This window comes from Chenopodium quinoa, unplaced genomic scaffold (assembly GCF_001683475.1).
Source record: "Chenopodium quinoa cultivar QQ74 unplaced genomic scaffold, ASM168347v1, whole genome shotgun sequence".
In the NCBI taxonomy this organism is placed as follows: Eukaryota; Viridiplantae; Streptophyta; class Magnoliopsida; order Caryophyllales; family Amaranthaceae; genus Chenopodium; species Chenopodium quinoa.
Genome location: NW_018743204.1, coordinates 2087736 through 2231914, shown reverse-complemented (window position 1 = coordinate 2231914; position 144179 = coordinate 2087736). Strand labels below are relative to the sequence as shown.

The 144179-nt window shown below is 35.7% G+C and overlaps 4 protein-coding genes, 1 long non-coding RNA gene and 2 pseudogenes across 7 annotated transcripts; 3 read left to right on the top strand and 4 right to left on the bottom strand.

The window, feature by feature from the left end:
• Positions 1–18800: 18800 nt before the first annotated feature.
• Positions 18801–23838, bottom strand: LOC110733873 (annotated as a pseudogene).
• Positions 23839–46967: 23129 nt separating this feature from the next.
• LOC110733872 (AP-4 complex subunit epsilon-like) lies at positions 46968–65782 on the bottom strand. Its single transcript, XM_021913945.1, has 11 exons — positions 65001–65782; positions 61336–61521; positions 60254–60469; positions 60055–60165; positions 54942–55139; positions 54734–54865; positions 53202–53258; positions 52600–52716; positions 51636–51713; positions 49225–49368; positions 46968–48683 (listed from the first exon to the last, which is right to left on the bottom strand). The coding sequence occupies exons 1-11, from the start codon at positions 65565–65567 to the stop codon at positions 47619–47621; spliced, it is 2871 nt and encodes a 956-aa protein (XP_021769637.1). The 5' UTR covers positions 65568–65782; the 3' UTR covers positions 46968–47618.
• Positions 65783–68064: 2282 nt separating this feature from the next.
• LOC110733978 (serine/threonine-protein phosphatase 7 long form homolog) lies at positions 68065–70704 on the top strand. Its single transcript, XM_021914046.1, has 5 exons — positions 68065–68819; positions 68872–69405; positions 69479–69566; positions 69656–70087; positions 70169–70704. Exons 1-5 carry the CDS (start codon positions 68065–68067, stop codon positions 70610–70612), a joined length of 2253 nt encoding a protein of 750 aa, XP_021769738.1. The 3' UTR covers positions 70613–70704.
• A 10823-nt stretch (positions 70705–81527) lies between these two features.
• Positions 81528–91786, top strand: LOC110733871 (protein SIEL-like). Its single transcript, XM_021913943.1, is given in 10 exon segments — positions 81528–81998; positions 82000–82233; positions 82690–82773; positions 84489–84722; positions 85586–85777; positions 87486–87626; positions 87736–87825; positions 88654–88870; positions 88973–89156; positions 90836–91786. Coding segments are annotated over 10 exon segments (2718 nt in total). The 5' UTR covers positions 81528–81587; the 3' UTR covers positions 91767–91786.
• A 2055-nt stretch (positions 91787–93841) lies between these two features.
• Positions 93842–105405, bottom strand: LOC110733870 (kelch-like protein 5). 2 transcript variants are annotated; one of them, XM_021913942.1, is made up of 11 exons: positions 105256–105381; positions 103422–103543; positions 102919–103100; positions 102211–102774; positions 102077–102130; positions 101237–101549; positions 100959–101158; positions 100278–100354; positions 98132–98233; positions 94397–94583; positions 94071–94212 (listed from the first exon to the last, which is right to left on the bottom strand). In XM_021913942.1, exons 2-11 carry the CDS (start codon positions 103540–103542, stop codon positions 94111–94113), a joined length of 1902 nt encoding a protein of 633 aa, XP_021769634.1. In that variant the 5' UTR covers position 103543; positions 105256–105381; the 3' UTR covers positions 94071–94110. The 2 variants fall into 2 exon arrangements, with proteins under 2 accessions (XP_021769633.1, XP_021769634.1); XM_021913941.1 differs by lacking the exon at positions 103422–103543 and having other exon boundaries at positions 93842–94212; positions 105256–105405.
• Positions 105406–114018: 8613 nt separating this feature from the next.
• On the bottom strand, positions 114019–122358 carry LOC110733869 (annotated as a pseudogene).
• Positions 122359–132414: 10056 nt separating this feature from the next.
• Positions 132415–136180, top strand: LOC110733867. 2 transcript variants are annotated; one of them, XR_002513700.1, is made up of 5 exons: positions 132415–133099; positions 133477–133633; positions 135044–135161; positions 135250–135384; positions 135983–136180. It is a non-coding gene; the product is annotated as an uncharacterized LOC110733867 (long non-coding RNA). The 2 variants fall into 2 exon arrangements; XR_002513701.1 differs by lacking the exon at positions 135044–135161 and having other exon boundaries at positions 132417–133099.
• The last annotated feature ends 7999 nt before the right edge of the window (positions 136181–144179 follow it).

The window sequence follows — 144179 nt, the reverse complement described above, 5'->3', positions numbered from 1 at the left end:
ACTAGAGGAAGAAGAAGACTCAAACAAGAATTGGAAAAAGGCTAGGAAGGAGAAAACAGATTAGGGCATTGCCTTGCCTTTAATGTAATTAGACAATTTTTAATTTTCAAGTTAATTTTATTTTCATGCTTTTAAATCAACAATAATGTAATTTCACTTTTAATTCAATTATTAACGCAATTTTAGCATTCAATTAAATTAACTTGGTTAACTTTGTCAATTTTAATATTCCTTTTATTAGAAATATCGTTTTAAGCAATGAAAACAACTTGAGTAACTTCGAAAATAATCCGAGTACGGAAGTCGGAAAATCCTTAAGATAATCTGAAACTGTCGCAATCAATCGCAGTTTGTGTTCGAAGAAGAAACAATTTTTCCGCAGCGCGATGACTTTTGACGCGACGCGATGGATTATTTTTGTTGCGATTTTCTGATTTTTGCGATTCTAAGTTGATGTTTTGCGTAAAAAGGTGAGGTTTTCAAAAATTAAAGTGACCGCACCTTGTAAGAGGGTTGCCTACGTATCCTTGTTAAGGAATCAGGCCAAACGTAGATCTCTTGAGTATGGAACTCAATTAAATCATGGGTAGAACTTCTTGAGTTTGTCAAGATTTATCATGTTTGAGAATTCATTACCATCCATATTTGTTAGTTTAGCAGTGCCTCCGGATAGGATATCTTTAACAATGTATGGTCCAGACCAATTAGGCCTAAACTTACCTCTTGGATCTAGAACATTCCTTCTAAGTGCTTTCAACACCAAGTCTCCTTCCTTGTTGTTTCTTGTCTTAAACTTTTTGTTAAAGTGTCTAACCATGCGAGTTTGGAAACGTTAGGCATGATGCAAGGCTTCCAGTCGTTTTTCATCAAGTAGAATTAGCTCTTCATGTCGTGCCGTTGTCCATTCGACCTCGTCAAGCTTACTTTCCAATGCTATACGCAAGGAAGTTATTTCTAGCTCTATAGGTTGTACGGCGTCCATTCCATAAACTAGGGAGAACGACGTAGTTCCTGTGGAAGAACAGATTAATGTGTGATAACCCCAAAGAGCAAAGTAGAGTTTATCAGGCCAATATTTGTAATTTCATGTCATATTTTGGATGGCTGTCTTTAGATTCTTATTGGTTGCTTCCACTACACCATTTGCTTAAGGTCTATATGGAGAAGAGTGGTGATGTTGAATTCCATAATTTTTAAGTAGGTCTTCACACTCTGCTTGAAAGTGAGTACCATTATCACTTATCATTTCATGTGGGACTCCGTATCTACACATGATGTTCCTTTCAATAAAAAGTGCCACATGTTTTGCGGTGAGTTTTGCATAGGATGCTGCTTCAACCCATTTGGTGAATTAATCAATGGCAACGAGAATGTATTCGTGGCCTCCTGTTCCAGGGGGAGTGATTTTTCCAATGATGTCTATTCCTCAAGTTGAGAATGACCATGAAGATGTGTAGGTGTAAAGGAGAGATGGTGGAACATGTTGCAAATTGGCATATATCTAGCATTTTAGACATCTCTTTACATATTGATCACAATCTCTTTGCATGATAGTCCAGTAATAACCTTGGTGCATGATTTTCTAGGCTAGCATTTTACCATTCATGTGTGTCCCACGTGCTCCTTCGTGGATAATCTTCATTGCTCTTTGAGCTTCCTTTTTGCCTATGCATAGGAGAGCTCTACCTTTCGGTACTCTTTTATGGAGTCATCGTTTATGAGGACATATTGTGATGCTAAGAGTCTTAAGGCACGCTTTGCTCTTTTGTCAGCATTGGGTGGATATTCCCCTTTGTAACATAGTTGGTAATGTCTGTATACCAAGGTTCTTCTTCTTCTTCTTCGTGGCTCACTTCTTCATCCTCAATTGCTTGAATATAATCGGGTTTATGCCTTTTCTCTATGGTTAAAGAAATTTGCTAGATTTCCTCAGGAATTCTAACCATCGAGGGTAGTCTTGCCAAGGCATCAACAAATTGGTTTTCTTCTCTTGGTAGATATGTATATTCTACCTTTTCAAGTTGATCAGTGAGGGTTTCCAAATAGGTTTGGTATGGAGCTAGGCTTTCACTCCTCACTTTCCATCTTTTGGAAATCTGGTTGATGATAAGGGACGAATCTCCGAATATTCGAAGTTTCTTGACTCCCAATGCCAAGGCTGTTTCGAGGCCTACCTCACATGCTTCATACTTAGCCGCATTGATGGTGACGTCGAAGTCAAGCTTTATTGAGATTGGGACATGTTCTTCTTAAGGTGATACTAATAAGACTCCTACGCCACACCTTTTCTGGTTGGATGCGCCATCAAAGTATAATGTCTAAGTATCATCCTCAGTGAACATCAACTATTTGTCTGGAAATTCATTTTCTTGCACTGGTGTTGAATCCTCGATTGGAAAGTTTGCCAAGAAATTAGAAATTGCAAATCCCTTTATAGACTTTTAGGGCATGAACCTTAGGTCGAATTAAGCTAAGTTCACTACCCATCTCGATATTCTTCCATTTAATGTAGATTTCTCAAAGAGATACTTGAGAGAATCCATTCGAGATACCACATGGATTGTATGGAGGAGCATGTCATGCCTTAACTTAGTTGTAGCCCACACGAGTGCGAGGCACAACTTTTCAAGTGGTGTGTAGCGGAATTCATACTTAAGCATCTTCTTACTTAGGTAATAGATGGCATTTTCCTTTCCTTCTAATTCTTGTGCGAGCATAGTCCCCATTGTTTCTTTGGTCACTGTCAAGTATAAGCGAAGAGGAATGCTTGGTAGTGCTGGTGCTAGTATAGGAGGATTTGCAAGATAGGCTTTGATCTTATCAAAGGCTTCTTGACATTCATCATCCCATACTACTGGTACATTCTTCTTGAGTTTCTTAAATATTGGTTCACATATCATGGTGAGCTTTGATATGAACCTACTTATGTTTGCAACCGGCCAATAAATTCTCGAATTTGCTTCTTGGTCCTTGGCGGTGGCACGGACATGATTGCCCTGATCTTAGTGGGATCTATCTCGATTCCTCTAGAGCTAATGACATAGCTTAGAAGCTTTCTCGAGGTAACTACGAATGCACACTTGGCGGGATTTAGCCTCATGTTGTATTTTTGAAGCCTTTCGAAGAATTTTCTCAAGGCTACAGGGAGTCCAGGCGATCTTTGGATTTCACAATCATATCGTCCACGTACACTTCGACTTCTTTATGCATCATATCATGGAGTAAGGCAGTCCCTGCTCTCAAGTATGTGGCACCCGCGTTTTTTTAAACCCGAATGACATTATCGTGTAGCAGTAAGTGCCCCATGGCGTTATGAAGGTTGTTTTCTCCATGTCTTCTTCCGCCATGAGAATCTGGTTGTAACCCGCATACCCATCCATAAATGAGAGAAGTACATGATTGGTTGTATTATCTACTAGGATGTCGATGTGTGGTAGAGGAAAGTCGTCCTTTGGACTTGCCTTGTTGAGATCCTTGTAGTCGACACACATCCTTACTCTACCATCTTTCTTGGAAACTAGTACCACATTAGCGACCCATTCTAGATATTTGGATACCTTGATGAAACCTGTAGTTATTTGTTTTTGAACTTCTTCTTTTATTTTAAGTGCTACGTCGAGTATTATTCGACGCAACTTTTTTTTTCTAGGTTTCATTCCCGAAATTAGGGGTATAGTGTGTTGAGCAATTTCTCTATTTATACCTGGCATATCTTCATATGACCAAGCGAAAACATAGATGAATTCCTTAAGTAGACTTATTAATCCAATTCTTTCCTCTTGATTTAAGGTTAAGCCAATTTTAACTTCTCTTTTAATGGTGGGATCTTTTGAGATGTTAACTGTTTCAGTTTCCTTAATTATTGTCGTTTTATTCTCAAGTGCTTCCATTGCTTTGATTATTTCTTTGTCATTTTCATTATTAGCAAAGCAATGCTCGTCATCTTGGGTAAGGGAATAACAAGAGGAGTAAGAGGAAGAAGACATATTATTAAATTCTTGAATCATTACATAAATAAGAAAAAGGTTTGCTGGGACCGGTACCTGGCTACTAACTATTCTAGGGGTAGGTGCTAAACTAGGTGAGACAGATGGAGGTGCAATTGCTTAGGACTTAGAAGACTCAACAATAGAAGACTCAAATTCAGACTTAGACTCAGACTCAGACGACTTGGACTCATCAAACATAGGTCCTTCTCCCGTGGTTATGGATATTCTTCTTCCACTTGGTGTAGTCACCTTCACGGTCTTGCGCCATCCCTTGAGTAACCCTTCTGCTGGAGTGATGAGCTTGGAGAGGTCAAAGTTTTCACTTTGTAGCACAAGCGCGGAGTTTTCATCGACACGCTTAGGCTCATTCTTCTCGTACCCAAAGAGGAGACCCATGACATTAAAGTCAAAGGAGGGAGGTTTCGTTCTTTGTAAGTAGGAGCTGGAATCTTGTCTAGAAAGTTGTAATCTGAAAAGATTTCAAATCCAGGCTTGTGTATCCCTTCCTGACAAGTGGTTTCGGGAATTCGTAGCATGGGCAGTCTTCTCCCTCTTTTACGAATTGTCCATTTAAATTAAGAGGGTAGTGATCCATTGGCATTGCATCTTTCTTGGTGCGAGCTATTTATCATGCATTGCACTTTTCCCGGGCTCGCTTAAGATCTTCTAGAGTTGGTTCGAAACCAATTCCAAAAGTATCCAATTTAAGGAGGCCAGGTAGTCCCATTCGTTTAGCTATTCCCTTCTTCTTTTCCAAAGACATTCTAGGAAAGTGCCATTGTCTTTTAAGGATAGCATTGACCACGAGATTTGAGTGGGGGTTATAGTCAAGAGGGGTCTTTACATATTCATTGATAAAAGAGATCTCTTCCACGTTAAAGCCCCACAAATCTTCGTCATTCTCATCGTGCTTCACATTAATGATCGGTTTATCAATCGCTTTGATTCTCATGGGGGAACCATCGATTGTGACAGGAATTCCTCCCACTATAGCCTTCACTTGTTGATGGAGGGATGAAGGGACGACCTTAAGGTCATGAAGCCAAGGGCGTCCCAACAATAGGGTGAATGAAACCTTGATGTCTACTACTTGAAAAATAGTGCTATGTCCAATGATTCCCGCAATGATATTCATAGTAATAGTTCCAAGGGCTTGATGACGAGTATCGTCGTAGGCCCTTATGCCTTGTGTGGATGGAGATAAGTCTTTATCTTTTATTCCCAACATTCTTGCAGTACGGAGTGGGCACACGTTAATTTCCGAAACATTGTCTACAAGGTTCATGGGCACATTCATCCTTTAACACACCACCGTGAGGTTCAAGGCTTTATTGTGTTTATCACCTTCTGGGGGTAAATCCTTATCAGAAAAAGTGATTAAGTTGATAGGACTAGGGAGGTCACTTGTAAGGAAGTTGTCCAACCCTTTTGGAGTAATCTAGAATCTATCCCAACTTTCTCTAAAGCATCCATTACTACAACTCTTTGTTCATGAGATGAAGCTAGAAGTATCCAAACATTCATCTCAACCTTAGTCTTTTTGAGCTACTTGACAATGTCATTGTCTTCTATGATGGGTGCTGGAATTTTCTGAGTTGTAGGTATAGGTATAGTTGTGATTGGTGGTTGCACTCTTTCGGACCTTATAAGCATAGTGATTGGGGAGTCTTCATCCTCATCCCAAATGTCATCAACAGGATAAAGTGCAGCAATTGGTGGTTCTTCTATATCTTTGAGGTACACATCCTCATCATCACTGTCCCAAATCCCATTGATGTTTGTATCATCGTCCCAAATTTTGCTAGCATCTAATTTTGGGACGTTGATGAATAGTTTTCCATTATCTATGAGTCCTTGAACATGGTTCTTGAATCCGAAACAACTTTGAACTATGTGACCTCCAGATTAATGATATTTGCAGTAGAATTTGTCCATTATTTTAAGGGATTCGAATGGTTTTGGCTCGCGGGGCTTGACCGTACCCCTGTCAAGGAGCATGTCAAAGGCTCTTTCATAAGTAGTGTCTACGGGTGTATAAGCCCTGTTATTCCTTTTCATTGGTGGCTTAACAACATTGAAAGTAAATGGTTTTCTTCCAACGTTGTTTGAAAAGAAGGGTTACAATTTTTTTTGGGTACAGGTTTATTTTCTATCTTATTTACTCTCTTGTAAAGAACTTGAAGTTCAAGGCTTATTTCTTGAAGAATATCAATAAGGCTATTCATTTCTGCCTTAGTAGGATTTTGGGAAGGAGTAGCAATGTCTTCATTGGTAGTTTCTTCTTGAAAATCAATCATGGCATCGAAGAAAATCTCCTCCTCTTCTATAATGGCATGAACTTATTCCATAGGAGGATCTTCAATGCCTTAATAGGAGTGACAAATCTATTGGATCATGTTCATAAGAAATTGCCAAGGAATCTAAAAATGGAGAAGTATTGATGCTTGGTTTCTTGCTAGCAGGAGGCACTAGAAGTTTGTTGTTATCAATCAAGTAGTTTGTTGTTATCAATCAAGTGTTGGATAGCTTCCTTTAATTTCCAACAACTTTCAGTAGAGTGATCCCTACCTTGATGATACTTGCAGTGTGCATTTCGATTCCAACTAGGCGTTCTTTTTTCAGTTGTAGGATCTTGAATAGGTCTAATGGGAGTGATGACTCCATTGGCATGAAGACGATCGAAGGTCGTACCATAACTCATCCCAATAGGGGTAAACTCCCTTATAAATTGCTTTCTTTGCCCTTGATTATTCATGGCTAGAACGTCATTTAGATTAAAGGTACTAACATTTTTACTAGAGTGGGTGTTTTTGGAAGAAGTAGGATTATCGTTCTTCTTTCCTTTCCAGCCACTGTTGTTACTATTGTTAGCAGCTTTTTGTTTTGCGAGATCATCCTCAATTTCAATGCCTATGTCGTAAACAACATTGAAAGTATTTAAATTGCATTGATATTTCAAGTATTTTTGGTATTTTTCTTGGAGGTTCTTGATGAACATTCTTATAGATTCTTTTTCGCTTGGAACTTCAATCATTCTAGTGGAAGTTTCCTTCCACTTGTTGTAAAAGGTTGTAAAACCTTCATTCTCTTTTTGTTTAAGTATTTCAAGTTCTCTATGATCGGTTTCTACTTGAATATTACATTTGCATTTATCAATAAAAGCATGTGTAATAGAATCCCAAGTAGCAATCTTTTCAGTGGCTATGGAAAATAACCATTGTTGGCATACAGGTTCAAGAGAAAGAGGGAAAAGTGAGGGGAAGATCTTCTTGTTGACCCCCTTAATCTCCATAATTATCTCAAAGGCCCTCAAGTGGAAGTAAGGGTTCTCAGTAGCTTTGAACTTGGGAGTGTCATTGGTAGAGAACTTTTGCGGAAGAAGTTCCTTATCCACTGAGACTCCCTTGGAGCTTATTCTAAAATACTTGTAGTCATTAGAGATTTGACTCAAGCTATCCTCCATGCGCTTAATGGTTTTGACTGGTATTTGCTTGTTAGGGTCGTCGACTCGAGTGGTGAGTCCCTTGAGCATCTCAGCAAGTCCATTCACAGTTTCTTGAAGCTTCTCAAATTCTTCTTGATTGGCCATTATTACGAACTTTTTCCTCTGTTGAATCGGTTTATCAAAGAGTAGTACTTGAACAAAAGTGTTGTCCTTGATTAAACGCTCTTCTCTCTTTGATCAAGTGTTGTAAAATTAAACCATTGACTCTTTTAATGACTTGACTCAAATTGACTCTTATTTTTTATTGGGTTGAAAAAGAAAAAAATGGGTGCATATTTTGGGAATCAATTATGGGGATCAAAACAAGTTTTAAGCAACGTAGTTTATGTTGGGAGGATAATATCTGACTTACACCCCTAAAAAAATGACGGAAAAACGCACACAAGACTCTAGACATGCTCATGGTGAAAAGATATATACAAGGTGTGTGCATTGACTCATGTGTGAAAGTGACATGCTCAAGACTTATGTAATGACCATGGACTAATTATGTGATTGGACCAAACAAATACTAAGTTAAAACCTCAATTATACATTAAATTAGTTAATTATGAAAATTAGACTTGACGCGAAGACTCGGAAATAAAAGATCGAACCATCGCATGGAGATGGAACTGTTGCGGCGCGACAAGACTACCACGTCGTGATGAAACTGGCGTTTCGCGGCACAAATTAAATTTTCGCACCGAATAATGGAACGTTAATTTAATTTGTTTTCGGTATAAGCTTATAGTCTTACTAAATCAAGTGTGTTTAGACTTTATAACTTCAAATTAATTAACCAATTAATTAAGCAAAGTCCTATTTAGTCCTTAGTTAGTTTGTTAAGACTTTATTTACAAACACAAGTCAACACAAGATGTTAATTTATCACAAGTAAGATATGCAAAAGTAAGGAATGCACAAGTAGTCAAGTAATCACAACATGATGCAATGAGTTTGCAACCTAACCATGGCTCTAGTTCTCTAAAGTTTAAGAATTATGGTATTCAAAAGAGGGTCCATGGTTATGAGTCCAGATGCATCGCGTGGAAGCCTTACCTTTGGAAGGGTTGGCGCGAATGGATGGGACCCCGCAAGTTAGACTTGTTTCCTTGGTTTGGTGAATTCACAATCTCGGATGCACCCATCGTTACACGGAGCGTTCGTTAGGGTGGATGGAGCGTGAATTCCCAGGGGCTAAGACCATATGTAGAACACATATGGGTTCAGAAAAGAAGGAAAAACTCAATCAGGAAGTAGAATCGGCGAGATAGTACTAGAATCGGTCAAAACAAGAAGGCAGACTCCTGGCTCAATGTCGTGAGAACTCGGCGCGAAAAAAACAGGGTCTGTCGCATAGCGACAACTCTATCGTGTCGCGATAAAGCTGTCACATGGCGATGGACCCTGCCATCTTGCGGCAGTTTTCTGTGTTCTCCGATTTTTCCGATTTTCGCAGTATCTTTTCGATTCTAGTTGTGAAAGATATTTCCGGCTTTTCCTACATGTAAAAATCCTATGTTTTTGATGCATTACGGATGGTCTTTCCAATGCGGACCTTTTTATGCTTATGCAACATTGTTAATCAAAATTACGCACATGAATATCTAGAATCTTTCAAGTCTCATCCACTTATTCTAAAGTCAATTGTAAAAGTAACTTTTAGGAATCAAAATTAGAACTCCTCCCAAGTGGAGTCGCCAAAAACTGTAGGGAATTTTTCAAACATCAACGTTGAGCCACACTGTGATCATGCATTTAAGTATGGGGGCATCCAAAGGGAAAGAAGATAGAGATAAAAGAGTCTCCAACAAGTTTTAGGAATTTGTAAACCGTTCACGGGTTTGAATGTTACACCCCATTCACGATCACGGAGATCCCTAACTCCATAGTGGTCTGGAATCATGACTGGATATTCGGGGATGGTGGTACAAATCCAACCTAAAAGAGATCGAACCCGCCGTAAATCGGCCTCTACTTAATTCTTATGATATTCATGTGCGCTTTCCGATAAACATGCATACACCAAGTTACCCTTAAACCTGTTTAATCTACGTTGGTTGATTATAAATGCACAAATAAATCTATTATTGGCGATCACTTGAATTAAAATCATATTAGCCTAAATCAAATCATCAATTATCTTATTAGGAATGATCTCAAGTACAAATTCCCTTTGAACCTGCAAGAAGGGGCGTGATCAAGCAATAACAATAAATCATGAATAATCAAGCAACATATAATTATTGACACAACAATCATCATCATCATAATAAACATAATTATTAGCAAGATCTTAGGCATGATACTAAACGGATTAATAACAAATCCTAGCATGTCACTAATGAAAAATATCAAAGCATTAGCCTAAACATGATACTAGAAATCATTATATTGGAAATATTAATTAGCACCCTAAACATGATACTAGGAATCAAAATCAACATCCTAACATGATACTGGGAATTAACATAAACATCCTTAGCATGATACTATGAATTAAAATAAACATCCTAAGCATGATACTAGGAATTAACATAATATTTTAAGCATGATTTCTATATCAAAGGAATATCTAAGTAACCGAATTACTTACTTTGATGCCTTGCATCTCTATCTATCAAAACAATACACACATTAGTAATTTCAAGAAAGTTTAAACCAAATAAATCAAATAAGAATTGAAATATAGATTTGGGGCCAAACCCTCAGAACTATCAACCTTTCACGCCGAGGTCGAAGGCAACTTCGAGATTGGCTTGAAGTATTCAAGGCTCGTGAAAGGTATGGTATGTTATTGAAGAGAATATTAAGTAGGTGTTGGGATGTGTTTAGGCTAGACTAAGAAATCAAGAAGAGAAAGAGAGAAAGAAAGAATAAGCTTTAGCTTAGAGAGGGGGAAGAGATGATGATTGTTGGTGAATGAAACGGGGTGATACGACCTCTGTTTATAGGGAAAAACGAGGGTCGATGATTAGAAAAAGAGTCAGAATTTGATTCGGAGTAAAACAGAGTCCATCATGGCGCGACAGCTTTATCGCGGGGTGACAGGCTTATCGCGACACGATGGTACTGTTGCTCAGCGATTGTTTTAGAAAGATTGAATCCGTACAGAATCCGACTTCCAATCAAATTGGGTTAATCAAATTTCCGTAAGTATTCTCATTTTATCAGAATTATTGAAAAACAAGTGTTTTATCTGACGTAAAATTCTTAAGTCTTGATCTTTTCAAAAACATGATAAATTAGAACCTTCTAGAAGATTCTAGAAGCTAATAATAAATCCAAAGGGATTTAGGATTAAAAAAACCTTCTAGAAGATTCTAGAAGCTTGTAATAAATCCTAATTGGTTTAGGAATGAGGTTTAGGTTAATGGACCCTCCACATGGTCATTGGGTCGTAGGTAAGGCTCGGTTTGGGCTTAGTTTAGTATTTTTGTCGTAACTTCTTCGTTATAAGTCAAATTTGGGCTTATAATATATCATTGGAAAGCTCTTTTCAAGCCCCATCCAACTAAGCAATAATTAGACTAGGATTATGGACCAAAATAATATGGTTTGGATGTTTTTATAAAGAGGACACGAAATGCATGATTTTAAGGACATGAAATGAATGACTTTGGGTTTCAAACATTTAAGGAAAGGTTAGAAATGGTTGAGGCTAAAGGGAACTTCACGAGATTCTTGAAATCTTCACCTAACTTGATAATCAAAGACGTGAAAGGTACTCATCACTGGGTTTGGTTTTTGGGGAGACACAATCAAGTGTCTACACCTCTGCATTGTACTGTACTACAATCTTGACGGAGTCGTTAAGCTTTTCCCTAATTAGTGACTATTGTATGTTTAGAAGGGCAGTCATGATCTGAGATTGAAATTGGTTTGCGTAGCTACTTAGAAATGGATCATGCTACATATCTAAAAAAACAGATGTACGAGAGAAATTATCTTAGTATCATATGTTACAAGGTTGTTGCATGTAAAATAGCAAAGAGATTAGATTTGAAATTGGAACTTAAAGTCAATTCCACTATGTTGGTAATAAACAAGTACTAAAAGCATGTACTAACAAGGTCAATATGACAGTATATGTGTACGGATCTAAACCTCTTACTAGCATTATGTATATTATTATAAGATAGATGTTCTAACTAATATAATATTTACGTGTAATGTAAAGGCCTAGATGGAAGAATCATAAGAGGAAACCATAAGTTCATTTCTATTTAATATGTATACTTAGATTATTATTTAGAGATGTACATATAATGTCGGGAATAATAAGAGGAGTTAATTATGATTGACAGTCATACTAATATCTACAGGACTCTATTACAAATATAAGCACTAAGGTTGCGGTGAACCCAGGAAAAAGCCGCATGAGATGAGGTACTGAGACGAATGAGCATGTTGTTGGGGATGCCAACCATCGCCTCAATATCACTTCCCCGTAGAGCTTGGAGGATATCGTGCTCCACGTCAAACAACTTGACTTTTTGTATCCGATTGTTTTTCAATAATTCTACGGCCTTCTTAGGCGGAAGTCCACCCAATGTGTTGGTTCCCCACTTGATTCCAAAAAGTGTCTCCTCATTATATATTAATAATAATAGTGTAAATACTATTAGAAATAGTCTTTCTAACCACATATTCATGTAGAGTGAGAGAGGAGATAAATTAAAGGTAATGGAAAATTATGAGAAGATAGGTTGGAGGGTTTATTGGTATGGTTTTATTCAGCAGAAGCTCTATTATTTATAAGCAAGGAAGTTGAGGAAGTAATAAGAGTGAAAGTGGGTGAACGTAATGGAAGTTAGTGGCGGAGGGAGTTAAGGGCACAGTGGTGCACGTGCACGCACCAGCATACCCCAAAAATAAAATTAAGTTTAATTGAAAAAAAAAAGAAATAAACAAGGGTTAAATATAGAATATTTGTGTAAAATAGAATAATATGTTAGTATGAAGCCTAGTGGTGTTTTTTACTTCACATCTTGCCAATTAGGGTTATAGCGTTGTAGGTTGTTAGGAGTTCATAGCCCCAATTTTTTTTCTTCATATTTTCAGTTATTTCTCGTTGCTCTAATTGCTCCTCCTCGCCACTACCTAGTACCCACGTTACCTTGCTCCTACTCCTCGCTGCTCTACTTCAGTACTTCAAAGGATTTCTAGTGATCATATAAACAATTCAAAGGATTAAGAATTACTCTAACTCTTCGTTTCAAATTTAGTGTTTTATTTGCTTTTTACACAGTTTTCAATGCAACATTGTAATTTTTATTTAAAACATGTAACATTGTAAGTAAAATATCTCAAGTTACGTATTTCAAAAACTATATTAAAAAATTAAGTATTTAGAAACCAACAATTGAAACAAATCAAACTTGACTATGTTTATATATTTATCCTTAAAATATTAATTTCTATTTGCATGCAATGAAATCTTAAGACAACTCATCAGTAAAGAACGGATGGAGTACACAATTTTCATCTTAATCCTAACCAGAACCATCATACTAGCTAATAATTTCTTTTCCAAATTATCAATCAAAAAATATTGTGTAGAACGGAATCACGTGAGTCCGTTATATTATTCGGTCCACGCGCGGCTCGTTTACTTAAAGGTCAGCCTGCAAGGAGAAAGGTTGAGAAGAAATATGCAGATGATGTAGCTGCTTTAGTGAAAGAAAAAGAGAAGCAATTCATGCTGGAGCAAAAAAAAAAAAAAAAAAAAAAAAAAAGGAAAGAAATTGGAAAAAAAAAAAGAAAAGTTGGTGGATTAGCATTTAGGTAAAGTTGTAAAGTTAGATAAGGAAGTAGATGGTTCTGTATATAATAAGTTTAGGAAGTACATGTATTTACTTATTTTTACAATTTACATTAATCTTTTTATATGCATATATTTTCTTTTTGGTGTCAAATATTAAGTTTCTTTTGTTTGATAATACTTAAGTGTAGTCAGATATTAATTTTCTTTTCTTTGTTAATAATTAAGTAAAAACAGATAATCCCCTTTAAAAAAAGTATAAATAGATAATAGGTTAGTTTGGTTATGATTTAGGCTTTTTTAAAGTTTTATATTATTTTTGTCAGGTTTTACATAATTTTAGTCAAGTTTTACATTATTTTACTCATGTTTTATATTATTTAGTCATAAATTACAATGTATAAGTCAGGTTTTATATAATTTTAATCAGGTATTACAAATTATTCATCAGATATTACAAAGTTATTAATCAGGTATTATAAAATATTAGTCAGATATAAGCTTTGTTATCTTTGATAATAAGCTACTGTAGTCAGGTAAAAGTTTATTTATATTAAAATTAAAAATATTTTAAAAATTAAAATATAAAAACAAAGATATCAAAACATAATATTTTTTACAATTATTCTGAAAAAAAATTTATTTTTATAAATCACCCTATATTATATGAGTTGTGGATTTGGAGTTTTTGTGCCAAACTCATTTGGATCTCTTGTTGTTGTCCTTCCCCTTTCAAAATTTCCTCTAATTCCTTTGTTCTTTTTTGGCCATCCTTTAGTTTTTGGTCGTTTTGGATATTTTATTGTATTCCTTCTCTCTTCTTCTTCATCAAGTTCACGAATTTTTTCTTCATTTGTTTGGAACACTTTTCTTACAGATTTGTACAGTTGTTCCAAAGCATCATCACAAATTTTTGTTGCATCTTTGTTCCCTTGACATATTGTTACAAGGTTGTAGAAATTCTTTGTTATTGACTGCCTCCAAGGAGTATTTATTAATGAATGAGTAGTAGTTGGAGTTCCTAACAAAAAAAGAAAAAAATTACATATATATATATATATTTATATTTCTAAGGTCAAATACTATCTAGATATTAAATAAGTAAGGTCAGATATTAGCTACATAAGATAAGATATTATCTGAAAATGGTCATATATTAGCTAAATATCTGACTTTATTTATTTAGTTAACAAATAATAATTTTCATTTAAAGAAGTATGTACGTACTTGATTCATTTTCATCCCATATCATTGATTTTGCAAGCTTTGTCCAACGTTTCAGAATGTATCTCTCCAGTATAGCATGTATGTTGTACGTTTGCATTATTTTGAGGATGTGAAAGCACAACAATCCAATCTCTATGAAGCACATACAAGAACATACAAACTCATGGTTGTGACTGTGATATATTACTTGATAGCTGTGCTTATAATCTTCATCAAGAGACACATCAAAGAATTTGACATTTTGCATTGAAGTGACCTTTTCTCTTGCATATGCTCCTACACTTGTTTCAAATTCCAACTTAAATCCTTGTATAAGTTTAGAGTATAAACTTCAGCTCCATGTTTTAATATCTTTGTTGTTGTTTTTGGTTTCTCAGTAGTACATCTGAAGTTGTCACTCTTTTCAGTGTTTCTCCATCTTTTCACAATTGCTTCAAAATATGTGAAAGAACTCAAAAAGGCTAGTGGTTCTGTTAGCCTTAAATGAAATTGCTCTGTTGTTACCTCAACTCTTTGAGATGAAAGTATTCTAGCTGAGAATATGTCATTATTCAATGTTGTGCACCATTTTTCTCGTAGCCCATATAACCTATCAAACCATTCTTTTTTTTTCTAATCCATGTGTGTTCAACCATTTTATGCCTGCATTCTTCAAATTCTGATTCTGAATCATAACCACTTAAGCATTTGTGAAACATATTCTTGAATTTAGGATTGCTTTTTAGAGTTCCAAAGTGTGAGACAAATTTCTTTTGTAGATGACATAGACACAATCTATGTCTTGAATTTGGATAAACCTTCAATAATAATAAGAAGAATTAGATTATTTTAGTCAGAAATTAGATTATTCTAGTCAGGAATTATATTATTTTAGTCAGGAATTAGATTACAAATTATTAGTCAAGTATTACAAATTATTAGTCAGATAGTACATTATTTTAGTTAGGTAATATAAAGTTTTAGTCAGGTGTTAAATAATTTATTCGTCAGGTATTACAAAGTATTAATCAGGTAATACAAAGTATTAGTCAGGTATTACACTGTTTTTAGTTAGTCAGATATTAAGTTATTTTAAAGCTTATAAGTTTTTCAACTGAAAATAATATTAGTTTTAAAAAAAATACAAACAAACTAAAAATAATATTATTAAAAATTAAAAATATCTTTAATAATATATTAATATTTTACCTAACCTTAAACGAGATATAAGTTGTTGCCTCCCTATATATACTACACCATTCTATTTTTATGTTTGATTTCAAATCTATTTTTCTCTTCCCTAAATCTTAATTTTTCTGCAAAAATGGAAAACTGAAAATCCACTAGAAATATAAAAAAGGTCGTTTCCATTGATACTGAAACTGCTGATATAAAATCAACTGAGATCCATTTGAGTTATCTTAAGGGCCAATTGCAAGGAGTCGTTGATCGATGCAATGCTGAGGAAAAGCTTGTTATTGATTTAACAAAGGAGGTGAACAAGTTTGAAAACATCTTGAAAGAGAAGAAGCAGAAGGCATGGGAAGATGATTTCGCCGCCGCTATAGAGGCTAGTGAAGCAGTTTGGGAAGAAATGCAGAAGAAGAAGAAGAGAGTTGTTGGAAAATCCTCAAACTAGTTGTCTTTAATTGTAACTTTTACTTTTAGTATTTAGTTTTAGTTTTTAATTTAATTGAGTATGGTGGTTTAGGGTTTCAAATTGTAATAATATTTTGCTGATAATAAAATTGTTTGTTATTATCTACCTATATTTCATTTCATATTGAATTTTATAAAGTTTCATCTATCAAAATTGTCTATGTTGATGATTATTTAAACTCTAAAAATGAAAATACAAGTTTAAAATAAATAAGTTTAGTTTAATATTACATTTATTTTAGTCAAATTTTAAATTATTTAAGTCAGGAATTAGAAATTATTAGTCAGGTATTGTAAAGTATTAGTGAGGTATTAGATTATTTTAGTCAGGTATTACATTATTTAAGTCAGGAATTAATAAGTATTAGTCAGGTATTACAATATTTTAGTCAGTTATTATAAAGTATTAGTTAGGTTTAAATAATTTTAGTCAGATTTTACGTAAATATAGTGATGTTTTAGATTATTTCAGTCAGGTTTTACATTATTTTTAGTAAGGAATTACGAAATATAATACCTAACTAATGCTTTGTATTACCTGACTAATACTTTGTAATACCTGTGTAAAATTATAAAACCTGACTGCAATCTGTAATACCTAGGTATTACAAATTATTAGTCAGGTATTACAAATTATTAGTTAGGCATACAAAGTATAATATATATCTTTTTATTATATTAAATTACTTATACTAATCAGATATTAAATTATAAAACATATATATTATAAAGCTAAAACTGCTTACCTCTGGTATGGCGTTGCTCATTGCATCATCTTGATCAATGAAGATTGATTTTGGTTCAATTCCACACATTGATCTTTTGAAAATTGAAAGCAGCCAAACAAATGTTGCAGTCTATTCATCAGTTATGAAGGCACGTCCAAACATTGTTGTTCTCCAATGGTTGTTTATACTAACAAATGCTGCACATATCAACCCATATTTGTTTGTTTTGTATGTTGTATCAAAGATTAAAACATCACCATAAGCTTTGAAATCTTCAAGCATTTGAGAGTCGTCATGCCAAAAATAGCTCACCACATTATTTTCTTCTCCGAATTTCAGTCTATAAACCCATATTTGTTTGTTCTCTTTTTTTCATCAGTTTTACCTAATATTGGTATTTCAATTGAATTTTGTTCCCCTGCAATCTTCATTTTACTCTTCGTCTGTCCTTCCCTAGAGCATCTAAAATAAAACTCATATAGAATATCATTATTATCTCTTCTCTTTGTTGACTTTGTGACACTGAAACCAACATATCTTGAATGAGCTTTGTATGAATAATATCCTTCATTGTAGTCTGATACTGTATAGCCTACTAGACATCTACTTATGTTTTCATCCTTGTCATATTTGTAATAATCTGCAACAAAATAAAATATAAATCATACTGTTAAAAATTTATTATATTTTGTTTGATAATAGATTAACTTTTGTCAGGAATTACAATATTATAGTTTGATAATAAACTATGTTAGTCAGGAATTAGATTATTTCAGTCAGAAATTAGATTATTTCAGACATGATAGGTATTTTTTGTCAGGAATTACATTATTTTTGTTAGGAATTAGATTATTACATTAAGGAATTAAATTATTTCAGTTAGGAATTAATTATTTCAGTCAGGAATTAGATTATTTTAGTCGGGAATTAGATTATTTTAGACAAGAATTAATTATTTCAGTCAGGAATTAGATTATTTCAATCAGGAATTAGATTATTTCAGTCAGGAATTTGATTATTTCAGTCAGGAATTTGATTATTTCAATCAGGAATTAGATTATTTCTGTCAGGAATTTGATTATTACAGCCAAGAATTGAACTCGAAATTAATTGTCAACAATTACATCATTATAATTACAGAGCATTTAATTATCAGTGTATTATACTTCTAGTTATATATTTCAAACAAACGTATCTAGTATATAGCATCTTCATCTCTTTCTTCATCATCTCTTTGTTGATCGGTGTTCTCTCTATAATTATATCATCAGCTGCGTTCACATCTGATAATATAATCATTAATATTAGTATATTTGAATTTTACTGTTTAAAATTAATCAATAAATGCCATGCAAATTTAAATTAATGCTCTGCGAAATCTTATAAATACAATATGAAATTAACTTTGCATTTAATTTATCAGTTATTGGTATGCATAATCAAATGAATTCTTTGCAAATTATTATAAATACCATCCGAAATTAAAGGTTTCGCATATGATAAAATAATCATTAATATTAGTATATTTGAATTTTAGAGCTTAAAATTAATCAATAAATGCCATGCAAATTTAAATTAATGCTCTGCGAAATCTTATAAATACGATCTGGAATTAAATTTGCATTTAATTTATCAGAATTCATAATTTCTGTATTTTATTTGTAGAAATCTTATTAATACGATCTGAAATTAAATGAAATTGTACCTTTTTCAGTAGTAATTGAACTCGAAATTGATTCTATAGGTGAATCAGATTCTTCATGAATTATCATCATGTTGTTTGATTTCTCCATTTTTGTGACTTTTTCGAGATTGTAGATTTGAATTCTCTGAAATTTGAAGATTTGAATGCTCTGAAATTTGAGGAAATGACGGCGCTCGAAATTTGAGAAAAATGACGGAAATTAGAAAATTCATCGATTTTATAAAATGGTGGCGCGTGGGCTTTGGTCGGGTTTCTCAGACCCGCGCCTTTTTGTTGGTGACTCCGGTCTCACACAAAACTTTTTGATTATCAATATAACCATTTGGCAAAAAAATTATTCCAATTGATACATCAATTTAAATTGGGTTTACACATGGGAAAATCAAATTCAATGAAAGTAATCTAATCAAGATTACAAGAAATTAAAGCTTAGATTGTGGGCGACCTGCAGTAGTATCAATAACATGGCAGAAAATTCTAGCAGGAGGAATAGTTAAATGATTCTGAAGAATGGCACCAAGACTTGTTATTACATTTTTCTTGACAACTTTATTAATACCACCCATTGATATTAATTGTGCAAATGCTGCTGGATCTTTTGTTCCTGTAAATGATATTGGTAAATGATATTGGTACTGATCCTTTCACTACCACCATCACCAACTGAAATAATAAATACAATCATATTATAAATAAATAAATACATAAATAAAGATATAATAAATAATAATAATTATTTGAACAATCATTTTCAGTTAGCTCAGCTTGCAACTACTCCTAAGGTAATTAAAAAAAAAAAAAAGGGACAAACAATAATTATGGAATAATGCTAATTATTTTCATTTTTGGGTCTAATAATTTAAATAAAGTTGACCAAAAATGTCTTAGTCCCTATTGAGTGGTTGTTTTTATAATATATATGCATATGATTGCAATTGGTACTTATTGATTAAAGGAAACATAGCATGTAGGAGACATTGAAAACAACTATTGAAAATATATAAAGGGGCTAAAGTAAATTGATCTTTCTTTATTAATAAAACATAACTAGATGAGTCCGATTCAGACTAAATCTATTAAATTCATACAACTCATTTCGAATTGGATTGGGATAATAATTAGATTCATATTCGAGTTTCATTATTTCTCTCGAATTTAAATCATGTGATGTGAACTTGAGAAGAATTCGGATAACAATATCAATCAATTACGATAACAATATTAAGAGTTTTATGAGGGATTATTTAACATCATGTTACAGTGTATTTTTTAGGATATGGTTCAATACAAGTTGAATTGCTCCTAACCTTGACTTTAACTTTAAGGCGAAAAATTTGCCACTAAATCAGAATATCGTGAAATCATAGTAATTCTCTCACTTTAACTCCCTATATTTCGTAATAATCGCAACACTTTCTTTTTATGTCCATTTTATAATAATTGTAACACTTTCTTATTTGGTAAGAATTTACTATTATTTTATTATGTATCTCTCCTATTAACCCCACTTTTACAAATATGTTATTATTTCTCTCTTTTACCAACCCCTACTTATACTACTGTTTTATTATTTCTCTATATTATTTTATTAAAGCCTACAAGTCTACTCTATATTTTTCTTAAACTATATGTAATTCCTATCATTGCGATTATTACGAAACGAAGGGAATTTTTTTTTTTTTATCACTTTTCCACATTTAGGGAGTATCACACATTGCACTAGCCCTATTCACAACAAAGTGACAAACTTGTTGTTCGTTCTTCTCTCTCTCAAAACTAGCCAAGTAAAGTGGTGTTAATTCTGCCAAATTAGGGCCCTCCATATGACTACAATCACGCTCCAATTTATGCATAGTCCATGATTTTTTATTTTAGTAATACAAGTCACTTGTGTATATTAGTGGAGACGGCACTTTGATTTTCCATTTGGGACATTTGTTGGAGTAACACAAGTTACACAACGCAAACATAGTGAACCACTAATTTTAGTAACTAGCTATGACGCATTGACCCACAAACACTTTATGTAGATGCGATTGGGTCTATTTAATTTGTTACCTTTGATACAGAGTAACATATATACCAATATGAAAAAATATCTATTAATCAATCAGTCAATCAATCAAATCCTAAATCCTATAAGTGGGGTCGACAACGTGACAAAATACTATAGCTAATAGCCACCTTTACAGCAATATTTTTTTTTTTTTTGAACACACCCATAATCATCGCTCAACTTAATTACACTATATGACTACATATAACAAATTACTTCCTCCCTTCAATTCATCATTTTGTCTTAATTATCTTTCCTATTTAAAAATTATATTATATATATTATATATATTTTATATATATATATATATATATATATATATATATATATATATATATATAGGGAGTAAACAATCCATTTTGAGCATTTACTTCCTATGCAGCCCAAATGGACGTGAGTACATGACAATTCAGAGATTTAAAGTTGAACAACTTGCCCAAACAATGAGCTTGCCAAGCCATAATATGTAGCTATAGCCTATATATGATTATAATGGTATAAGGACCTCCATAAATAAATCACTACACACAAGTACACAACCTCTATCAGTCTATCACCAATCAATGCTTTTAAAGTTGAACTTGCCCAACTATATAGGGACCAATTACTTATCCATCCAATTCCTTTAGTACACAACCTTTATCACTCTCTGACTCCCTCCATATCTCCAACTTACAAGATGCGCCACTACAATTCCAACTTATTTTAAATAATACGAGTAGTCGTATGGTTGAAATATATTTTCTCCGCCTTAAAATAGTGGCACAACTTTCAGTTTTGTAAATATTTACTTTGTCATAGTCCTAACTCCTAAAGGAACTAAAAGTAGAAAATTATAAATGAAATATAACATTCATTACATAGATTCCTGCACGATTTTGTAATGTATTTCTAATTTAATACCAAATTAAGAAAGATTTGAAATGTTTATTTGTATCTTTAAGGGTTTTATTTATCATTACCCTTGTTTTAACCATTTTTTTAAAAATATTTTTTAATAATATTTATTATTGATTAAAATGATACTTCATATTGATTTGTCAAAATGTATATTTTCAATATATATTAAAATGTTTATAATATATACTAATTGGTAATTATAAATTCTAATGTTCAAAGTTATGCTGCTGGCAAAATGGCATATGTAAAAAATCAAAATGGTACGACTATATTAAAACATTGAAAATACATTCTACTCCGTATTATGTAGTAATTAATTGTTTGGATAGTGACATTTCCTAAAAACTTCTAGCTCTTGTTTTCCTATTTTGAAGACTTAAAATGTTGTTCTTGTTTCTATTTTTGGATAGTATGTAAAGACTATTATACCCTCTCTTTTTTAACTTTATTCATTGAACTTTCTAATTTACCCTTAAATTATCCACTTGATTTGTACTTTTTTCCACTTTCTCTCTCTAACTTTTGTCTATGATTGTATTTTTCACTTTTTCCCCATTTAATTATCCACTTGCTTTGTAATTTTGTCTAACTTTTGTCTAGTTTTTTTTTTTCACCTTTAATGTATTTCATCCACGTTCTCCTCCCATTTCTTAAATACCGTGAAAAAAAATAAATAGAAACTATATATTGAGACAGAGGGACTACATAATATCTTAATCCCCATATGAGTAAAATTTCTGATGAAAAATAGAATTTTCTATATTGAACTAAATAATGTGTTGCCATTGCTGTTTTTCAATTTTTAATTTTAAAAATATGAAAGCTCACCAACTTTTTTGAAGATAAGGTAGTTAAAATTTAAGTAGCTTCCGTTTTAGGAAGCACGTCAATATTTGAATCAACGCTTACTTATTCAACTTCTAATTGAAAATGCCTTAAACAAAGACATTCATTTGAATTGAATCATTCTTTCTTTTCTTTTGGTTGATAATCTTGATAATTAGTACAATCTTTGTTTGTTCATATTAGGCGTATCATATTAAATTTGGATATTATTAAAATAATCAACTTTGACCTTGTTGATTATATTCTAATATAATATATTTTTAAAATATATTTATATTTTTTGTGCAATAATAGACGTATTAATGATCAAGATTTTGTGTTGATAAATGTATTCACACAAAATGAGACAATATAACAAAAATGAAGTACGAAGTATGTCCTAAGTAACTTTTACTCAAACAAACATGCGTAAGATTCGATTTTCATACTTCAATGAATTAAGTCTACCTTGTGCAAATGAAGAAAATGGAAGATTTTTGAATTCAAGCTAAGGAGTAAGGACATAATAATAATAATAATAATAATAATAATAATAATAATAATAATAATAATAATAATAATAATAATAATAATTTCTACTAGTTGGTACACATGCTGTCATGTAAATAGTAATTTCAGATTTTACTGATGCACTAACACAAATACTGATTTTACTCCGCAATACAGTACTACTCGTCATATAGATGTCTGAATTCTGGTGCAAATTTAAGCTAGTACCAAATCACAAAAAAAAAAAAAAAAAAAAAAAAAAAAAAAAAAAAAAAAAAAATCATTTTCCGATGATACACAATCAAGAAAGAACCAATGACATATTGACATACATACATACCAGTGATGTACTATATTGGTATAGTCAAGGAACTATGAATAAAAAAATCACAAATTCTAATCTAACTCCCTCGCCCATTTGTAATTTATAATGCCCTTGTGATTCATATACCGTATAAAAACAAACTCCGACCCAAAAGATAGATAGCTAGTTGTACAGAGAAGGGAGTAGGGTGTAGCGTTGTACTTACATGTTGAGGGCGGCCGATAATGGAAGCAATAGCAGCACTAGCTTCAGAGAAAATTGGTTCAACATCAACACCTTCAAAATTTACATTTGTTGTTATATATAATGCTGGCATTTTTTCTTGGATCTTGTTTTCTTGTTTATTTCAAGTTTTTTGGACTCTATTTCTCTCTCTTCGATATTGGGTGAGTCTAGATGGTAGAATGGAAGAAGTGTAAATAATGGTCCTTAAATACTAATTGAGTGCGCCGGATTTACGGTTAAAAAAAAAAAAAAAAAAAAGTAGAATATATGATTTTTGATTTAAAAGCAAAAGAGTCCGAAACGGCGGTAAGTCGGTAAGTTGAACTCATACTTGATGAATGGGTGGGTGCTTGAAAGAAAATGACGGGGTTTAGGTTTGAAAGGATTATTATATTTTATACTTAGATGAAATCTGTGCCATTCACAATTTGTTTGTATTTTTAATAATAAAAGATTTTTTTATATTTATGTGATAAAATTCCTAATATCAAAAGATAATATTTAATTAATTTAAATTTTTAAATATCATTCGCTAATTTTATTTATGTGGCATTTCAATTATTTAATTCTAAAATAAATTACAAAACTCTTATTTAATTGGTTATAACTAAAATTTATAATCCTACACGGTGCACTAAGAAAATGTAATCCTACGTAGTTCTTTAAAAACTCAAGGAAAAACTCCTTTTATATAAATACTAGTTTTGTGCCCCGGGCGATGTCGAGGTTGTTTATTGAATTTTATGATAAACCTTTTGGCTTGAATGTTAAATACGGTCATATAATCACTTTTGATAAATGCAGGATATTTAGACATGCGATATCATACTTAAATTATTTTTACTAAACTGAAAGTATTTTTTATCGATTAAAACTTATTTTTACTAATTCTCTATTATTTTAAATATATTATAAATGTATGTTATTTTAAAGAACTTTTTAATTTGCATTTTTTGACCGAAATAGAACCGAGTTATTAGATTTTTATTAAAAGTTATGATTAATTATGTATATATGACATATTAGTAATGTATTGATAATAAAACTCTATACAACATTTTTATCTTCAAAAATCTATCAAAAAATCGATTATTTAGCATCCTATTTTTCGCCTACATGGCACGACACTTAGCGAAAAACTGGAATGTCAAGTGTCACTGTCTTGTGACCTGGCTGCGAGACCGACTTTATTTATTAGTAACTAGTTTTGTGCTCGGGCGATGCTCGGATTGTTGATAATTTTTTTGGTTTGAATGTTAAATTTGGTCTTATAATCCCTTTTGAAAATGCTAGATATTTAGACATACAGTATCATATCGCTTATTTTTATAATAAATGTACTTTTTGTAGTTTTTTTTGTAAATAGATATCTATGTTATTAACTTATTATAGACTTGAAATTATTTTTATTTAACTTTAGTTATTTTTACTGAACTGAAAGTATTTAATTTTTACCAAACTAAAAATTATTTTAGTAATTAAAACTTATTTCTATTGATTCTCTATTATTTTTAAAAATAAATTAAATATATTATAAATGGATCTTATTTTAAAGAACTTTTTTAAACAAATTTTATGATGGAATGAGAACTGAGTTGTAGAATATTTATTAAAAGTTATGGTTAATTTTGTATATGTGAAGCATTAGAAGTATATCAATAATAAAACTCTATACAACATTTTTATCTTAAAAAATCTATCCAAAATTCTCTTCCTTACGTGGCTCAACACTTGCCGAAAAACTGGAATGCCAAGTGTCACTATCTCGTGGCCTGACTACGATACCGGCTATTTTTATTAGTGATATGATATGATATATTAGTATGTACCCCGTGCGATACCCCGGGTTCCCTTCCAAATATATATCCTTATGTTTTAAAAATCTTACATTAATTGGTTACTTATAAAATAATATAAAGTAATAATTATTTTCTCAAAGGCATTATCACTAATGTCTAAATCTATCCACGTTTGAAACCTTTGTTGCTTTAAATGTTCCTAATCGGATGAGTAATTTAATTTTACGGTTTCATTGCCATTTAACAGTATTCCTAGACTTTATTCAAAAATCAAAACCCTCATCAGTTCGAAAGTAAGTCTTCGGCTCCTAGACTTTCAGGAATTTTTTCTAAAAGACGATTTTCAATTTGGAATTTTAATTCTGGGGGGGATGCCCAGTTTATTTATTGAATTTTAATATAAAATTTTTATCTATATGCCAAATTTTAAACGTATCGATGATATACACATTGTTATGTAAGAGGTGTATATCCCTTTTGATTTATGATATTTTGACTTAGGATTGATTTTTGTAAGAGCGCAATATATGTTATTGAAATCTACACTATACATGAGAAAATATTTATGTAAACACATTAGAGAAAGAATCTCCAAAATTCAGTCTTTTTTTTCGTTCATGGTGTTGAGTTCGGTGGTTGTGTTTCACTTAATCTAGACTCATGGCTCGTAAAAAAAAGCAGCAACAACAATCTACTCCAGCTCCTCAAATTCAATCTCAGGAAATCCTTGAAACTTTGTTCTCTAGCTCAATTGGAATTTCTTCTCGGCCAGATGCGATTGCTGAAGAGGATGAACTTGTGACGCCAGCGCACCCGTCGGCCAGGAAGGTGACTAGGCGAGATGCTACAATGCTTGCTCTTAATTTTGGTTCTATGGGTTCGAAGGCTGGAGTTTCGGCAACTAGGGTTCCTTAAGCGAAGGCTCTATCGGTGTTGGGTAGTGGTGTGGCTTTGACCTCTTCCGTTGCTGCTGCTCCTCCGTCATTTGCTGCTGTTGTTCCCAAGCCAGCTTGCGATGGACCATCTGTTGATGCTGTGCCTTTAGCGTGTACTGTTGCTGGTTCCCAGCCAGTTCATGGTGTTAATGCTTCTCTTTCTACTAATGCTCCTCCAGTGGGTGCAAATGGAAATCAAGGTGGAGGGTATTCAAGCAATTTGAATGCTAAGGGTGTCGCTCTTAGTTTCATGTAACCACAGATAAAAGAAGGTATGCCTGTAGCTATTTTACCTATTGAGGAGATTGCTAAGGGACCCAGAAATGGTGTAATGCTGCTATTTTGTATGTTGTTGGTTTTTCTCCTTCAATTGTTGCTATGTATAGATTTATTGCTAAACGTTGGAGTAGTATTGCTAAGCCTAAGGTTTATTGGCATGATGATGGTTATGTTATTATCAATTTCTCTTCATCTGGTGATTTAAATTCTATTTTGTGTAATGGCCCGCATATGTATAATGGCAAACCGATTATTGTGAAACAGTGGTCAGAAAAGTTTGATTTTAGTGCTGAGGTATTGTGTACTATTCCTTTGTGGGTTAGACTGCCTAATTTGCCATTAAATTGTTGGGGTACGGAGACTTTGAGTAGGATTGGGAGTTTGCTTGGTGTTTCGATTTGTTCTAATGAATGTACTGCGAGGCAGTTGAGGGTTTCCTTTGCCCGGTTTCTTGTGGAAATTGATGTGACAAAGCTGTTGGCTAAGTCTGTTTGGGTTGAGAGCCCAGGTGGTGAGTTAGTGGAGTTGAATGTTGAATATGACTGGGTACCTCCTTTCTGTGGGAAATGCAATAAGGTTGGGCATGTTTGTGTTGAGCAACAGGATAAGCCTATGTCCTATGCTCAACAAGTGCTAAAGAAGCCTTAGCCTCAGGTTTAGCATCTAAAGAAGAAAACCTAGGTTCCAAAGGTTATAGTAGGTACTGGCCAGATTGCCAATAAGAAAACTAATGGTGGTGATTGGAATATAGTGAGAAAGAAAGGAAAGGAAGTAGCTGCTCCTTAATGTGATACCAGCCGTAGTAATCAGTTTGCTGCTTTAGCTGATCTTGTGGGTGATGGTCAGGGTATGCAGACAAATAAGGAACCAAGCGAGGGTGGGCCCCTTTTAAGAGAATGATTGTTACTCTATGGAATACAAGGGGTCTAAATGGCCTAGATAAGGTAGTTGATGTTCGGCAGCTACTTCCAGATGTAATTGTGATGTTTGTGTTTTATTCGAGACAAAATTGAAGTAGAAGAATAGTGTTAATATTCATAGGAAAGTTTGTAATAGTTTTACCAAGGTGTCGAATTATGATTGTTCTCATAGGGGTCGAATCTGGGTTGGGTGGAGGAATGATAGGCTTGTTGTTGATATTGTGAGTACTCATGAGCAGTTTGTGCACTGCGTTATTTCTACTAAAGACCTTCAGCTGCAAATTCTGTGTACCTTTGTCTATGGCCTTCATACTATTTCTGATAGGAAGCAGCTTTGGAGTGTTTCAGCAGCTTGGTTTAACTTCTATTCCATGGCTTTGTGCTGGGGATTTTAATTCAGTCCTGAATGATGAAGATAGAATATGTAGGAAACTAGTTTCTGATTATGAGACTAGGGATTTCCGAAGATTTATTGAGTGTATGGAGTTTGTTGAACTCAAGAGTAAGGGGCACTTTTTTACTTGGTCTAATAAATCTCATGATGGGCCAAGAATCTAGTCTAGAATTGATAGAGGTTTGGTTAATGATGCCTAGCTTCAGCAATTTCCTAATGTTGAAGCTGTTTTTTTGCCTTCTTCTCTCTCTGATCATTCCATGATGCTTATTAAATTTTTTCCTTCTCTTCCTGGGAAAGGAAGGCCCTTCAGGTTTCTGAATTGTCTCATCAGTCATGCTGACTTTTCTGGTATAGTGCAGGAGGCTTGGAGTGTGAGTGTTCATGGCTCCCCTGTGGTGAGGGTTTAGGTTAAGCTCAAAGACGTGAAAGATAAGCTCAAAGAGCTTAATGTTAGTCAGTTTCATAATATTGATGGGAAGATTGAGGATGCTCAGTGTGCCCTTTTTGATATTCAGAAGCAGCTCTCAAATGGTTTTTTTGATACTCCCTTATTGAGCAAGAGGAACAAGCTATTTATAAGCTTAAGTAATGGAGGGGAATTCAAGAAAGTATCTACAAGCAAAAGTCTAGGGTGGATAGGGTGCAGCTTGGTGATTCTAATACCATGTACATTTTTAATGTTATGAACACATGCAAGCAAGATCTAGGGTTGATTCTATTTTTGATGCTCAGCATGTGTTATTAAAAACTCCTGATGATGTTGAGAAGGAGGTGACAGGTTTCTTTAAAGCCTTAATGAGAACTTGTACTAGGTCTTTACCTGGTATTGATTTGGTTACCATGAGATTTGGGAGGAAGCTTTCAAGTGCTGCTCAGCAGGCTCTTATTATCCCTGTTAGTGTTGATGAAATCAATAGTGCTTTAAAGAATATTAATGATGATAAGGCTCCTAGGATTGATGGTTTTAACTCCAAATTTTTTAAGTACACTTTGGAGATTGTGAAGGATGACATTTGTGAGGCAGCCTTTGATTTTTTCAATAATGGCAAAATGGCTAAGCATTGGAATTGTACTACAATCACTCTTGTTCCTAAAATTCCTAACCCTTCCTATGTTGAGGATTTTAGGCCTATCTCTTACTTGACTGTTCTTTATAAGATCATTTCTAAGATCTTAACTGCTAGGATTGTTGGTGTTATTGGTGAAGTTGTTGATCCAGCTCGGGCTGGGTTTATTCCTGTAAAGCACATTAGGGATAATATTTTGCTTGCTACTGAGCTCATTAAGGGCTATACTCATAGATTTATCCCCCCGAGATGTATGCTTAAGGTTGATCTTAAAAAAGCGTATGATTCAATTGAGTGGCCTTTCTTGAAATCTGTGATGTATACGCTTGGGTTTCCTAGCATCTTTGTTGACTGGATTATGGGGTGCATCACAATTGTCTCTTATTCTGTGTTGATTAATGGGTTGCCTTCCCCTCCTTTTCCAGCTAGGAAAGGTTTAAGGAAAGGGGATCCTATGTCCCCATTCTTGTTTGCCATTGGTATGGAGTATCTCTCCAGGTGTTTACATGAACTTTCTGCTTTGCCTGATTTTAATTTTCACCCAAGATATGAGAAATTGAATCTCACTCATCTCATGTTTGCTAATGACCTTTTGATGTTTGCAAGAGCTTATGTAATATATGTTAATCTTCTTTTTTCTGCTTTTGAAAAGTTTTCTGCTGCCTCTGGTCTTGCAGCTAATCTTGATAAAAGTGAAGTGTATTGTGGAGGTATTACTATTGAGGAGAAGGAGCAAATCGAGCAGATTCTTTGAATGGATTCAGGGCTTATTCCTTTCAAGTACCTTGGGGTTCCTTTGTCTTCTAAAAAGCTTTATGTTCAACAATGTAAGCCTCTTGTTACTTGGGTTACCTCTAGAATTGATAGTTGGACTACCCGTCATCTCTCCTATGCTGGTAGGCTGCAACTCATCAAAAGTATGCTTTTTGGGATTCAAGCTTACTAGTCTCAGATTTTCATTCTTCCCAAAAAAATTATGGCTGAGATTGAGGCTAGATTCAGATCCTTTCTATGGACCGGTATTTCTAATCCTACAAAGAAAGCTCTTGTCTCTTGGAAGCAAGTTTTCCTGCCTAGAGTTAGTGGGGGGGTGGAATGTTATTTCTTTAGTCAAATGGAATGTTGCTATTATTTACAAAGTGCTTTGGGACCTCACTCATAAATCTGATTCGTTATGGGTGAAGTGGGTGCATATATACTATTTCAAGAATAAGAGTGTTTGGGATGCTCCTGCTCCTCAAAAGAGTTCTTGGGTTTTGTGGAAAATCCTTAAGTGCAGGGAAGTTGTTGATCGAATAGGTGGTTGGGATAAAGTTAAACAAGGAGGGAAAATGAGAATTAGGAAGGTTTATGACCTTCTTAGACACCAAACTCCCAAAGTGTGTTGGAAGAGATTACTTTGTAATAACAAAGCCTCCCCCAAAGAGTCATTTTATTCTTTGGCTTGCTATTTGGGGATGATTGTTGACTAAGGAGAGATTGATGAAGTGGAATATGAAGTGGAATTATGAACTAGAAACCATTCAACACCTGTTTTTTCATTGTAGTTACTCTCGGAAAATTTGGAAACATGTATTGGATTTGTTGAATTGTAGGAAGACAGTGGTGAATCTTGATTTGGAAGTTGAGTGGGCAATCTAACATTGCAGGAAATCTAAGCCTAGTAGCAGGCTGCATTTAATGTTTCTTGTTGAATTTGTTATTAGCATTTGGTTGCAGAGAAATGCTACAATGTTCCAAGGCAAATGTGATCCAGCTGATGCTGTTTTTAAAGAGATTGTTTTTAAGGTTGCTTGTCGTTGTTTTCTTGATGATAGAAAATTGCTGATAATTTCTAATTGAAGCTCTGGCTGCATTATTTGCTTGTTGTTGTTTTTTGTTCAGCCTGCTGTGTTTGTTGCTCTGGTGTTCGATTGCTGGTTGTTGTTTTGGTTATGCTGTTGGCTGCTCTGTCTGTTGTCTGTTTGTGCCCCTAGTATTAGCTGTTATTGTTCTTTTTCTGGTTGCTACAACCTGGGTTTGGTGCTTCTGGTTGCTTGCTGCTTTGTTTTATTTGTTGTCTTGTTGTTGTTAGCTGTTTGGGGTGCTATGCTAGTGGTAAAGGTTGTTGCTGCTGCTGTCCTCTTGCTCCACCATGGCTGTTTTACAATCAGCTTTGGGATTCTGAGGTTGTGGTGCTGCTGCTGCCCGGTGCTTCTTTGTTTGTTCCTTAGCTACTATCTTCCTGCTACCTGCTGAATGTTTGTGCTGTTACGGCTGGTGACTGTTGACTATCTGCTGGCTGCTTGTGCTGCTAGTGCTGGCTGTTAGTGCTGGTACAGTCTGTTGGCTGCTGCCTGCTGCTGTTCCCTGGCTGTTGCCTGCTGCTAGCGCTGTTGTAACCTTGTTGGTTTTGCTGGTGGTTGCTGCTGCTGGTTTCTGCTGCTGCTGTTCCCTAGCTGCTGCCTGCTGCTAGCGCTATTGTAACCTTGTTGGTTTTGCTGGTGGTTGCTGCTGCTGCTGCTGGTGGTTTCTGCTGCTGCTGTTCTGTTGGGTTTGTTGTTGCAGGTTCTGTTGGTTGTTCTTGGCTTTTCTGAAGAACAGTAATGGTTGATGATGTAACTTTGCTGGTTTTGTTTGTTGTTCTTGGTTATTCAAAGGATTGCTTTGGTGTTTATAGGCGTTACAAGCTTGTTGTTTTTTTATTTAGCGTTGTAATCTTTTTAGTTGCTTGCAGGTGTTATAGCAATGATAGGTCCTTTTTGTACTTGCTTCAGGTTCTTTTTGTCTGGTCCTAGCTTCTTAGAACCCTTCCTAGAAGGTGTCTAGTTGCTTGAGTCCAGTAGGTGTTCTTGGTTCAGTTTAGAACCCTTCCTAGAAGGTGGCTAAACTGGGGTTTGGAACTGTTTGGGGTGGTTTGGCCTGTTGTTTGGTCTTGTTGTGTCTTGTTGCTTGTTGCAGCTAAGCTTTTGTAAGTTGCAACTTCCTTTTCTATGGTATTAAAATCTCTATTTACCAAAAAAAAAATATTCATGTTATTCGAATCTTCTACTCATGGATTAATAATCACTTGACAATCATACTTGTAAAACAAAAAAATATTTTACTACTGCTCATAAAGTTGTGGGTTATAATTTTTAAAATATATCATAAATGGATTTATTTTGAAGTACTTTTTAACACGAATGTTATGATATAAAAATAATAAATTACTAAGATAAAAATTATTGAAAATTATTATTTAATTTTTTTAAATAGGGTTATAATTTAATTTGTAAATATAAAATATTAGTATTTGATCGAAAAATAAAACTCTAAACCAACAATTTTATCATAAAAATCTATCCAAATTTAATTGAAAATAAAACTCTAAACTAACTTTTTTATCTTACAAAATCTATCTAAATATATCCAACATTTTTATCTTACCTGTCATACTAATAATTAAATTTTGCCTACGTGGCGCGAAGTGTCGTTGTCTTGTGACTTGGCTAAAATTTATGGCTGGCAACTGGAGGGAGACAGCACGGGGCAAAGCAAAGGGCATAGCTTCGACAGCCCTAACAAGTCACTGGAAGCTCCTCTGGCGCGCCCTAGCCGAGCGGTTTAGCTTTATATATTAGTTATATGATATTAGATTTTATTAAATCTTTTTTATATCTTAGGAAAAATACACTTTAATAATTCCAACCTTGCACTATTTACTTTGAATAATTCCAACTTTCGATTATTCAGCAATAATCCTAACTTTTACCTTCATTTTCTTCTAACAATCCTAAAAAGGTTTTTTTTAAAAAAAATTCTTAAGATGCTACGTGTCACACTTTAATTAGTCCAAAAAAATTAAAAAAAACAAAAAAAAAATTATAAAAAAAACAGCCCGCCACCCCCATTCCTAGCTCCGACCACCATTCCCCGTTCCTTTTCCTAGCCCTATCAAAAACAACCCCACCCTCCTCCGCCTCCAAAACCGACCCCAACAGCCACCTCATCTAGCCCCAATCGCCACCCCACCCCTTACCGCACCTCCCAAAAGGCCCAAACCACCCCCTTCTCCAACCACCCAAATTGGAAACGACTCCCCCTCCCAGCCCCAGCCCCACCCCCGAAACTGGCCATAACCCTTAACCCTTACCCTTGAAACTGCCCCCCACTCCCCAAAACCGCCCATAACGGGTTTGGGGTTATAGGCGGTTTTGGGGGGGGGTGGTTTCAAGGGCAAGGGTTAGGGGTTATGGCCGGTTTCAGGGGTGAGGTTGGGAGGGGGAGTCGTTTTCGATTGGGTGGCTGGGGAAAGGGGTGGTTTGGGGTTGTGGCAGGAGGTGAAGGTGGCAGTTGGGGCTGGAGAAAGGTGGTGTAGGAAATTTTTCATCTCCACCCTACATGTGGGTCATGTTTTTAAGCATGTCGGCGCTCGAAGGAAAAGAAGCTAGAGAAAGAGAGTCGCCTATAAGTTTTAGAAACTTGTAAACCGTTCACGATTGTGAAGGTTACACCCCATTCACAATCACTGATATTGCTAACTCCATAGTGGTCCGGAAACATGATTGGATGTTCGAGGATGATGGCACGAATTCAACCTTAAAGAGGTCAAAATAGGCCTCAACTTGATTCATATTGTTATTCATGCACGCTTTTCGATCAACATACATACATCAAATTAATCCTAAACCTATTTAATCTACGTTGGTTGATTATTAATGTTAATTAAATCTAGGGAAAATTGGCCACAATGACACCACCTATTGACGAGGTGCGTAGAATAGCACCACCTATTCGTTAAGTAATTTATAGAACAACCTATTGTCTTGGGTGCATAAAATGACATTATTGACACCGGAGGTTGAAGATTCCACCGGAAAACTAAATATTTGTTTAATTTTTTTATTTCACATTTTTTTAAAAATTTAGTTCTTTTATAAAAAAAAGAATTTATACCCCACCTGACTTTTGGTATTCTTTCTTTGATTCACTATACTCCACTTGAACTTTTCCACCTTAAACTTCTTTCCACATTCAACCATGAAGCGCCATTGTTAATGAACACAAAAGCACAAATTTCACCAATATTTGCAATTTTACAGCTTTGTTGCAAAATTTTGTAAGTTTCTTCTATAAACTTTGGTAATTAGTCTTTTACGTAAAATTAGAGTACTATTTTGGTATAATTGTTGATGATCTTAATTGCTAAATTTAGGGTTTTTTATTTTTATTTTTTATTTTATACGTTGGATTACTGTAAAACACCCTACTTGCCATACTTTAATTATCTAATCCATTAGTTAACATTTTTTTTTCTTAAAGAATTTTCATTTTTTAGCTAGGTTCATAGGTGGGTATATTAAAATAAAAAAAGGAAGTCACGTGAGGTTGTAGAAAAATTAATAAAATAATTAACATAAAGAGAGAAATTAAGAAGAAAAAACAAACTTTTAGTTTTCCGGTAGTATCTCCAGCCTCCGGTGTAAATAATGTCATTTTATGCACCCAAGACAATAGGTTGTGCTATATAATATTTAACGAATAGGTGGTCCTATTCTACGCACCTCGTCAATAAGTGGTATCATTGTGGCCAATTTTTCCTCAAATCTAATATTGGTGATCACTTGAATTAAAATCATATTAATCATAAATCCAATTATTAATTATCTTATTAGGTATGATTTCAAATACAAATTCCCTTTAAACCTGCAAAAAGGGGCGTGATCAAGAAATAACAATTAATAATCAAGCAACATATAATTATAATCATAATCATCATCATAAACACATCACAATCATAAAAATAGCGGTAGTATCAAGATCCTAGGCATGATACTAAACAGATTAATAACAACCCTAGCATGTTACTAATAACAAAATCAATACATTATCCTTAACATGATTTCTATTCAAGAGAGTAATTAAATTATTTACTTTAATGCTTCAACCTTCTTGCTATAAAACAATACACACGTTAGTAAACTTCAAGAAAGTAAAATCAATAAAGTAAATAACAAACTAAAGTAATTAAGAATTGAAATATAAATTTGGGACAAACCCTCATCAATATTAACCTTTAACATCGAGTATGGTTTGGAGTATTTGAATCACGCAAAGGAAGTATGTCGTATGATTGGGATGTATCTAGGATATGTTTAGGCTAAGAACATGGAATTTAAGAATTTCGGGTTGTGTATTGATGATGATTGTAGCTAGTTGTTTATAATGATTGATAATAATTGTTAATTGTGGATGATTCTTAATCGGGGAAAATGACCTTTATTTATAAGGAAAAAAAGAGTCGATCGATCGGAAAAGATCAGAAGTTCTGTCTAAGATAGAAGTTCTCTGTCACGGCGCGATGGTCCTGTCGCTGTGCGGTGGTTCTAAAAGATATCGAAGTTCGTGAGGAGTTTGATTTCTGATGGATTTTTTATGCAAAATATATCCGCACGTCTTCTGAAAAATTAAAGATTATCATAAGAGTTTATTTATTATCAAACTTTTGATCCTTTTCTTTTCGGGAAGGATAAATTAAAACCTTCTAGAAGATTCTAGAAGATCGTAGCTGATTTAGGATTAGGAATATGATCATATGGGGCCTAAATAATATATTTCGACTCCATATAATCATTGGGTCGTACTAAAGGTTGACCTAGGCTCGGTTTAGAATTTTTGGGCATATCTAATTCGTTTTAAGTCAGATTTGGGCTTATAATATATCTTTGAAAAGCTCTTTTCAAGCCACATCCATCTAAACAATAATTGGGCAGGTAAAATGGACCAAAATAATAATATTGGACGTTTTTATAATTTAGGCACTGTAGGGAATTTTTCCACCGCCCTACATGTGGGTCATGTTTTTAAGCGTGGAGGCACTCCAAGGAAAAGAAACTGGAGAAAAAGAGTCGCTTACAAGTTTTAGGAACTTGTAAACCGTTCACGATTGTGAAGGTTACACCCCATTCACAATCACAAAGATTGCTAACTTCATAGTGGTTTGAAACCATGACTGGATGTTCGGGGATGATGGTACGAATTTGACCTAAGAGAAGCCAAACCCGCCCTAAATAGGCCTTTACTTGATTCTTATTGATATTCATGCGCGCTTTTCGATCAACATACATATATCAAGTTAATCCTAAACCTGTTTAATCTATGTTGGTTGATTATTAATGCACAATCAAATCTATTATTGGTGATCACTTGGATTAAAGTCGTATTAAGCCTAAATCAAAGTATTAATTATCTTATTAGGCATGATTTTAAGTAAAAATTCCCTTTAAACCTGCAAGAAAGGGTGTGTCAGGCAATAACAATAAATCATGAATAATCACGCAACATATGATCAATACAACAATCATCATCATAAGAACATCACAATCATCATAATAAAAATATCGTTAGTAGTAAGATCCTAGGCATGATACTACACGGATAAAAACAACCCTAGTATGTCACTAATAACAAAATCAAAGCGTTATCCTAATCATAATACTAAAAATCAAAATAACATCCTAAACATGGTACTAGGAATTAACATAACATTGTAAACATGATTTCTACTCCAAAATCAAAAGAATAATAAAAAGGGTTATTAAATTACTCACTTTGATGCCTCAACCGTATTGCTTTTAAAACAATACACACGTTAGTAAACTTCAATGGAAGAAAGTTAAATCAATAAAGTAAATAAATCAAATATGAATTGAAATATAGATTTGGGACCAAATTCTCAGAGCTATCAACCTTTCACGTCGAGGTCGAAGGCAACGTCGAGTATGTCTTGGAGTATTCGAATCTCGCGAAGGAGGTATTGTGACTGATTTTGGGTGTTTAGGCTAAGAGCATTGGTTTTAAGATGAAGGGATCGAATTTTCAAGGCTATTTATCGATGATTGTTGTTGATTTGGAAACGGGGAGAACGACCTCTATTTATAAGAAAAAAAAGAGAGTCTAGACGATTAGAAAAGATCAAAAGTTCAAAATAGAACAACTTTTGACACGACGCGATAGGATTGTCGCGTCGCGCTGGGTATTAGCTCGCCGCGTCAGGACTGTCGCCGTGCGATGGTCCTGGTGTTGCGCGTTGGTTCTAAAAGATATTAAAGTTGTACGGAGTTTGGTTTCTAATGGAATTATGTTTGCAAAATATATCCGAACATCTTCATATTCGAATAGAATAAGGATTATTTTATAAGAAGTTTTATCAAATTTCGAACTTCTTTGATCTTTATCTTTTTGGAAAGGATATATTAGAAACTTTTAGAGGATTCTAGAAGTTTTTAACTAATTTAGGATTGGGAATATGATCATATAGGGCCAAAATAAAATCTTTGGACTCCATATAATCACTGGGTCGTAGCGAAGGTGGACTTAGGCTCGGTTTGGGCTCGGTTTAGTATTTTGGTCATAACTCATCCGTTTTAAGTCAGATTTGGGCTTATAATATATCGTTGAAAAGATCTTTTCAAGCCCCATCTAACTAAACAATAATAAGACTGAGAACATGGATTAAAATAATCTGGTTTGGCTTAAGGGAAATTTGCGAGACTCTTTAACTCCTTACCGAACTCGTTATTCAAAACGTGAAAGGTACTCATCGCTAAGTTTGATTTTTAGGGAGACACAGTCAGATGTCCACATAAGCCCCCACTTTGACTGAGTTTGGAGAAACGTAAGTTTTGAAAACAAAAGTCAAAGTAAGTCGATAGGGACGGAAAATGATTCAGAACGTTCTGCGATCCTAAATCATCCTTTTTAACGTCGATACCTACTGAAGGTGTCAATTCTACAAATAAAGGAGTTAATAAACGCGTATCTGGGTTTGTCGAGCACACGTCTCTGGGTAACATCTTGTCAAATTAAAGTTGTTTTGTTTGACAACCTCTACATTCTCAGGAAGGGTGTCGAAGACTGCTACGCTTCGACCCATCTTCTCAAGTTGGGGACAACCGCCACACTCTCAGGGAGCGCTGACGAAGACCATTTTGCTTTGAGTCGTCTTCTCAAATTTTCTCGTCTTCACACTTTGGAAGTGATAGTTTCTCACGCTTTGGAAAACCTATCGTAAAACCTTACTCTTCAAGAATTTACCGAGCTTAAATTGATTTTCGTAGATATCTATCGAACTATTCTTGGAAATTGTGATCATAATCGGGCCGATCACTTTTCAAATGGGATCGTAATCGGCCAATCACTTCTAACATGTGATCGTAATTGGGTCGATCACTTCTCAAATGTGATCGTAATCAGGCCGATCACTTCTCAAATGTGATCGTAATCGGGCCGATCACTTCTCAAATGTGATCGTAATCGAGCCGATCACTTCTCAAATGTGATCGTAATCGGGTCGATCACTTCTCATATGTGATTGTAATCGGGCCGATCATAGCTAAAAATGGGATCGTAACGGGCTCCAAGGAAAAATTAATTGCTCATCACGAAGCTTAAGTCAGATAATCATCATCCAACAGATCGTTCTGTAGGACTTCAAACTTCCCGCACTATGTCAGCTTTCATCGCGCGGCGACAGTGTCTATTGCGCCGTGTTAGGATCGAGTTTAGAACTTCAAACTCCTTCCTCTACCCTTTGTCCATTTTCATTTTGTTGTCGCTAGTCATGCTCAATTCAACTCGTCTTAAATTTGTAAAACTTCACATTTTCGATCTTCTTCATTGATCGAATTTAAGCCTACAAATACCATCATCTTTTTAGATTTTTGGGGAGGCAATTTTGACATCCTAAAAGCTATTTTTTAATCTCATATCATCCAAAAGGCTTAGACGTAAAGGTTCGACATACAATTTCTATTGTTCTTAGCTTTATTTCTAATCCTATTCAAGTAATTCAAAGTCCAAAACAAGATCCAAAGGACCTACCTTTTTTACCGAGGCGTGAAGGTATAATCTCGAGGGTGAAATTAATTTCTCTAATTTTTTAATTTAATTCTTTTGATTTATTAATTTTTATTGAAATTACTAACAATTTATTCATGATGTAGCAATTTAAAGGAGCACGCGTTATGTGTGTAATTAATTAATTTAATTATTTATTTTATTTATATTTCTAGTATCATGTTTAGGTTTATTATTATACTTTGATGATCTGACTAACGATATTATGGTTAAATTGCTTCCAATATTATTTTTAGTTTATATATTACTTGCCACCATATTGCATGTTTAAAGGGAATATGTAATTGAAAATCATGATTATAAGATAATTAGGACAACCGGGTTTAGGTTCCTTTTTAAACTTCTTGTTAATCAAAGTGATCACTAATATTTAGAATTATGTGTGCATTAATATTCAACCAATTTAGCCAATTTAGTTTGGAACAAATTGAATATTTGTTTGTATGCCTTTGAGATCGCAGGAACTACTTTTCGCTACGAAAATCGAGTGAAGGCCAATTCGAGCGAATGTGAATCCGTGATTCACTTTGTATCATCATCCCCGATCCTCATTTTGTGGTTTCATACCATATGGAGTTAGTAATCTCATGGATTATGAATAGGGTGTAATGTTCATGGGTCAATCTTTGTTGTCTATCGCTGTCTCTTAATCATGGTTGCCTTAAATGATCCGTGAATGGTTTACAAGTTCCTTAAAAACTTATTGGCGGCTCCCTACTTTATTTGTCCCTAATCATTGTCCCTAATCGTATATGTCTATTCCCAATTCCTATGATTGCCAAACATATTCACAACATGCTTAGGTAGCCGCGCTTTGAATGACGCCTATAATTTGGTGACTTAACTGGGGAGGATTCTTGGTCATTTATCAATTTGAGTGATCAGTATTTAACGGAGATGAGTGGATGAGACTTGAAAGATTCTTGAATTGTATTCCAGCGATTTAATTGGCATTGTCACATATGCATATGCATTTTAGCTTACCTATTTTGCCACAATAGTACTTGTTCTATGTATATGTCTAGCCCGGGGAATTTATGCTCATCCAACCCAAAAACGCTCATGGAAATAAGGGCTCGCCCGAGTTTCTTAAATCCACCCAAACCATGGAGTCGAGTTTAATATCATCACAAACTCGAGGAGCCGCCTGTAAGCATACACCCTCAAAGGAGACTGCCTTGCTAATGCGTCCAAACGCTTAGCCACACTACAACAAAATTGTATTTTCGTAGAGATTATTTCGTAGCGATTTTACATTCGCTACAATATGCACATATGTTTGTGAAATAGTAGTGGAATATGTATCAGTTTACAATCGACATAGTAATCCTATATGAAATCGATACGAAACATAATAATATTTATTCACCATTTTTATGCACATTTATAAAATTATGGAAAAGCGTATCGTTTACAATCGCCACTAAAACCCAAAAATTGATACGAAAAGCCTTTTTTACACTAGATTTTAAAATTTTGTTTGACAAAGAGAGCAAAAATTATGTCATAGCTTCTTGGATAAACATTTAATATTAAAGCTTGAGGTTGCGTGTTCAAATCTTGTATATATCATATGTAAGGATTTTTTTTTTTTGGTAGAAAAAGAGTTCAACATTTGTAGTGATTATAATTTCTAAAATAATCACCATGATTGAATTTTGTTTTCCGTATCGATAAATAAGGACAACCCCAGCGAAAGTGAAAAACACAACTAAAGGCTATGGCAACGACGGATATTGTATCGAATAACCATTCATTGGGATTTTTTTTTCTAGCAATTTTAATCGGTACGAAATGTCAAAATAATCGATACTAAAATGTATGTTTCTTGTAGTGCCATGGTACCCTTTTGACACCCAAATAAGTCGATCATTAGCATGAACATAGAACCATGACTCTAGGTTACGAACTTCATTGCATCATGCGTGACAATGTGCTTATATGTGCATATTTTTCATTGACTTTTTTTTGAATTTTATCTTATCTAACCCTCCTTTTTATATTAGAGTCGAGTCATAGTTAATTTTTTTTTTCCAGTCAACCCGGATTTTTATTCGCGTATATTGTACAAGCATCACTTTGTTTCAGTCATAGCTAGAGTTCTAGAAAGAGTTACAAGTTGTATGACCTATGGATTTGTAGCCCCGGATTTAATATTTCATTTGGCGTTAGTTTCGTCGTAATCGGATTCACAGATCAAAAATAATAAACCAAAATACTACGACCTGTCCAGTTTAGGAGTTTTTTTTAGCATCCAACCTTCTTTTTTTAAATTTTTTTTTATTTTTTCGTGTCAAGCTAGTCTTAGACAATCTTCTACTTCTTCTAGTCTTCAAATCCGTGATAAACTCGTATAACATAGGATTTTAGATTTTTTATTTTTATTTATTTTTTTTATCTTTTCCCATGGGTCCTAACTCTTCTAGAATTCTAGTCCTTCTTTCTAGTCTTTTGTGAATATTGTGCTAACCTAACATGTGTTCTTTGTCTTTGGTTGTGGTTGATATTATTTTATGACTAACGTTTTCCTGATGGACCGTTTTCACCTAGTAAATAGCACAAATATTAAAATTAGACAAAATTAATCGAGTTAGTTTGTCTTTTAGTCTTCCATGATATTGGTCCTTCGGTCCTTCGTTTTTTTCTCACCGTCCTCATGTCTAGCCATAAAATCATATCATGTGTCTTAATAAACTCACCTAATCACACTTGTTGATTCATTGCACTCACTTTGTCTTCGAGTCACGCACCATATTTTTTTATGATCGCATACTAGGACCATGCATGCGTCGTTTTCCGTCATAATAGGAATGAGTGGAGTATTTCTCATCTGTTTTCAAAATTCTTTCACACACTCATTCATTCCAATCCGAGTATTGATACAATGCATTAAGTGAGCTCATTTTGCTCCACAGTGCTTGAGTCGAGGAATCACTAGGCAACAATTGGAAGAATAAGGGGAACGTCACTCCTTCCTTCTTTCCTTCCAATCAAAGCATCATCAACAACAAACTTCTTGTCCCTCTAGGAGGCAAGAAATAAATCATAAACAATCACGAAGACGAAGCACGATGCGAGCTTCTCTCCAAAATTTCATGCTTTGTTCTTCTTTTGTTCAAGCCTTTTCCCCCTACTAAGTCTAACATAGGTTCTCCTTATTCATGTGTCTATGTGTCAAGTTTCTGACCTTTTACATCAATGAGATTTTCTTTCCTTTGATCGTCATTCGCTATATATATATATATATATATATATATATATATATATATATATATATATTCGAACTAAACACAAGGTATACTAATGATTTGAGGCACCTTTGCAACCCATTATTCCCCTTTTATCATTCAATCGTATATTCCACTTTTTCAGTAACCACTTTGAGCCTCGTTTAACATTTGGCCTTCATTTATTCAACTCACATTTACCAATGCTTGGGATCGGAAATTGTGCAATTTTGTAATATTCAAAAGCAAGTGCAAAGAAAAAACCAAAAAATAATACTAAATCAATGTCTAAGATCAAGTGTTCCAATGTCTTTAATATGAGCACGTTTCGAATTGCGTCTCACATCGAGTGCTTGGTACCGTGGCCTGATTCCTAACGGATACGTAGGCAACCTCATACCGAGGTGCGGCCACATTTACATTTACATTCATATTCATATTCATGCATGATCGCGTCAAAGGATTTCTAATGCTCATCCATATCCATCTAGAGCTAGACTTGGGGGCTTGCACCCACATTATTTGGCCTACCCAGCATAAAGAGTCACCATTTTGACTCTTCTCACATCTTTTCCACGGCCATAGCCTTTGCAGCCTCACCTTAGTATCACTTCCACACACCTCATTCACACACATACATAGCCATATCACCATTCCCTTAGGAACCCCTTGTCATGAAATCTTGTTTTAACACCACGAATGCTTCATCATCCTTCACAGCAACATTCAGCAAACATCATCAAGGTTATATAGCATCATTTTATGCTTGCTTAGCTTCATGACCTAAGCAATATTTATTGTTTCATACATTGCATATTGTGCTTAGTTTCCTGACCTAAGCAACACCCATCACGATTCGCTTCCTCATATGTTGCATATTGTGCTTAGCCTCCTGGCCAAGTACATTTACTAACACAAACTTCATATTGCCTCAATACATGATGTAATTGTTCTTAGCCCCCTAGCCAAAGAACATTCATCGTTCTCAACTCAAGCACCACAATCTGACTTCTTCCCATTCTTTATCATATTTCTTTTAGGAAAGTTCAAAAACTTTTCTAATTTTTTTTTCTTACGGGGAATTTTAAAAACATTTTCAAAATAGTTTTTTATGGGGTAAGTTCGAAAACTTTTTCCAAACCTTCATTTTCACGTCTTTCTTTTTCGGGAGAAAGCCGGCTCCTTCTACTCATGACAAAAAATTAACGGAAAATTTTTGCATTTTTGAATTTTCAGTTGATCGTGTCGGCAACACACACTCAATACACATATACACACACAATCACAAGTCATACACAATAATATTATATTTTAAATTCTATCTTTTCTTAATATTATATTTTCACTCAATTTTAAGCCAACAAATACCATCATCTTTTCTGATTTTTGGGGAGGCGATTTCGACATCCCGAAAGCTATTTTTTAATCTCATATCATCCAAAAGGCTTAGACGTAAAGCTTCAACGAGTAATTTCTGTTATTCTTAGCTTTATTTCTAATTCTATTCAAGTAATATAAAATTCAAAACAAGATCCAAAGTTTCGAACTTTTTGACCTAAGAGTGAAGGTATAATCCTGAGGGTGAAATCAATTTCTCTAATTCTTTAATTTAATTCTTTTGATTTATTAATTTTTATTGAAGTGACTAACAATTTATTCATGATGTAGCAATTTAAAGGAGCGCGTGTTTTGTGTGTAATTAATTAATTTAATTATTTATTTTATTTATATTGCTAGTATCATGTTTAGGTTTATTATTATACTTTTGATGATTTGACTAACGATATTATGGTTAAATTTCTTCCAATATTATTGTTAGTTTATATATTGGTTGATCACCATATTACATGTTTAAAGGGAATATGTAATTGAAAATCACGACTAATACGATAATTTGGACAACCAGTTTAGGTTGCTTTTTAATCTTGTTGTTAATCAAAGTGATCACTAATATTTAGAATTATGTGTGCATTCATATTCAACCAATTTATCCTAATTTAGTTTGGAGCAAATTGAATATTTTTTTATATGCCTTTGAGATTGCAGGAAATACTTTTTGCTACAAAAATCGAGTAAAGGTCAATACGAGCGAATGTGACACCATGATTCACTTTGTACCATCATCCCTGATCCTCCTCTCGTGTTTTGAACCATATAGAGTTAGTAATCTCATGGATTATGAATGGGGTGTACCCTTCACGGGTCAATCGTTGTTGTCTATCGTTGTCCCTTTATCATGGTTGCCTTAAATGATCCGTGAACGATTTACAAGTCCCTTAAAAACTTGTTGGCGCCTCCTTACTCTATTTGTGCCTAATCATTGTCCCTAATCGTATATGTGAAATCCCACTTCCTATGTTTGCCAAACATATTCACAACATTCTTATGAAGGCGCGTTTCGAATGACGTCTACAATTTGCCGACTTAATTGGGGAGGATTCTTGGTTATTTATCGATTTGAGTGATCCGTATTTAATGGAGATGAGTGGATGGACTTGAAAGATTCTTGAATTGCATTCCTGCGATTTAATTGGCATTGTCACATATGCATATGCATTTTAGCTTACCTATTTTGCCACAATAGTGCGTGTTCTACGTATGTGTCTAGCCCAGGGGCTTTATGCTCTACCTACCAAAAAACGCCCATGGCAATAAGGGTTGGTCCGAGTTTTTTTAAATCCACCCAAACCATGGAGTTGAGTTCAATTTCATCACGAACTCAGGGAGTCGCCTATAAGCATACACCCTCAAGGGAGTCTCCCTTGTTAACGCGTCCAAATTATTAACCTTGGTACCCTTTTGACACCCAAATAAGCTGATCATTAGCATGAACATAGATCCAAGACTCTAGGTTGCGAATTTCATTGCATCATGCGTGACAATGTGCTTATATGTGCATATTTTTCATTGACTTTTTTTTTATTATTTTTTGTCTTATCTAACCATCCTTTTTTTATTAGAGTCGAGTCATAGTTCCTTTTTTTTCAGTGAACCCTGTTTTTATTCCCGTATATTGTACAAGCGTCACTTTGTTTCGATCATAGCCGGAGTTCTAGAAAAATTTACGAGTTGTGTAACCTAAGGATTTTTAGCTTCGGATTTTATCTTTCATTTGGCGATGGTTTCGTCCCAATCGGAGTCACAGATCAAAAATAATAAACCGAAATACTACAGCCTGTCCAGTTTAGGAGTTCTTTTTATCGTCCAACCTTCTTTTTTTAAATTATTTTTTATTTTTTCGTGTCAAGCTAGTCTTAGTCAATCTTCTACTTCTTCTAGCCTTCTAATCCATGCCAAACTCGTATAACATAGGATTGTAGATTTTTTATTTTTATTATTTTTTTTATCTTTTCCCATGAGTCCTAACTCTTCTAGAATTCTAGTCCTCCGTCCTAGTCTTTTGTGATTATTGTGCTAACCTAACATGTGTTCTTTATCTTTGGTTGTGGTTGATTTCATTATTTAACTAACGTTTGCCTAATGGAACGTTTTCTCCTAGTAAATAGCAAAAACATTAAAATTGGACAAAATTAATCGAGTTAGTTTGTCTTTTAGTCTTCCGTGCTATTTGGTCTTTAGGTCCTTCGTTTTTTCACAATGTCCTCATATCTAGCCATACGATCAAATCACGAGTCTCCATAAACTCACCTAATCACACTTTTTGAGTCATTGCACACGCTTTTTATTCGAGTCACGCACCATATTTTTTATGATCGTATACAAGGACCATGCATGCATCGTGTTCCATCATAATAGGAATGAGTGGAGTATTTCTCATCTGTTTTCAAAATTCTTTCACACACTCTTCCTTTCCTATCCAAGTATTGATTTAATGCATTAAGTGAGCTCATTTTGCTCCACATTGCTTGAGTCTAAGAATCACTAGGCAACAATTGGAAGAATAAGGGGAACGTAACTCTTTTCTTCAATCAAAGCATCAACAACAACAAACTTCTTGTTCCTCTAGGAGGCAAGAAGTAAATCATAACCAACGATGAAGACGAATCACGATGCGAGCTTCACACCAAGATTTCATGCTTTGTTCTTCTTTTGTTCAAACCTTTTCCCCTACTAAGTCTTGCATAGGTTCTCCTTATTCATGTGTCTATCTGTCAAGTTTCTTACCTTTTCCATCAATGAGCATTTCTTTCCTTCGATCATCATTCGCAAATGATGTCACACCAAATACAAGGTATACCAATGATTTCAGGCACCTTTGCAACCCATTATTCCCCTTTTATCATTCAAACATATATTCCACTTTTTCATTAACCACTTTGAGCCTCGTCTAACGTTTGGCTTTCATTTATTTAACTCACATTTACCTAACCTTGGGATGGGAAATTGTGCAATTTGTGTAATAATCAAAAGCAAGTGCAAAGAAAAAACCAAAAAATAATACTAAATCAATGTCTAATGTCAAGTGTTCCAATGTCTTTAATATGAGCACATCTCGAATTGCGTCTCTCATCGAGTGCTTGCAACCGTGCCTGAGAAACATGAATGCTATGTGAGTGATGGACCGCATGATCCAAGATTGCCCACATTGATTCAAAAGAATGAAAAAGAAAAAAAAAAATTTCAAAGGTAAAAAAAATGTGAAAAAATAAAACTTGTAAAGTTCAAATTTCAAATACACAATTACACATTTTAGGGGGCTTCTCTCGGGTCTTGAGTCTTTTCCTCTTTCTTCTTTAACCAACAGCTTGACCACATTACAACCATTGAAAGACCTCTTTGAGGTGTACATACATTTGTACAAAGTTCGACTAGAGCTACGTTCGGCCTGATTTCTAACGGATACGTAAGCAACCTCATACCGAGGTGCGGCCACATTTACATTTACATTCATATTCATGCATGATCGTGTCAAAAGATTTCCATTAGTTTTTAATAAATTATTATAACACTTTTTTTGTATATATATACTTTGTATAATTTAATTTCTCTAGACAAACACCACTTATACAATATTTTACTCCATTCAACTAACTTTCCTTAACCTACGTGCTGTTCTAACCATTGTACTTATTTTTTTATTTTATTTTTTTGATCAAACGTAATTTGGTGAAGCAAACTAATGGTTTTTCCAAATACAAATTAAAACTTGTTCATTAATAAACACTTGAAAAAGGTGTAATTAAAATAACTACAAGAAAATGTATGCATCTACAATGTTACACTCAAGAGCAAGCTTTGCAGTAGGTAGCTTCTGTAGCCGTTACATTGAAAAAAGAGGAACTATATATAAAAAAAATAAAAAAATAAAAAGAAAAAATAAAATAAAATATAATTACTGATACAATTTTATTGGTACCATTATTACAACAGAGGATTATCAATAAGAGCACCTACTTCACTTAGAAAAGAAACAAAGCATCGGTCAAAAGCACCAAAATTGTTGATCATCTCAGCATATGCAAGGGGAAAATAACCCCCATATGAATAACTGGAAAGCGAGATCCCAAACATCCCAAATATACACCACAAAACTTTTAAATGGCACTAGTTGTACAAAGACATCACCACCAAGGAACAAAACTGAACCGGAGGATCCGAATTTGAGACTGTACTCAAAGTTTTTACCCATTCACTTTACTGAAATCCTTTACACGACATCATATTACCTAGACTAGCAAACTGCTTCTAGCCAGCAGCTCCAAGCATTGTGCCCTTCCTGTAGCTTTGCCAGCCCAAGTGACTAGTGAGAGATTTAGAGAATTGCTGTCGAGTAACTTAGCCAAACAAGTCCTTGAACAAGTTGGGGTTTTGACTTGTTGGGGTTACACCCATCTGCCTCACCAAGGCATCCTTCTGCAGTGCATCCTTCAGGTTAGGGCCTTTGCTTTCTTGGGATTGTTGGACATGACCATTCTTATTGGTTGCATCTGATGACCCAAAATTAAGGTTATCATCTTTACTGAGAGTATCGACGAAATCAGATTGTGTGCTCATTGGCATATCTCCATAAAGCGACATAAGATCAGACTCTTTAGTAGAACTGACGGAGCTAGAATTAGCTGCAGATGATGCCCCCGGACCTGCCTCTAAAAGGCCTTCCAACTGGGTGAAAGGATCAATTATAGATGAACCTCCCATGTTATCAGGTTCACCAAAATCAAGCAAGTCAGGAGGGGGAGGTGGCGGTGGTGTCATCTCTGCCGCTGATCTTGTTTCTTGGGACTTCCCAACATGACTGGATGTTTTTGTAGATTTATAGCTGGTTGTAGACGGCCTTTTTTCTTCTTTTGAAAGACCACCAAACAGTGAAGCAGCAAGCCTCTGTTTCTCGGGATCAATTTCCACTGTCTGCTTCTTGTAACCGTAAGAAGTATCCCTAGGTTTTGAGCTTACAGCACCTACTTCATTATTCTGTGAACCTCCATTACTAACATTCTGAGAGGAAGAATTTGAAGTTGACGGTGGAGAGGAATAATTTGGCCTTCCCCATTTCTTTTGGACCCCATCAAGCCGTAGCTTGATTTCATTTGACCCAGCATCAGCCAACGGTCTCACTGATGCAGCCTGGTGGAACTCTCGAGTATATGATGGCTCAGATACAGAGACAAGATCTGTCGAAGGAACATGTGAAGCCAAAGTAGGCTTTGGCTGCTCAATAGGCTTTGGAAGTTCATAGGCCTCAAACCTAAGTCCATGAGCGGATGACTCATGGTGAGTTTGGCTTCTAAAGTTGCTGATAATTGGCATTGCAGAATGTTGATTCTCAGAGACATAGGGTTGAGCCCCATTTTCTAGTGATTTTTGCACGTAACCATTGAGGAATGAGAGGCTTTTGTCAACCTGCAAGTATTTAAGTACAAGAATGGATGACACAAATAAGAATTATTGATGATACAAATAGAAATTGATGACATTAAGTGTTAGAATCAAAAGGAAAAGCAAATGTCAGAACCCCAACGTTACTATACTTCATGTAATTAAATATTTATGATGACAACACAAAGTTAGGAAATACTCCGTAAACATAACATTGCACATTCAACAAGAAAACCCAAGCAATCAGCATACCCACGAACATGTTCTTTGTTTAGAATATTAAAAAGCAATTTATTTCTGCAGATTTGTCAAGTAACTAGTCCAACCCACCACGTATATATCTAGTATCTTGTCTTCTTTCTTGACCCTCAAACAAATAAAGTGAACCTGATCCTAGAATCTAGATGCATTCATAACATTTCATATGAGACATAATGTTGAGACTCTTGACAAATGCAGACTGTTTAGCTGTCAAGCCTGATGTACCATGCACAGAAAAAACAATATAGTAAGGAAACCCTTGCAAGTAATTAAAGCCTCAGCACATAAAGCTAAAGTATATGACCTCAATATCTTCACAGCTTGCATCAAATGGCAGTATAGTTTCAATAGCTTGAGAATCCAAACCAATTACAGCTTGCAGTTCATATGCACGCTGCTGCAAATCTGTTGAATGGGACGCTGACAGCTCTTCAATCAACGACTGACACTGAGAGGAGACCAAAAGGATCAGAATGTATAGCAGTAAATAATTTGCAATGTTCATCTTTAGATGTTAAATAGAATTTACCAAAAGAAATGCAACCCAACACTAGCAAATTTTTCAGTTTTTGCAAGATAACCAAAAAATTGGCTCCAGAAGCATTAAACAAAAATAAAAAAAATTTAATAACATAACCAAAACTCATAATTAAAAGGATTAAATTAATGAGAGAAAAACTATCATATTCACATCCAGTTGTTAAGTATTAGTGGTTTCTCTCTCCTCTCCCTAAAACACTAGCCTCCATTGTTGAATTTTGGAGGGGCTTCCATTGGTTTTTACCAATGGAAAGCCCCAATCTTTGTTTCTTGTGCATATTTTCACTTTATTTTTGTTTGTTTTTAAGTTTATAATAGCTCTTGCTCATTTAGGAGGAACGCTTCTACCTCGGAAGACAAGAGTTTTTCTTCTTCTTTAGGAGGATTTTTCTCCTTCGAAATACCGGGTTTTTGTTCTCTCTTTTGAAAGAAGATTTGCTTTTACTTGATGGATTGCTATAAAGTTGTTTCATGGATAAAGATTTGTGCGGGATCGAAAAAGTTAATCTTTCAATTATAATCAGATGAATCAAACAAAAATTTTCTTCACAACTACAACAGATAGATAGACCCCCTTGACGATGAAAGCTGTAAATCACAACGATACGAAAGAGGGTATGAAGAATGAACAATTTGCAACAAAGATCGTAGTATTGATGATGATTCAATTGTCATGTATCTATTAGACATAAATCTTTTCATAGATGTCATACAACTTTGTATTTATGAATCAAATCGTTTTTCAAAAAAAAATTAATGAGAAAAAATTTTGTCCACAAAGACCAGTTATGCACATGCAGAAAAGATTTTTGATTCTATACTGAATCCCAAATGACCTGGATGCCAAGTTGAGGGTTATTGCATTACTACACTAACTACCTAAAAGCATGTAACACATAACTGGACCAAGAATCAACAAGTAGTCAACAAGAAAAATCCCCACAATAGCAGGAGACCATGATTCAAAAGTTCACATCAACAAAATGACCTGCCTTTGGTTGACATTTAAACTTTCGAGAAAATTATCCCTCCATACACCAAAAGATAATGTTCATTCTTAACAACAGAAAACAAGAACATTGAAGCCTTAATCCTAATGGTGGGGTCAACTACATGAACCAAGATTCAACTCCAGTGATCGTCAACCATGATCCTCTCTCCCTCAATTCCCTTCTCTCTAAGTGATATACACACCCAAATTTCTTCATATCCTTCTTAACTCCTCCCATCTTAGTTAAAAAGCACAACTAAGCGCCAGGCAAGTCAAAGCGCATATCGAATTGCCTTGACCTAATAAGACACAACACATTCCAAAAGGTGACAAAAAGTGTGCGCCTCGAGCCACCTCAAACAGGGTACAAGGTAGAGGGCCTAGGCCACCTCATGTTAAAATGCGAGAGGTTGAGTAGATCAAAGGTCAAAATAGACACAATGCATTCCAAAAGGTGACAAAAGTGGCGCCTCGGGCCACCTCAAACAAGGCACAAGGGGCCGCCTCATGTTCAAATACGAGAGAAAGAGTAGGTCAAAGTTAAATTTATAAAAAAAAAAAAAAAAAATTAAGGTTTCTTTGTATCTCTCTCACCTAACTCATTCAACCCATGCAATGTGAGCCCTACCACTAACAACTTCACTCTCTTTCTTCTATTTTAGGTGATGTGCGGTCCAGCATTTAGTTTTTCTCCATCAATCTATTAATTAATTCGTAATTTTGCACTATATACCAAGGAGCATACACCATCCTACCATCTTCTCTGAATATGCATGCCCAAGCCTAAGAAAATAATTTGAAGATGGAGGGAGTAGTATTAAAACTGCACATCCAAGATACAACAGTAAAAGTATATTAGGAGGACAAGGTATCCAGGGAAAGAGACAGAAGATCAGAACAGCAAATTAGACCAATAAACTATTACACAATGATTATGCTTAGAACTCATGACAAAGTTTCCAACAAAACTCAGTTTAGGACAGCAAGTGTAGATACTTTATAGAAGATCGGATAGAAAGGGCATCCTTTTCAAGGAAAAGGGAAAATTCATTCCTTGGGTTTCCGAAATAGTGTAAAAAGAAGTGCTTCGAATCATTGCTATTTGACTCAGACCTTAAGGACAACATATATCCGCATACCAATAATTTTAACGAATAAAATTGATTTGGAAGAGATGACACTACCTCAGGAAGCATGTCCACTTTTCGTCCCGCAGCTTTTTCAAATGCATAGATCTTCATAAGAGCTGTAAGTGCATATGCCTTTAAAAAAAGACAATAACATAAGCCATCAGAAGAGACAAAACACTAAAACCAGTGCGTATATTAAATCACATTATCATCGTACAGCAATAATTCAGTCAATCTACTTGGTTGCTTGGGAGAGGGGCATGACCCCATTAGCATAGCTCCCCCAAGCAGCCAAAGCCCACATTAAGGAGGGATACATGAAGTAGCCTTTAGCCAGTATAAGCATTTTGTCAGAGTTCTTGCAACAGTCACATAGAAAATAAGGTAGTCTTAAGTAGCTGCATATTGTATTACATGTTTGACGGGCTCTTTAGTAAATATTTTCGCATTCTTACCAGATCTCAAACTTTCTCCTGGATTTTATAATCCCTCCATTATGAATTATCATCAATTGGTAATCATCGGGAGCAAGAGAGCTGAATCCAATTGGCAGCCGAAAGGCTAAAGCCCTAATCTATTGTTAGTTTCGAAAATCAATCAATGCTGTCAATCTAAGATTTCTGATTGCAAATTTGAGATTTAAAAGAGCTTGTGACTATTATCACATCAATTTGAATATTATTGCCTGTGAAGTTTGAGCTGTGTCAAAGAGGTACCAAGAGGTTAAGTTATGAATTGTGGCTTATATGTGAATTCAGTTTCATACATGCACATAACACGAGCAACGTTTCAATATGTCCTATTTGAGCTCAAAATTGTAGATAAGTAAACAAAAGGTTTCTGAGATGTTGTATCCTTCTTAAAATATTTGCACCCTGTAGAACGTTAACGTACAGATGTATCTGTCCTTAGTGGAAATGCATACTAAAAATGCAGTGGAAAAATAATCATCCACGAAAATTGAAGGCCCTACCAATGAAAAGAGATGACTTCAAGACCAAAAGATTCAACTTTTTACCTTCACTGTGTCATCGGTTGAATAGGCTTCTGCCACATCACAGAGCTTTCCAGTAATGTATGAAGCAGAATATTTTCCATAAGCAATTCCATACTCCCCTAACACCCAACAAATAACCTGAAAAGGAATCAACAATAGAATAAATTTATCTTTTCAACAAAAAAGAATATGTTATTTGTGGCCTTGTGGGGTATTTGAAAGCTGACTAGAGTTGTAACGCAGATCAAGGAAGTGGACGTTTATTGAGAAAAATACTCAATTGATTAGTGGTAGAAATAGAAGAGAGAGGAGGGCTTATTTTAACTTCAGAGTGGGTCTGCTGGCATAGGATTACATTTTGCAGACACAAAATGCAGTTGTGTGCGTTGTAGATGATAGCTTGTCTTCATTTAATATGATAGCTAGTCTGCAATTAATGTAAGAAGCAGCATCTCCGTCTAAATTTAGTGTATTTCCTTATCACAACAGTTTTAGGTGGAGTTATGGAGTGTAGTTATCAATTTTTAGTTTAATAAAAAGGAACATGAAAATGTTTATGTTTATGCGGTACTTAAAGGAGCAAAAATGCTAGAGCAGAAGCATTGATAACACAGAAAGCTTACTTGAAGGAATGCAGATGGAAGCTTTGGTTCACCAATGATTCTTAAATAAGACTCAACCTGCAAATCCAAATCAAATGCACAGAACTTAATTAGTTGTGAATTACAGTCCTACATAACTCAGAATGATAGGAAATGCAAATCAATATATTCAATAATCATTAAAATAGAAGCACATTTTTCACATTGATCTAATCATCTTGATTCCCCTTAACCTTCAAAACCCCAACACAATTGTGTAAAGGATAATAACCAAGCCTGTTCTAAAAAGAACACAGAAAACGAAAAATATGTCCATCAATAGAGCAAAATTTCTTTGGAAAACCATGTCTGAAGACAAAAGCAGACTTTTCACAAGATAACACCCCTAAAAACTTAATAGCCTTTCCAAATGAACTGATAAAGGAATATAGTTACAAATTTAACAGTCTCTCTTGAAGATGAATAAAAGAGCAGTAATAAAATGTATTCGGCATCCCAAAAAAGACTTCCTAGAAGATCCTATATTTAAAAGATTTTAAAAGTATGGCACATCATTTAAGATCCCACTTTCAAGTATTCCATCTTGATTATATTTTTTCACCCAAGTAAGTCGTATAAAAAATTCGGGTCCCAAAATTTATTCTACCTACTCATAACATATGATTTAGAAAAGTAATGCAGTTATCTGGACAGGCTAGCACCATGCTGAAAATGTTTAACACAGCCCGCATAAATCCAGTACCCACTAAATATTTTAGGGTTTGGCTATGTGGAATTTAGCCAACTCATGTAGCATCTCCCATCCACAGAGTAGACCTAACAAACAGGTAACCTTACTTTGACCCTACATGAATCAAATCAACCCATGATTAATTTATATAATTATCTTGTTGAATACTCATAAAAAGCTAACTAACCCAATTTGAAACAAGAAGAACAAAATATGAACCAAACATATTCCTAAGTATAACAACTTCAAAATCAAGTCATTTGCAAACAAGGGCATACAGCTCGAGACTGTATGCCCATCTCTAAAATTGGCAATTACAAACTATATTTTTATTACCTCTCTCTTCCCAATAACTTCGGGCATCACACTCTCTTTCATTCAAAAAAAAAATTAAAAAAAAACCTTTCCACAATCTCCACTAACATCTACCTTTTTATTAAGATAACATGTTATAACAAAATACCAACATACCTCTAAAACTATGTACCATGATAAGTGAGCACACTAAATTGGGACAGAGGGAGTAATCATAAAACAAATTTCTTGAAGCTGTTTAAAGCCAGGTTAGTGTTTTCCAGTTTTGATCCTATATATATATATATATATATATATATATATATATTATATATATATATATATATATATATATATATATATATATAAAATAAAAAAAATAAAAAAAATAAAAACATTACCCAGAAATCATCGCAACATAGAATATTGAAGGAAGTGTTTGGTAAATGCTTTATATAGATAAAGCAGGCCAAAAATAAGATTTAAACACAAGAATATTAACACAGTAGAATCAATTGTAGAAACGCACAGCAGATAATCTTAGCTGCCCATCTGCAGTATCATCCTCCTCTCCAAATCCCTCAGCAATCAAACGCATTAGATTGTGCACCACCTTAATATTTACCAAATCGCCAGCATGCTCGAAAACTTTGTTCATAGTCTGGGGAAAGCCAAAAACATAGTGAGATTGGTAGATGTTAAATAAGCAGAAGCACAAACTATAGATCTGAGCATACCTGAATAAACCACTGATTACTTGGGGCAAATTGCTCAGCAAGTTCAACACACCGTGATGCGATTTCAGTTTTATAATGACTATCATTAATACTTATCATATACTCAATCATTCGGTCAACAATCACTTCCACATTAGAGGACTTGGTCATCTTATACAGTAGTTCAAAAGTCTTTCGCTTGAGGGAATCATCCGGATCCTGTATATAAAGGTCAGCAAACATTTTGTTAGGTAGCGAATTAACTGAATTATATGGAAAATGGCCCTTTTTGAGAACAAAAACATCATTAATAACACTTTTTTCTATTCTGTTTTTGAAGCATAAGCATCGTAACATGGCACCTACAATAACCAGTAGTTAGTTTATCCAGTGGCCAGCACATTATCCTGAAGCTGCTATATGATGACTATCATCTACTTTTTTTATGCATATATCTAACCACCAGCTAAGACGACTACTGTTGACCGAGAAATTCGTCAATTGCATAACTAATATTCCCTCTGTGTTTAAATAAATGAAATGTTTCCCTTGTGCACATATGCCAATGCAATATTTTGACTGATTAGTAAAAATTATAACAATTGAATATTAATAAACTATTCATTGGAACGATTCCAACAAGTACCCACAAGACTATATTTTTTGTTATGTATAAATCACAAACATTAGTCAAAGTGAATTAGATGAATAGTGCAAAAAGTCAAAATGTTTCATTTATTTAAACATAGAGGGAGTAACACTACAGTTTAAATGTACAACACAGAGATAGTCAACGGGTTCAAGCCCAACCCACCAAGAACCAGCTTGTTAAAGGGCTGTCCATGTTTAGAGCAGTGGTGACCCTAGCCCCAATGGCCCAAGCCACCCACCTAAACTATTTCTGAAACAGGTGGGCCACTGGTTGAAGTTTAGCCAGATCAGCCAAAGTCCAACTAAATAAACAACTTTTTTAATGATCAAAATTTTGAAAAGTAAATTTTAAATGCAGCCCTTAGGGCTATGCTGTTATGATTAAGATAGAATCTAAAACATCCAATAATGATTTAAAAAAAAAAAAAAAAAAAAAAAAAAAAAAAAAAAAAAAAAGAGCAAAATGCTTGGATGCTTTTACAATTAACTCTGACCTAAATAAGAAATAACCCTTATTCAATTAAATACTAAACCCCTTGCATTTTCCAGAAGACATCCCTTTTTCCTCATTTCTCCCAAAACTCTTATCTTTCTCAAAGGTTGGATAGGTAGAGGCAGAGATTCAGAACCCCCAACCCCCCCCCCCCCCAAAAAAAAAAAAAAAAAAAAAAAAAAAAAAAAAAAAAAGCGATGGTCACTCATTTAATTTCATCCCCCTCTTACATCTACATGATACCTTCCACACCTTCCCAAGTTCACCCTACTTTTCCTCCTTGTTTGTGACAATAATTAGACCATAAGCAAGCCTGTAGAAATTCTAAGCGATGATCACTCATTTAATTTCTTTTTTCTTCATTTCTCACAAAACTCTTTATCTTTCTAAAAGGTTGGATCTGTAGAGGCAGAGATTGAAACACCCCCCCCCCTCCCAAAGCGATGATCACTTATTTAATTTCATCCATCCTCCTACATCTACAAAAAAATCTACACACCTTCTTAAGTCCCCCCTACTTTTCCTCCTTATCTGTGACAATAATTAGACCATAAGCCTGCCTGTAATGAAGCTTGTGAAGAAATCCATATAGTGCGACTTGGACTATCTTCTTTTGTTAAGACAAGGAAGCATCAGACTCGGTGCCCTTTTTAATGATAAGATTAGGGCATAATGTTGGTGGAGGAGAGAGGAAGTTAAGGAGGCTCTAGACAACACTTGACAGGGCTATTGGCTTCAGTATAAGGATGGGTACATTTTTCAGGAGGTAAGATTGTTGAATCTTCTCTATTGTCGGCAAAGCAAGACAGGGTACAACCACTTTGCCAACAATACAGGATAAGTTGTTTATAGCATTAGACTAGCTGACTGCAACTGACACACAGCTAGAAGTTCAATTTCACTCTTTCTGATGATCAAATGACTGACCACTTTTACATTGGCAATATTTTATCTCTCACTCTTCGACTTAAATATAAAATTGGAAGCAATCTAATGCCTAAGTTCCGCAATCTACCTTTAGCCATCTATGAGTACTAGTCAACCAATTATCTGCTAGGAATTAGCATGGTTTACAGCACTAAAAATGGCAGAAAATAAGAAGAAAAATGGTGATTATATTGCTTAGATGATAATTACACTAATTTGGATGATAATTCCACTTTCGAGAGGTGGATTCTCTCCCAAGTATGAGCGTTTGAGAGGCTCACTCTCTCCCAATAACAAACCTCACAATATTCAACATATCCTTATTCCTCCTAATGACGCCTATTTATAGAAAAACTCTCCTAACACGCCTTTAGCTTATTCCCCGAGTCACTACTAATAGACTATGACTAACATGCCCTCCCTTAATATTGATTCCTTGCATTACCCGCCGCCCAAACTTTCACCTTGTCCTCAAGGTGGATAGTAGTCTGCACTTGATTCCCGACAGTGGCAATGATAAGCTGTGTCCAACTTCTCGTGACAATCGTAACCAAGCTCCTGCTTCAGTGACGTTCTGAACTCAGAGGAGAATTGATCCTGTTCTAAAGCCCTGGAGCAGTCATCAGGTAGTACATTCTGAAATATATGCATAGGGACTAAGTAATGGGGATCAGGCGATTGATTTGTGGATATAAGCCTTGTGTTTTTAAAGCTAGATATTAGTCCATCACATGTCTTACGTGGCTTTGGAGGGACATGAGGAAAGGCTTTCTTTTAAGAGCTGGGTGGGTTGAAAAACTAAATGTGAGGAGTGGGATTGGTAAGCTGGGCATAAGAGATTGGGTTGTGAGCTAGAAGTTTCACTAATGGGCCTTGTCCCATTTAAGAAAATTGGGCCCATTTCCTCCCTTTTCCCCTTTTCAGAAACCCATTTAACGTTTTGGTATGAAAAGAAGGACCCACAAAGTCTTTCCTCAGCCATTATATCATAATTTTGGTAATTGACAAAATTACCCTTACTAGCATATTTCATTTCTGACTTCCTCTCCAAGCCAACAAGAGACCCCAAGCTTCTCTCATAACCCATTGTTACTGGAATATTCTGCAGCAAGTACCATGGTGCCTTGCCACCCAAAAAATCACCACCACTAGCACGCTCACCAGGACCACCACTGGATCCGCTCCCTCCGGCACCACCACGCTCGAACATTCCTTCCAGTGGCTTCCCTGCGAGACTATTACATACATCACTCGATTTATCGCCGGGACACCTCCTTGACCACTGCTTTCCTGGCCACCAGATGTTCCAGTGGTAAACCAGTAAACTAGATGTTACCACCGCCACCAGATCTGCCGTCGCCGGAATTATCAGATCTACAACCACTCACCATCATTCTTGGCCCCTGATTTGAGCTCTTCTTCGACCGGAAGCCAAATATCCCACCACCACTACAATTTCCGACACAACCTCCTGGACCACCACCCGAACCACAGCATGTGGCGCCACCTCTCTCAAATATCCCCTGTCTTATTTCTCGACCCACTACTCTCAAAATTACCGATAACACCACTTGCGAAAGGCAAACCACCAGTTTCGCCAGTGCGATCACCTCGACCTCCATTGGTAAATCCACCTGCAAAATCACAACGTCTTCCACTCACCCATGGCAGTGGGAAGTCGTTCCTGCCACCTGTAGCTTTGTATTCTCTGCCAACAAAGCCACACCAACCATTAGGACCACCGTATGAGCCTCCTCTGAAATTACTGAGGGTGTAACTACCTATTGTATTTTTCAGATCTTTCAGCTTCACCTCCTTCGATGTCTCTGGCCTGATTGAGGTTGCCACCATGTGAGGGTTGAATATGCCTCCCTAATCCATGGAAATGGTGGCTGGCTGCATCTCCTCGCCGGCGTGGTTGTACTCTGGCACTTCCTGGTTCTCTTCTTTCTCAAGCTCCTCTTTAATATCCTTCAACTCCAATTGTATGGAAGAGAAGACCGGAGAGAAAGCATTATCAATGATTTCCACCAGATCTCTTTGAAGATTATCAAAAATTCTCTTCGTGGTCTCCTCCATCCTTTCGGAGAATTTCTTTGATATCTCCTTCACGTCCTGCTCAAGTGATTGTGACAGAATTGGAGCTCCAGCGACTTCCATTTTTTTTTTTTTTTGAGAAAACAGAATTTCAGTGGCTTAATCTACTAGGACAGAAGTGCTCTAATACCATATGCTAGGAATTAGCATGGTTTACAACACTAAAAATGGCAGAAAATAAGAAGAAAAATGGTTATTATATTAATTAGATGAGAATTACACTAATTTGGATGATAATTTCACTTTCGAGAGGTGGGTTCTCTCCCAAGTATAAGCGTTCGAGAGGCTCACTCTCTCCCAATAACAAACCTCACAATATTCAACATATCCTTATTCCTCCTTATGAGGCCTATTTATAGAAAAACTCTCCTAACAAACCTCTAGCTTATTCCCCAAGTCACTACTAATAGACTATGACTAACGTGCCCTCCCCTCAATATTGATTCCTTGCATTATCTCTAGAAGCCTTGTAGATTTTCCATGAAAAAAAAAAAAGTTGTTAGCTGATTGACATTGTTGATGATATTAACTAGTTTGACTAGCTAGTTATTAGCTTATTGGACTAGCTGGTTGTATATAGCTTATTGTATAAAAGTGTTTGGTAAATACCTGTTTAATTTAAGTTGTTTTAGTGTATTTAATACCCAAAAAGCTAATTGTTGAATAAGCTAATTTCAAAAAAAAAAAAAAAAACTCTTATTATGAGCTTTTAGAGCCCAAAAAGCTCTTTTAATAAGCTATTTACCAAACACCCAAATTAGCTTTTTACTATGGTCAAACCTCTAATAGTGCTATAAAAGCTTTCCAAAAAACTCTATACCAAACAAGACCTAAATAGCTTTTCTAAACATAATTAAAAATAGGACCGGATTCTAAGTAGTTACATTCAACTGATTACAAAAAAATAAAAATAAATAAAATAAAGTCCTCAAGAAAAACCAATGTTTCGAGGCAAAATGTTCTCACCTCCAGGCAATCAATCACTGCTAGTTGATGCTGTTCCGCGACTCCCGGACTTAGCTTTATCAATCTTCCAAGGGCATCAATGCCCATGTATTTTAAATTATGACTATCACTCTGCTCATTAGGTAAAGAAAGTTGTATAAGATCAGATAAAGACTATCAGTAATTAAACTCCAATTAACAGCTTATCAAGAGAATATACCTTCAGAAACTTCGATATTGCATCAGCTGCTGCTTCCAATAATTTTGTATTGGGGTGGATAGCAGATGCACAGCACACACTTTCATAGAGCACCGCATTTCCTATGTTGCTAGATGAATCAGACTTCCTAATTAAGTCACCCAGAACAGTATACATCTGTTCACTTGCATGCTTGTCACCACTGCCCAACAATGCCAGAATTTTGAGCAACTTAATCTGTATTATCAAGGTATGATACAAAGTCATCAGGTAGAGGAGATCACATGGCTTGATAGGGGGAAAATAGCAGGATTCCATTTATAACTAAGACCATCAAACATAGTAAGAGAACAAGATGTCCTCACATAGAAAAACAATAGTACTAAACTAGCCCCTGGTGTAAATTTATGGAAAGCCTGTGCTTGCTAAAAGGCTTTATCTAAAAATAAGTCAATGCTAGTACTCTAGTAGTCTTGTCAATCTTGCAATTCAACTATCTAACCCTTCAAGAAGACACTGTAGATAGTATTTGGGTTTAACTTACCAATTCTCTAGTAAGGACCCAATTGTTCCAAAGGCTTTCAAGTTCTTGCTTGATCAGTTAGTGCAACTAACTAAGTTTGTTATTAAAAATATAAAGCAAACAGTGAAAAATCCCAACTTTTTAACACAACTTGTTAAAACAGATGACTGGGAACCACCATAAATAATCAATTTGCAAGTTTTCTCAATTACTTTGTATCTTCCCGGTTGAATAAATTGGGATAGTGCCAGCAACTCTAGCCCATAAAGTAACAGTGAAAAGTTACAAAAGTAAAGTTGGTTTTAATCTAATCTTTAATTCTCAGCATGTTTGACTCTTTTCCTTTTTCTTTTTTTCCCATTTACTCTCTATCTGAAAATGATTCTACGAATATGTGCTGATTCCTTCAAAGAGAGCCTTAGCTCCTACCATATTAAAGGCACAATGCTTTTTAAAACTAAGTGGATAACAGATTTAAAATCATGTTCAAGAACAGATAAAGAGTACAACACAGCCTGCTTTATTATCCAAAATTTAAGGTCTCCATACAACAGAATGAATTAGAATAGAAATAACATGCCTGAATGAATGGAGCAGGCATCTGATGATAATCATAGCTTTTGGGCAATCTTCTTTCTGCTACTTGTTTTAAAATACTCACAAAGCTTCCAACTAGATCTTTATAGGAATTAGCATCTATCGTGATCAGATCAAAAAGAGGACATAATGCAGCACCCATCACCGAAGGGTCATTATCAGAAAGCTTCTGCAGAAAACAAAAAAATCATGTAATTAACATAGCACAACAAAAGAAGCAAATAAATAAATGACAGTAGCAGAGTGCAGAAGCTACATTATTCGGACTCTTTATTTCACCTCAAGTACCCATGCCAAATCCTCAACACTCTGACATGGGTAGAACACTTGGATACTTCAACAAAAATCATATAAACTTTTCACAAAATAGTTGAGCTGGCCACTTGGACACGTACCTATGCCGGACACAAGTACCCAAGCCCTAGTAAGCAATTAATATAGGTGCAGATCATCCAAACAGCATAAGCATCATGCCATCACTAGACACTAAGACAGGCACCTCGCTGTTTGTAAATTTTTCATCGATTCATCTACTATGTCTAGACTATAAGTATGCCAGCCAAAAAGCAATAACAAATTCTATAACTGAATTAAACAGATAAATTACGATAGCCAGGAACCATATACCCTGTATACATATTCTCATCCATAAATATGGACCATAAAGAGTTTCAAGGTTTTAAGACATTGAAACTTGATAGGTAAAATCCAGGAAAATAGGAACCAGGAGGTTGCAATATATTAAAATGAAAGACAAATACTATTGTTTTCCAGATTTGATTACAGCCAACCTGTACTCAATCTTGGTGAAGTTTGTTAAGCAGTAAGATCTCTACCAATAGTAAATTCCTAGGAAAGCTAATAATTCAAAGTTTATCTTTATTCTCTGTCAGTTATATCATAAACTTTGGTCTTCATACTAACATTTCTCAAATATCACCATTATTCAGGGATGCCCTATGAGAATCACCACATCCCTGTAACAGAAGACCTTCTCTTTAATTCAAATCAATTCAGGTTCATATTTAAGTAGGTATAATGTAGCTAGCAAATGTTCACCTGACCCAAAAACCCAATTAATGCTCACTCTTGAGCACATCTTTCATCTCAAAATTAAAAAATAACACAAAATCAATTACAGGATAGCTAAAAAAGATTGACCCAAAATCAACCAACAACTCAACATGTACAGAACCAAAACTTATTCAACCCAGAACTAGCCTGGAAAACAGGTCTAGATGTCTCTGGACTATTGTGTCACAGACTTAGCAAGAAGAATGATAAAAGGCTGATTGTAGATTATAGAAGTAAGAACCTTTGAAATGTTTGACTCCTATAATTAATCCACAAAATCCATTAACCCTCTCCAGTTGTACAGCAAGTGTTAATAGGTCATAACAAATCCCTCCTTCCTAAAGTGTCATCCCTTATGAAAAGTTCAGCATTTAAAGAGAAATAATAATAACTGAGCACACATAGTACTATATTGTTGTGTGACTTGAAAGAGTACAAAGTTACCTCTAACAAGTAAGAAAGTTAACAATAAGTAGAAGTGACAAGAAATCTTTTAATGGAATTTGAATCTTTCATTGTTACGAAACATTTTTAAGGATTTACATTTTGCTTGGAAGTTGACTAAATTTATAACACCAGAATATATAGAGGGTCAGATTATTGGTACTGAGAATAGTAGTAGGGGGGGGGGGGGGGGGAAAGAAAAAAAAAAAAAAAAAGAGTTTCACAATAGAAATTTAACACCAACAACAAAAGAATAGTTTCTTTCCATTCACATAACCCACCAAACCACAAAGGTAGGCACTCTATTAATCCCTTATTGTCTGCTTCAATAAGGTAATACCATCTTCATAAAACAAGACTACCTAACCAATTGCTACAATGAAGCACTGAAGATTAAATACTTAATTAATCGCAGGTAATGACAAGAAGATAGTTTAACTTTATATGACAAGCAGCACCACAATCTATCATCACTAAACCCCCTGTTTTCCTTGCATATTTTCATCCAACGAGATCTTCATGCTTAAGGGCCAAATTCAGTAATTTGTGCATATATGTGTAAATTCCTAGCAAAGATGTTTAACCCAGGATCTTGTTAAGGCTCATCAACAATCCAACATAATCTTCTTAAGGCACATATCTGCAACTTTATTAAGTTATCAGACTAAGTTACACAAAATATCACAATCCACATAGGCCCAACAATTCCTTGTCTCAACAAACAGCCTCAAAACCAAACAATATTGAAAAATAGTCAGATTTCAATCTGTTAAGAGAATTGTACTGCTAAAAACTGTCCCCAAAAAGCTTTACCCAAAATAAATACATAAAACTCTTGATAGGCAAATATTAGCAGTGAACTATGGCAAGAACAGCTACAGAGTGATGGTTTATCATTGCCTTGTGGCCTAGTCCCTTTGCTTCAAGAAGTATAAAAGCTTACCAATTTAACTTAAGTTTTAGAAATCCCCTTCACTGGTTAAAACAGGGAATGAAAAGATATACTTTAGATCATGAACCCTTTTTCCCATCTCTAGGAAAAGTCGAATATTCAGTTTTGCTCACAATCCACAAGTCCCAACTTCCATCAGTCACATTCCTATCAATATTGAATATTATAGGAGCACTTATATTGAATCTAGATTACTTGTGGATTGAGACAAAGATCAGGAAAAAAAATATATTCTAAGGGCCATATCTCACTACTTTAGAGTTATCTCTACCTCTAACTAACTTCATGTATCCAATGTTACAGTGGCATTAAATATGAACATATCCAAGGGGCCAAACTAACTTAACTGGGGTGTTGAAATTAAGAGTCATACTACAATTTTTTCTAATATAAGAGCAACTCCAATTGGGAAAAGGGACTAGCTTGCAAATATAAAAAATATTAAGCTATTAGCTACACCATTGTTGCACATCTTGTTGATTAGCTTTGTCAAACAAATTAGCTTTGTAGAGCTAATTAGCTTGGTGAATATTTATTAGATAAAAATTATTATTATATTAAAAATAAATTAATTTACAACTAGTTTAACCATTGGAGTAACAAATAGTTAGAATTGTTATAGCTTAAGAAGATGATGTGGCATGACAAGCTATTAAAAGAATTAGCCAACCATAGTAGTTGCTCTAATGCTACTTTTCAATTCCTAAAACCGGAAAGAAGTTCGCTTTCACTTCAGTTAATTACCATCACAAATCATCAAGCAAAACTCTGCCAGGAAATATAAGGCATATCTACAATGCACAGCTTGAAATCCATAATTCTCCAAAATTGCACCCTGAATACCCATGCTTTCGAGAAATTGATCAAACACAAATCTACTCCGAGGGCTTAAACTCACTATTTCACTACTTTAGAGTTATAGGCATATTACAAAATCCACTGATATAATGCTAAAACCAGAAAGAAGTTCACTTTCACTTCAGTTAACCAGGCATCACACATTGACATGCAAATCCTTCCAACAATTTCAGGACACAAATTCTAACTATTACTACTACAATGCACAGTTTAAAACCCATAATAATTCAACAAAATTACAGGTCATAAAGATTATTATAATCCACAACCCAAAACCCATAATTTAAACAATGCAGAAAGAAAGAAAGAAATCCTTTCACCTTGCGAAAATTCGAGACGAGGTACGAAACCGAAGACGGGGACTGCTGATAAAACCAATGCAAAGCCATAACAGCCTTCTTCTTAACAGCCTCTTTAGGGTGATTAAGCAAGTCAACAACCTGGGGCAAAACCGCGGGAATAGTCTCCTCATTGATCAATCGACAAACCGCATTCAAAGCAGCACAAACCACAAGATAATTATCAGATTTCAAATCCTTCTGAATTGTATTAACAATCAAGATGATAAGATCATGATCATCATTAAGGAAAAGGGTAACAGCCAAATACCCAGTCCGCTTAAGAAGAATATTATCATCATGAGTCATTTTTACCGCATGAATGTACCCAAAAGAGGCGTCATGCCCAAGCATCTCAACATACACGAGACGGATGATGAACTCCTTCATCTTTCGTTTCGGGATATCGGGTTCGATAATTCGGCGTTTTAGGGTTTCGATTTCGTTGAGAACGATGCGATCTTCTTCGGAACGAGATCGAGCTTCGCCGATTGATTTGACGAGATCTAGGAATTCTTTGGATTGGCCGAAACCGCCTTGGGAGCCCATTGCGAGCTCCCGGCCGATGGTCTTGAGCTGCTCCAGGTTTGCTGAGAGAGAGTGAGTGAGGAGGAAAAAAGTGAAAGGGGGAATTTGATCTGAGAGGAGAGAGAAAGTTGAGGAGGAAGAAGATGAAGAAGATGAAGAAGAAGAAGTTATGAAAGAAAGTCTGGTGAAATTGGACTCTTATTGAAGGGATGTAGACAATTTTGATTGTATTGTGTAGTTTATTGGATTTGTTGATTTTTGGGCGTGTTAAATGAGCTCTTTCCCAAATTAAGGTCAAGAAGAACCGCAATTCTCAAATTGCAGCCATAGTTTTAAGAATTCCCATTCTACCGTTCACGTCACCGGTTTAGGGGGAAGAAATTTTAAATCCGGTCTACAGCAAAACCGCTACCTGAAGTAGCGGTTTTTACTAATAAACCGCTACTTCAGGTAGCGGTTTCTTTTTAATAAACCGCTACTTCAAGTAGCGGTTTTTGTTTAATAAACCGCTACTTCAAGTAGCGGTTTTCTAGCAGGTATAATTTCCCGATTTCACTTTCCTCTTTCATTTTCGTCTTCTCAACAAAATCCCATCCACGCCTTCCACCAAAATCACACCTCCTTCAACGGAAGCCGGCGCAGCCAAGGAATCCACCAACGCCGCCGGAGCATTCCTCAGCAACGAAGGCCGCCGCTGTTGACGCCGAGGGTTCGACTTTAGTGGTCGGCTTCGCTAATTTCAGAAGAAACGTGCTGATCTTGTTGTTTGTGGTAAGTGCCCTAATTATTTTTTGTATTCAGTTATTGGGTTTGTTGTTGTTATTGAGTTTGTTGTTGTTATTGAGTTTCAGAATTGTATGTATGTGTTGTTGTTGTTGGTTTTGGTTGTGTTGTTGTTGTTAGTGTTCTTGTTTATTGTTGTTGTTATTGAGTTTCGGTTTTGGTTGTGTTGTTGTTGTTAGTGTTCTTGTTTATTGTTGTTGTTATTGAGTTTCGGTTTTGGTTGTGTTGTTGTTGTTAGTGTTCTTGTTTATTGTTGTTGTTATTGAGTTTCAGAATTGTATGTATGTTTGTGGTTGGTTTTGGTTGTTGTTGTTGATTTACTTACCTTACATATAACCCTTGTAGAATTATTAATGGTTTCGATCACATTACTCAGTTTAGGTTGCTATAATTGCTGATTTTGAAAGTGAAAATAGAGCTTCTATACACAAAGTACATGAGCTCAAAGTACATGTAGTCATGACTTATGCCCATGTTGAGCTTCAAGAGGTATTAAGACCTTCATAGCTCAGTTTAGGTTGCTATAATTGTGTAGTTTGCTTGCTTGATGTTAGGACATTGCCACACTGTTAATGAATTTTTGCAATCTAATATCTTTGATTAATAATGGTCTTTTCTAGAATGAAACATGGAGGTTCCGAACTACCCTCTATATTGCTATTGGGGTGGAGAAATTGTCCACAAAGATAGCGATATAACGTATAGGGGTGGGAATCAAAAATTTGTGTTTGTACATTCTGCGATGACATATTCACAAGTTCTGAACAAGCTATATGAAGAATTGAGTGTTGATCCTAGAGGTGTGGAGTTGAAGGTGGTTATGCGTTATCCTATGGCTGGGGCATATGTTGCAATTCCGTTAAATGACGACAACGCTGTTAGAGCTATGTGGATTGCTGTGACTCAGAGTTCTTCTGTTGCAATGCAATTGTTCATTGAACAAGTTCCAAAGGAGCCAGTTGTGCAAACTAACACTGGTTCCTTTCCGGGGATGGATTTTTTTGGTAGTGTGGATCAACCGTTTTCCACTGGTGTTCAAAGTGTGGGCATAGGGTCATTCACAAGAATGCTTGTTGATCCACATTATGTCAATGACCATCTCTCACAGTTTAGGTCTCCGGCCTCATCGCCTAATGTTGGAACCTCGACAAGCACACAACCACAAGGCATTCTTGATTCTCTTGACCCAAACAATGTTGATGTATTTGGCGATGCAGAGATGAATGACACTGATGAAGATGATGATGAAGAGATAATTGAAGCTCGTGATAAGGCAATTAAAGGAAGCGCCCCCACTTCAGACTTCAATGAAGTGGCGCAAGTTGATCCTCGTTTGAATAAACTCATGGAATGTCTTGGTTAGGAAATGAGACATATAACAATGGGGGAGAATTTGAGGTTGGTCAGCAGTTTTGACTCATTGCAAACAACTGAAAGATGCTGTGAAATCTTACTCCATAGCTAGAAATCAAACAATTCGAGTTGTGGAGGCAGAGCCAGAGAAAATATGTTGTTGAGTGCAAGAGGAAAGAACAATGTAGTTGTTCGTGGAGGCTTAGAGGAGTGAAAGATCCAACACTCTCTACGTTTAAAAATTGTGAGGTACAACGGCCCTCATGCAAGTAACTGTGTTGGTGACATCGACTCGGGAGATCATAAGCTACTGACTTCCGAGTTCGTTTGCAATGCTCTTCTAGATGTCATTCGCGTTGATCCTTCATTGAAAATCAAGACAATGGTGCAACTTGTGAAAGAGAAATTTGATGGATTCCAAATAACCTACAAGAGAGCATGGCTAGCGAAACAAAAGGCAATAAAACTCATTTATGGGGGTTGGGAGGGTTCATATGAACAGTTGCCTAAGTACATGCAAGCTCTCAAGGAATCAAATCCTGGAACTGTTGTTGAGTGGAGGTTGTTAGAGTGTACGGTTCCTGGAACACATGTTTTTCAACGAGTCTTTTGGGCATTCAAGCCATGTATTGATGGATTCCGTCACTGCAGACCCCTTATCACCATTGATGGCACTCATTTATATGGCAAATACAAAGGCACTCTACTCATTGCTATGGGAACGGATGCCAATTTTCAACTATTCCCCCTTGCTTTTGCGGTTGTCGAAGGAGAGAACAATGATAGTTGGTCTTGGTTCATGGCTTGTATTCGTGCTCGAGTTACAGATAGGAAAGGGCTATGTGTGATATCTGACAGACATGCTGGTATTTTAGCAGCAATGGAAGAAGTTGGAAGTGGTTGGGAGGAGCCCAATGCCTACCACAAGTACTGTACACGACACTTGGCTTCTAATGTGAACTCAAAATTTAAAAGTGTCGTCATAAAGAACCTCTTTGGCAAAGCAGCTACTGCAAGGCAGAAGAAGAAGTTTGATTACTACATCAACAAAATTGGTGACTTGAATGTAGAGGCCCGTAGGTACTTGATGGAAATTCCGTACAGTAAGTGGTCCATTCATCATGATGGTGGTTTCAGGTTTGGTGTGAAGACTACAAACATGTCGGAAGTTTTCAACGGAGTCTTAAAGGGGGCTCGATGTCTCCCGATGGCATGACCTAGTTGAGGAGTTGCTGGGAGTTCGACCTGGCCATGATGATAACGGTAAGCCGTTTCTGGAGGGATCTACTTTGAAGTTGACGTGGCTCAGACGTCACTTCTCACAGATGCCAGAGGGAGCTGATGACTTGACAGTTCAGCGCCATAGCCGTGCTTACATTCTCACTCTCATGGGATCTATTCTGTTCGCCGACAAGAGTGGCGATGCTGTGTCACTCTACTACTTGCCGTTCCTTCGAGACTGGGGGACAGCTTCGACCTACAGCTGGGGGAGTGCGACTCTTGGTTTTTTGTATCGGCAGCTATGTCGAGGATGTCAGCGAGATTCAAGACAGATTGGAGGCCCGCTCATCCTACTACAGTTGTGGTCGTGGGAGCATATTACTATTGGCCGACCATACATTAGGAGGCCTCGAGATCCGCCACAGGAGGACCCTGAGGCTGAGGATGAGGATGACATTTTGGGGACTCAGCATCAGCGAGGTGTTGACCCTTTGGCGTGCAGGTACAATGTTTGCTTCAAGTTCATGTTCTTATAATTCTATCTTTCAAGAATTATTATTAACATGTCTTTACAGGTGGTTACGTGTCCATCTATCGTGTGCGCATACTGCTTCTGGACTACCATACTACAGAGATGCGTTTGACCATCAGCACGAGGACCAGGTACAATCGGTGTTTCTTTTTTTTTGTGCATTGTATTTCTTCCATTATGTTAGTCATATACATGTTGACATACTTGTTTTGGGAATTAGATGATTTGGCAGCCATATACTGAGGCGGTGATGGATCGACTTCCGGAGATTTGTCGCTCAGACATGCACATTTGGCGTTCACGGGCACCTCTGATATGCTTTGACGTCGTTGAGTTCCACCTCCCAGACCGAGTCCTTCGTCAGTTCGGGTTAGACCAGCCGATCCCACAGGATGTAGACACGGACGTTGCTCTACACAGGAAGGATCGAAGGGGACAGCGTAATTGGGAGATTCGGCATTCGGATCATGTACACGAGTGGAGTCGACGAGAGGCATTAGTCGTCCAGGGATACCCGTTCACTGGGACTTCTTCCCCGGCCATGACAGAGTACATGGCTTGGTACCGTCGCATCACGAGACTGGTCATTACTCCACCTTCGCAGGAGCGCCCCCCGAGTCATTACCAGCCAGCTACCTCGGACCTCCTGCTTGTATGAACTTCACTTCATTTCAATCTAGTTCTTACGTTTTTTATTTCATTTTACTAACATTAAAACTACACTTAAATGTAGGCACATGCATTTGCTGATTTGCACGTCCAGCTATCGGGAGCTACTGAGACCATCTCCCACTTGCCACCAGAGACGGCTATACCATTTGCCATACAGACGATGCAGGGTTTTACATCATTTTGTGGCCAAACCTTGTCTAGGGTGGGGCAGTCACACCTTATTCAGCAGCCTCGACCGTCCACGTCTTCATCTTCTACTGTGCACACTATGCCGATCAGACCACCACCTCATCGTGGAGGCCATTCAGCACGTGCCTTCCGTCCACCGACTCCTTCTCAGCATACTATCATGACATCTCCTCCACTAGTGCATCGCCAGTATCAGAGAAACCGACGGCGTAGCAACACTACGTCTGGGGTTGGAGTTGGCCTGGATGACATTCCAGAGGAGACAGCTGCATCATCTTCATCGTCACCTCATGGGAAGAAGCAACGCCCGAGCTAAGTGTATATTTTGGAACTAAACTAATTTTTTTGTAAATGCTTAGAATTGGATTTTGTTATATTTAATCAATTGAAAAATATTCGACTTTGCAATTTCGACTTCCTTAGATCTTCATAAACTTGTTATTTATGGTGGTTGTGTTGAAAATATGCTATATATCTCATGTTTTACAGGTACACAACTTGCAGGTTTTTTTTTTGAGTGATTATGCAAGTTTGAAAAAAAAACCAGTCCAGGGTAAACCGCTACTTCAAGTAGCGGTTTTTCAAAGTAAACTGCTACTTGAAGTAGCGGTTTTCCAAAATAAACCGCTACATTAAATAGCGGTTTTTTGTAAACAAACCGCTACTTCAAGTAGCGGTTTTAAACTAAGAAACCGCTACTTGAATTGGCGGTTTATTGCAAAGAAACCGCTACTTCAAGTAGCGGTTTACCCTGGACCGGAAAAAAAAAAACCGGTTTTTTAACCAGTGCTTACGTGGACGGTAGAATGGGAATTCTTAAAACTTTGGCTGCAATTTGGGAATTGCGGTTCTTCTTGACTTTAATTTGGGAAAGAGCTCGTGTTAAATGTGGTATGGGATTTTGCGCTTTAGTGTTTCTGGGTTGGGCAGAGCAGAGTAGAGCAGGGTCAGCAAAGCAGAGTAGAGCAGAGCAGATTTCATTATTATTATTATTATTATTATTATTTATTATTATTATTAACAAGTGCATACCATTGATTTAGGTGAATGAAAACATAAATAGATGTGTACCATCTTTAACTTATGTTAATAGTAGAAAGATAAAAGACAATAGTTTAACATATTCAAATTATTACAACCACATATCAAAATAGGACCATAATTAGATATAAGTTTAATATCGTGGTGAATTAACCATCTAATTCTATATAATTATGTATTTAGTATTATTATTAAATATTAAGTATTGCTATTCAAAAAAAAATTATAAGCATTACTATTACTTAAAAAAAAATTAAGTGTTATTATTATGATCAGTAAATATTAGAAATTGTTATTAATTGTTATTATTATTATTATGAATATAAATATTAATTATTATTATGAATATAAATATTTAAAATATTTTCTTAAGTGGTATTAATTTGGGAATGCATGCCAAAATCACGCGTTAATCAGTGTATTAATGTTCATTTTAATTTAATATTTCTACTTTTAGTTACCTTATCCAACGCCCCTGGGGCGTTCGTTAGCTTTTGCCTTTTTTATTACATTAGTGTATGTTTACCTGATTTTATTGAACTAGCTCTTGAGTTTGCTCGACGTACAGACTTATTATAAAGATAATTTATAAATATAAATATACTTTTGAATATTAAGTAGTGAATTATATTTGAAAATGATGTTGTAAGTGAGCTTGCACCGGTTGATCTATTAGATTAATGAGTGTAGTCTATCTAGTGGCTTGTAATATTACACCACCATCTTCGTGGTTTCCAAGTTTCCTCCATTGAACGGATAAGTTAGGCTGAGAGCTTTGATGATGTGTGTGTTTTTCTTAACGGCTTTATGCTCTCCCCTTTAGATCTAACCTATAATAACCCATTGTATGGTACTGATTTTACAATGAACATGTAGTCATGAAAGTCATGGGTTGGTTCACTATCAATTTCATCTCCCATCTTTGTACTCCTCTTACTTAATATCAACAATAGTGCTGCAAAGACCAATATGATCTTATTGCAATGGATGTGAGATAAAACAAATAATGAATGCTAAATAAGTAAATAAATAACACACAAATTTACGTGGTTCACTAAAGATGCATTGGCTACATCCCTATATAGGCGAGAGGAAAAACTTTATTGATTTTGATGAATTCCATTGATAATGAATATCACAAAGGCTAGGAAATAACCCTAAGGAGTAATATATAATGCTTCCTAAAATAGGAAATATATCCCAAAAATAAGGAAACAAGCCCGGAGTGAAAACTGACTTACAATCAACCAAATTCACTAAGCCATGGACGTGCTATGCAGGGCACGTCCACCGTTCCACAACCCACAATAGAAAGACTTAGTGCTTGAGTTTCTCGATTTGGCGCAAGCTTGCCACAGCAGAAACTTCAGACAAGGCACACCCATGCCTCCTTAAAAGTAGGGTTAGGGTTTAGGGTTAATAATGATATAATGTCATGTTTTATAACTAAACATTGTCATTTTAGATAATTATTATGCAAGGTCATTGATAAAAAATCTCATTTGAAATTGAACAATATCATGAAAGATAACTACAATAACTGAAATATCCACAAACCTTAACCCAATTTCTTATTCTCATAACCACAACCCGAAATAGAGCAAATTTAATTTTCTTGATTCATAATTTTTCTGCAAATGGTACATGGATGGATAGCCCTTGAAATAAACTTATTAAATGATACATCATAAGCCCAATTTCGATTTAAAACAAATAAGAAATGATTAAAATACTAAACTTGGTCCAAAACCAACACCCTTGCACTATTTTGGCCATATCTTAAGCTCTATAAATGATATTTACCTGATTCTAATTGGGTTAGAAATTAGACTTAAGGAGCTTTCCAACGATTTATTATTTTTCTTAATTCGAGTTCAGGATCTAAAGTTATGATAAAAACAATAAGCGCAAAAGTTTGGAAAAGAAAACGTCTGGAATTTCTGAAATTCCAGATGAGAAATGCTTTGAAGATCTCAGGCATTTTGCCTTTACCCAAAAATAAATAAAAAAAAAACACAACTTCAACTCCGATGATGACCTTGCCATCGGCCAGTGGTAGTTGGTGGTGGTTTTCTTAGGAGGAAATAATGTTAGATTGAGTTAGAGGGGTGAAAAACATGGAATACACGTGAGTGGAGGGAGCCCCAATTAACCATAGAGATAAACAAAAATTGTTTATCTAGTGCCATTTATTAATGTAAATAAATGTCACTAGCAAAATACTTTTTGGTTTTTGTCAAGAAGATCAACTTGTATTTTCTCCACGTGAGAATATGTACGTCCATTCAAGTTTAAAATGGGGGTGTTACCTAGTAAGTGTGGGTGTCATTTAACTTTTCACTTATTTATTAATCTTTTCTTAAAGAAGTGCATACACACTGGCACATTAGCTTTTAAAGAGGAAGCCTCGGTTTCACAATTGAGAAACGGTGGTTGTTTCTCAAATGGCTTTCGCAATTATTTGGATATTATAGTGGGCCCCTTTGTTGATTTAGTGACTATGTGAGAAAGTAGCATCTGATGAGGTGAATCGCTAATTATCGCCCGCAAATCTCCATATAAAGCCCACAAATTTGTATTGAAGTGACCTTATTGCCCTTTTCGTTTTTAAAAAAAAACCACTCTCTACATCTCTCTAAAAAAATCAGAAGGTCTACCTCTCTAAAAAAAAGTTATTTACGACAATGTCGAGGCGGCGGCGGCGGAGGAAAGGCGACGACTTGGTGGCAAGGTAATTATTTAAATATTTTTTTATTTAAAAAAAAATAAGCAGCGAAGGTGGGGCGCCTGAACTGGACGTCCACCCAGAGGCGGCGGCGCCAGCTCCGGCAACCAAAGCCGGTGGCGGGGCGTGTGGCTTGGAAGCCCAGCTACGGAGAAGCGTCCAAACCAGACGTCAGGCCATAGGCTCTGGCTGTCAGATTTGGCGCCTCCGCCTCTGGGTGGACGTCCAGTTCAGGCGCCTGCCCACTGGCTATGGCTGCCGGATCTGGCGCCACCGCCAGTGGGTGGGCGTCCTGGCCATGCGCCCCACCTTCCGTATATAAATTTTTTTTTTTTTTTTTTTTTGTAAATTAATTTTGTTTTTGGGAAATCAGAAATTTTGTGTTAATTTTAAATAATTTTGTTTTATGTCTAATTTTCATTTTAATATTTATTAATTTTATGTGTTATTTTTTATAAATCTAGTATATATATTTTTTATAAAATTAGATTAATTTTTTGTGTTAATGTTTAATTTTTTTATGTTTGATGTGTAAAAATTTTTTATGTCTTAATTTATGTAGTATGTGGAAATTCTTTGTATTAATGTGTAATTGTTTTTTTTAAAATGTGTAATGCATTAGGGTATTATGTGTGTATTTGTGTATGTGTAATATATTTTAATTTTTTTTTGTTTAATTTTTTAAAATAATTTTTTATTTTTTTGAAAATCAGAAATTTTGTTTTACCTTTAAATATTTTTTTTATGTCCTATTTATCTTTTATGTGTTTGATTTTTTTAATGTTTATTAATTTTATGTTTATAAACATGACGATATGTTGTAAGTGTTGGTATTTTGTATGTGTAGGTAGTTATTTATTTTTCTAAAAAGCTTTTGTATGTTTATATATTTTTTAATTTTTTGTAGAATTCACTGGGTCGTCATGGTGCGAGGAAGAATCTAGACCTTCTTAGTAGAAGCTATTCAGTGGAGAGGTCGGGGCATAGACATGTTAGATCCCGTGGTATTTTGGCCTCTGCTCGTAGAGAACGGATCCACCGTCGGGATAAGGATGAAGATGATGATGTTGAGGAGGGTGAGCAGGAGGAGGAGCAGGAGGATGACGCATATGAGGATGAGGATGTGGACGATGGGAGTGGACCGTATGATGATTACGGTCCATTGAGTCAGAGGGTTGATGACATGTACGAGACACATATGGTAGAGGTGCGTAAGGGTAGGGGTGGTAGGTTTGTTAGTAGATCTGACACATCATCTGCGTCCACTGTGTCTGGGGTAAGCAGAAAACGGTCGAGGGTCGTTAATGATTCTTGGGTTGTTAGGAGTGAGGTGCCCGGTGGGCCTGTAGACGGGAGTGTGATTCCTAACTTTCTAGGACACATAGCTACCCGTATTTGGGAGGACCAGGAGAAGCCATCAGTGACGGGCTTGTTGAAATGTCATACCCGGGAAAAGACTTGTAGCTTTTTGCGTACATGGGCTGAGGCTTGGCCGGTGGAGAGCGAGATGTTCGAGCGATTGCAGGGCACTGGGGTGAATCACGTTCCTGCCACCATGCACGATAAGATTGACACTACGCTGATCACGACTTTCGTTGAGCGATGGCAGCCGGATACAAACTCTTGGGATTCACACTCCCGTTTGGTGAGATGACGATCATGTTACATGACGTTTGGTAAGATGACGATCATTTTACATGACGTTTGGTGAGATGACGATCATGTTACATGACATCGAGGCCATTCTTGGGATTCGTGTTGACGGTAAACGACTTTGTGTTGTGACTGATGCGGATCATGCAGATTTGCTGGCGGAGTTGTTGGTGGTGGACAGGGCTGCACTGTACCCCGAGGCGCTTGGTGTTTGGGAACACGACGGTGTGAAGATCGCATACGGTTGCAGCGGTGTTTGTACCCCAGTGCACGTAGGACGCACGACGCACAATTGGCTGCTTATGTTTTTCTACTCCTCGGATGTACCTTGTTTCCGGATAAGAGCGACGGAAACAAGCTTAGGCCACGCGACATAGTTGAGGCGTGTGACCCCGACAGTGTAGGCCAGTTTTCTTGGGGATCGGTTACGTTGGCGTATTTGTATCGCCAACTAGGATTTGCGAGTCGGGCTGACGCGGCAGGTATCACTGGGTGTCAGACTTTATTGCAGACCTGGATATACGAGTATTTTCCTGCATTGCGACCACATCGTGACCCGGTTCCTATTGATGAGGGGATGCCGCGTGCTTGTGCGTGGAGTCCGCGCTCGGAGAAGAAGTTCGTTGACCGCCTCCGATCGATACGGTTATTTCTTGACAGGATGTCCCCCTTAGAGGTAAAGTTTATACATATTTCTACAATTTTTCAGTAATGCATTTATTATATGAATGTTACTAAATTTTAAAATTATGTGCAGGTGAACTGGATGCCTTTCGGCCCGAAACCTAGTAATAGGGTAATCAGGACCCTGTACACGGGACTCATTCAGTATCGTGAGATCGTGGAGGCGTACATGCCCCAGCGTTGTCTTCGCCAGCTTAGATTTGTCCAAGTTGTCCCTCCTCCCCCGGCATGCCCGATGAAGGCGGTCCGATCTGCATCGTCAAAGGACTACGTCGTGTATTGGCAGGATATCATGACTGGGAAGTGGGACTAGTTTTCGATGGTTGCCCGCTTATGGACTGCGGAGTTGCAGAGGCCGCCATCTGGGGTTCCTCCCATGCGTGACCACTACTACTTGGAATGGTTCAATCGGTATTCGCACCCGAGGTTGATTGCAGACCTCGAACACAGCGATGCTGATTATATGCCACCGCCTACTGCCGTGGAAGCGGTATGTCTCATAAAACATTTATCGTTGTTTTTTTAATTAAGTTTTATATGTTGTTATTGTATTTCATGTTTTATTTTTTGTTGTATGTAGTGGATGGGAAAGATAATGCAAGACGTACAAAAAACTCTCTGTAAAGAAGGACAGCATGAGTGCACCAGTGAGAGCTGTTGTTGATAGTTTGGAACAGACCCTTGCGCATTGGGAGTCGGCGTCCAAGAGGGATTACTGATGGTTTTGGCATTTTATTTGTAGAGCATTTTAAACATTATCATTTTAGTTTTTGAAATTGGACATTATGTTTGCACTTCGCAGAATTTAACATTATGGTTTAAGTTTGTAACATTTTAGATTATCGTTTCAGCTTTCAACATTTGACAACATTGTCGTTGCTGTTTTTAAATTTTGACATTACCTTTCAACTTTGTAACGCGCAACTTACCCATGCAAGATATAAATGTAGTAAGCAATACAATATAAAAAATTAATGTTCTCATTATAATAGCAACGTAAAAATAAGGTTACATAGAAACAATGTACACATGAAAAACTAAAAGGCGGCTAGGGTGTTCCATTCGTGATCCGGTCATGATATAGCGCATCCCAACCTTCTACGCTCGCTGTGCGAATGGTGTACCACCGAGGTATAATCGGTGGCACAGGAAAATAGGATGACAGGTCTAGTCGGATGAAATGTCTGTATGACGACCCAAGAAAAGCAATAGCTACCTCTCTGACCGGTGTAGTGACAGTCTCACGCGAAGACCAAGGGAGAACCGTGGTACAAGGATAATAAGCTCGACTATGCAATCCAAGCCCGAAATGCATGAATGTACACTTGTAAATGTTTGCAACGGCAAACAGATCCAGTTGTGCGTCAAAATAATGATTTTGACCACAAGGTCCTCCCCCCACCGGATACGCCGCAGAGCACTATCCAAGCCGTCATGGTACACATGACGATAAACTTCTCGGTTAGAGGCAATTTCACTGTACATCAACTGACGCACTAAACCGTAGTTGGCTTCGCCCATTTGAAACACGTCAGCCACGACCCGGAATCCGCAGTTACCATCTCCGACTACATCATTCCACCCATCCAAGAACGGTATGATGATGTTAGGTATCCTGTCCTTGTACGGAAACTGATCAATATCATTTCTTCCTATTAAACATATAATTAAACACAGTTAACAAGGCAGAAGTAATCTAAAAAACAATGTACAATGTCAATAAAAGTAAGCAACCGTACCAGTTCTCGGGGGCATATTCACAGACGAAGAAGAATGACTACGAGTAGATGACGATGTCCGACTACGACCATGACCACGACCAAGACCACAAATGTACTCAAACGCACTCCTGTTCCGCCGTTGGCGACCTCGAGGACGCTCAACCCCTTCCGGTTCCTCAGTATATCTAAGCAATACGTGTTGAACATGTCATGAAGTACGTGAGTAGCGTCACGAATAATAGAAGGATGACTGGAGGACACTCGGTCATACATCGAACGAAACTGCTCCAACTCCTCCTGTTCATGGTCGACCGTTTGAGGATCTGCATGCTCACCAATAACGAGCGTCCGCCAGAATGGATGAACCTAATCAACATGTAACGACGCCCTTTCTTCTGTAATAACGCGGTGAATGGTGCATGCGCAAGGTAATCCATGAGTTACTGAAATAGCACACCCGCACCGAACATACACTTCATCAGCCAACTCCCTCATCCTGTTGTACTCATTCAAAATCAACCCCAAGCAGTAGTGTGACACACAACCATGGAGAATCTTAAATATGAAATGCCTATACATCGTACCATGTCGCCGTATGGAGTCCTCTAGAGAGTTCCTGATGCCGTTCTTCTGAGTTTCAATTGAATTGTTTATTCTATCGAACAGTGTATCCAAAGCAGCAGTGGAAGAATCAATCCAATCCTTGGTAGCTCTATGAGCGCTCTCAACTCTACATGTTGTAGTGTTCCCGAAATGAAGTACTTGGTTTGTCCAATATTTGACAAACTTTTCCCTGTGAGGTATCCACTGCTGCATCACATAGTTCACCACTGTTGGACACCATTGGTACGAATCCCTGAAGTTAGCCAATTCTCGATCGTACACTGCCTCTGTGGTAGCTTGTAGGATCTTCCGCCACTTACCATTCACCAATCTCTTTGCCATTTCCAAATTCTTGTTGAAAAGGTTGTAGGCTTTCACTTTCACACAGTTGTTGATGTGCCATGTGCACAACAAGTGCTTTGACTCTGGAAACAACTCCCTAATGGGGGCAAAGAGACCTCCCTCACAGTCACTGACGATGGCTGCTGGATGAACATTAGGCCCGATGTAGTTTCTCAGCTTCTCCAAGACCCAATAATAACTTGGAGCCGTCTCATCCTTGATGATTGCATGACCAATCAGAAAGTTCTGGTTCGTTGGAGTCATCCCCATGATCTCAACCAGTGGGAACTTGTACTTGTTTGTCTTGTACGTTGAGTCGATCAAAATCACAAATGGCCAAGACTTGATCATATCAGCACAATCAGGATGCACAAGGAAAAGATGAGTCACCTCCGCTGTATCTTCATCAGAATCAAACCAAAACAGGTAACCACGTGATTGTGCCTGGTGTAGCAGCTGCTGTATAGGGTTCCTTCCCTCTGACCGTTCAAACTTGAGTTGCTGTCTAACGTTGTAGATGTGTCTTCAGTTTGGATGGTCTTCTGGAAATTTCTCTAACACAGATGCTAATATTTTAGCAGGCTTCACTTGAGCATCACTCATTTCTTTGACAACTAGTTTCGCAGCAGGACTTAAGCCGCTCAGTTGTCGATGACCCTCTTCATATACTATCATCTCATGGTTGTGATACCCCCATTTAGAGTAACCAATCACTTCCCAATCGTCACGACTCCGTAGTTGTCGAACCTTTACTCTGAACTCACACCCACAACCTTTCCGTTTTGTATCAAACCGAGTGGCTGTACTGAAATCTCGTTCTTTTCTTTTGCGATAACGGTCACATCTCAAAGTGCGATCCATTCTACCATCCCGTTGAGATTTATGAGTTACTACTACCAAGCAAAATCCAGCTGTAATTGCAACCTGTTTTGCCCAATTAATCGCTTGTTGAGCATCTTCGAATGGACCATCATGTCCAAATATCCCACTGTAATCATTTCCGTCTCCACCATAATCCTGCATCAATTATATATTATAATAAATATTAATTCAAGCTTAACTTAATACATTTAACACAACATTAACACATAATTAATATCTACATTTTTAATTTGTAAATTTCATTTCTACATTTAACGGATAATACATTTACTTTCTATATCTACACATAATTAACACAAAATTAAAAACATAATTATGTATACTATTATTCATACACATACAAATTTAAAAACACAATCATTTATAAAAGTATTCATACACATAAACAATTAAAACATAATAATATATATTAACACAAATCTAATTTCCACATCATAAATAAAAACATAAAATTATTAAACTTAATTTAAAAAAAAACCATTTTGAATTTTCAAATTTAAAAAAAAAAATAAAAAAAATAAAAAAAACCATTTCGAATTTTCAAATTTAATTTCAAAAAAAAAAACTTAATTTAAACCATTTCGAATTTTCAAATTTTCAAACCATTTCGAATTTTTTTTATACAATTTCGCCATTTCAAATTTAAAACCATTTCGAATTTTCAAAATTAAATCCATTTCGAATTTTCAAATTTAAAACCATTTCGAATTTTCAAATTTAAAACCATTTAGAATTTTCAAATTTAAAATAATTTCGAATTTTCAAATTTAAAACCATTTAGAATTTTTCAAATTTAAAATAATTTCGAATTTTCAAATTTAAAACCATTTCGAATTTTATTTTAGTACAATTTCGAATTTTCGAATTTAAAAAAAAAACCATTTCGAATTTTCAAACTTATTTTAAAAAAAAAACCATTTCGAATTTTTTTTTATACAATTTCGAATTTTCAAATTTACAAAAAAAAAAATAACCACAAAAAAAATAAATAAAAAAATAAAAAAAAATTACATTGCAGGTGCGGCGTCTGGCAGGAACGCCAGAGCCATGGAGATGGCGCCTGGCAGGGCCGCCACAACCATAGGACTGGCGCCTGCCCAGGACGCCTGTGTGGTGGTTGTGGCGTTTGGGCTGGACGCCAGTGCCGTCGTTGTGGCGTTTGGCTTGGACGTCCATGCTACGGTAGTGGCGTCCAATTTAGGCGGCGGCTCCACTGCACAGCCACCTCTTTCAGACGCCGTTACGTACAACGTCATTTTTAACGGTTCTTTACCTCGCTTTCCGTCGACGACGACGTACCTCCGGCGTCCCCCGCATCTCCGGCCTGCCCTCCGCTCTCCCCCGGCGACCCAGTATGGCTCCACATTTTTGAGATCGAAATTTGTTCACTTTGACTACAATTTTAGAAATGGACAAAATTGTCAAACCAAGTCTAATTTGTGGGCTAGAAAATTATAGGCGATGTTTAACAATATACGATTAATTAACGCCCCGCGTTTATTGTCTCCTTCCACCTTTCCTTCTTCTTCCTTCCTCATTAAACAACTATGGTGGATTCCGCTTAACACCATAAACAAGCACCATCCTCAACACTACCAACACCACAGCAAACCCCCAAGCTGAACTTCCACTGAGCAAAAATGGAGCAACAACTATGGCGGGAAACCCAGAAAAACCTCACCACCACCACCAACACCCTCTCTCTGCAACTCCTCTCACGACTCCAAACCCTCATCACCAACCCATCAACCTCACCATCCACCATCACAACCATCCTCGAAACCCTCATCAACTCCCCCTCCCTCCCTCCCAACCACCACATTTTCTCTCTCCTCCACTCCCTCTCTCTCCACCACCCTTCCTTCTCCTCTCCCCTCTCCTCCTCCCTCCCCTCCATCACCACCTCTCTCCTCTCCGACCCCACTTCCTCCGCCATCACCGCCGCCGCTTCACTCTCTCTTCTCGTCTCACTCTCCGCCGCCTACTCCCTCGATGACAGCCTTGTCATTTCTCTGTGTTTCCGCCCGTGTGTTTCGGTTCGGGTTTGGGTTTTTGAATAATGTGATGAAGTTATCGGTTCCTCCTAATTTGTTGCTGCCGGTTATGCTAGGGTTTACTAAGGATCCTTACCCTTGTGTTCGTAAATCTGCGTTGGAGGGTTTGGTGGGTGTTTGTGATTCTGGGGTTGTGGTTGAGGATTATGGGATTGTTGAAGGGTGTTATTTTCGTGCCGTTGAGCTTCTTCTTGATCAACATGATTATGTTCGCTTGGCTGCTCTTCGTGCAGTGAGTTATTACTTCCTCATTTTTTTTTATTGCAGCGTTTGGAATTGTACATTATTCACACACTCATTTGATCGTCTTTTGTGATTTATATGTTAGAATTATAGTAATGTGGGATCATGTTAGGTTCGTCTCTAAAATACACTTTCATAATTAGGTGCAAGACTCGCAATTTATCTTTAATAGTTAGTAATCTTAGTATAGTACAAAATTCATATATTGCTTAAAATGTGGTAAATTTGGAGCCATTAAGTAAGTTATGGAGAGTTGAAAGAAAGAGACCATAATTCAGGTTGGTTTTCGACTTTTCGTGTCTGGTAGATGTTTAGCATTTTCAGCAATTTGGGCACTGGTTGCTACAACTAAGAAGGGCGGGGGTATATTGACAACTGACAATACAAGGAGTGATTGAATCCCATGTATAATATATTTATTTATTTATTTATTTTTCTGTTTCAGGTGAGCGCATGGGGTTGCATGCTAGCTGCATCTAAGGAAGAGGAAGAAGATAGGAGAGGCTGTTCGGATGGTGTGTTTTTGCTGGTACATGACCTAAGTAATTCAATATGTATGTTTGCTGTATTTTATATACAAGTATATGAAATTTGGTAGCCTTTGTGATGTTTACTTGGGTGTTCTGTTGCTGCTAGCGCTGGAGCATAAATTGGTGCAGCAGCAATGTTGTGACATTCGGAAATTACTTTATTATAAAAGCCTTTTCATTATTCATCTGTAATGCTTGATTGGCTATCTTTCTGAATCTTTCGTTGAAGGAGTTTATATTGCTAAGAAAAACCATTTACCAGCCTCTGCATTTGTAAGTTTGTTGCATAGAATTTACTTTGGACTAAATAGGACATGTGCTTTATATTTTAAAAATATTTTTTTTACGAGAGTGTATCTCTAGAATGGCACATGAAATACCTATTTGTTCGCACTTGTGATTGTAAGCACGCATATTTTTCTATCCTTTCATCTACATCTTTTTATCAAAAATTCCAAATAATTCTGAAATAAATGATCTACAGGTTCTTAAACCCTACTAAACCTTATTAAGAGTAGAATATAGCTGCAAATTATAGATCTGGTCATGATGTTTTAAACTGGTCTCATAGCTGTGCTTTTTCTTTAGATCTCCATATTAAAGTATTTGTTCACCAGAAAAGTGGTAAAAAAAATAAAATAAAATTGTTGCTTCTGGTTTGAGTTTGTGCCGTATCTGCTACGGGGGCATTTGATACGAACATTGGAAACAGAATGGAAAGGAATTAATTAAGAGGGGGAAAGAAACTATCAAACTCTTACCTTTTCATTTGTTTGGTTTTATCATGCAAATGAATCACTTAAACTTAACCTTCCTTTCTTCTTGTGAAAGGAATCACTTACAAGATAACACTTGATGAGGTAGAGAGATGAGGAGAGAGAAAATGAAATTGTTGGAGTGAGAAAGACAAAAGCCGAAATTTTGTGTTTGAGGAGGGTAATGGTAATTAATACCTTAGGTTTTAGAGAGGTAACAACTAGGTGGAAACCATTGTCCCTAGGTAATGATAATTGTTAACCGAACCTTATTACCAAACACTTGGTAACGGTAATGGTTTATTGAACCAGTTTCCAACCAAAAAATTCCCTTACCAAACATGCTCTACATGTTTTAGGTTGGTAAAGCTGGAACTTTGGGAATATAGAAGCCTGACTTCCTATTTTTTTGTTGAGATGCCTCTATGAGATGAAAAAACAGTGAGGGGCTGTAATTTGCTCCTGGAAGTTGAACTACTACCCCGAGTTCTTAATATACATGGTGCCTTACAGCATTTCTATTTGTAACTCCTTAACTCTGGACTAAAACAAACCAGATTAACGATATTGATAAGCTTTAATGATTGGACGTTTAATCACCGAGGCATTTCAAGTTTCAACTGATCTGTATCGTTCTATCTCTCAACTAATTTGCCTTTTGTTTTACTTTGAATGTGTTTTACATTGCAATACATGAATCACCATGTTGCTATCATATGCAAATCTATTTCAACGGCACCTCGATGGCCTCATTGGCCTAATGTTGTGACTCACTGTGATGTAGTCAGCCCTTATCTATTTTAGTTGGTGATGTGTGAGTAGAGGGATGCTTTTTTTTTTTTTTCCCTTGTATTTGTGGTGATTATGCTATTCATCTCCTCATTATGTCTTTAGTGGGTGCCATCCCGTATTCGCTTCATAGATCTGCTAACAAAGTTGTGCTTGGTTTGGCTTCACAGATATGTTCTATGGTCAGAGATATGAATGTGGGAGTCAGGGTGGAGGCTTTTACCACCCTTGGAAAAATTACTTATGTATCTGAAGATATTTTGTTGCAGACCCTTAACAAAAAGGTTGACGAAGCAATTAAAGTGAAACAATCCTTGGCTCTGTCTAGCTCAAATTCACATGAAATTCATGCTGGTGTTGCTGCCGGTGCATTTATTCATGGTCTAGAGGATGAATACAGTGAGGTAATTGCAAAATTTTGGTTGTGTTATAATTCAGTAATTAGTATTCACGTTTTCTTTTTTTTTTTTAATTTTTTTTTAAAGTTAATCGCAAACTAATGCATTTACAAACTTTGGAGCATAGACTAGCCAAATGATTTTCTATTCACCAATTGTTACAAAGGCATTAATGTCCATGAAAAGCTAGCGAGTCTCTTTATTTCATGCTATTTGACCACTTAGCTACTACCTCCTTTAACAATAACTTTAATGCTTCCCATTTTGGATTTGGTAAAAGAAGGTTGGCATTCCTTTTCTAGCAAGTGGTTTCCTCTTTCTATCTCTCCTCAACATGTGGAAAAATACCTCATCGGTCTCTCTCTCTCTCTCTCTCTCTCTCTATTCATTACCGAGCTGTATAAAAAAGCATGACTTCTCTCTATGTTGAAGATATTGTGATTTGGTAGGAGTAACTTTTTTCATTCCATATTACGCGTTTCCATAATATCAACTGAACAATTATATGTTTATTTAATATACCAATGCATTATAAATTGCCAGTCTTGATTTCAATTTCAATAAACCAGCTTTTTTAAAAATTGTGCAGTCTTAGACAACAGTGATGGAAATGGAATAGTGGGAATATATTTAGGTTTAGTAATGCCAATTTTTGATGGCTTCCTTTTGTTTTTGTTCACTGTACTTCATATTTATTTTACACCCAAAATTACTTGGCCATTTTTAACTGCCCAAACAATTTTAACTAAAGCTTTAGAATTGGTTGTAAGACAATTGTTTGGGATGGAAGGACTGCACATTCTGATGTTAAAGATGATTCCCATCATGCCACTAGCTGACCCTGTGTAATATGTATGGCTATCCTGAAGGTACAACGGGCTGCCTGTATCTCCTTGCGAATGCTTTGTGTCATCTCTGGTCGATTTGCTCCTGATGCTGTTAGTATATTGAGCTATGTTCTGAATGATGACTCGGTTATTGCCAGGTTAGAGGCTTTGAAGACAATCCATTGCATGGCAATGTCTGGATGTGTAGCGATGAAAGAGGCACATATAGATATGGTATGCTTTTAATAACATTTTAGATTTTTTTTTAATATCAAGTACATTGCTCTGACATAACTTTCTTTTGTTTAAAATTATATTACTCTCCTTTTATGTAATAAGCGCGCCTTAGTCCAGGCTTAAGGCGCAGCACCTGTAGGTAAGACACTAGTTTGCAGACGTGGCGCAAACTAGTCGCAAACCAGTGTCTTACCTACTGGTGCTGCACCTTACGCCTGGGCTAAGGCGTGCCTGAGAGCGCCTTTTGTATGCGGCTGAGCCTATCAATGAAAAGGCGCAAAAACTTGCTCTCTGGTGCATGGGCTTTTTATTAGATTCACATTTTCTACAATGTAACATTACGTTGTTTACAAAAGTTGATTGTGGAGGTCATGGATTAACAAGCTTGAAAAACAATTTATGCTGTCTTGCAATTTATAGTGAATGCCCTTCTCTCTAAATATTATAGGGAGTTCCACAGAATTCTAGTTTGTTAGTAAAGCTAGGCAGCTAGCTAATGCAATGTTGCCCTACAAGTTTCTCAAAGTTTAATTGTTATGATATCAATTATTCAATTTTTAAACCATCATATGGAAATCATGTACCATTTCCTTACCAAAGCATGGACATGGAGTTACATCTAACGAAGGTCCTATTCTCAACGGAATTAAACGATAAATGAATTCTTAGTGCCAGCAAACAACTTGTTTTGTTGGACAAATTTAATCTGGCTAACTTTCTTAGCTTTCAGTGAGCAGCTGTTATTCATCAACTAGCTGTGCTAACTAGTTTTTTAGCTACCAGTCTTCGATTCTAGAAAGACTTTTGTAGTAGTGGTAAGGTAGTTCTGACGCAAAAAGCTTCTCTTTATGGATAACTGGATAAGTAACCACTAAAAAACTTTATAGTTCTGCCAAATTGACAAAAACATAGCACATAACCGAAGGTCCGGAAGTAGTAGGCTTGGATCTTGGGCTTAGTTCTGTCAAATTGACAAAAACATAGTCCATAACCAAAGGTCCGGAAGTAGTAGGCTTGGATCTTGGGCTTGGTTTACATTCTTAATCACCATTCGTAAATTTCGTGCTCTGACCCAGTTATTTGTCTGCACTTGATCTGGAAGGCCAAAAAAAAACACTTATTTATATTTAGAATTTTGACAGTTTTCCTTTTTCGTTTATAATAGACTTAGTACTTTATTTGGGAAACACATATTATCGTTCCTTTACTGTCGTGGCTCAACCAAACAGCATAATTGGGAATCAGAACTCAATTTTGAACTGCACCGAACATAGTAATAAGAATCAATGTCCAAACCGTACCTTCCTAATGTCAATTTTTAATTCCAAACCCGTAGCGTATTTTGTGCAATGATAACTTCTTGGCCTATCGATATCTTTTTCTTTTTTTTTTTATTTATTTTTTTGATTTTTTATTGTGGTGGGGGGAGGGTGACTAAACTGTGTGTAACGTCTCAAGCATGAATGCTTTGCTTTGTGCTTGTTCTAGAGTTATTTGTTATAGGCGCTCTATGCTTGTTGCTAATCTCATTCTTTTGTGTTCTATTGCATATGTAACTTTTCTGGCATGTATGTTCTGTTCGGTTGGGAAGCATATCCTGTTGCTTGTACTTGGTTATATAATCTGCATGTGTTGATCAATATGCTATGCTGTGTTATTTATGGAATGCAGAGTTAAAACAATCTCTCATTTGTCCTTATTGCAGGTGCTTGGTACCCTTGTTGACAGGAACTCCCAGATAAGATCCAGAGCCTTTGATTTGCTTGGATCAGTTAAATTGCCTGACCTGAAAGTGTCTAAATTAACTGTTGAAAGCCTCTTTAGAAGTCTGGACATCTATCCCAAGGTTGTTAAGTCATTTCATGTTAACACTATGTATTGCTTCATTTGATTCTTCATTGTTTAATCTTCCCATCATTCTTTTTTATTTTATTGGGTTTCCTGTAATGTTCCAGAGTGAAGCCGAAATCTTTCGTACATTGTTCAATATGGGTCACAATCATGGCAAATTTGCAGTCAGGATTGTCAAGGACCATTATAATAAGGTTAGCAATTTTTTAGTCATCATTATGCTTATCTTCTGTACATATTGCTACAACTGATCAAATTTAGGTCCTTTCTCTTCACCTGATTCTCGCCGAGGTGACTATTTTTACTAATGAAACTGATTTTAATTAAGCAGAACTGATTAAAACCCGAATAAGTGAAGTCGCTGCTTTTTTACTGTGTACAATTTGCTACTTCATTATTTCTCTCTTATAAGCTGTTTAAACAAGTATCTGATTTTTGGTTGGTGGATGCATGTAAGGCGGGGGAAATTATGTAGAGTTTATGTGTAAGATGGTATAAGTTATGCTGAGGTTTGTTGTCCTGTTTATATCCTGTCTAAAGCCATCTTATGCCCATGCATTCCTTGCATGTCCAGTATTCTGTAATTGGATGTTATCTTGGTACTTTGGCCTTCGATGAGGAAACTAATCCTGTCTCCGTTGAAGCCTGATGTATTAGCTGAAAAATTTTCTCTTAGAAGTGCTGTGTTTGTTTGTCTATCTTCTTGTCCAGGATACAACATTAAAAGGCCAGAAGTTATCATCTGTAAGACTGTGACATATGTAGTAGGTTGGTGGATCACTGGATCATAAATGCACGAGTGTATAACCACGTGTTTACAGAAGTGAAAGTTGGTATTTGAGTAATATTTTCCACCAATAAAGATGATGTGTCGCATACTTCTTTTTTTGCTTGTTACGGTTGTGCTCTTGTTGGCTCTCATTCATTTCACATGGCCTATGTATAGGATGCGTTCCCCTTCACTATCTTCTATCATTTTACACCACAACTACTTTTCTGACAGAGTGTACTGTATCCTTCAGATTAAGCCTTCCAATGATGAAAAATCTGGCTGTTATGGTTCAAGAATTGCTGGATTGTTGGTTTTGGCTATTTCAGCTTCCCTCAAACACGAAGAGCACTTTCATCAAATTCCACCAAGAATATTTTCGTATGCAGCTGCATACTTTGGGCGGATTGCTTATGCGCTTGGTGATATTCTGGATATTGATTCCCTTTTGGCCTACCTGTCTTGCTGCGGTATATCAAATTGTCATTCTTGCTTGAACAATGGCCAATTTAGAATCTAAGTGATGCCTTGTAAATTTTATTTTTTTAAAAAAATTTAATTTCGTTAAATAGGTGAGCACCAATTTGAGGTACAGTCTGAAACCAGGACTCGACCAGAGGTACTTCCAGCTGCAAAAGGTCAGCAGGAAGCACCTGTGCATGTCTTCAGTGCAATGCAAATTGTTCTTGCAACAGTGAAGAGGTTATGGCCGCTGGTGAAATGCGGATGTACAAATGAAGTGTTGAAGTCTTTAAGGTGTGTGAGGATGGAACTTTGTGCTTTTTGTTTCTTTTCGCTCTGTATGATCTTCTATTCAAGACACAAATTATTTTAAGTACACCCTAGGACAGGATCAAATGAGAAAGGATAGGGAGAATAGTTGACTGGCATCATTGGTTGAAACATACAAGAGATTTTCTATTGGTGTGGGGAGTATATTTTTCCATTTTGAGCTTGAAATTGTGATTTAGAAGTGAATAGAAGGGGATCACTCTTGTGCCTTTTTTTGACCTTGGATTGCTGTTAACTAAATTATTTCTCACGTAAGAAAATTACCAACATTCTGCTGGTTTTTTTTTAATGTGAAATAGTAGGCTGGGGGAGGGAGGGGGATTGGAAAAGGGAATAAATTATATGCATGATCCTTTCATCAACTTAGTATATGCTCTCATCACCTGAAATAGGGTGTTTAGATATGATTTTGTTAAGGTCTGGTCTGGTGATGTCCTGGTGGGACTAAAGTCTTTGAGCATATTATTACAACAATGTGTAAGAAAAAAATTATAAATTTGGGATCTTGTTCGGTTCATCTCCTATATCTTCATATTTTTTTTTATTAATATGCAATAAAATATATCTTATACTACCCCCGTTTATGAAAATTCTTGACACATTATTCTTTCATGCTTGTCAATGTAAATTTTAGATCATTAATATCTCTAATAATTTATTTGTAAAAATTATAAAAGATTGATATTCTGAAACTTCATATTGAGACGATCTATGATGACCTCACATGAATATGTATATCCTTACATTAAGTTTTAAACAATGGTTAAAGTGATATTTGTGAATCATGCCAAAGTCAAAAGTGTTAAGAACTTTCAGAAACAAAGATAGTAATAAATAAATGGAACTAATGGAAGTGTTATCTGCTCTGAATATTTGATCTGATCCAATCTGATTTTGTTTGGTTCTGACAAGTAATAATTTTTGTATAGAAAACATTTTCTTAGATGATCTTTGCCATTTTGAGCTCAACTTTTGAGTTCAAAGGAGATCAATAGGGCAATTGCTTTGTGCCATTTTGTAACCTTTTATTACTCTTGGATTAAAAATAAAATCTCTCGAGTAGACCAACATTTAATTGTTATTTGATGTGAACTTATTGGCTAGTGGTATGAGCCACGAAAAAGGCGCACATATCTTAATATCCATTACTCCACTATATCCACTTTCTAGGCCTATGTTATAGGCATGGGGATAATGGTATTGGTCGCCATGGTCAGTATTGGTTTTGTACTTGTTCACTTGCTGTCTAGGATTTGGATAGCTTTCATGTATTGACTTTATCGCACCCTTGTAATTTTGTGGTCTGAACTCTTGTGAAGTTTCTGCTATGGTTTTGTTTTCATTATTAGCCTGTCTTAACTTTTGGTGTTTTGTACGCTGTTGTAAGCAGTTTCTTGTTTCTGCTGTTCATGCTCTTGCCTGTGTTGCATATTTAGCAAGCTTGCTCCTCTAGTAAGTTATTCCTGTATTTGCATTAGCAGGCACTCATTAATAACCAAGTACACATTTCTTGTACTTTCTAGTATCAAGTATTGAGGAGGTGGTATGGTGTTCACAAATTTACCCCTGTGATTGCATATTAGGCTGTTTGTTGCTGTCTCTCCCTTGGAATTGAGAACTTGGCAAACTTTGTGTTTTCTCAGGTGTTGTAAAGAATCTCTTGCAGCAGTAAGGGCTGGCTCTTTTGCATATGCTGCTGCTGTAGCTTTTGCCTTCCAATATATTCATATAGTGAAGCTTGTCACGAGGGTATGGAGACACTTTGAGGTTTCCAAAACTTGTCATTTGTATCAATTGGGTGACTTTGACTTGCTACTTGGGAAACTTGACAAAGCGATTCTAGCTATCAGATACAGGTTCATTGGGTTGAGTAAAGATGTTGAGCTTATTATAATGGAGTTGTTGCTTCTCAACTATCTGCTGCAACTTTCAAGCTCTCACATGCATTGCAAAACCTTACAGAAATTATCTACTATGGTTGCTTCGGTGTGCCACTTACGGGATGCAAAATCCATTGCATGTTCGGACTTTGTGAACCTACTTGCAGAACTATTGTCCAATGGCAGTTTCTCTCTTGATGCAACTGGCGATCAATGTCAGTTGAAAAAACTGCGTGACTTATTTATACTCAAGGACGTGATACTCACTGAAGAAATCAGACACATTAGTGCAGAGCTTGTTGTTCTTGGCTTTGACTCAGTAAGTCCTTTGCGCTTCATCTCAGGATTGCCTGTCGGTATACCCCTGGACATAACTCTCTATAACGTGACTAATGAGCATAAGCTATGGCTTAAGATTGTCTTAGATGACAAGGTATCAGAGTTTGTTTTCTTAGACATGGAAGAATATGGAGGTCTTGATGAGGTCAAGAAGTTCAAGTTCACCGCACCATTTTACAGAACACCAAAAACAGTTGCTTACACATTGAGGGTTAGTATGGGTATGGAATGTATGTCTGAGGATTTGCATTTGGTTAGAGGTCATGGGGGCCCTAAACATGCCCTGACTTACATTAGCCTGGAAATTGAAGCTTATTTTGTAAATTTGAATGCTGATCATCTTTTGTTACGTTAAATTGCTTCTCCCTTCGTTTCTTTTTGTTCTTAATGTTGCTTCCTTGCTTCTTAATGCATACTATGTTAATTATTTTCACTTTTAATCAATTCACCTTTCTTCTAATATCCCACAAATTATTAATGCATACTATAAATGTGAATAAATTGTAATCCCACAACAGTATAATACATTAAAATTAAAACAATACGTCTCCCTAATATAGTTAGTCATTTGCAACATTCATATCCTGTCGAATAGATTAAAATATAAGCTATTTTGCACTTCTAGTGGCAATTTTATGACCAAATCCGCAACTTATTAAGCTCTTAATCAAGACCCATCATTTAATGCAAAAGTCTCATCTAAATGGATATGGAGAACTAATCTCCCTTCAAATGTTAAAAATTTGATTGGAATATTTGTTAGAAATTTTCGAATAACCCCAATGGATATTTCAAATCTTCAAGTAAACCAAAAGTGCCAAGATACAATTCAAACGGCTTGGTTCCTTTGCAAGAAATTTCCACCAATTGAACTTTTTTTTTGGACAACACTAGTTAAACTTTGGTTCAAAATAGGTGAAAATAGCTCTGTTTTTGGATTTGTAATTAGAAATCATAGTGGGGATCTTAATCTCTAAACACTTTAATTCTCAAGGGGAAGCAACGGGTCTAAGAGAAAGGCTTAAAAGGCGGTGCTACCTAAGAGTAATCAAATATGAAAATAGAAGGAGACTAATCTTGCTCCATAATACAACCTTGCTATAGGGAGACAAATACGGCGATGAACTACATTCATTACACATTTGGTCTTTTAACAATTTTACACCTTCCTCCTCTCTTATCATCCGTAAGGATGCTTTAGGTATCCCTAATCAAAGTGACTAAAAGTCTAGTTTCCATTTAAAACTAAATGCTTCCTTAAAAATTGGGGAAAAAAAAATTCATGATAAATCTTAAATAATTATCCTAGACTTATGTATATATAATGAATTTGTGTAATTTTTTTTATTTAGCAACGGAGATATTCTTAAACCACAGGTACTAAAGTGAAAGACTAAGTCAAAGTTCGAGGCATTAAAATGAAATTACAAAGGCACAGAGCACTACATGAAAAAAAAATTAAACCTCCTGTTAAAAATAAATAAATAAATAAATAAAATAAAATAAAACACCTTGGGGCATGCTTGGATTGGAGGTAATATATTAAGGGGTAATAAAAGTCAAACTTGAAAAAACATAAGTAATTAGAAAGTGTTGTTGTAGAAGACAAGGTGTTTACAAATGAGAAAGATGGTTGTGCCATGAGGAAAAGAGAGAGATGGAGGAATTATTATCTTCATAATGAGGAAAATAGTTACCCACCCTCCCTCTAGTGTAATTATTACCCCTAAAATGAGAATATTAGTTCCTCTTTCTTCATCTCATACTAGACCATCACTACATAATTTTCCTTATAATCACACCATCACTATCTCCTCCTTCCCTACATTCACTTTCATTTTACTTAGTTTGACTTTATTACCCTAATAATACATCTTCCTCAATCCAAGCATGCCCTTAAGGGTGGAATTATTAATATTACAAGGTATCAAAATGGAATTGTGTCTAACCTCAGGACATCAAAGTGAAAATTTTCCTACTTAAAATCATATCTCGGGTCAAAAAGTAGTAACTTGCAAGTTATTGCCCCAAGGCCCCCCAACTTGTCTCATACACATTGTTAATTACCCAATACCTGAAAAATCAAATGAAAAGAATAACCTTCCTGCTTTAATATTCCCATTTATGTTCTTTAACCTCCATTCTCCTTTCCCATTACCGAATTTCGGAGTACAGTATTATGCACAATATTTTTTTTTTTTTTGAAAGAATTTCGCTCAATCTAAACGTGTGGCAACATATGATTTCACCCCCCCCCCTCCCCCCCTCCCTGCCATTCTGGTTTACTCTCTGCGTCATATACCCGAGACCTATTTCCTGGCCAACAATGCCTGCCTGGCTGCCCTATGACTGTCAACAGCACACGAGACAATGGATAATAATGAACCATTGTTGGCTGACCGAGTTGTATATATATAAAAAAAACACTAATGAACATCAGCCTACCATATTTGGCTGTATTGATTCATATGTATCTGCCCCTATACGTGTATGAAGATTCATATTAATCATATGTAGCTCCAATTCACAAAAACATAGCGGAGACCAGAGAGAATTGCTGGATTTCGTTTCTCTATTCTGCAAGAAAATCTGTACAAAAGTGGATTAACACTTATGCTGTACCTCCTGTAAACAAAATTACAGTAAGCTTTAATGAACCAGCCCCTCTGAAATTCTAGCTTTCACATCTCCTAGCCCTTTCAATGTGCAAGCTGTACGACTACAGCTGGAGCAAAGCACCTTTTCCCCACAGCCTTGAGGTTTGTCACTTGCCAACTAAGACCTTCCTGGTATCGCTCGACCTGTTATCACATTTCATGAGAAATCATATACAAGTACAGAACAACCTAATACAGAAAGCCTAATGCAAGTAGAGGTAAAAGAAGTGAAAGCTTGACCACAATTCCAGCAAGAAACAAAACTCATTACAGGGGAACTATTAGTAATTGATATTGCAGAACGAGGAAGAAAGAGAAAGGAATGCACCTTATCCAGAACATTCTCATTTCCTCCCATTCCCCCAAATGCATATATCCTATCATTCAATACAACAGCTGCTGAATATCCCCTTGAGTGGTTCATTGGTGCCTCACTCATCCAGGTCCCTTGACGAGGGTCAAATACTTCAACACTGGCTACCATAGTTCTTCCATCGAAACCACCAATAGCATACCTGTGAAAAGAGTTCCTTGCATTTTAATCTTTACTGCAGAGTTTAATAAAAAGTGTTATCTCTATCACAATCTCATTGTGTAGGGCAATAGGCATCCAGTTATAGCATATAGCTTACCAATCATCACCAAATTTGATATTTCTATTTTTTTTTTTTTTTTTTGAACTAATATTTCTAATTATCAATAACTAAAAAAAGTTCATAGTTTAAATATACATATTGAGAGGAATATAACAAGATCTTACATGACTAAGTTTTTTCTTATCTATAAATTACAAAAGCTAATCAAACTAGAGTTTGTGAATAGTTTCAAAAGTTAAAAAAAAAAAAAGAGTCAACTAATTTTGGACGGAGAGAGTACTAGATAATCCCCGAGCAATCGGTTTTTCAAATTATACTGAATATATAAAAGATCTTTTTTTAAATGAAATTAATTAAAGATTGGGTTTTACTTATTATAAAATAAATACAGATTACTATATATATATATATATATATATATATATATATATATATATATATATATGCCTTGAAAACAAAGATATCTTTGTTTTCAAAGCACATTTACTATCTTATACTCCTCACTCAATAACTGTTTTCTTACATTTTTCATGCCATCATTTATATTGGTTGATTTGGTCGGGAATTTTGAAAGGGAAAAAAAAATGAAAGAGTGGTTATTGCTTTAGTACTCCGTATAAGAGAAAAAAATGCTTTGTATATTAGTTACTTCCCTCCAAAAAAGGAAAAAAAAAAAACAAGAGAGGGGGGTGGGGGGGGGGGCAACTAAACTGGAAGGAAAAATAACCTTGATTTACTATTTCAAGGTCTATGAGCAACACGCCCACACCTTCTCTTCATACTACCGCATATTATGCTCATATAAGTACATCTCTCTCATGAGATATATGTCATCTTACATTCTTGCAAACACGAGTACCCATAAGCTCTACATGAGAGTACATTGGTACCTTGCTTCAAATGTTAATGTGCTTAAGATCCAGTATACTCCCTCCATTCCTAAATAAATTGACTCACTTTCCTCTTTTGGTCGTTCATGAATAATTGACAAGTTACTAAAAATGGCAAGGACCCACTAATATTTGATTGTTTTCCTATCTTACACAATGACCCACCGCTTTTAAGGTTTATATTAAAATAATCCCCACCCCACTCAAACATTCCACAAACTTCACTTTACAATGGCCATGCACTATTTCTAATTTTCTATGAATAAAATAATATTCCATTAAATTCACTTTACAATAAACAATTCAATAAAACTACCCCACTCAAATCAATAACTAAATACTAAAACAAACACCGGAAGTAACACATGTCACATCCTGGTGCTGTTTTTTCCCTTCAAAACTCTCCTTCCCTTTTTAATAACTTTTTTTTAATGAATATTTGATACAACTATAATAATTTGACTCCAAATCTTTTATATTATCTTTATGACAAAAATATTCCTTTTTATTTGGTGTTCATAATTCTTCCATACACATTTACTTTAAAATACTAGGTAAAGCCTGTGTGATGCACGGTTTGTTTATCTTTCTTGAAACAAATAATTTTTGTATTTATGTGATAAAATTTGATATTTTATTCGTTGTACGTAGTATTTAAAATAAATTGTGAATTTCCTCTCATTCATTATATATTTTAATAAAATTCCTAATCTCAAAAGATAATATTTTATATTTAATTAATTTAAACTTTAAAATCTCATTCGCCAATTTTGCTTATGTGGCATTTGAATTATTTTATTCTAAAAGAAATTATAAATCTCTTATTTAATTGGCTTTAACTAAAATGTATAATCTTACATGGTGCGTTAAGAAAATTTAATCCTGCATGACTCTCTAAAAACTTGAGAAAAAACTCCCTTATATATATATATATATATATATATATATATATATATATATATATATATATATATATATATATATATATATTTATATATATTTATATATATTTATATATATATATATATATATATATATATATGATTTTTCCAACTCCTTTTTAATTATCTGATAAACAGTGAGATGTTAGATTTTGCCAAAAAAGTAATACTTTGTAATAAAATTGATTTATATTATTGATTTTAAAGAAATTACTTTAAAGCATCACTTTTATTTGTTAGATATAATTATTAATTTTTTTCTTACAAAAAATTAGACTTACCATGCACGGGGCCTAATGTCACGTGCTGACTACTTTGCCCTAGTCACGCACCGTGCGCCACTTGCTTACAGTCCGTCGTAAGACAAGTTTAGCTTTCTCCCTTGGCACTATTCTTTGTGCCCACGTAGCACAACCCTCTGCTAAAATATATTTGCTAGCACGTCCCCTTGGTGCTAACAAGACCCCTTGGTTGAACTAAGCACTCACCTTTAGTGCCTTAGTCCGAATTTACGACTAAGTGTCGTAAACAATTGAGCACACAAGCTGTCACCCTTGCTCGTATGCCCGAACACTCACTTGGCACCCTCGTGCCTTAGTTTTCCTCACACTCTCTGATTGTCTGAAGGAAAGAGATTGAGTTGCAAGAGAACACAAGTGTTTTTTGTATTGCTCTCAACTTATAGCTCTTAACTTGTTGATCTCTCAACTTGAATGTACAAATGATCCTTGGAGCCTATTTATAGTGCTCCATCCTACTTACAAGCTTCTCTAGAAAATTCCTAACCTCCTCAAATGGAGGGTTCTAGACTACAACAATTTAGAGAGTTCCCACCTCCAAAGGAACATACATACAAGGAGGTTCTACACACTTCCTAAGTTTCGAATGCCCAAGACCACCCTAGAACATTCTAGATCGTACATTACTTATGTACATACATAGAAGATACTAGAAACTCCTACTATGTACAAGATGACCCTTGAATATTCTAGAGACATCCCCTCTAGAATACTCCTTCAAAAGAACCCTTTGGTGAAGCCCGGAACCTTCTAGAAGCATCTCACGTTTTCCGGACTACCTGCTGCCAAAACTTGTATTTCGGGACCTCATCTCGGAAAACCGACACCACCATGGTCTTCCTTGGCCCAAAATACGGTGGACCCCAAAGTTTGAGCCCATTTGGACTTCGTTTGGGCCCCCAGATGGCCCATTATTGTGTTACTGTCACTTGGGTGTTCACTAGGATTACACAACTTGGGCTAAATAAAGCTCTATAGGGGGAAGTGCTCACCAAGGGCTATGCCCTATTGCCTAGTGACCCAAATGACGCCCATGATTGGCAAGGGAGATGACCCGTGACACTAAGCTAGTATTTCTTAAACTCTGTGCCCATTTCAATGTGTCAATTAAATGGGAACAAAGGGAGTAAAACAGAATATTATGTATGCATTATTGTACTCCAAGTTATTACTGCTAGTTTCCAGAAACATCTGCAAAGTGTATAATTACAAAACATTTTGAAAGGCGGCTAGTTGGAAAAGCAAATTCATACTTTAAATATAATATTAAAAGATTAAGGTACATTAATAAATAAATTAATCAAAAAAAAAAAAAAAACCAAACATATTCTCCTTACAGTTTTTCATTCAGTACAATCAATGAATGACAGGCCCTTCTTGAGTTCATGCTTCCAAGTCTGCTCCAAGAATGATCTCTTGGGTCAAATCGTTCGGCAGAACTGACAATAGAAGCATAGAATTAGCTAAGAAGTACGAAAACAGAATAAGTAAAGGAAAAGTAGGACAGGTGCACAAAGAATGCAAAGTTAAACATTAGAAAGCGTGGGAAATAAATAATATTAAGAACAAACACTTAACATGAATAGGAGTATATCAGAAACAGCATTTACCATCATGTTGCTTGTTTAACTATACATAAAATTCTTTTTACTCCCCACCCTTTCCTCAGCATTTCTTTGTCAAACTCAACCTTCTCATCCCTCCCCCTTAGATACCATATTGGTAAGAGCTCTCGCCTCACTCTACCCCTCCCTCCCCCGCCCGCCCCCCCCCCCCCCAAAAAAAAAAAAGAATAAAAAAAAAACCATATACCAAGAAATTGTTGTCCACATAGCCTCCTGTAAACTCCCCTTTACTCTCATTTTCACGCCCCCTCTTAAATTTTTATTCCTTCTCTCTGTTCTGTGTCAATTAAGATCAGAAATAGTCATGCCTTTATACCACCCAGACCTGCCACGGCTTTATGCTCCATAATTTGCAACAGGTAACATAGCAACATAATAGTACCTCCCCAATAAAAAGGCCAAATAACATTTCTAGAACTTACCACATTAGCCAAGATGTGAAGGTCTTCAAAAATTAAAAACTAAAAAAAAAAAAGAAAGGGGAGACAAAACATGCCCAATATGGAGATAAAGGGGGAGGAGAGGGGGGGGGGGTGTCATGGTTGTTGAATGTTCACACGGTGTTTGGATAAAACAAATTTTTTTCAAAATGTTCCCTTCTCCTCCCAATACAAAACAAAAAAAAAAAATAAAAAAATAAAAAAAAAAAATTTGATTTCTTACTCTTTCTCTCTAATTTCATAATCAATATAAGCTATAAGGGGACTGAAAGCTCATGACATTATACCCCTTCTATCAAAGAGAAAGTGCACCTCTAATCCCTGACATACTTCTCTCCACCTCCTGAATTAAGTTAAAAAGATTTTGCATGATGAAACATACTGCTTCCAGCTCAAATTTGAAGGCATTAGCATTTCATAGAGTGAAATGGTACAAAAGTAAACAAAACTTTTGAATTAAAGAGGTTTTAGCAGAAGTGATGGTAAACAAAGGGAAGCTTTGGGAGATATGTCTGTCCTCAGTACATCCAAAATTGCTTGGGGCAAAGGGATTTTAAGTGATAAGGTCTTTGAAATTGAGCCAAAAACAAATTTACGTTACATAATTTCTTCTAGGCCACAAGGAGTGTTACATGCAGGCAAAATAAAGTGAGACTGCTTCTTCTATCAATCTTATTTCCTCTGAAGAAATAACTACTAGCTAGACACATTACACAGAGTGACTTTGATTGCCCCTTCAATTTAAATTCACTAATTAAGGTCCTTAGGCATTGGCTAGACATATCTTTGAGGATATATATTTGAATATAAATGTTTATGGATAAGGCAAGTCTTCTGGCAGACAGATCAACTTAAGCAATCATGTACTATGTACAATGGAACAAAAGGATTCAATATACTTCACTTAGGACCATAATGGACAACCAAAAACAGGTCATAAAGTTCTCCACTCACACATCTTATAATTATAGTGTAATATTAGGCAATTGGTGTTTATTCGGATCAAAGACCTAATAAAATTGCCTCCCTGTTATTGCAATGGTGACGCTTTATACATCCAATCCACCTTATCTCACCTTGAGTGGGGGCCTCTTCGATTGGGTGATGTTGATTTTGCTGACTACTAATATAAGCACAAATTAAAGGTTAAAAAACCTTAATCTAGTTATCACTTAATGCATCTCAATGTACTTCTAATCCAAAAAGTCAAGAGTATCTTTCTCAAACTCCCTTGAAGAGGGGGGGGGGGGGTGCAGAAGTTCCACATGACAAATATGTTCTTGAACAGTTTGAATCATAAGGGAAAAAAATCCAGGCAAGTTTTCCCGAGCAAGGACATAATAGATTCTGCAAGTATATGCCCAAGACTAATGCACGCATATGAGAAACATAATAAAGAGGCGTGGTAGGTACAATACCTCAAATACTCGCTACCATCATAGCCACCAACAGCGTAAATGGCACCATGAAGGTCCGCTGCTGCAAGGTCAAATCTCTACAAAAGATTTATTGACAAAATTCTCATAACAATGATGGAATGAATCAAACATTAAGTTTTTAATAACTGTACAACAGTTTGAAGTAAGCATTATGGTTGAAGCTCAGATGCAAATGTCACTATGACAGCAACCACTGACTCACTTTTTAGGTACTGTTCTTTTTCACCTTAAAATTTAAGTTTTTCAAATAACAGATTCATATACGGGAAATTAAAGTAAATATTATGAAATCTTAGGTCACTTAAATCATATTGTATATAGCACATGAAGTTGAATTGGTGACAACTGGCTAATGAGTTGAATGCGAGTAACATACTAACATTAATTTACTGGTCAATTTGCCAATTAAAACTCTTTCACCCCCACCCAGCGACGCACATGCACAGAGTGAACTGCAGGAAGACTCTCACACACTTCACAGTTTCATCTGAAAGCACATGTTTCAGCACAAATAGGATGCTAGTTGCACGAGTTCCAGACCTTTCACCCTAGTTATAAGCATTCCGCAGGTAACAACTAAAACAATTTCCTTCAGTCTAATTCACAATCAAATAGATCAGGATCTACAATACTAAATAAAGGGACAAGTAGCAAGTTCACCTTATGCAGCATTGATCTAGCAGATATCCATCGTCCAACATCTATATCAAACATCTCCACATCAGAAAAGCAGTGAATACCATTTCCGCCACCAATTGCGAATATTTTGTCATACAACGTAGTTGCAGCTAAGCCCCCCTTTTGCTTGTTCAAACAAGGAAGTGATGTCCAATCATTGTTTACAGGATTGTAGGATTCAACTTCAACCAAACAAAGTGATATATTAATAGGAGTGTTGCATGGAAAACACAAAAGGAGAGCATAAAATACCTTAATACCTGTATTATACCATAAACCAGAATTTCCACCACCAATTACAAAAAGATCACCATTCAACATTGCAAGAGAGGCATGTGAACGAACAGAGCTCATTGGTCTAAGAGATTTAATTATATCTTTTGATGGAGAGTAGGAGTCAAGTGATGCTAGCCATGATTCCCCATCAAAACCACCTACTAGAAAAATCGAATCATTTGGATCCAGAAGCTGCTCACTGCTAAACTCCATTGTTCCATGTGCATATGTCTCTGACTGGTTAGACAAGGCCTCTAGCCTTGTACAACGATCTTGTAATTGCTGGACTTTTGAAAGCTGTGAGAACAAGATTACCATTAAAAAAAGAAATGGGAGAGACTTACAGAAAGAGGGGTAGATCTGTGCAAAACGCACGATTCTTAAGCCATCTAATAGGCATTAACTTACAAAAATTGTATAAATGGCTAAAAAGACTAGTAAGGAAATATATAACAAAAGCTGCACTAGTTTACAGGTGAAAGTATACTCTTCTCTCATCAATAATGATCAGATTATCTTCTAAGAAACTATGATAAGATCATAACTCCCTACAGAGTTTGTTAAATTAGTCCACAAGTACATTGTCAAATTACTTAACAGATCATACAAACCATATACACCAAATTTCCAAAACATAGTTTAAAGGGGAAGTGTGAGGGACTAGAAATAAATAACGCCTCCACAAATAAGATCAGGGAGGGAGTGTGAGGGACTAGGTATAAATAAGCCATCCACAATTAAGATCACAGAATTTAGGGACAAAGACAAATAGACAATGTAAAAAAAGAAAAGAAAAAAAAAAGAGCTGAACAGAAAGCGATTACCAGCTTCTTTTGGTTATCGATAGCTTCTTGCTTGAAAGCCTTCAGCTCTTGTAACTACACATAAGAAAATCAATCTATGCAGACTTATCTTAAAAATTGTTTATAATTATTTCAATGATTGAATCTTAAATAACCTCAGCTATGATAGACTGTAAATCTGAGGGTAATAAAGAGTTCTCCTTCAGATTCTCCTCTTGAGCCCTATTGCCTTCTAGTGAACCATCATACTCATCATGCATCTTGTTGTTATTTCCAAACTCCTGAACTTCGCTTGTGGGGCAGGAGTCTAAAGGTTCGCAATTCGCAGCCAACTTTTGCAATTTCACATATATCAGCTCTGTTTCATTCTTTTCCGTTGCCTCAATATCAGCTCCTATTTGCTGGGGCATTTCGTCAAGGCATGAAGGACCTGAGAGACCTGAATGGCCATTTGACTCACTGCAAGGAGTAGGATCAACATTTCCAATAGTTCTTGGTTCTGATGGATTTTGATGTACTATCTGCCAGTTTCCTATTGATTTGGGAATTGTGGCAGATGATGCAACCACTTGGGTTGAAAACAGAACAATTAACTTGCTGACTTGAACATGGTCTAGCTCAAATCGGAAATGGGAGTGGCTATAATAATTCCCCTTAATGATTGACATAAATTGATTCTCCACCAGGGGACGGCAATTCTTTTTGATACATATTTGGACCTATATATATATTAAAAAAAAAAAAAACACACACACACACAATAATTACGTAGAGGGTGAAGTTAAAGGTTAAAAAACTTCGTCTGACAGTCTCACATCTCACTATCTCTAGATAGAGAATGGCTGCAAGCAAGCTTGTAATACCTGAGCAGGGAACATTGTTCTCTCCGAACCATCTTTTGTCCAACCATATGGATTTATATTCATTTGACCAGGGCTAGCAGCCTCAAAGATACCATGAAGTTGCCTTTTACTGTAGTTGAACAGAAACAAGGGCAAACCTGGATGAATATTCTTGACATACACAAAATGCTGAGCAGGCAAACCTGTCAAGGAAAAGAAAATTTTGGGGTAAAGAATCAAATCTATGTGCTAAATGACCTAAGTAAACGCTCAGGAAACATATAAAAGTGTCAAATAGACTCTGAAAAACACACGAAAAAATAGATTACTTGAAGCACCACAAGTGTCCCATGATGTTATATTATTATTTATTTTTTTAAGAGAATGAAACAAGAAATTAAGTAAGGCAGAAAGTAGTAATGTATGATCGCCTACACACATGGGCAATGAAAGTTCGTGCAAGCTAAGAGCCTTTATAAAGTACAATTTCTCAAAATATAGATCTGCAGTGAAAAATAACCCACCAAAGAGCTGCTTAGTAAGACATTCATTGATCGTCGAATCTGTGCAACCAAATATGACACCGCCTAACAAAGCAGGTTTAAAATTTCTAGGAGACACTTGTGGTTTTTTCCCAGTACCCATCCTGTAGATTAGAAAGAGAAATGAAGCTCATATTCATTTAATATGTCAGCTGATTCAGATACAATGAACAAAGTAAGCAAATGACAAAGCAACAAGCAACAACAGCAACAAAGCCTTAGTCCCAAAATGATTTGGGGTCGGACAACATGAATCACCCTAAAGAACTGTCCGAACAGGAAAACGAAAGGCAACAAGCACCAAGAAAAATTACGAAACCAGTCTTCAACAGACAACAAACTTAAGAAGGGATGGGTGTATAATAGAATTAGTTTCACGCGTACTTTTGCTAATAGGTATAACATGAACTTCGTAAGAGGATTGAGGCCACATAATGAATGTAAATATAATACGAAGTAGTATAGAACTAAATGTGACATCTGATGTCATGGGTGGGATTAGGAACAACAAATTCTTGGGGCTCAAGCTGAGCACTAGACGATCAGATTCCATTTCTCACATGGTCCATGCAAGCAAAATGTCTTCTCAACCAAGATCAGCATTTCAAATGTGAATGAAGACGTAAATCTTTATGCTAAGGAACCTTACAAGAGGAGAAATCATTTCTCTAGAAAAGCATTTTATTTAGTCTTCACAGTATAAATTAATTTCCTAATCCAATCTCCCAATAAGCCCACTCTAAACAAAATTGCAAAATTCCAACATCCTGTTTAGAAACAATGCGATTCCAAATTTCCGAAAGGCTTACCACCTATGAGGGCTTGCCTATACTCCAATATATACTACTAGTCCTAGCACTGTTCACATGGAACAACAAATTATAATTAAGGACTCAAACTCATCCAGGTCAATACATTTAACTATTTCAAGCCTCTATTAACTTCAGCAAATTCTTCATTACGCTTTCACATCAATTTTGGTATAACCAAAGTTGAATCATGAATTGCATGCTTATGCACAAAAACTAGGAAATAGATATAACAGGATGTATTTAACCACAAAACTCAGCGCAGTCCAATTGAAGAAGATAAAATAAAAACAAAAACTATTCCCACATATGAAACACTATAGAGGGTGTGTATAACAACAACAACAACAAAGCCTTAGTTCCACAATGATAACATTCCTCCAAAGGTAAGGCAGATTCATTGGTTAGCACAAGATAATCAATGAACTGAATGTAGCAATTGAACCCATCTTACTGTAAAATTAAAAAATAATGATAATAATTATCATAAGAATATTATTACAATATAATTTGACATTAAGAACATAATGAAGCCTGAATTAAAAAAAAAAAAAAAAAAAAAAAAAAAAAAAAAAAAAAAAAAAAAAAAGGAGAAGAGAAGCCAAACCCAGAAAAATATGCAACAAAAAGGGCGGAACTGATCAACATAAATAATATTCAAAAATATTAATCTGCATTTTGCTGAATTAAGAAAAAACTAATCAGAAAATCCAGAAAACACCCAAAAATAAAGTAACCTCATTTTTACATGGAGGGTTTGAAGAAGGTAAGATAAAATTGCACCAAATACTCAACTATACAAGAACCCATTACACTAATAACCAGAAAACCCCAGAAAAGAGAGAGAGAGAGAGAGAGAGAAAAAAAAAATTCGTCACCCTAGAATTAAACAAAACAATCAGCAATTAAACTATGATTAAAAAAGAGAAAATTAGAAAATGAAGCAAAATACAGTAATTAAAACTGAGAATGAAAAAAAAAAAGTGAGAGATAAATAGAGAAATTACAGGGATTAGAGAAGATGAAGAAAGCGCGCAATATACAACAGAGAACAGCCTGAGTTTGAGAAAGAACAACTGAACCAGCGACAAATTTTATATTTTTGCTGGAAACTAAACTGTTGTTGCTCATTCAAGAGAACAGCACATTCCTCCTTTCTTATATTTTAAGGGGGAAATTTTATTTTATTTTATCATATTTTTTATTTTATTTTATTTTATTATTAAAATTATCTCATTCCTTATTTTATGGTAATGTGGGGGGAGTAGGGTTGAAATTAAAAAGAAAAATTATACTACCTACATTAAAAATTAGTTGCAATTTTGGGTAATATTTGTGAGATTTAAAATATCCAAAGTTACAACTAATATTTAACGGAGATAGTATAAAATACTATACTACATAAAATAAATAAATAAAAAGGAAAAGGAAAATGAAATCGTGGAAAGAAAAGGTGGTAGTGAACTAGTACCATGGGAAATCCGCTATTACATCCGGTTCCCTCCAGGTTTTCTCTTTGACAGGGTTTTTTTTGTTCCTTTTAGGGTTTCTCCCTTGGGAAGACTTTTCTAGCCTCCATTACTAGGTTTTTTCAATTTTTTTTGAAGGTTTTCCTTCTCTCTTCTACCTTTTCTCTTCATCTCTTTCCTCTTGGTCTCAGTTGTGAATCTTTGTAGGGGTTTCCACTGATATTCTTACCAGTGGTAAGCCCCAAAAACCTTTTAATTGCTTTCAATAAATAGATCTCATCCTTGAAATTAGGGATGTTAATGGGGCGGGGCGGGGTGGATGTTGGCCTTCCCATCCCCACCTAAAATTTTCATCCCCAACCCCGCAGTGGGTCTAAAATTCATCCCCATTTCCGCTCTGGCGGGTACAATTCCAAAACCATTCCCACCCCAACCCCCACTTGGATATCCACCCCCACCTAATCCTCACCTCCCAAATACACAATCCTTCATAATTAATAAAGATTGCAAAAAGAAAAAAAAATATTGTTAATATTACACATTTTTTTGTTTATAATATAAGTGTATTACAAAGTATTATATTTACTATTTTATTTTACATAATTTTTTATTATAAAATAGTATAAAAGTATATAATTTTGTTTTTAAAAATTATGGATGTGGGGATGGGGCGGGTACGAAGTGGGGTAGGTGGGGATGGGGTGGGTACGAAGTGGGGCAGGTGGGGCGGGGCGGGTACTATCTAAAATCCACCCCCGCCCCATCACCCATGGCGGGTATGGTTTTTATCCCCATTCCCGCCCCATCACCCGCCAAACCAAGACCCGTCCCCGCCCCGTTGGGGCGGGGATGGAGCGGGTCTCCTATTTGACCCGCCCCACTGACATCCCTACTTGAAATGATGCTTTTTCTCTTGAGTTTATTTTCTTTTTATGTTTGTATGGCGAAAATTGAAGATCTAAGGTTTTATAATCTTTACAAGAATGCGGAGGAACACATGAGTATTTTCACTCAAACAACTACGCATCAATGGATTTCAAGCCGAATCAGTGCGAACTCACAAATTGTATTGTTTCAGATGAAATTTTTTATTAAAGCAATTGTTAATCAAATCTACGATGTATTTAGTTTTAAGGTGTGTACTTGTGTTGACATTCTCGATTTCTTAGGAAATGTATGTAAGTGTCGTTTGGCTATATTTTATTAATGAAATCCCTGTTCAAAAAACTAGTACCAAGGGAATAGGGGATGTTTGATCAAAATAAGATAAATAATAAGACATGACAATTTTTTTTTTTAATTTTTTTTTAATTAGGATTCACTTTAAATATTTTACTTACCTTGTGATTAAAACATTCCAATGAAATGTAGAATTAAACGCTCATTTCATTGTAATGTGTCTTAAGATTAAGAAAATGGTCTTTGATTTATAACTCACGTTAACTACTTTTATTGTCAATTGATTTTAAGATGGAATTTTATTTTGTTTTTAGCTATTATACTTTTATTTTATGTTTCTCCATAAAGTAAAATATCATCTCTCGATACATATTAAAATGAATATACATGAGTACATGACTAACATGATATCCTATAAGGCCATAAGGCTTACTTCAATGTTAATTTAATTACGTATCATGCAAATTACAAAAATACCAAAATTATTTTATAATTGGCTCACTAAATTGAAATGAAAACTTTAATTTACTAAACTAATCTCAAGTTCTGTCATATTTAGACAAATAAGAGAACAAAAAATTTAAAATAAAGACATAGTAATCTTTAATTTTGCCATAATTTAATGGACAGGTTTATATTTCTTAACATTTGTCCCAACACCAAAAGTTAATATATAGTGTAGAATTTTAGCCTTAAAAAAATTAAAAAATAAATAAAAATAAAAATAAAATACGGAAGTTGAAATATACTAAGTATATAAGTGTAATAATGACCTTTTTTATATGTAATTTTTTTTATTTTTTATTTTATCACCTTAAATAGGTTATGAATAAAAAGTAATAAAATATTCTTAGACATTTCACAGTTTTATATGTTTTGAAAAACTTACAAAAGTAAGGAATTTCTTAGTAAATCTGATTTTTATATATAAGTACAATTGATTTGATATACTTAAGGCTAGCAAAGTCGAGACAAGATTAGTCTGTTCGAGCTGAGTTTAATAAGAAATTCATGAGCTCAAAGCTCAAACCAAGCTTCACTAAGCTTTCAATTTGCTTGTTTGAGCTTGGCTCATTTGTTGTTCGAGTTTGGCTCAAGAGTAACTCATTTTAATTTGATCTCAGCTCAAGCCAAGTTAGATTAAAATTAAACGAGTCATTGATAAACAAGCACAGTTGAATTTTAACAAAATACAAAAAACTAATGGAACTACGTTCTTCACATCAAGTTAACGGCTGGTAAGGACATTATGCGTTAATAAGCTATACTTGGAGGGTACCATATATAATATGGAAAAACAATTGACACAACTTGAAAAAGTCGATAACACTGGGGCGGTATATAAAACTTCATATGCAATAATTAAGTCAAAATAAGTTACTCAGTAAAATAAGATGACGAAATATACCCTATTTCACAATTCCAAAAATAGAAAGGTAAACAACACTTAGACAAGTCTTCTTTGATCAGGACTAAGAGCATCAACAATGGAGATGACTTCTCTTCTTTTAGCCATCCTATTTCAGTTCTTAAAAAATCCTTATTGATGTTGAGCATGTTAAAAGGGCCTTTTAGCAAAAGGAGTGGGTGAGTGGCGGTATTCCTCTTGGTGAAGAGGAAAGAACTCCTCAGCTTGCGCGCAATTTAACTAACATTTCGGTTTTGTTTTTTTTTTTTTAAAAAAAAAAAGAGAAAAAAAAGTAGCATGGTTGTCACCAACATTTGGAGGAGTATTGGAAAGGCAACGGCAAATTAGGACAAGAGTCCTCTTTCAATTTGTTAGCTTATTTTTAAGAGCAAGAATATTTATAACGGTAATATTAAACAAACAATTATTATATTTTTTAAAAAATAATATCACCAACAGTCATAAAATATTATTCTATATAAAATGAGTATAATTATCCCATATTTTCACACACTTTCAATTTTAGCTCTCATTAGTCTCTTATTTGCCAAAAAAATCTATTCTCATTCCTACACAAATAAATTTCTCCATAATACTTTCATTTTCAATTACCCTTCAACACGGATCATAATAATTCAAATTACGGGAGAAATATGAATTTTTAAATAATCCACACTTCCAATGTAATCAAAATAATCCACCTTTAGATCCAAACCTTTTGAGTAATCCTCAATTTCAGGTTGCTTTATAATGTTACAATAGTCAATTAAGACGTATAAATGTCAACAACATGCTCCAATTTCAACCCTTTTTTCCTTAAAATAGCTCATCATCTCAACAACATGTTGGTAATACCTCGTTTTTCTCCATGTCTGAACATTGCACTTAGGACATAGTCCAATTTCCATGAACAGTTTGTAGCAGCAATGCAACGCCAATAAGGGGGTGGTGAACATGCAGAAGAATTTGTGGGGACGCAACATTTAGAAGACATTGAAAATGTTGATCTCAAAATTGTTCAAGAAGAAGTTATCAATACTACCGGGCAAAGGAAAATTCAATCATAGGCCTTAGTTGAAGATAACACACTTGTAACGACGTATCAAAGAGGGGAACCAAGACAAAGATAAGCGGATTATGGGTTGAAATTTATAACCTTTACGAAAAGGCAAGAATAGAAAAACCCAATGAGATCAAGGTAAGAAACATTTAATCTATGCAAAATAGACGGGATCATATCAATTTACATGTTGATAAATGAGTAGATGCATATGGCTATCATTGTCGAACGAAGGGTAGTGGTGAATCAGAATAAAACTTGGAGAAATTTGCGAACAAGGATTATTAGCACCTAACGATAGGATGTTTTTTTTTCATTATTTTGAAACTTTTACAAAATACTCGACATGGGACCATTCAATTCATTGGCTAAAGATCAAAAGAATATGTTACCCGGTGGATAAGCGTCTATCGAAGAGTGGGGGAAGCGGTAAAAGATCACAACCTGATTCATCATCTGAGGTTGGGGGAAGAGCTAAAAGACCTGGTGGCATAAAACAAACAACGATGAAAAGTAAAACATCTACTACTTTGTTGAGGTAAATATTGTTCTTTACCAACAAATTAAATACTCTATGTTGTTCTAGAGTATTAGGGGGCTGCCCCTTGAGTTACCGGTTTCAAAGATTGATAACCTTACTAACGTTAAACAAAACAATAAGGAAGCTTTCCCAAAAGAAGTAAAACAAGTTAGATTGCTAAAAAAACGAATTGATAAACATATGACAAAAGACGCAAATGCAATCCATTAATTAAACGATAGAGTCAGGTCTACAATTGTAAGGAGAAGTTACCTCCATTATCATACAATTGAAAAAGACGAATGATCTTCAATACATGCTACGTGATAAACTACACTATCGCTTGGCTACTAAGCCAAGGGAAACTACGAAACCTAAGAAGAAAGCTTAAAGAAATGAAATGCTTGTTGTTGATTGATTTGCTGATGCCTTCTTTCGATCCTTGCACTTCTATTTATAGGCAAAATGGAGCGGTTATGGCTGACTCCCATAACTGCTGTACGGTTATGCATCTGACAGGCTAAAGTCGTATCACCTAATCAAAAGAATTACCTAAGTCCTCTAGCTAAAGTAGATAGGGAAGTAGGGTCGAATCCATAGGGAAACAAGTCTTTCTATTTCTAATTAATTAAAATAATCTAAATTATCAAGTAACCGAATTGTTTTTAATGAGAATTAAACTAATAATTAAACTAAAGCAAGTTGAATAAGGGAGGAAAACAATAATAAAAGGCCTAGGGTATAGGTTCACCAATAAATAATATACCAGGGTAAAACATAACAATCAATTATCAATGCATAAATTAATCAAATCATAAAGGGCTTTCACTACATATTACAATCATATAATTAATCTACCGGTATTAAATCGCATCTCTTGAATCTTGACTTAACCATTTATAAATTAACCTGCCTATTGAAACTAAGCCTAAACATCAATTCTCATCTCTCGAATCTCGAATTAATATTGCATAACTCATACAATTAAACCTGCACTAATCTAAATGCATAGCAGTAAACCGATCAATAGGAAATTAATTTGAAACATTAACAATCAACAATAATAAATTACCTCTTCATATTATTTTATGGATCCCCACAAATCCTAGAATCAAACTACTCACACATAATTAAATCTAAACTAATTAAAGCAATTAAACAAGACATAATTAATCAAAGCAATTAAATTACTGAAAATAAAAGGGGAATAAATCGTTACCAAAGTAAACGGAAAATAATGAATTGCATAAGTCAAAGGTGTAGAGAGAAAATAGAGTATTAACCAAAGCTTAAAATTAGAAATTTGGAAATTAACTCACTAAAGAAGAAGTAATCGTATCTAGCTTAAAAACATATTTACACTTAAGCACAAAATCCTATTAAAAATAAAACAAATTAAATCGTCAAAACTTCTTCTTAGAAACACGCGCCCAGTCGGGCTCGCCTTTTTGCTGGTGGCTTCTTCATTCGCGCTCGATCGGGTGCGAGACAGGGGGCAAAGGGCGACTTTCTTCTATATGCCTCGCTCGGCCGGGTGCCCCTCAGGGTGAGGGCCTACCCAGTCGGACGAGCTCTTCGGGCAACCATGGACATCTCAATTGGGCTATTTTCTTGGCCCAATCCGAATTTCCTCTTGGGTCTTGAACCACGGTCCATCGCCTCGAACTCTTCTTCTTCACTGAGCCCTTAATCATCGGTTTGATTACTCCAACGCGGTCTTGGGCTACAGAATATGGTCATAATTCTCCAATGCTCGTAGTGGCTTATCATAAGTCCCGGAAAATGCTTTAAATATGCGATTTCTTATAAAATAGTACCAAAACTACAAAAACACTAGAAAACGCATATTAGTAATACAAAGTGGCTCTAAAGAGCCAATAATACTCCTAAATATGACCAAGGGACGAGGGTAAATCTTTATATAAAATGAACATATCAGACTTATTTGAAAATTAAAATCTTCCATTAGCCTCCTAATCCGGCCTATATGTTATTGTGCCTTTACATAATACCAGCCCAGTTGCTGATATTATTGACCAATTCAGCCCAAAAGGCTTTTGCTAACTACCGAAACCTTTTAACTTGCTCAAAGTCAAGAAAGTCAAACAAAATGTCAAAAATCTAATATTTGGGTGTAACATACTTCTTCAAGTATAAATCTTGACTCATTAGATACGAATTTTGGCTAAATAAGTGACAAGATAAACGAGTAGGGTGAGCGGTTGATGGACCAGCTCAAGGAACGAGATGAATTAATAAAAATAAAAAAAATAAAAAAGGTTAAAGAATAAGAAAAGGTAAAAGGACGAGGCCATGAAGTTTAGAATGTTATAGAAAGGTTAATGTTGAAACACGTACTTGATGATGTTGATGAATTAGAAAAGTATAAGAAACTGAGAGATGAATTCAATAGTAGATTTTCACTTTGATTTAATTTAGGTAATTGTAGTGGTTATCATAAATGTTTACGGTTGTAAGCTGTATGTTTTTTTATTTATTATTGTTATTGTTAGTGTTGTTGTACCGTTTTAATTTGGGTGTAATTTGTATGAGTTTAATAATATGATGTTTTTCTAATGCTATCTTAAATCATTATTAAGTGTTATTTTACTATTATTAATTATTACATAAGCTATAAATTTATGTGATAATATAATACAGTAATTTCATAGTCATATGCATAATGCTCAAGCACATGGTAAGAGATTTGTCTATGTCCAACTTACAAACCTTATCTTGCAATCCTAACCAAAATCCTATCTTTTGACTATTCATATCTTGTGTCTATCTTGTAAAAATCTTACCTTTTGACAAAATTTATCTTATCATTACATACCCTTATCAGAAATCATATCTTCTGAATAATATTGTTTTGTAACCACATATCCTTATTAAAAAATCCTATCTTTTGACTAACCTTATCCTACTTTTGTCTATAAAGCTCATAATATTATTCACAATAACATTACATTTATAAATATCAACCTTCAGTCTCAAATAATACTATTTGCTAGTCTCAAATAATACTATTTGCTAAACACCAATATGAACTTCGATTCTAACTCTTCAAGTTTTTCAAATATTCTAGCTCTTCTTCTTCAAGTTCAGTTGATGATATCCATGATCACATGGTCAGGATTTTATCAAGGAGAGTAGTTGATTACAAGTATTTTGTACAACAAGATGAACATAACGTCAAAGAAAGCGAAGGATAACTGAGAAATCATGAAGCAACTCATGATATTTAGTTGCAGATTACTTTAGTGACCAACTTATATACAATGAAACCAAGTTTTGAAGGAGGTTTCATATGGGTAGACTTCTTTTTCTTCACATCGTCAACACATCAAGTGCAACTAACCGCTACTTCCAACAACACCCAGATGCTACCATGCGTCTAGTGCTTCACCCAGATGCACAACGACCATACAGATGTTAGCTTATGGTTGTTCAGCTAATCAAGTAGATTAATATCCGAAGTTTGGTGCAAGTACTGCTAGAGAAATTCTTTGGAGAGTTTGTCGATGGAGTCATTGATCAATTTTCAACTGAGTACCTTTGTAAGCCACCATTAGAAGACATCCAACATCTCCTTAGAGAAGGGGTGGACTGAGGCTTTCCTGGCATGTTGGACAACATTGAATACATGCATTTGGTATGAACAAACTATAGCAGGATGGAAAGGAATGTATCAAGAATGATCAACATCAACGACGACATTAAAGAAAGAGGATGAGGAAAATGATTGAGATAGTGGGCAGTGATGCGGAGAAAAGAGAATGTGATGTGTCTAATGAAGAAAAGGATAGAGAAAGTGGTAAAGGATATACATCCTCCCCATTGTTCATGCTCTTAAGGGCTATCATAATTCCTCTACGTGTGAGAGTGAAGGATAACTCAAGTTATTAGAGCTTCCTTCCAGGTTTCAGAGGATCTTGGGATCGATTTTCACTATTCGCCCTATTGGCTCTCTAACACCAAAAAAAAAAAAGAAAAAAAAAAAAAAATTCTTCTACATGTAATACCATATTTTACTTCGTTTCATACATCAAATCAACATTTTTGGAACCAATTGGGCCACATACTAACCAAAAGGTGAAATTTATCTTTTTCATTACTCAAAAAAAGCTCACATTATGCTATATTGCTGCTCTACATATATAGTCCTATTCGGGCATAATGTGTAGGATTCAACTGAATTAAAGTGCAATCATTTGAGTTTTTTTATAGTTTTGTTGAAAAATACAAGGCGGAAGCTTGAACCAAGTCCTTGCTTCGCCAAAGCATCAAGAGTGTAGAGTCGTAGAGAAAGGTTGACAGACGTGACACTGCCTATTGCTTTGTGATGGTGATGGTGATCTCTGAAAACCGTCTAGAGGTATACAGGTTGCTAGTCGATCTTCTCATCTGACTGTGCAATAAACCAATTTGCCCTCCAAACAACAGAATGCAATAATAATCTTTCTGTCTTCCATCCTGATGACTGAAGCTGCCATACATAATCAGCAGGCTACATTAGTCAGGTAAACAAGCACAAAAAGGCGATTGCAAAAAGAAAGACTAATCACTAATATTTTGGCGTGACAGGGTTACAAGAGGATGTTAGGCACCATTTGAATAGGCTGAAAAATGTAAGGAAATTATCTGCCTCTATTATTTGATTCCCTGCCTCTATTATTTGATTCCCTAAAAGTGATTCAAGGAATCCAGGTTACAGACAATTAACTGGATAAAATAATACCTTCTTGATGAAATCCTCATAGTATTTGTCCATCCATGAAAAACTTTCAACATGCCCAGATGTGCTTTTATCCGAAAGATTGGCCATTACAAGTGCATGTATGTAGGACTGCAAGATGTCCGCCGGTGTTGAGTCTTTATGCAAACTGATACTGATTATCCGATTTTTCTCCAGCAGTAAATACTTGGCTAGAAAGATTAAAAAAGAAAAGAGGGATGGAAGTGTGGTGTTAGTTACAGCCTTAAAAGGTGTCTGCAACAGAATTGTTCATATCAGAAATTATATTGAAATACTCCGTGCATAGCTAACCTTTCTTACAATTTGATCCTGCAGAGCGAAAAAGGTCCATCCTGTGGTCAAACAATATTTATAACGAAAAGGCTATAATCAATAAATGCATGCAGCGGGATTGCAAGATACTTAATATATATATTAAGATCAGCAATTGAAGATGGACCATAGAATTGACTTGAAATTATAATGAGCTAAACACTCATTGGTGATTTTAAGATCATGAATAAAATAATTGTAGCAAGGAACTTGACCAAGAAAGTCCAACACAATGGTGAAATAGCTTATGATGCTGTATCATATTTCTCCCTCACTTTTCTTTTACAGTGGCAATCTTTTAAATGGAGCAGTACTCATCTCAGTGTAATGGTTTACTCTGTAATCTTGCTGCGCAGTATTTTATACATAAGATATAATCAGAGAACCTTTTCTTCATGGGTAGTTTCCACGAGAATGGGTCCTAGTTGAAAATGAACCCACCTTAGGTACCGCTCAAACCAACTTGCTCCAACTAAACAAAAAATAGATACTCCATCACAAAGGAATGCCATTTTTTTAGTAGACTGGGCCGACTGGCTGTCTATGGTAGGAAAAAGATGATAGGAACTTTAGCTATGTACTAGCAGCTTAACAAATTTAGAGATAGTCAAAGTAAAAATCAAGGCATTCTTTCAAAATGGTGGAAGTAATAGAATTTTTACAAAAATGAATTAAATTTCAATGTTCATAGCTTAACTTTTAAACTAAATGAATATATGATTACATTCCTGCATGATTAAGAGGAGACCTTCACGCTTAATTTCTGTGACTCTAAACATTTGACTTTAAAACTGAATGAAAATATGCTTACATTGCTGCATGACCGAGAGAAGAAACCTTCACGCCTAAGTTAATGTGACTGTGCAAACATTTGAACTTTTTGGAACTCCATGGATTCAACCACAAGGGTAAAACTTGCTCTTCCGTCGAGACCTTTTCAGCAGAAAGCACTGACAAGAATTACACACTAAATAAGGAAATTGTGCATGTACATCAGCATAAAGACCAAGACTAAACCCATGGCAATACCTTTAGCCACTGTCAAGTAACTTGAGGTTAATGAGAAAATAAGGTGCTACGAGGTTTTTACTTTACATATGACCAGCAAAGATAGAAAAGACATGCAGATTTACCTTGGCCAGTCTTCATGAAATGCTGCAGAAGAAGAGAAGTCCTTTCTCCATTTAATGCTTTCAAAGATAGACAACAGACAGCCTTATAGTTTGCTACATTGTAAAAGTAATTAAAGGTATTCAGGAAAGCATTTTCATAGATTAGAATATCAGCAGTCAAATCAAAGTACTTCCTGTTCAACAAGAAAGGATATATTCACGCTGTATAGGCCAATTGAGCCTCAATACCTCATTATGGGTAAGGGGGTCAAATTGGAAATGAAAATTGAAGGGACAAGGGGTGCCAAAAGGTATAGTTAATTAGTAGCTGATATGCAGGCAATACATAATAGAGCAAAAGAATAATTCAGCAAAGCTAAAGGTCCGATAAATCAGATTAGTGCACAAATTGCATCATAACTTGAACACAATGCCTATTTCAAAAATTCAAACTAAACATTCCTGTGCCAGCAACTAACCCTTGTAGGTTTATCTGACCGAGAAACTCAGCATCAGAAGATAAAGATAATGGGTAAAAACAAGTAAATATGGGGTTCAGATCCAAGCAACATAGTAATTAGGAAGTAGGAACTCACCGTACAAGTGAAACATAGTTAAAGACAAGAAGGAGAACCAAATTGCCAGAGAGTGTCCTCTAGTAACATGAGCCAGACACATTCCCAAAACCATTCCAGCCATTGTTGCCACTGTCTCTTGACTTCCTTCCTAATATAAATCATCAGGTACTCAGTTGACAATTGTAACACAATGGACAATTAGGATTTTAGGATGGAAATGCTGTGTCGGTACCTTTGCGGATATATCCGCTGCATTATTCTGGAGTGCAAAATGTTGAGTCAAAGCAGCTCTAGTAGCTCCACTAGCAACACCAGCTTGTTGTGCAAATTTGGAGAGAAATATGTTAATTAGAAATGAATAGTACAAAGATTTTTTTTATAATAAAAGGATAGGAACAATGCAGTTTAACGTGCTTATAAAAAACTTTTCCAAAGTTACAAACAGATTACATTGAGAATGGATCCACGAAATAAAAGCACTTCCTCCATTCCACTTTACCAGCAACAATTCAATATTTGCCACGATTCACATACTTCTGTTTGACCATCTTAAGTAATTGCTATGTAAGGCAAAATATAGTCAAGTTGGGTTCTTGTTAGATTCGTCTAGATGTATATTTTCATAATAACAGCTTTATATAATTTGTAATCATAATTAAAAGTGTTGATGGTGAAATTATGCATTGGCAAACGTGAAAGTCAAACTGTTGCTAGTAAAATAGAACGGGGAAAGTATTTGATAAGCAATATATCGGCGGGCCAGGGGTGGACATTATGGTAGAGGCATAAGAAATGAGCTCTCTCTCTCTCTCTCTCTCTCACACACACACACACACACACAAACTTAAAAAGTTACTTTTTGGAAACTGCATATCAAGACTATTTTAACAAGACCTCACATGATTATGTAATTCCTTACATGTTGGTGAATGGGCACATCATTTGAAAACTGAGGAAAAATCATTTTTCTTGGTCCAATAGCTTGTATGAGAAGATGGAGCAAAGATTAGAACTTACTGAATGATCGTGACAGACTTCCCAAGCAAAGAATGAACACAAATGCCGATGGGAATAAGGGAGAAATAAGATCCATTAGCATTCCTGAAACAACAAAGACATAACTGATGAGACAAACCATCTAAGGCTAGAATTACAAACAGTACCATGTCAGATCTGTTGATCATAGAGCCCCTCAATCTGACATCAAATCCCTTTAATTTTGATGCATTAGATCAGTTTTCGGTATTATAGATAAATTTGTGATAACAAAAGATAAGGCCTGCACTTTAAATGAAGATTAAATGCAAAAGGAAAGCTTTACTAGACCTTTTTGAACAAGCACAAATACATCAAACATTGAGTTCCACATGCTTCAGATTATGTGTAACAAAACCTTACTTCAAAATAATATGTACAGCCACATGATTTATACAAAGTATTATACTCTGTATATTTCCAGTGACAAAATTGTTGCGCACTAGATAACGGTAAGCTTCCAGCCCATATTTTAAAGAGATGAAAGTACATCATAAAGCTCATATGCAGTTGCAATATATAGAAACTTGCGCAAATCCATAAATGTCTTATGGATAGCAACTTAGCGTAATTAGAAAACCAAAAGGTTACTAAGATAAAATCTGACAAGAAGCGAAATTGATATGATTTTCAGATATCAAGTTTTCAGAAATGTAAACATTTTGGATACACCTTTCTTCTTTTTTTTTTTTTTTTTTTTTTTTTTTTTTTGGTTTGACCATACAAATCATCTATTGTTTCCTATTTTTTTTGGGACTCACTATCTCCTGTTACATCTACTTTTCCATTATAACAAAATACACTATGAATACCCTACTATATATCTCCAATCACATCCATGTTTTCATGAAAAAAACAATAGATAAGGCAATTACTAATACTCTCCTACGGCTTATAACGGTGGATTGACTAGTGTTCAGACAATATTGGGAAAGAGGGACTAAGGGAGTATACAAGTGACATGATTTGTGAAGACATAAGCTTAACAAAAATTTGCAAAAGCGACCAACCAAAGATTATAATACAATTTTAGATACTAAATCATTTCATTTTTTTCACAACCGCAAATTTGGAGACCGCTATTTCATATACACTGAACCTTTTGGCCTAACGTTAGAGCAAAGCTAGCACTAATGAAGAAGCTAGGAGCAAAAGGGTGAAAACAGAAAAAATATTGCTAAATGCTAACAAAAATAAATTTTCAATATTACAAAAACAAATAAATAAAATAAATCATAGAAAGAAGTTATGAGGATAAGCGCATTTGTAAGAAATTATAACCTAGAAAAATTTTCAATATGGCACCTGAGGACTGATTTCTCTGATGTAGCTAGTTTCACTTTCTAATGCACGGGAACCTATTTATAACTTTATAAGTATCTTGACATTTGCAGATACTCAATGACCTGAAAGTTGGAATCACTGCACGTATTTAATATTTTTTTATAAAAAACTCTCGATTACACATTGAAGTTACTTCATTTTAATGCACATATCATCAGTGGATTCTAATTAAGTTTTGATAAGAAAAAGACAACAAAGACAGGAGCTCCATTATGAATTGATCGTTATATATTCACATTTTACACTCAAACTAGGGTATCAAAGAGAGTTAAATAAGCTAACATAACACCAAATTAAAAAAGAGGGTGAGAAAAATACCAAGGTCATTCAATAAATCTGCAACCAAACGCCACATTTTTGCATTGCTATCTAAATTTGATCCCTAGCAAGACAAATGATACAACTATTATTGACTAATCAAGAGCTAATTTTACTCCCAACTATTTTCTGAGTTTTCAAATTAGTCAAAGGATGGTTATGCAAGGAATCAACATTTGGGGGAAGGACATATTAGTCATAGTCTATAAGTAGTAATTTGGGGAATAAGCTAGAGGTTTGTTAGGAGGGATTTCTATAGATAGGTCTCATTAGGAGGAAAGAGGATATGTTGAATATGGTGTGGTTTGTTATTGGGAGAGACTGAGCCTCTCGAAAGCTCATATTAGGAGAGAAGGAGAGAATCCACCTCTCGAAAGTGGAATTATCAATTGATTTACTGCAATCTCTTATTAATATAATAATCAATTTTCTTCTTAATTTCTGCCATTGTTAATGCTGAAGGCCATGTCAGTTCCTAGCAGGTTATAAATGTAGTTTGAGAGCTACATAATTTGTGCCATAAAAAAACATATGTAAATGTTAAGCATGAAAGGAGTTTTGCTGAGAATATCTTCTCTTATTATGTATTTTGTCAGCACAACTAAGGCCGAAAGACCAGTCAATTATTAATTCATGATCTCTTTTTTTGGTATGTTCTCTTGTTCTGCAAAACAGTTTCATTATTTCCACAAGGTTATTATCTATTGAATCTGGTCTTCTCTTACATGCAATACTTCAAAGCCATTAACTATAGTACTCCGTACATGGTAAATCTCTTAATTCAAATCATACTAGATTGTTTCCCCCTTGAGAACCGTCAATTTTGAAAGCAATAATAATTGACAAATTGGTAATAAAATACTGGTATACTCGTGTTTCTAAAAACAACAAAATTTGTATTGGAAAGCTAGTCTAAAATTGCCTGATAAAATGTGAAAAAGATGCCCCCAAGCATTCCTGTTAAATCCCTCAAGAACCACTGCAACACTTACGAAAGGATGAAAAGTTAGTATGCTCAGTAACTAATCTTACCTAACATGTTTAACATGGACCGAGCTTAATGGTATTCAATGAGAAGATCTAACCTGAAAAGTAGCCCCGATAACTGTGGCAGATTTCTCACCAACTCCAATAGCACTCAAAAGAGCCTGTCAATGTGTTTAAATAATCAAACACCATAAAATGGATACCTAAATCAAAGATGATAGAAGAGAAAAACTATCACTGAGCAATCATTTTCACAATTCTTACTTGAGTTGAAAGCATCATCCGTATATAAGTCGACAGGCCCTATGAACCAAAACAGCATAAGAATTCGTTACACTAAAATACTACGGTGTACTTCATATTAAAGAAGAACAATAGGTTGCTATAATTAAGTATTAACAATTTCATTCATCACCCATTATATCGACAAAAGTTCAGGCATACTGGGTAGAAAGTACAGCCAAATAGCAAACCAAATCACAAAATAGTGTATGATGTTAGCCATTCACATAAATAATGAGCCATCAGCAGAGTTACATGGTTAATCCAAGTTAGCTTCATAGCTCATAAACAAATTATAAATGTGATTATTGTACTTAAATCAATTCCTCATGTGTTGCGACAACATTTAAATCAAACAACAAGGAATTATATCGAATTGGGCATGTGGCAAAACGGAATATTCACTCGTAAATCGATCATTCTAAATTTCTAATCTAACAAGAACTCTTTCGTTGCCCATATGAGATACATCCACTACTGGATATGAATTCTTGCACACTTCAATCAAGAGCAAAAGTCTTAATTACAGAAAAATGGTTTAATTTAACACTTAGAAACGTACCATGTCAATAATCATACCTAAATCTAAAAAAGGTCAATCAAAGGTGCATAATTCTACACAATTCTTAAAAATTCCAATATAAATTAAAGGTCAATCAAATAGAGTATAACTCAAGGTCAATAAACTAGTAATAATTCTAAAAAAGCAAGAAAATAACTCTTACCTGTAAGGAATCCCATATTTGAAATGGTAAATAATCCGGAGTCACACTACTAGGAAACCCCTGTAAATAAAAGAAAAAGAAACACCCATCAAAATTATCCTTCAAAATAAAAACTTTTAATATCCTAAAAATTTAACACATTGTCCCAACCCATCACAGTATTTACAAAATATTACTCGTATAGTCGTATGTTAGTTATTCATAGCTACCCGTCAATAGAAAAGGTGACAACTTTTGCCGAACATTAATAACGTGACAATTAATTCCGGAGATATACACAATCTAAATCAGGAGATAAAAGAAAGAGAGAAAATTACCTCAGGTACAAAGGCACTGAGAATTTATCTTCTCACTAACTTAAAGCGGCTGTCAAATCTATAAAAACAGGAGAATAAAATGAATAAAAAGTGGGATTTTCAGAAAAATAGAGAATTTGAGGAAAAAGAAAGAGAATATACCTTTGGATTGAGATAATTGGGGTGGAAGAAATAGTGGCAGTAATTGAGAGTTTAGTTGGGGAAGAACCTGCCCATTCTTCTACCACTATTTGCTCAGGATTTGAGTTTTCTCCTCCCATTTTTTAATTTCTAGTTCATCCAATTTGTTAGACTTTGAGATCGGTTGTGCAATTTGAGTGTGAGTTTTGTCAATTTCTGGGAGTGTAAAAGTCAACCTAAACCTGGGAATGGTGGAACTTTGGGTTGGTTGTAGATTTGGGCGTGGGCGTGGGCGTGGGCGTGGGCGTGGGCGTGGGTTTGTGATTGTTGTGAGTTTGTGAATTGTGATTGTTGTGACTTCGTGAATTGTGATTGTGACACTTGACCATATTACAAATTATTTTTTAAAAGTTATAATTCTATTATTAAAGGTGATGAATTTTTTTTTTTTTTTTACGTGAAGAAAAGGAAAGGGTTTCATTAATACTCCTTCCGTTTCATAATACTTGGGACGTTGGAGTAGACACGTAGTTTAAGAAAATTATAAGTGAGTTCATTTAAAACATTTGTTTATTATATAAAGGATTCTCTTTTATATTTTTATATTGTAAAAAAACAAAAAATGGGGGAGGTTTGGGTAGTGAAGAGAGAGAAAATGTAAGATTTAATTGTATTTTGGGGTTTGTGGTCTCAAAGAGAGTATAGAAAAATATTTTTTATTAGTTGTCTCATTCCATAATTAGTAACATGTCAAGTATTTTTGGACGGACGAAAATGGTAACCGTGTCAATTATTATGGGACTGATGAAGTAAGATATAGCCAAACGGTACTTACAATCAATTGCTAAAAAATCTAAAATTCCAACACAAGTACATAAACCTTTAGAGTTAATTACATCAAAGTTTTCATTGACAATAGCCTTAATAAAAACCTTCATCTGAAGCAATGCAATATGTGAGTTCGCTCTAATTCAGCAAGACGTGTGCTGATGCATAGTCGTTTGGGTGAAAATACTTCCATGGTCCTTTAGATTCTTAGAAAGACTATGAAACCCTGAATCTTCTTTCTTTACCATGTGAAAAAACAAAGATAATAAACACAATAGAAAAATCACCTTCCGAAGGATGGGATCCATGTAATGAAAGCAATTAAAAAGTTTTTTGGGTTTACCACTGGTAAGAATACCGATGGAAGCTCCTACAAATATTAACAATTGAGACCAGAAAGAGAGAATTGAAATGGAAAAGGAGGAGAAAAAAGGGAGAAGAATGAAGGAAAATCTTCAACAAAAATGAAAAACCCTAGCTATGGAGTCTAGGAAAACCTTCCTGTTTCAGCTATTTTAGAGCTAGTAGGCCGACTGCTTTGTGGCTGAGTTGGAGCCGATTGCCGCCTACTAGCTTTGAAGAACGAAGCCTGGGTGTCGGTTTGTTCAAGAAGCATAAGGGCCATTACTCCACCTAGCATTTGCGAATCGTTTCAAAAGCTGAGTGTTTAGTGGGCGACGGTTATGATCATGTAAGTCTTGTTTAGTGGGCGACGGTTATGATCATGTTCTGATGTCCACAGACGGCACCAAAATGTTTCGGGGTTTTCTGATGTCCTGCGGGAGAGTTACAATTCCGGGACTGGTATCCTTGCGCCTGTACCTGCAAAACAACGGAGACTCCTTGTGGTGGGAGCTCCGCCTCCAACGGTCAAGTTAGTACTTGTTTGAGGAGTGATAAATGCGGAAAGTAAAGGTGGGATATCTGGTTCCTCTAGGGGAGGAGTGATCAATGTGTTTTGGTTTTCTCTATGTTATACGACACATGCCTTGGTTTATATACCCTTGGTATTGTGCCTTGTCACTTGAAGAGCCGCCTCCTTGTTATGATCACATGGGACTTTGCCACCTAGTTGGTCTAAGTGACGTGTGGCTAGCAATGTGCTTCTCACGTAATGATATGAAGTAGTCAGCGCTTGATTCCATGTTTACCTACGTTGTATACATATACAAGGTGGTATTAGGCGGCCTAACTTTGCATACCTTCTTTTTTTTAATTTTTTTTTTTGTAAAATCATAATAATGATTTAATAATTATACCAGCCTACAAGCTTGACCATCCGACTCCCAACATTTGTTCGTATGACGCATGCAGTACTTGGCCGCCTGGCCGGATGCTCGGAGGCTGGTCTTCTACCGGTTATACCCATTGAGTGTCATGCTAGGCGCATGTAACTTTAATCAGGGTTGGTTAGACCTGGCCGACTGCTTATATTGCCGCCTGGTCTATTAATTTAGCATGGGCAAGAACTATATCGGCTGTACCCTGTGAGTGTTAGCACACTTTTGTGAGGGTGAGTGCCGCCTGTCTGACTCTCATGGTTAGATTTTGAATACCTCATGGAGGTATGGTGGAGACTGTCTTGAAAATCAGACGTAGAGGCCGACTCTGATAGTCGGTCATTCTTCTTCTGCTCCAACAACATTCGAGCATCAGAGAATGTTCTCTTTGACTCGTCCGGTTGAACATAACGGATGGGCTTTCTCTTCCCTTGTGAAGGGAAATGATACTTCGTTTAGTCGATCACTGGCGACTGCCTTACCCTAGGCTTTGGCTAGGGGGTCGCCACACGATCCTTAACAAGTCTAGTTCTCCCGGGGTGGGAGGACGTTCTGGCCGACTGTTCCTTTGCGGGAACAGGCGTTCTCTTTTTGATTAGCTCCTGGATTTCTCCCTCCCTTGAAACCTCTCATGAAAGACATGAGTTCGTTCCTGGTAACAGGAGCAGACCCCTCGATCGCCTGTTGATGCTCAGGCGGTGGGACGGGTACGTCAAGCTCTAAGGGACCCGTCGGGGGTCGTGTGAGTCTCGACATCGATTTCATTGTCGGTGTCCTGGTCCGACTGAACCAGGGGGTCGTCCATGGGACGCTTGTCACTTAGAATCGGTACAGACTGTGATGCCATCTCGAAAGTACTCTCCCCACAGACGGCGCCAAAATGTTTCGGGGTTTTCTGATGTCCTGCGGGAGAGTTACAATTCCGCGACTGGTATCCTTGCGCCTGTACCTGCAAAACAACGGAGACTCCTTGTGGTGGGAGCTCCGCCTCCAACGGTCAAGTTAGTACTTGTTTGAGGAGTGATAAATGCGGAAAGTAAAGGTGGGAGATCTGGTTCCTCTAGGGGAGGAGTGATCAATGTGTTTTGGTTTTCTCTAGGTGAGAGTCATTCTGCTGAATCCCCTTTAATGAGGATTAATTAAGTATTTATAGTCTTGAGAAGCGTGCCAATTTTAGGTTTAGGTTAACCAGGGCAAATTGGGCTTCTCTCGGACTTTGGGCCTTGGTGGCCATTTTGCCTATTTGGCATATGGGAGGCCACGTGGCGTGGCCTGATTAGTCCATGTTGGACCTCTTAGAGTGACAAATGGCGGACGCTGATTGGCCCACGTGGTGGACACGTGGCAGGTCCGGATTGGTCCATTTGTCATGGGTAATTTTTAACCTAAACACCTCCCAAGGAAAACCTAGAGGGAACTTTATCTCTCTCTAAACAAAAATTAGAGAGGAGAATGGAGAAGGTGATGGATATTTAGTTGATTAGAGTTTATCTCCGTATTTTAACTTTTGATTGTTTATGAAGCTATTATTGGATTTTTTTTTTTATCAAAAACTACCCGTTAAATATACAATTTTGAATTTAGATTACTTAGAATCTATAACATATTGGACTCCCTTGAAAGAAATAGTTTCTTTCTCTGTTTTGGCGAGCGACCCATTGATTCTTAATCGGATTTTCTGCCTAAGGGACATGGCTACTCCTGGTCCAACGACCGAGGAGATAACTAGACAGTGCGAAAAACTTGCTCTTGATGATGAATCGAGAGATGCAATTGATTTAGGGTCTACTGATGCTGATGGGTAATATTCTGATGGAGAGATCATACAATTTTGAAGCATTTAAGCAAACAGTGACCAATATTTGGGCACCTGCCCATGGATTGGCGATTCGAAATCTGAGCCCTTTTTGCAATCCAATTTTTCCATTGGAGGCATAAGGAGAAGGTGTTAGATGGCAGACCTTGGTGTTTTGACAATATGTTGATTCTTCTAAAGGAGATTGAAGGGGATGAACAACCAAAAGATGTGAAATTAACTCACTCTCCGTTCTGGGTAAGGATTAAACCTTCCTTTCAATTGCGGATAGGATGCCTATCTGACAGCCCTAGTGAGGGGGATGGGTGAGATCATTGAGATCGAGAAGGATGTCCTTGGAATTGGCAAATCCGTAGGGTAAAGGTGTTGCTTGATACCTCGATTCCACTACTGCGCTTTCAAAAAATCATTGACGACAAGGGGAAGGAGACGAGGATTGATTTCACTTATGAGCGGTTGCCGTATTTTTGTATTGATTGTGGAGTTATAGGGCATTTGGAGAGGGACTGCTAAACCGTGACGGAGGAGGAGAAGCAAAACAAACTGGGATGGGGCACCTCTCTGAAGGCAACTCCCCAAAAAGGGAGGTCAAAAGAAGTGGAATAGATGGAGAATATTGTGAGCAGGAAGAAGATTTTGTTTGTGACAAAGGATTGTAATGAAGAGAAGGAGGATGGAAATAAGGAGGCGAAGGAAGATAAAGGCATTTTGCTTTTGGAGAATGAGACAACACAAAGCGACAAGGCTGACTCTGTTGCAAGATTTAATGTGCAGGATAGGAGTGCTGGGGACCAGATTCGAATTGCATCCAATAAAAATCTCCATACTGAACAATCATGTATGACACCCGTGGAAACAGAACCTCAATCTTCAATGTTTGTGTTTAGAGCAGAGACAGAAGGAAGAAGAGGACTACTAAGACTTGGAAGAAGCTTGCTAGGGCAAGACAGTATGGAAGATGATCAAACAAGAGTTGTGTTGAAATGGACTCTAGAAACTGAAGACATGGAGGCAGAAGGATACGAAGTTGGAAAACGCAACAAGAGTAATTCCTTAGAACCTTACAATGTATCGGCGGAGGTTGGGGATGTCCAACCCCGTCGGGATCAATGAATCTCTTATGTTGGAATTGCCGAGGGATGGGTAACCCTTGAGCAGTTCGTCAACTCAGTAGATGAAGTAATAAAGATGCCCCCGACATTATTTTCTTGTCGGAAACTATGATAAATAAAAATGAAGTGGAGAATTTAAAATACAAGTTTGGGTGTTCAAATGCCTTTGGGGTAGCTAGTAGGGGTAAAGCGGGAGGCTTGTGTCTTTATTGGAAAGAAGGGGTTGATTTTAATCTTGCGTCATTCTCTCAAAACCATATATGTGGGGATGTGATGCAAGACGGGATGGTGGTTTGGCGCTTTGTGGGGATTTATGAGCGGCCGAAAGAGGAGGAAAGACACAAGACTTAGGCTCTCTTAAATTTTCTTTGCGGAGAGAGTGAGGTGCCTATGCTCTTTGGTGGAGATTTCAATGAAATCTTAAGATATGAAGAGAAGGAGGGGGGTACGAACAGTGTTAAAAGAGAGATGGAAGGGTTTAAAGAGGTCGTTGATACTTGCTGCTTACGTGACCTTGGCTACGAAGGGCAATGGTACACGTGGGAGAAGGGCAATTCAGTCAAAACTATGATTAGGGAGAGACTTGATCTCTTCTTAGCAACTCCTTCCTGGCTCGATCTTTAATTTTGTAATACCCCGTATTTTTGAAACGTATTTCTAATTAATTAATTAATTAATATTTTCTAAAAAGGGTATCTTAGTAATTTATTTTACTATTTGAATTTTGGAGCCAAAATGATATTTGAATTTTGGCGCCAAATACATTTTAAAACTCAATAATTATTTTAGATTTTGGATAGGATTTATTATCCATTTAATTTATTTTAAAAACCAGATTATTTATATATTTCGGATATTTTAATTAAAGAAAAAACTATATTTTATTATTTAATTGATAAGGTCCGAAAATTACTAACTATTGACTAAGATTTTTGGATTTTCCTAGTGTGGAAAATCTGATTTTCTAGGTTAATTTATTTAGTGAATAATTGGTATCTTTTTAATTAATTATTTTATACAATAAATATTATTTACACAATTATTTTTAATTCCTTAAATCTAGAAAAATAACTCCCTAAAATATACTAATAGGATCCAAAAATTTGAGCTATGGAAGCTCAATATTTTCGGCCCTCATGGTCAAATTTTGGGTGATTAATTTTGAAAAATTGTTTTTTTAATTATCTCCTTAAAATCTCTTATTTTCCTTAATTTTATTTCTCCATCTCCTAAATATTTGATCATCTTATTTTCCTACCTTATATCTTCCTTGATTATTCCCCAAGTAATCTCTTTTTCCATATTATTTTTCATGACAACACACTTTCCTAAATTCTATTATTCTTAATCACCTTAATATCAAAACTTTCCATATTTCTTTCATTCTTTTCTCCAAGTAATTCCTTAATTCTTTTTGCCATAATTCTTGCATGAGCTAGCCTATAAATACCCTCTCATACCTCTCATATTCTTCACACCAAAAACTCAATTCTCTTCTTCTCTTTTACTCTTCTTTTCCCTCAACCTTTTCCTGCTTTTCTTCTCCTCTTTTATAAAAGAAAATCAATCCGTATATCTTTGGATCCAATTTTCGGGCACTTCTGTTCAGTTTTGGGGTTTTTCTTTTTCACAGAAAATTGTTTCTCTTGAAAAATCCTTGAGGTTAGACTCAAGAATCACCCAATTCGAAATTATATCAAAGGAGTTATGAAATCTGCAAGTTCTGCCTATTCTTTCCAACGCAAATTCAATTCTCTTTAATCCTCTACCTTTATTTTCTTCATGGTTAGTTTTCTAAAATATAAATACCTATTTCAAAGTTATAATTTTATATTAAAGTATTATTTTTAAAAGAGTTTTATAGTCCATGCACATTGTATATGAGTTTATGTCTAAAGATGTTGTGATAACCTTATGGTTATGTTAATTGCAAGGTGTATTCGTGATTGAAGTTTAAAAGTGCGAAGTGTTGATTGATATTCGGAATCAAGGTAAGTTTAGGTGGCTAGATACCTTCGAAAGTGATTGGTTTGAATAACATGTTTTATATGATTTTATTGGTGATTGAATTAAATTGATTTGAATCAAGATTTATGAAATAAAGTATGTTTGGAGGTATTGATTTGAATAAATGTATTTTTAAAGGATTGATATTAATATCATGTTTTGAATGGTTTGAAATTATTTATTATGTTTAAAGGAATTTGGTTCTAAAAAAAAAGTATGCTGGATTGTTTTAAAGAGTTTTTAAAAAGGTTTTTCAAAGGAAGAGTTATTGATTTTGAAAAGTTATTTATATGAGATTTAATTCTCAAGTATTTATTAAAAGTGTGATTTTGAAAATACGTTGAATTAAATAAAAAGGAGTTTTGAGTTAACCTATTATAAAGGTTGATTTTTTTCAAAGAGGAATTTTATTGAATTATTTATTAAAGCTTTACAAGCATGTTGTTAGTAACCCCACTATGTGGATTTGGTTGATAAGACTTTGGACTTTGTATGACCGAGTCTTTCCTCAAGAATAGCCTTGCAATATAAGGAGACTAGCTTGGGGGGTGTGCACACTTGGGTGAGGAATTGGTTTTATTGAATTGATTATTGAAATATTGAATTATTGGAATTGGTTTTATAAATCGGTTTATCGAATTACTGAATTATTGAGAATTGGTTTTGAATCATGAGTTTTGGAATTCATTGGATTAATTATTGGAATTGGTTTTAAAAGCATGTTTGCAAATAAATTGAATTTACTTATCTTGCACTTATCGTACTTAGCATATTTTGTTAATCCGTATTTCTTATTTGTTTTGGTTCGCCCTGTTTACCGTAATGGTAAGCAGTATTGACTAATTTCAGGTGGAGTCTAGATTTGAGCATATGGGAGTCCTGGGAATGTCCTTCACCTAGATTAGGAATGTTGGTCTTTGTCTAATTATGAGTACTCATGATGATGGTTTCTATTTATATTATTATTAATAAAAGAAAGTTGAGTTTCTGCTGCAAGTTTTATTATTGAGTTAAGTATTTTGAGTAGCCTGGCGTAATCACGTGGCGGTAATACGCCTAAGTCTATCTCTACGGTATAATTATACGTATTATACTAGTATTTATGTAGAGGGAGATTTGGGGGTGTTACAAATTTACCCAAGAGCTTTTGTGGAGCATTTGGTCTGAGTCAAGTCTGAACATGCTACTATGCTTCTTCGCCACAAAGCTGTAATAAAAAAGAAGAAAAAAAGAAGAAGACGGGTAGTGACTCAGATTCGAGACAGGATGGATGTTGGATGAGAATTGTAAGCTGACGGTTAAAAAAAGCGTGGGACATGGCGGATGAAAGGCCTATTTTTGAGAAGCTAGTTGCGGTGGGTCGGGGTTTGGTAGAGTGGAGTGGAAAAAGCCTCCACAATTTGGGTGAGAAAATTGATAAAATCGAGCAGAAACTCCAAGCAGCTCAAAGAAAACCAATCTCGAAGCAGAGCTATGAAGAATGTGTGATGCTCGAAGGTAAACTGGAAGAGCTTTGTGAGAGGTAGGAGGCATATTGGTTTATTCGCTCTAGAGTTTCCGAGGTGCGAGATGGAGACCGGAACACGAAATATTTTCACCATAAAGCCTCACGACGGAAGAAGAAAAATCGTATTGCTGGCCTTTATGACAATGCAGGTGATTGGAAGACCAATGAAGAGGATCTTGAGGGCATAATTTTTTACTATTATGAAGGTCTTTTCACCGCAAGTTCTGTGTCCCACTCGGATTTGCAAGAAGTTCTTTCTTTGGTGGAGCCGTGCATTGATGAGCATATAAACAATAATCTGTTTCAGCCTTTCACCAAGGACGAGGTGTACGAAGCACTCAAACAAATGCATCCCTGCAAAGCTCCAGGGCCGGGCGGAATGCATGCTATTTTCTATCAAAGATTTGGCATATTGTGGGGGATGACATTTTTAATTTCGTTAGTAATATTTTATATGGCATCACTTCTCCTAGTTGTGTAAATATGACTAATATTGTTCTCATCCCAAAAGTTCAATCCCCCACTTCTATTACAGAGTACCGGCCAATAGCTCTACGCATGCGATTTATAAGTTGGTGTCGAAAGCTTTGGTTATTAGACTTAAAATGTTCTTCCTGATATTGTGTCGGAAAAAAAAGTGTTTTTGTCCCAGGGAGGCTTATCACAGATAATGCTCTTGTTTCCCTAGAGATTTTCCACGCCATGGAAAAATGGAATAAAAGCAGGAAAGGGTATTGTTTCTATGAAACTTGATATATGAGCAAAGCTTATGACAGAGTAGAATGGGATTTCTTGCAAAAGCTATTACTCACGATATGTTTTGATGGTAGGTGGGTCAATCTGATTATGAGTTGTGTATCAATGGTTTCCTATTCTTTTGTGGTGAATGGTGAAGTGTGTGGTAATGTGGTCCCGACTAGGAGCCTCAGGCAGGGAGATCCCTTCTCCTCGTATTTGTTTATCTTGGTAGCAGATTTTCTAGAATGATTCAGAAGAAGGTTCAGGAAAGAGTGCTCCATGTTGCCAGAGCTTGCAGAATTAGGCGGAAATTTCTCACCTTTTATTTGCAGAAGACAGTCTCCTTTTCACAAGAGCCACCCGACAGAATGCTCAAACATTGTTGATATCCTCAACCAGTATGAAGCAGTTTTCGGACAGAAAATTAACTATGATAAGTCGAAAGTCTCTTTTAGTACAGGAGTACGTAGGTGTGGAAAGAAGGGAGGAGCTTATGATGATTTTGAACATGCGACAAGTTGACAGGCACGACAAATATTTGGGGATCCCAACTCTGGCAGGGAGATCGAAGAAGACGATTTTTAGGGCTCTCTTAGATAGGATATGGAAGAAATTCAAGGGTGTAAGGAAAAGCTCCTTTCACGAGCCAGCAAAGAAATTCTTCTAAAGTCAGTAATTCAAGCAATTTCTACCCATCTCATGGGGGTTTACAAGCCCCCGACATCCTTCATTGCTAGCTTGCACTCGGCCATGGCTCGGTTTTGGTGGGGACAAATTGATAATAAGAGGAAGGTTCATTGGAAGAGATGGGAGTACATGTGCACGCCGAAATGTTTTGGTGGGATGGGTTTAGGGACCTCGAAATGTTTAATTTGGCCCTGCTCGGAAGACAAGGGTGGCGCATTCTACGACATCCTAGCTCACTCTTGGGTAAGGTTCTCAAAACTAAATATTTTCCTAACTGCTCTTTCCTTGATGCTTCATTGAGCCAAAATTGTAATTACTCATGGAGAAGTATCTTAAGTGCAAAAGAGCTTATCAAGAGTGGAACCTTATAGAGGGTGGGAAACAGTTCAAAGATAAGTATTTGGAGCGATCTGTGGGTGGTGGATGATACTTTAAAATTTTTTTTAAAAAAAAATCAGCCACTATCCCCACATCAGCTACCACTCCCGCCCAACCCCTACCCCCGCCGACGCCGCCCCTCCCCCTGCCATCGACGATCCTCCCCTTCCGCCTAAACCACTACAAAACCATTCGAAACCCACTCCCCTAAAAACCCGAAACCCCAGCCCCACCCCTGGAAAACCCGGATCGGCCCTCCCCCACCCTCGAAAACTCTAGTGGCTAGATTTTCAAGGATGGGGGAGAGCCAATCGGGATTTTTCAGGTGGGGTTTTTTAGGGCTTTCGGGTTTTTCGGGGCTGGTGAGGTTCAGGGTGGCCGGGGTTGTTTTGAGGGTTAGGGAAAGGGAGGGTGTGGATCTAGGCTTTTGGGGAGGGGAAATAGCAAGGGTGGGAAGCTGGCACTAGTACATAATTGAGTTTATGTAACACGTTTTAGTAACACTTTTTGAAATGAAAAATTATTAGATTTATAAGTAACACTTTGGTAACATTTTTTTAGAATGTAACACTCAATGTAACACTTTTATCATAAGTAACATTATAAAGTAACACTTTTGAAATACGTAACATTTTATGGTAACACTAAACTTCTTTTTTTTTTTTTTTTTTTTTTTTTTTTTTTTTTTTTGTGGAAAAATATGGTAATACTAAGTCACTAACCTATTTCTATATCACCCCTAGTAACAAATGAGATTTTTGTCCTTTCTTTTTCTTTTTTCTCTGTTTTGGTTTCAGTTTTCCCTTTTTAAATGTCTTCTTCTCTCTCCTCTAAGGTGAGGCAAAACAAGATGCGAAGGAAGAGGATGGAGTAGCTGGAGGACCCGCGTCACAGTAAATAGCACCGGCGAGATGGACCATCAAAAGAGCAGCGTCAACTGCAGAAAACACGCCACTTTTAACAATAAAAAGTTGTGAGTTTTCTTTGATATTTGATTTCGCATTGTCAATATTTTCAATCTAGGGTTTTTTTGGTGCTTATTCAATGCAAGGGGTAAAATTTTAGGGTTTTTAAAGATTAAGTAATTTTGATTATTGATTAGTGTTTTGTTATTCATTCTTATTTCCGCTATTACTTGAATTTCACCCTTTTTCTTCGAATTTTCTTCTTTCTATTACAATTTTGTGAATTGTTGTTCAATTCTTGGGTATATGATGGTTTTGATGAAAATTGTTGTTTTAAATAGGCATTTGATTGAGTTAATCAATTCCAAATTGTGGTAATTTATTTCTCTTATACGTTTATTTTTTATCTAAGGCGAAACTTCTTGGGTTTTTATTGTTTCGTCAGTGTGGTGGCCATAGCAATGGGCCTGGTGATCGAGGTAGAGATCTCGCATTTCGAGTAGAAATCAACCAACATCTTAAGGGAATTGTTATAGGTTTTTAAAAAAGGTTCGTCAATGGCGTACATAACCATGGGTGGAGCAGAGTTGTCCGCATTTGAGGTAGAAATGAACCAACCTTTTAGTCTCATTATCAGTTCTTTTTAATCAACCAAGGTTTTCTTCAATAGCTCACCTCCAACTCCTCTGATTTATTTCAGTACCTTTATCTTTGATATTTAAAGATTTATTTTATTGAAACCTGAATTTCAATCATATTATATTGATTTATTCTTTCTAATTATACGAAGTATGATTTGTTGTTTATTCTGATCAATAAATTTTGAAAGTCATTCATCACACCCCCCCCCCCCAATGTGGGTGATCTTGATTTTGAATTAGTGAGAATTTTGGGAGACAATTGGTCAAAGTTTTAATTAAAATTATTAGATAAATATGGTTGGACATATTGTTGGGTTCAAATTCAATTTTAGATTTTTTTTTTTACTGAAGCTGATTTTGGTTGGATACAAGTAGTGAAGTTGGCCATGACAACTGTAATGTTAGACTGTTTTGATGCCATTCGTGTAGAATTCTCTGATCTAAGTGCAATTTCTTTTTTAGAATATAATTAGAACAAGCTAAGTCAAGTGAAACTGTTTTCAAGTGAAAATGTTTCCTAGTGAAGAGGTCTTTAAGGGGAATTGAGATTAATCATCTGAATGCATTAGTACATCTCATAGGATGCTCTTTGAGAGGTGACAGAACACTAATATATCTTCCACCACATAGACTTTTGAAAAATGTCATAGATATTGGGAGTGACCTACTAAAAAGCCAAAGACAAACAAGTTACATATGCTAGATATCATAGAAATAAATAGCAGTTATCTCATGAAATTTGTAAAACCACAAAAAGAAACTTGAAAATAGATAACATCAGGAGAGTGTAGCTGAATAAGCTCAGCGATAGTTTGCATCCTCTTATGCACCTCTAAGTTTTCTCTGAACCACACATTGTACGTAAGGATCTTTATCACACTTGAATTTCAGAATTTTTAGCAATTTCCTTGGAACTGAACTGCTTGTTTTTTCCTTTCCAAGCCATTTTCAGAATCCATTAAGCAAGATACAATAAATCCCAAAATGAATTATTTCTATGAAGGACTTGAATTATAAGAACTATAGACAGTCTGAATCTTACAACAATGAATAGGAACAGCAAATAAGTGACTGGTAAATAAAATAACTTTAGAATAAAAGACAGCAAAATTTAACACTTTTAAATGAATCAATAATGTCCATGGGAGTACTTGGTAATCTGAATTGTGTTGTTTCAGAATTAGATTAAAAAAAAAATTGATCGTGGACATTAAAAATTTTAAAGAAGAAATTTAAATGAGTTTCAAAGCATCCTACAAAATTCACACTAACCTTCAATTGGGTGTTACTTGAGGTTAATTATGTACTAGTGTCTTTTCTTTTTAGTTTACATTTGATTTTTCTATATATCGTTCTCTTTTGTATTCTCAGATTTTGTGATGTGAGTGCCCTGTGCTTTTTAGTCGATTAGAGGTTCTAAACATATCAGCAAACCGTTTGAGTGATGCTTGTGGAATTTACCTGTCCACCATATTGTATAACTGCAAAGGTGAAAATTTTCTTTTTTTATATGTTCTGATTTGGTTTCAGTTATTCCATGAAATACTCAAATCAATTCTCTTGGTCTTACTATGTAGGACTTTATAGTCTGAACTCTGAATATTGAACAATGTTCGATCAAGTCGAGAACAATTCAAATAGTTGCTAGTACTGCGTCATCTATCATGCTCAAGGGATTGACAACTCAATATATAGTCTGCAGCAGTTTCAAGGTACACTGCATTCTTCTCTCTGTGATTATTGACTATAAGCCTGGTAAATTGTAAATTTAACATCTCATAATGAACTTTAGACTAGGACTTGGTTCTAATACTCTCCCTTGTTTCTGGTGTGTATTTATAAGTGAAGTTATGCTCGCCCATGACAATGACCTAGTTGTATGTCTAAGTATGCTATTCAACATTCAATTTGATGACAGTTGTTAGCACAGCACACATGTCAGTTATCATTGGCATATCTTTTTAATTGTTTCATAAGTCATTAAGTAGCTTGCATATGAAAACATATACCTCAAGAACCACTCATGAAGTCTACACTTCTAGTGAACAAGTGTAGCAAGTATCATCTCAGTCTGTTTCTATTGAAGGCACAAACAGTACCACAAGTTTATTTTTAAGAAGAGATTTTTTTTTCTTCGTGTTATTCAGATCCAAACTTTAGAATGATCAGAGGAAAAGGTTGTTATTAGCTGTAATATTGTCTATTCTTCCAACTTATAAGCTGTAGTATTAAGCTGTTTCCTTATAGCTGAATTAATGTAGAGAGAAGTAAATTCTTGTCCACTTCTTCATAGTAAGTATATGTCCTTAGGTTTTGATGCTTGCTTGATGCTACTGCTGCTGGTGTTGCCTGTTGCTGTTGGTCGGCTTATGTGCTGCTGATGTTCAGCTTCCGAGTTGTTGTTGTTCTGTTTCCGAGCTACCGATGCTCTGTTTTCGAGCTGCTATTGTTTTGCACATTGTAATTTTTTATTTATTTGTTGTAATTGTAATATTACAAGCATTTATTAATAAAATTATCTATGTTTTATATATGTATATATAATGGTTTGTCTATCAATATTACTTTTTTTTTTTTTTATCTTTTCTGGGCATAAAGGGCACCAGTTCAAGGGAAGAACTTGTGCCCTTTATTGACATTAAGGGCACCATTTTGGCCCTTGAACCGGTGGATAAAACCTCTGTCATGGGCAACCCCCAAAAAGGCATCGGTTCAAAACTGAAGCCCTAAGCCGGTTTTGAACTAGTGCCCATTACACTTTCTACTAGTGAATAATAATAAATGTTACCAATAATTTAACAAGGTGCTACCTTACTTTGCAAAAAGTGATACATAATGTCCAATATAGTGATACTATATATCAAAAGATGATTGAAAAGTGTTACCTAATAATCAACAAGGTGTTATATTAGTTCGTAAAAGTGCTACACAATGTCAGATAGTGTAACTATATGATTAAAAGTGTTACTAAAGATACATAAGTGTTACGTAAGAAATAAAAAGTAACACTTTAAAAATGATACTTATACTATTAAAAAGTGTCACATAAGAGGGTTTATAGTAACACTTTTAAAAGTGTTACCATACGCTACCCAAAGTGTTACATAAGACCTTAGGTAACATGGGCGGATGTATCACCCACTAAAGTGTTACCTATTGTCTATAATACTACTTTTACCACTTTATGTAATACTTTTTGGGTGTTACTTAAGGTTAGTTATGTACTAGTGTGGGAACGGCAGGCGGCGCCGCTGAAAGCGGGGGAGGGGGTTTGGTTCTTGCGCAACAATGTGTGAGTTTGGGGGAAGTTGGGGATCTTGGGTGTGGGTGGGACTAACAGGGTGGTGGTCACCGGCAAGGGGGAGGCCTGGCGCCGCCGGGATGAGGTGGTCTGGGCGCCGGCGAGGGGACAAGGGACGCTGGGGTAGTGGCAGTGGTGGCTGGGGTGTGGGTTTTTTTTCTTTTTTTAATAAAGTTTTTTTTAAAAAAAAAAACTTTAAAGTTTTTTTAACAATTAATTAAGTAATTAAAAGAGAGCCAATAAAAAAGATGCCACGTGGCATACTAAACCCTTAATGACTAACGGAGTTAATGTCCGTTAGTTATTAAGGGCATATGGTAAATTATCAAAGTACTCAAGAATATATGGTGTATTTAGAAAGTTTCATGAGTATATAGTGAATTAACAAAGTATTTAGGGGTATTTAGTGAAAAAAACCGTATTTCAAAAGGTTGTAATTTACAAATTTGGTATTTTAAATGGCTTTATTTGACAAATTTCCATGGAATCAATTTCAGTATATGATTTATTTCAATAATATGTGTTGCGATTTAACATTCTGACTTAACAAATTTAATCAATAACTTAACGCATCACCCGGCAAAAAACTAGTTTATCTAAAACAGTTTGAAACTAATCTCTCATACAGTAATTTTTACCAGTGACTAATCCTTAGTTGAAACTTGAAAGTAGGTAGCCCCCGACACAAAGTTGGGTCACTAATTAGATGATTACAAGGTCTTAAGAAAATATATACTTTTTTCTTTTCTGAAAAAAAAAATACTTAATTGTCATAGTAATTGGTGAAAAGTGGCAAATTTTAGCCGATTGCAAAAACTTCATCAAAGTAATTTCTTCTTTATCTACTTTATCCAGCTTTAAGCTTTGGCTTTTTGACTTAATAATAGACAGATTTCATCACTTGTTTCTTAAACGATTTTCGTAAGATAATAATAATTAATCACATCACCTTAGCATTACTCTACAAAATATCCAATTTATGCGACTTTATTAATCTTCATATATAGTGAGGAGAATATATTTCCTTTTTTTTTTAAGTTAAACATTTGGTAATGAATTTCAATTATTAATATTTATTTTATTTTAATTAATCTAAATTTATTACTCTGTATTATAATTATCAGAGCATTTTATGTGTGGCTAGCCACACCGTGTGACCGAATGACACACACCAAAACACTAACCGAGTAACCCCTGATCAAGTAACTCTTGACGACCGAGTAATCCCAACCACACGGTATGACAAGCCACATATGAAACTTTGTCTACTCCCTCCGTTTCAATTTACTTGCAACGTTTTGACTTTTTGCATTATTCATACATCTCACTTTGACCATCTTTTTTAGCTATTATATGAAAGCTAATGTAATCATTTAAGATATTGTTATGTCTGTTTTAATGTATAGTTTCTTAATATAAACTTTTTATAACTTTTATGTTGAGAATATGTCCAGCTCATCGATCCTATTGTTTGTCCAGCTTAGTGATCCTGTCCTATTCTTATTATTTATCTTCATTAGTTAGTTTTGTGTTTCTTCTCCTTGTAATATTATATATACTGTAGTTTTTGCTTCTTTTGAAGCTTGATGAGCAATAATAGAAATTACATTTTCCCACCAAATTTCCTTCTCTTTTCTTCCTGTTTCTCTCTCTAGTTTTCTGGCCGCAAATCTCTTCATTTTATAAATATATAATAAAGGATATTGACAGTTAAATATATGCATCGACAAGCGTGTTTAGTCAAAATGTAGCAAGTAAACTGGAATAAAAGAAGTATAATCATTATTATCCAGTTGAATCTAAAAAAAATAAAATACATAACAGCGTTTAACATAAAATAAGTGAAAATAAAATGCAGATCTACACGAGAACAAAAGGATTGATTGATGGAGTATTGACTACGGAGTATCCGATCCTTTTAGATACGGATGGACCATGCCCTACAGAATTAAACAAAAGAGAGATAAGCCGTGCAAAGAAGAGTAGCAAATGTGAAGATGATCAAATCTGAAAGGTCTTTAAACTTTGTCTCTCTCCCTCAACCACGACAAAATAAAAATGTATAACTACAGCTCATGTGGGATCAGAAAATGTAGCAAAAACTTTAGACAAGCAAAAATTAAAGTGACCTGAAAATTTAATTAAAAAAAAAAGTGGGAGATTCCCATACAAATGATATAAAGATGAAGAGGAGAGGATGCTAATCATCATCATCATAACGCCAGCTTCTTATATTTGGCCATTTATACAAACTTAAGCAGAAATATCAACTTTTTCTTCTTCTTCTTCTTCTTCTTGACAGGCTTAAAGCCCATCCCTTTTGTGGTGGGTTTTATGACAGGGCATATAATCCCGTCACAAACCTTACAACCAAAATCACAAATCCACTAGTCCACTAGTACATAATATAACTTAATTTCAATAAGCCCAAAAATAGGATAGCTTTTCTGAAATTTCTTTGGAAAAATTGTTAAAAGTAATTCTAATTTTGGTGATTCATTCAAAATAATTCCAACTATGAATTATTTTAAATAATTCGAATTTTGGGGGCTTTTACTGGACCTAAGTAACCGGTAATCTATAAAAGAGGTAAAATTTGTTTTTTGGGTTTAAGATACATGTGTCACTACGTAATTGGTTGAAAAAATAATAATAAAACAAAAAAAAAAAAAAAAAAAACCCAGCCCCTCGCCCACGACCACGGTATCACCACCCACTACCACCATTTTCTCAGCTCCGCTGCCATCCCCTCCACCCGCCGGCAGCGCAGCCCCCACCCTCGTCTACCGAAATCCCCCTCCCCACAACCTACCCGCCGAAATCGGTCCCCCTTTTCATTTTCCCACTACCACCATTTTATCATTTTCCCATTTTTTCCTTTCGTCACTTTTCCTATTTTAATTTCCATTTCGTCGATTTTTGTTATTTTTCTTTGTAATTTTTCGCCATTGTTGGACCTTAAATCGACCTTCAATATCAAATTCTAGCTCATATATTCGTCTAATCAGGTATATAATTTCACACATTAATCTCTATTTTTTATTTCATACTTTTCAATATGAATTTTTGCTACTTTACAACTTCAATTTGATAATTGTTAGATTGTTCATTTTTTTTGAAATAATCGTCATGAAATTCGAGTTTTGTTTGCTTGAATTTGAAAGTTTTTTTCTTAATTGATGTAACCTTTTTTCCGCATTTTTCCTGCAATTTTAGGTTAAAGTGCTATGAGAATTTGCTAGATTATACTTTGTTGGTGGTCTATATTGATTTGTTATTTGAATCATATCACTACTCGAAATGTTTAGGGGTAAGGTTGTGTATTGAAGTATATTGTTGAGATTATACTTTCTCCTGTTTTTGTACTACTGCTCTCATAAAGTTTAATTGAAGTATATTGGTTGAGATGTCTAATTCAATTATTTGTAGTAAAGTGGCTGATTCTTTCTCCTGCTTTTGTACTACTAGCTCTGCATGTTTAATTGAAGTAGTTTTCTCTCATGTTTGTCTTACTATAGCCCTGTTTTTGTATTGTAGTTAGTAGTACTGTCAAAACGGTTTTACAGTTCGGTTCCGGTTCGGTTTGAAATCGGTTCGGTTTGAAATCGGGTCGGTTTAAAATCGGTTCAAATGTCTTACGGGTCGGTTCCAGTTCGGTTTAAATAATTATCGGTTCGATTCGGTTTCGGTTTATTCTTGAACGGTTTAAATCCGGTTCGGGTTGTAAACGGTTCGGGTAGTAAACGGTTCGGTGCAGACGGGTTGCGGTTTGTTAACGGTTCGGTGTAAACGGTTTTTATCCCGATTTAAATTCGGTTCGGGTTGTAAACGGTTCGGTGTAGACGGGTTGCGGTTTGTTAACAATTCGGTGTAAACGGTTTTTATCCAGGTTCAAACAGTTTCGGGTTAGAAACGGTTCGGTTCTTTTTTGATTCAGTTTTATTTTAGTTCGGTTTACTAAATTACGGTTCGGGTCTGTTTTTGATTTCAAAAAATCGGTTTTTTATCGAGTCGTTTGGATTCGGGCAATTAAACAGTTTTGGTTTGAAATTTTATACTACTTTCTAACCTTTTGCTGGTTAACAAGTTTTATATCAAGCCGAGACTTCATCACTTCATATTGAGGTATCATATTATATGCAAATTCTCATTAATTTTATAAATACATATCATGTTATGTTTCAAGTTTAGCCATACTGATCTTACTAGTTTATTACGAAGTAGATTATAAAAGTTTAGTGCATTAATGTATTATTGTTTTACTATCAGATTATTATCTGCTTCTTATTTGATCATTTAGTTAATAGTGTCATAATCATGATTTGATGAGTTGTTGTAAGTGGTTTGTAAACAGTTCGATTTATAAGTGATTCGGTTCATAAACAGTTCGGTTTATAAGCGGTTCGGTTTAGAAACGGTTCGGTTTATAAACGGTTCGGTGCAAACGGTTTGCAGTTTGTTAACGGTTCGGTGTAAACGGTTTTTATGCCAGTTCAAACGGTTTCGGGTTAGAAAATTTCGGTTCATTTTCGGTTCGGTTCTTAAACGGTTTAACGTTACTCGGATCGATTCGGTTTCGGGTTTACTAAAATGCGGTTCGGGTCAGTTTTCGGTTTCAAAAAGTCGGTTTTTAATCGGTTCGGTTCTCATTTGGAACGGTTTGAATCAGTTGGGTTCAGTTTTTGACAGTACTAGTAGTTAGTGTACATTACAGTAAATATGTTTGCCATTAGATCTTGTTAAAACTATTTATTTTCGATTCAAAACAAGGGATGATAAATGAGTTAACATTAGACTCATAATATTAAGTTTAACTTGAGCTTGAAAATTGTAGCAAGCTACTGTTCTATATGTCAGAGAACTATCCTATGACTAGGATTTGGATAATATTTTGAAGTAGTCTTATTTGTTAAAATGGACCTTATCACTAATCTTCTGGCAAATGATACCTTATGGGCTAGACCAAGTAATGACACTTTTTATAGTTTATTTTTGAATTATCTTCACACATATTTGTCTTGTATTTTTCTTTTCAGAGTGAGTTTATTTTATTTCTGCCTTTCCTCTCCTTTTCATATTTCCTCCTTATATTAAATACAGAATATATTTTACTTTTTGAAATTATACAATGGATAAAAAAAATGAGATGAGAATGGATGCACTTGAATGATAGATTTAGTAAAGCATATGCAGATGGAGTTTCGGGGTTTCTAGAGTATGCCTTTTCCAAAGCCAAAGGTTGTCATCTTATTGCATGCCCGTGTAATAAATGAAAAAATGCTTCCCATTATGATAGGAAGACAGTGAGTAATCATTTGGTTATATATGGGATGGATAAGTGTTACACAATTTGGTATTTTCACGGGGAAGGTACGAAATATGTGGGCTGTTTTACGGGTGCGAAATATGTGAAAGTTTTTTGTCTTTTCCTACTGTGTTGTGTGTTTTCATGCTGGTATTTTGTGCTCTAATGTATAAACTCTTAGCTAATATTTAAAGTTTGAACGTGTCTAGGAAAAGTTTGAAAGTGAAGATATGGCACAAGAACGTACCTCTACAATTAACCATATGAAGGAGCTTTGGAGGAAATGGCGGCGTCAAATGTTTCAAATTCATGTAAACAATAGGTCTATTGGAGAGGTAATAAAGAGTGCCAAAATATGGATAAATATGATTGAGAATGGCTTGTGAGAGTTCACTACCACACTGATAACTACAAGGCATGCATGTGTTACAACAAATTACTTTCTACTTTGCCTTTTTCTGCATTTTTAATGATCTGATTTTAATGCTTGCATCTAAAGGTGGGCAACGTGTCGTGCCGGGCCGGGCCGTGCCGTGCCTGGCGGGCCACGGTCTCTGGCGTGCCGGGCCGTGCCATGCCACGTGCCTGAAGAAGCGTACTGTGCCGTGCCACCTAAAATCGCAGGCCAGCCCACGCACGGCCCACGTGCCACCACCGTGCTGCATTGCTTTTTTTTTTAATTAATGTTTATACTTTATAGTTTATACTATTATTTTTCTAAATAAGTTTAATATTTATGTTTTATTATTTATTATATTTAATATTTATATTTAGTTTGTACTATTATTTTATAGTTTAATGTTTATAATTTATTATTTTTATTCTTGTATTATAAATTTTTATAATTTTTTTTTTGTTATATTAATTTACAAATTATAACTTAACGGGAAAAAAAGGCAAATTGGACTTTGGATGTGAATAATGCATACTTCATATTATTTATTACTTGAAAAAATTGTACAATGATAATAATAATGATAAAAATCGTACAAGGATATTAAACAAAAATTGGATAGTGATAAAAATCGTACAATAACAATATTGATAATGATAAAAATCGTACAATATACAAAAATTGTCTATTCTTCTTCTTCTTCTTCTTCTTCTTCTTCTTCTTCTTCTTCTTCGACTTCAAGGTCATCGGCTAGTTGAATAGATTGGGAACTAGCCGAACCCGAACGGTCGGAAGTGGAGGTTCCTTCATCGTTGTCGTTGTCGTCGTAAGAACGGTCTTGTGAGCGATTTTCAGCATCCAACCAATCTTTGAAACACACGCACATTTCAAGTGTTTCGGGTTTTAGACTTGTTCTTCTATCGTCTAAAACCCTCCCGGAGGGCGCTGAAAACTCGTTCGGAGGCAATGGAGGAGACTTGGATACTAAGAATGTCCCGTGCCATTGCCGCCAAAGTTGGATGCTTCGAGCTTTGTTGTTTCCACCATGCAAGGAGGTCGAGGCTGTTTATCTCATCGTCGTCTATGCCCTTGGTGATGTCGTAACTCAGGTACATTTGCAACTCCGAGACATCGCTTTGCGTTCTCCTTATTGATGAATTACCTGAAAACCTTGAAATCAAGTTAGTAACTTGTGAAAATACATGCTTGGCCTTTTTACTTACGTTTTTGGATGGTTGGGAAGGGCCAGAGCGAGGAACGGTGCCATATTTGGTTTCATAAACTCTATATAAAGCAAAATATTGATCCTTCGTATTACTCTTATAGGTTTCTATATTATCATCATAAGCATGCATTGAAAATAAATGTCAACTAACATAAATGTATTTTCATACTTTTGCCTAGAATCTAATATGGAAGCAAAAATATAAATTAAAAGAATTTTAGTATAATATTTACGCCACTTTGTTTCCATTGCTGGAAGATATTGATCATAATCACTTTGGTT

What these genes read in the sequence shown, in the direction of transcription:
- LOC110733872 (XM_021913945.1), bottom strand. Translation starts at nt 65,567, where the DNA reads ATGGGCTCCCAAGGCGGTTTCGGCCAATCCAAAGAATTCCTAGATCTC. An exon ending in TCGTCTCGAATTTTCGCAAG is followed by an intron (nt 61,522 to 65,000) that starts GTGAAAGGATTT and finishes TGTTTTCTGCAG; the next exon opens with AAGCTTTCTGATAATGACCC. An exon ending in CAACCGATGACACAGTGAAG is followed by an intron (nt 51,714 to 52,599) that starts GTAAAAAGTTGA and finishes CTTTTTTTAAAG; the next exon opens with GCATATGCACTTACAGCTCT.
- LOC110733978 (XM_021914046.1), top strand. Translation starts at nt 68,065, where the DNA reads ATGGTGCAACTTGTGAAAGAGAAATTTGATGGATTCCAAATAACCTAC. An exon ending in GTTGACCCTTTGGCGTGCAG is followed by an intron (nt 69,406 to 69,478) that starts GTACAATGTTTG and finishes ATGTCTTTACAG; the next exon opens with GTGGTTACGTGTCCATCTAT. An exon ending in ACCATCAGCACGAGGACCAG is followed by an intron (nt 69,567 to 69,655) that starts GTACAATCGGTG and finishes TTTGGGAATTAG; the next exon opens with ATGATTTGGCAGCCATATAC.
- LOC110733870 (XM_021913941.1), bottom strand. Translation starts at nt 105,379, where the DNA reads ATGAGCAACAACAGTTTAGTTTCCAGCAAAAATATAAAATTTGTCGCT. An exon ending in GATGGTAGCGAGTATTTGAG is followed by an intron (nt 98,234 to 100,277) that starts GTATTGTACCTA and finishes TTCTATTGTCAG; the next exon opens with TTCTGCCGAACGATTTGACC. An exon ending in ATGAGAATGTTCTGGATAAG is followed by an intron (nt 94,213 to 94,396) that starts GTGCATTCCTTT and finishes ATGTGATAACAG; the next exon opens with GTCGAGCGATACCAGGAAGG.